We start from the raw sequence: 126,422 nt of genomic DNA on the forward strand, positions 1-126,422 counted from the left end.
CATGTCCTGCCACCTGGCTGTGTGTTACACCTCTGGGCTTCCCGCAGCCTGCGGTCAATGATGGCTGACTCACACTCCAGGACTACCACGTCCTTACAGATCAAGAATGAGCCTTGATCTGCTGCTCTCTGGTGGCAGCTCTGGTTGCCTCTGCACCTGTGCCAGGCAGGGGTCCTTCTGTCTCATTTCCCATGTAAGATATTTCAAGACCAGGCTCTTTTTTGAACATATTTTCTCCTTATATTCATTTGATTCTCCACTGGGACAGTCATAAGAAATTAAGAAATCTTGATGAAATATTCCTGAGTGTGTTCTTCAGGGCTGCTCATTCCCAGGACCAGCCTCCCCCTTGCCCACAGCTCCATGATATATCTTCTTGGGACTGAGTCTCACAGGCTCCCCATGAGGAGATATTTCTTGACAATGCTGCACCTTCTGTGTGCAAAACATCAAATGCTTTCCCACCAGTAATAAGTATCACTAGTTCCTGTTCTTTTCCATTACTTTATACCTGTTCATAGACTTTTCTCTGATGCAGAGCTGGCTGAACTACCAACATCCTTCTTCTATTTCCTCCTTGCTTTGCACAAGCGCAGATATGAAAGCTGCAGACTGGAGACCATCTGTGTAGGGAGTGATAGTCTCATGGCAGGGTTGGCTTTGCTTCTTGTCTAGACGGCTTATGTAGGAAAGAATTAAACAGTCGTATGGTCAGGAGTCTTCCCTGTCCAGCTGTGACTCTGCCGAATGTCATACTGGATTTCTAATCCTTGCTGCTATGCCTAGTATATGGCAGGTAGCCTGAGCTGTTGCATTAAAATGCCCTGTCCACACACAATGAGATTGCTAGCACTCCATTTAGCATTTCACACACGGTCTCCAATTCACTTTGAAGATTAATTTATCCACTGCAAAGCCAGTAAGAACAGGTCCTTATCCTGCAGCAAATGCTCCCACAAGCATCTTGTGTTTCTCTTCTGGCTCTGTGATGTACTTTCCTACTTTTCCCATTTCTGGAGGTCATTCTCGTTAAGGCTCGACTTCAATAATTGAACTGTGGTCACCTGCAGCTCCAGCATGTGTGGATGTCACAAACCAGCACTTTGTTCCTTGTGACTCAGTTACAGCTGACAGCTGCACTCTGATCCAGCTACTGCCTTCCATGATATTCCTTCTCCTTCCTCAGTGGTATGATGCCATACACAGAAATCTTACAATAACTTTCACAAATGCTCTGACATTTCTCAAAAGTCATGCCCACATTTGGAGGCCCCTCATGCTGTGTATGGTCTTTCAAGAAGCCACTCTGTCTGCTACCCAAACCGTGCCCCATTCCTGTCCCCACTCCAGCAGCTGTGATGCAAGACACAACAAACTGCTGTCACAAACTAAAACCTCCTGATCCCCCAGCAGCGTTTATATTTTGTTCTTATACACTTACACTTTGTCAGCCTGGAAATCAGCAGGTTGTTGTTGCAACACTCCTTCTCCGCTCCCAGTACCTGCTGTTTCCTGGTCCCACATACACACGGTAAAGGGAATCAGCAGAATGATGAGGGATATCAGCAATATCCACCAAGACCACAAAATGGATCAATGTCTCCAGCTGATGTTACAAAAACTCCTTAAAATTCTTAAGATGTTCCTGCTGAGGACTTCCCAACCCATCTCATGGAAACAGCAGGTACTGCCAGACTGGTCACTGTGGAAACACCACAGAACACACACTTCTATAACTGCCAAACCATAGTTTGGGTCCCAGTGGAAGCAAAGAAAATCAGGCTGCAACTAATGTGTGCAATGGGCACCACTGCTCCAGGTTCCTGTAATAACCACATCCTATGGCTAGCCTGGTGGCTCAGAGAAGGACATGACCTCTCAGAGGCAGCAGGGAGCTCCAGCTGGTCCAAAATTCATCAGCTACAGCTCAACACCAGACTGGGGTGGCTCACAGCTGAGCCCTGTGTTGGGCAGAGCTTGCACCAACATGCTACATGCTGTTGCTCCTACTCCTGAATCCTATGGCCTCCAGTTCCTGCATTTTTCTCATTGTTTCAGGGAAGTACTTGCTCAAGAGACATCCACCTCCTATCAGCTATGAGCACCCAAAAAGCAAGTTGTGCTTCACCTGTCTGCATACCTGGGAGCTGCCTGTTTGCTCCAATAGTCAAAGCCCAGCAGCTTGATCCCAGCTTTGCCACAAACTTGGGAGAGTGAGGAGAGGAGGGCCAGCCCCTTGTGTGCTATGATGGCAGTCCTGTAAAGATGCAGCCCTTAGTCAAGGGGCTCACACTCCTCTCTGCCTGGTGGATCTCTGGACTGTCAACCCAGCAGACCTCTGTGAATACTGCTGAGTTCTGGGTGCAGGGCAGGACATTGCTCCACAGCAGGGACTACGTGATGGGCCTGAAACCCTTTCAGCACTATGAAACTGGCAACACCTTTGGTATCCAGAGAAAAGGCAAGCTGCTCCACAGGCAAAGGCTTCGAGAGCCTCAGGGAGGAGCTGGCACGGATGAGCCCCAGATGTGGCACACAGCCCACACTGCCTGCTCCCTACCACACCGGGTACTCCGGGGATCCCACGAGCTCTGATATTGCAAGGCCTCTGTTGAAAGGGCTCGCCCTTCCTGGCACGTGCCCCCTTCCCTGCACAGTTGACACCTGGGGGCAGGGAGGCTTGGCTTCTGCCACCAAACTGTCCCATTCTCTTCCCATGTATGTTCTTCCATATTCCTCATTCTCAGTGGATAAGTTTGTCATATGAAAAGCTTTTTCCAGGACTAACCAAGGGTAGATTTCCTTTTCTCCCCATTTCTACATCAGTAGTTGGATTAAAGTCTTAGCTACATATAAACAGAGGGCAGAGTGAAGGCAAGCCCTTGTCATGGCCAGAGCCTGAACCACATATTCAGCAAAGAATTAGATCTCTGTGAGGTGGGGGAAGTATGTACCGTCTTAAAACAAAATATTTAGATTCTCTGCAATACCGGCCAATTACAATGTTTTTCTTCAAATAAAACACTTATAAGAACACTGAAAAAAATACTTGAGAACACTATATACCAAAGCCCTGAGTCATCCCTGATGAAAAAGTGTTCTCTCATTTTTCAGGCAGCTACCCCATGTAGAGTTTGGAGCTGGAATGACTTCTGGTGGCACTGAGGTGCACTGACAGGTCTGGTGGCTTGCGTCCCTGCTGCCTGGAAATACGGCAGGGTCACCTCCTGATCCTGGCAAGAGTCACCTCCCAGTTTGAACAAAATGCTTGGGGTATGTTGAAATGTGAGATGTGCTGCCTTGACTTCAAAGACCTTGGCAGCAGGCAGCTTGGGGAAGGGCCTGTGGGCAGCTCTTCCGAGGAGGAGGGAGAAGGCACTTTGTGACATTTCTCTTTCTTTCAGTCCTTCTGTGTGGAGGACTGCAGAGGGATGTGGATACAAATGAGACTCCTTAGAAGGCCTTTTCTGAGATTTTGATGAACTGAGATGCTAATTTAAGCCACACTCATGGCTATCACATCAGGGGACTTATTCAGGGGCTAAATCCCACTGCCCTGGGTGCAGAAGCAAGTCAAACCCATTCATATGGCCACAACAGATTTGGTGTCCTGCTCCTGCCTGCACCTGAGCTGATGCCCACCCTGGCTCGCAGCCTGAACCACATGCTTTGCTCTCTATTTTGGCCCCATTTCCCTGTGCCGTATAAACAACCCACCCAGTTCTTTCCCTCTTACGCTCAAGTTTTGCTGATTTTGCATCCTTGTTCAGTAATCACAGCCTTGGTGAGTGATTCCAGCTAGGCAACAGTGCCAACACAACCTCTCACACTTTTGTCTGGCTATTGCTTGCTGTTTGGTCAGTCCCAGGTCAGGGCTAGCCCCTCTTTCGTCTGGCAGTCACTCCTCCGTTTAACATCATCCCTGGGCCAGACACCTGTCTGCAATTTTGCACTACTGTCAATATTGTTAATGCTAGTATTTTTCTACATTTCAGCCACTGCTACAGCTGCTGCAACATCAAAACTGACTTTCTGTACAGGGTGGAGTTTCTGTTCCCTGGCTTTCACATACCCACTATCCCGCATGCCTGTAGGAAACATGCCATCATCACACTAACTATGAGCCTATGGATACTTTGCTCTTCCTTAAGTCAGGTTAGGTGGTGAGGGAGTAGAGAAACAGTTTAGGAGAAGCACACAGGTAAAGCCACTTTGACAGAACAAAGCTCTTTGTGTTTTTAAAATATTTAGGCTCATGTGAGAAAAGAACATGTATTCTGCAGATCGTCAGTGCAGGACAAAAAAAGGGAGCTCAAGATGTATTGAACAAGCATGGCGACATCTCCACACATTCTCCAAACTGGAGACTGATGGGATTACAGGATTGATGGGGACTGGTCAAACAAGATGATCCAACTGTGCTGATAAACTTTTCCTGAGTTTGTTTCTCTTAATGAAAATAGCAATGTTTTGATGAAACATCTGAGTGATGAAAAGAAATAACTTGAGGGTAAAGTTGCCGAAAAAAATGCCACTGCCCCACATATTCATTTTCTTTGGCTTTCCAAGAACATCCAGGCTTCTTGACAGCCTCAGCTCAGGCGAGGGACAGTCTCTGGAGCTGCATACTGACAGAGTGCTGACAGCTTTTTGCTATAGTACTTTTGCTCCTCACACCACCTCTTGACTGCCAGACTGATCAGCTTCCTGCAAACCACCACATGCCAGGGAAGATTTTATGCATGTGTGAAGTTCCCCTCATTCTCTCCCACCAAGCCATTCAAGTCTTCGCATTGTCAGCATCCTGTAAGGCCTTGCACCTGTCTAGAGCTAAAGCTAGAGGAGATTAATGCCTTCGGAGATGACAAAAGACATTTGACACAAGATGGCATTTCAGCACGATGGAGGAGCAGTTATCTATTGTGTGTCAACACTGTTGATATTTTGATGGGAAGGACCTGCAGAGACTTGCTTCCAACCCACCATCCCAAGCATGCTCTGTGCCAGACATGGTGGAACAGCTGTTCGCCTCTTCATTCGTATCACAGATCAATCTACTTGGATCCTGCTTCCATGTGGCACCCAAGAGGTTTCCATAACCTTTTCACTACAAGATCACGTTTTCGGTTGCTTGCAAGTTGCCAAACTGAAATTACCTGAACTGCCCATGTCAGGCACATCCATTAGGCTGGGTTAAACAGACAGTCTGAACTGGACCGAACTTGGAGATAACATAGTCCACACAATTCAAATAATGAGACACGGAAAACTATTTATTCATGAAAAGAATTAATTGTACCAGTTAGTCACCTTGTTAAGAAGCCTGCACACCTTCTCATGTTGGTCGAAGCCACTAAAAATATCATGTAGTCACAGTTCAGGTCAGGAAGCCTCCGGGCTTGTGTCCTTTTCAGCATCGCCACGGAACAACATTCAACCCAGGCCAAATGTTCAATCTCTGACAAAATAATGAGTTCATGGCATCCATATCTTGATCAGCTAAATTCTTTTAAGATGCCACCACCTCTCCTATTTTAGCATCTTCGCACGGGTTCTTCTGCCTGTCATTCTTGCAAAGGCACAGAGTGTTTTCTGCGGTAGGCCTGAGGCGGTGACAATGTTATAACGTCCGTGACATTTTTTTCACATTGTTAATTCATTAATCAAACCTGGACTCAGGACAGCAGGAGCCCAACTGGCAGTAGGGGATTCTCCCATTTTCACCATCCACTAACAATTTCCTGGTTCTCACTGACTCCCTGCTCTCACCTACTCTTACCCTTTCAATTCTTCTGCAAACTCATTTACAAAGTAATTTCTGACATCCAGTGTCTAACTAAGAATTGTATCTATACTGAAACAGTGGATTTAAATCAATGGTATGACTTTCCCTGAAGACAAAGCAGCAAGAGGCCAAGAGAAAAGGTACTAACTGAAAGGCACTACAGAAAAAGCCTCTGAACTGTTATGCCAGTATCTCCCACACATCTCTTGACTTTGAACATTGAGGTCTGCATATCTTCCAAGGACTGACACATCAACTGCTCATTAAATTACTATTCCAGAGAAGAATGGCAGGACTTAGATCTCCCAACACAGGAGAAAAAGACACTTCCATAAAGAGAGGTCTCACTTCATGATTCCATAACACTTAAGTCAGCAAACTGCTCTGCTACTTGATGTGAATGATGGAGAGGCTTGGGCAGATGTGGCTACAAACACAAGAAACAGGGCTGCCCCCAGGTCACACAGGGAATAACTCCTTACTAGGAGGAGCCAAGAGAAAAACACTTCCTTCTAAATTCTTGATTTCGGGGTTTGTGTTCCTGCATTGTATTGAGTTGACAGAGATGCAAGTCATGCCCAAGAAATGTTTTGATGATTAATGCAGGCTCTTCTCTGTGAGTGAGACTGGCATGCTCTGTTTAAAGAAGAACACTCATGCTGTTTGGAGGCAGAACCATTTCCTGGCAGAAGTTCCCATTTCTGCACAGGTAGATAATTAGGACTCATCAGATGGCAGAGCCAGTGTGTGGCATAACATGAAGGAACAAACAAAAAAGCTGCAAAGCAACATGATGACTTTACAGCCCCTTAAAGGAAGGTGCTTTGAAATCCCTTCCATAAACTCAGGGCAATGGAAAAGAGATCCACGTCACTTTGGTTATTGAGGCCTGTAACTGCACCCAAACTTCTTAAGAGAAGTACCAAGGTGAACGCTCAGTAAAACAGCATCGACCTAGAACTTCGGCAGTTTCTGTCATGACATATACCAGGGACCTTGCACTCGAAGGCAATGCCATTTTTAAATTCAGAAAAATATAGGATAAAAGAAGGACCAGTAAACCCCTGAGGATTACTAGTGATCTCTCAGATTTATTTTTTGCTGCCTGCAGATGATTTCACTCTGACAGTGAAAACTTCATTTCTACAATGCAAAGATTTACCTTCCTTCATGTGCATAAACATTGAATAAAGCCACAAATAGTTAACTCAGAAGACCTTATGTGGGAGTGTGGAAAAGATACTTTGCTGCACTCATGGCACTTGTCTGGTGCAGAATCTAGTAGTTGCCACTATGGTGACTCACACATTAAGTACTGGCTTGGAAATCTAGTTTCTTAAAAAACAGGGGAGACAAAGAATAGTTGTCGACTCTAGGCCCACACAGGTGTACAAGTAGTTACCTTCAACTTGCAGAACAATGGCCACATAAATAAACTATTCAACGACCTCAGGCTGTGGACTTGACTTAGCAGAAAGAGGCTTAGCAAAACATGCCAGGGTAAGGACCCAGCAAACACCACATGGGACTGCATAGGAACTCTCACACCACAGCCTAGAAACACGGACTTTGACCAGTGTGGAATCAAGACTAATTTTACAAGGGGATTTTGGGATTATTTCAGAGTAAGAATCTCAGCCTTAGGGTTAAAGAAGCGCAGTAGAGTTTGCCTTAAGCTCCACACGTACAGGCTGGACAAACCAACCCACAGGTCATTTATCAGGAAAGTTACGTGCACCAGAGCAAACTGCTGCTTTCTACTGCACTGAGAGCCTTCAAGGGTGAGGGGGTACTGCCCATGACACCTGAGCAGCCAGGTGTTTTGAGCAGCCAGACTTGTTTTGCCTATTATTGTAAGAGATTTTGCAGGGATATTGCTAATATTGTAAGTGTGTATAGAATACACATAAGAGATATTGCAGAGAGCCTGGTGCTGAACAGAGGGAAATGGTGCCAGTAGCAGAAAGGCAAAAAAAGGGAAGTTGCCTGTCATAACCAGTAAAACTGAAAGATTTACAACTATTTAAACAAAGTTTGGGGAGAGAGTTTCCAAGATAAAACCACTGCCCCCAAACAGGATAAATGTGAATTTGCAGTGGGAAGACTTCCATCTCCAGAGTACTGAGGAATTCAGCAGTTTGCAGCAGTGGTATGTAGGCCAAACGAGACTATTATCTCTACATTCCTGGACAGAGAAGTTTCTGCTTTCAAAGCATAGCTCTGCCATGGCCAAGGCAGAGCTTTGGTGTGATCCAAATGCTGCTTTGCAAAATGTAAATGCATTTAATTACATCTTGGGATAAAGTCTGGCAGTTCAGAGAGCCAGCAAACCAAGGTATAATCCTTTCTAGACTTGGGCAAAAGAGACCAAAGACTAGAAGTCAGTAGCATGTCTGAAATCTAATGCAGAACTGCTATGGAAATAATTAAATTTTCATTTCACTTCTGTCACAGAAAATGAAAAAGACACAGAATTCACCACCACCAAATGGCAGGATGGAAATGAGCAATTTCCTGCCTGGGACTGGCCAAATGAAATGGAACTGCCAAGTACTGGTCTTCTCCCAAGGGACACATGAAAAGGACTGGCATCCAGCCAGCTGGCTATTGGAACAAGTCAGATCCCAAGGAGCAACAAGGTGTCCAACTGCTCTGTTCCACAGTGCTGCAGTACTAGGATGATGTTGTCATCCTCTCCAAAGTCAGGAAAAGAACATTAGTTCCTCTCTGAAGGAAAGATGATGAGACAAAGTTCCTGCTAAGAACAGATACCTAGAGTACCTACGAGGACAAGGCTGATGAGATGTTTAAGTTCAGTTTCATGTTCCTTGGGAACATGGGTAGCTACTTTGCCCTTACACTGATGAGATTTATATTGCTTTTGGCCATCTGCTGCTTATACTGACTGCACTGAGATAAAATAAAAGCTGAGCACAACAGATGATGCTACAATCTTTAAAAGACTCATCTTGATTATTGTCATAAACCTAATGACACCTAAGTAATTTCCCTAATTCTTTCATGCAGCTTTAATGCCACTCTGTGCACAGCTTGACAGAGATAAGACCTAGAAGAGTCACTGCATGCATGTAACACAGTGATTTTTCTGATGCTTACACAAGGACACACAGAGAAATTCCCATCAGCAGGAAGGACAAGACTTGCTGGCCTGAAGGAATCTTTAAAAATGAACAGGCTGAACTGAGGATGAACAGAACTAAATGCTGCACTAGGAAGTGAAGTTCTCAGGCCAAAGCTGCAGATTTGTCAGCTCAGGCTCTCACTCTGCTGCGGATGAGGGACAAAAGAGTCAAATATGAATCTCAGGTTTTAGCCATTCACCAATCAGTTAACAGATTTAACTTTTCGCCACCTAACTCAGACACTGCAGAATCATGAAATGGTTTTGATTGCAAAGGACCTTAAGGCTCATCTTGTTCTATCCCCTCCCATGGAAAGGGACACGTTCCACTAGACCAGGTTGCTCCAAGTCCCATCCAACCTGGCTTTGGACACTTTCAGGGATGGGGCAGACACAGCTTTTCTGGGCAATCTGTGCCACTGCCTGACCACTCTCATAGGGGAGAATGTCTTCCTAATATTTTATCTACTCTACCCTCCTTTAGTTCAAAGCCATTCCCCCTTGTCCAAAGTCCCTCTCCATCTCCCTTGGAGTCCCTGCAGGTAGTGAAAGGCTGCACTAATGTCACCTTGGATCCTTCTCTTCCCCAGGCTGAATAATCCCAACTCCTATAGTCCCGTAGCCTTATTTTTCCCCTGATGGGTTAGATTTTATTCTTGGAAAATCTCCAGAAAAAATTAAAGTGCTTCTTTCTGTCATGAAACCTTTATCTGTCCCCTGTGATGCCCCATAAATAATCAATCAAATAATATTTATTGTTTTTAAATTTGCAATCTTGTATGTTTCATTCTTGGACATTCTTCAAGAAAGAATATACCACATCAATTTCTGCAAACACTGAATTCCTTCAAATTTTGGATCTTTAGTTCAGATTCCTATTATCCAAGACACAGCCATGCTGTTTCAGTGTCCATTTCAGAAGGAGAATTGGGTGTGGTTTTCCACTGGGCAACTCAGGTGTTCAGCAAAGTATTCCTGGCCTTCAGGGCTCCTGGGTTTGTGGGGGCAAGGTGTGTCCAGGACACAGGGAGCTCCTGAGCTCAATCCCTTCGCATTTCAAAATGAAAGAAAAGCATAGGATTGAAGCAAGAATGACTTTCTATACAATCTATACTAATGTTTTTAATAAGTACGGGCACGTTCTGGAACATCTTCTGTGACTCTCAGAGCTTTCAGCAGCACCTCAGGACCGGCAGCCCCCGAGCTCCGCGCGGAGCCTCCGGAGAGGTTCAGAGGCGGGATCCTTCCATCCAGCTGCATCCCGGAGCCGCTCCCACCGTCCGGGCCGCGGTGCCGCTCCCGCTCCGCTCCGGTACGCTGCAGTCACCGTCAGCCAGCGCACCCACTCCCCGCGGGCCCCGCGGCGGTCGGGCCGTCCCGCTCCGGCAGGTTCACCCAGGACTGAGCTGATTCCCGCTGCTGGGTGGCCTCACCACGCCGCCCGGCTCGGCAACCCTGGGGAGGCCGCAGCGGCCGCTCCCGAGACGCTGAGGCACTTGGGCTGCCGCCAGGGCGGAACCTGGGGACGGAGTCCCGTGAGGGTGTTCCCAGGTTGGGTGGAGGAGGGCTCGGGAGGGGTGAGGGGGTCCCAGGGCGGCCGCGCGCGCCGAGCACTCACCATCGTTACCGTTACCGTTACCGTCACCGTCATCGTCATCGTCATCGTCATCGTCATCGTCATCGTCATCGTCACCGCCACCGCCACCGCCACCGCCACCGCCACCGCCACTCCCTCCCGGCCGCGCGCGCCCGTCACGCGGCAGCGCAGAGCCTGCATTGGCCGCCCCGGGACCCCCCCGTCACGTGCCGCGGACTGGCCAATGAGCGACGGTCGCGTGATCCCGCCCCTGCGGGCCCGTTGCGGCGGCGCCGCGCGCGATCGCAGCGCGGCCGAGACAAAGCGGGGCTGGGCTGGGCCCGGGGCGTGCGGCAGCCGAGGGAGGGGCAGCGCGGCGCGGCGGGGCGGGTCACGGCACGGCACGGCACGGCACGGCACGGCGCGGCACGGCACGGGCGCCCTGCGGGGGCTGTGACCGGCAGGGGGCGGAGAGGTCTCGAGGCGCGCGCGGCCGCCGGCGCACGCGGCGCGGGCCCGAACCCGGCCCCGGTGGCGGCCGCCGCCTCCGCGATGTCCCTGGGCAATTACAGCAGCCTAAACAGAGCCCAGCTCACCTTCGAGTACCTGCACACCAACTCGTGAGTACCGGCTGCGGCGGGGCGGGCCCGCAACACCTGACCCACCAGGGGCGACGGGTCAGCGTGGTGCGCCCGGCGTGCGCCCCTTGCCTCTGTCCCGGGCGCCTCTTGGCCCCTCCAGGCCCGGCTGCCGCTCCGCGGTCGGGTCCGCTACTCACGGAAAGCCGGTGTGTGGGGGTGGTAGGCCCAGGGGGAACGAAGGGGCCCCTCGGGCAGCCAGACCCCTATGGCCGTGCTTCTGCGGAGCGGCCTGAGCGCTGCCGTGCCCGCCACTATCTAACTGGGGCATCTGGTTGCGTGTATGGCCAGATGTGTTGTGCAGATTTATTTTCAACAGGAATATGACAATCTTCTTCCAATCAGATTTTTTTGCATGTCACTATTTAATCCTCCTAAATAACACAGTCTACGAAGAGATAAAATGGTCGTTTGAAATGAGTTTTTTCTGAGTACACGTCTACAAAATGGGAAGCACCACCATCAAGCAGGGCTTAGCAGGATCAGGCACCTCTTGAAACCTGCCTGCTGTTCCTAATGTAGTTGCCACATACAGAGAAGATGAAAAAAGCAGTTGTTCTGCCTGAACTGCTCTGGAAGAACAAAGTGGAACCACGCTTGGCATTGCTTCATTTTGATCAGTTGGTGACTGGCCTAAGATTTTCTGCTGTTCTGCGAGAGAGTTGACTCTTAGTGTTATCCATCAATAGAAGAAGTGAAGTGCAAATTTATCTTTTTGTTTCTGTTTTCAATGTGTGAAGGACCACAGTGATTTGCAGCAGTCTAAAGATGGCACAGAAACATGGGCAACTCAATTTCAAAATAGATCTATCAGTGACAAGACACATCTGCAAGAGCAGTTAAAACTAATCTCACTTAGGTATGCCAGGAGCATTACAATCTATTTCTTTTCTGGATCAGAAAAATAATGGGCTTTTGCTCAGAAGAATAAACCTAGTAACAGCTCCGTGTCACCTTTGGGTCTGTGTCCTGTGGCTTTGCTCTCTGGCCCAGCTGGTAGCAGTTGGATTTTGAGTGAACATCTGGTACCTGAAGATGAACAATACTGAGTCATGTTCTAGTGCCACTGTTAATTTGTGAATTTCCGATGTCCAGTTGCAGAAGACAATCTTTTCTGTGGATTAGAAGATTGTATAGCAGAGTTCAGTCAGCAGTTTCCCTTCAGAACTCCGGAACTCTGTCTTTCTAAGAAGATAACATCGGTGCTGCAGAAAAAGACTGAGGTGTTGCTCAAGTGTATTAAAGCTACTTCCTCTTGCCATCGTGCTTATGCTGCTGGTTTGCTTACAGTGTGCTGCATGTCTACAGTGATACCTGCATAACTGAATTGTCATGCTGGAAGTTCTTGGATAAGCCAAAGCCAGGGCTTCTTGTCCATCATTAGCAAAGAGCCTTCTGAGGTTATGGGAATCAGTGCTTCCCTAAGAATGGGAATGGAAACAATGGAAGTCACTTTAAAAACAACCCCAACCAACCCATGATAAACAACCTTCTTGCTCCTCCAATTGAAAAATTGACAAACCCCCCCACAATTCTCAAAGCAGCCCAGAACCAGTCTAGGAGTTTTCATAGAAGAAGCTGGTCTTCTGTGCTCTCTTGCCAAGGAAGACCATCCTATCTCAGATAAATTCTAGTTCAGTGCTACAAGTGTTCTAATAATCAAGGAGGTAGAAGTTCTTTAAATTGCAGTTAAAGACCAGCTGCCTAGCTGTTAGGGTGCAGAAGGAAACCATGCCTTTTTTTTTCTTCTTTTTTAAGACCTTCTTTAGGAAAAGTTTTGGTATGTCTAACCCAGAACACTCAGTCTGAAGTGCTTTACAGGAGACAGTTGATCGGGCCCCTGAATTTAAGGACTTGTGACATACCTTTCCAATAGCTGTTTAATGGTTCTATGTCTGATGGCAAGTTTCACAGCATGTATGTGACATGCTTCAGTTGCCATTAAAAAAAAAACAAACCACCACTGGTTTTGATGAATAGTTGAGTGGGGACAGACTCTTTTGTAGGTCCTATTCCAATAGGAGAGTGGATAATAGTTTTAAACTGGAAAAACATAGATTTAGACTAGATATAAGGAAGAAATTCTTCCCTGTGAGTGTGGGCAGGCCCTGGCACAGGTTGGGCAGAGAAGCTGTGGCTACCCCAAGCCTGGAAGTGTCCAAGGCCAGGTTGGATGGCGCTTGGAGCAAGCTAGGATAGTGGAAGGTATCTCTGCCTGTGGCAGGGATGTTGACTAGATGACCTTTTAAGGGTCTTTTCCAACCCTTATAATTCTATGAGAAAGTTCTTTTGGATCGTATAATGAAAAACACTGTACATAAGTCCATGAAAATTACAGGTACATTGTTTTTATGACTTTCCGGAGCTGCCTGCTTGCCTTCATATTGTTTTTCCTTAAGAATTAAGTGCCTCCTACTTAAAGACATTTGCAAAATCATTCATTGAGTAGATCCCAAAAACACACCTGAGCCCAAACAACTCGTGTCTGTATATTTTGAATATTTGCAATAAAAATTTGAAAGACTTTGTTAAAAGTTGGACACCTGAAATTGTCTTCTAGCAGTAGGTAGCCTTCAGCTTGTGATAGACCTTGAGTAGTTTTCTGTAACTAGACTTGTCCCATTGAATACAGCTGGAAGGGAAGAAGGTCACTCAGACTTCAAGATGACTGAGTGGTGAACTTGATCAAAACTAGTAATATTAGACCACAAACATCTCCCCACCTTTCAAATTCTACTTCTTGTGCTTGTTTTCTGTTCTAGCCTGAAATGGAGTTCCTAACACATGCCCAAAAAACATATTTTCCCAGATGTGATGTCCTTTAGAACAAAAATTATCTCATTAGTAATTAGGTACTTGTCTGATTATATGGGGTTCAGAGTCAAACTGGGTTCAGTCAGGGGTAATCTTGTAGGAACCCCTCACAAAAAACCTTTTCTTTCCTCAGGACGTTATTCCAAATGATTGTTGGTAGATATGTCCGGTCATTTTCTAGAGCAGTCTGACTTGACATTTTGTAACCTATGTTTCAATAAATTGGCAGCGTTGGACTCTTCTATTTATTTCCTGTCAAGCCTGTACGCCTGCATGGAGCTGGCTTGGATAGAAATTACAAGTTGTGGAAAGGTCTGAGCCAGTCTGTGTCTGCCAAGATGAGCTGTTCCTGAGACTATGGATATTGATAACACTTCCCTCTCTCCCATGTGCTTCATCTGTTGTATGACCAGTAATAGTTTTATGTCAAATGCTCTGATGCCCGTTGCTGTTGCCTCTGATGATGCCCAGCCTAACTTACTTCAGGGTTTTCCAGGTTACTTGCAAGCTCTGATAGACTTCACTTAGCCAACAGCTTGCCTCATGTTTTTTAAACTTGTGTTTCAAGTAAAGTAATCCCAAACTTTTTTGGGAGGTGGGAGGAATTATCATTATTTAGTCATGCTGGGTGTGAACTATTTCAGGCACTCTTGACTGTAAGACAAGACCATGGGATTTGTTAAAGATTAGTTGATTGAGTCAGGCCAAAGCACTTCATGTGACTTTAGTTAGATACTGAAAAGTGTGTTGAGATTTTTTTATAAGTGTGTATTCATTTTTGTTAATGATAAATAGCTGGAGTGAATTTCACTTGGTTGTGACATGGTTTCCCTTTGCATTTGTCAGCATGAGAGGTTGCGGTTTTGGGAGATGTTCAAGTTCAGTGTGGTGTCAGACTATGGAGGTGTTTTCTCTTGCCTCTCGTACCATCTACTGCTGTCTTACCAGCTCTTTTGTTCCAGTATCTTTCTTTGGAAATCCCTATTTGTGTCTTATTGGTATCTTTCCTTACTTTGAAAAATTCTTTCAATTGTTGAGTAAAAGCTGCTAATGAAATGTAATTACTACTGCTAAAGCATCCATTTACTTATGGGTTACTTCCTAAATAAACTGGGATATTGATTTGTAGAGCTGAATAGCTCATAAGCTCAAGAGTGCGTGAAATATGTGATCATCCCACACAATTGCTCTCTCACCACGGAGCGGAATGGGGAAGCAAATTAGAGAACAGTTCAAAAATTGAAGTAAAGTAAGATATGGTAATAATAGGAAAAAGAGAGGAATAAACCCCAAGAAAGACAAGTGATGCCCAATACAATTTTTCAGCCTCCGCTGACCTGTGCCCAGCCCATCCCCCAGCAGTGATGGGCCCCTCCTGGCCAGCTCCCCGCAGTTTATACACTAAGCAGGACATTCTGTGGTATGGAATATCCCTCTGGTTTGGGTCAGCTGTCCTCTCCATGCTCCCTCCCAGCTTCTTGTACAGCTGACTAGCACAGCCTGAGGCACTGAAGAGTCCTTGACTTCCCATATGCATGGCTTGGCACCAGCGAAAACTTTAGTTCATTGTCGACATTATTCTCACGCTAAATCCAAAATACATCACTGTATCAGCTACTGAGAAGTAAATTAACTCTATCCCTGCTGAAACCGGAACAGCAGGAAGTCTTGCTCAAAGGAAAGAGCACATGGATTGCGTTTCTGTTGAAGCTTTCTGTTTGGGTAGATAGTCTTCCAAACACTATTCCCATCTGTCTTGTCTCTGCATGGGCAAGTGAGAGCTTGCAAAAATCTCAATTTCCACAGTTCTGGTGTTAACGTTGAAGGCTGTTGTGTTTTACATCTGACTGTAGCTGCTTTGCTGGGTTCAGTGTCATGACACTGAAGATGGATACAAAAGCTCATTTTGTGGTTATTAGCAGTGTAGACTGCTAGATATTTTATGCATGGGAAGTACATATGTGTTTCTTCTTGGAAAGCTGAAAATAGGAATAAGTGTCTTCTGTTCGGTCACCTGTTTGCCTTTTTGTGTAGTGGTGAGAACAGGTTGGTTGTGAGGGTTTTGTGCAAACTGAAACATTGATAAAACCAGTTTCTGAGGCCTTGATCTCTTCATCGAACATCCTAGATGGGAAGCAAATCCCAGCAACTGTTTCTTCAGGTCTTGTAGCTGCTGTTAATATTGTGCTCAATATGCCTCATCTAAGTTTGAAATAATTGTTAGATTTTGAAGCCAGGTTGCCAGTGTGGGCACTAAGTGGAGATACGGCATTTATGTTGGCAGACATAAGTGTAATTCTTTTTATTAGCTCCTTAAGGTTTTCTCACCATGTATCTTTTTTCAATGTTGAGGCACAGAACTAATGGCTTCCAAATGGGTGCTGCTTCTAAGAGCTGTCGGTTAAGAGGCTGGAAGCTAAACATGGCTCTTGAGATTGTGCTGAAGTGGCAGCTGAGTTCATGATTTTAGCATTGATTTGAGAAGGTGGTGTGTTACAGTGATGTCAGAAGACTCTTGCTCTGGATTAGCAGCAGTTGCAGCTATTGGAAGTCTCCCAGGATCCTGAAGCTTTTTCCGGTTAGAAGTAACTGCTACAATGAGACTGTGTATGTGGGGAAGACTGACCTTGTGCACAGTGTTGTTCATGTCTTTTTGCCCAGAGCAGCAGTGGCTACCGGTTACTTGGAAGTGTTGGAGACCAGCTTGAGTGGGGCTTGGAGCAAGCTGGTCTCTTGGAAGGTGTCCATGCCCATGCCAGGGGCATTGGAACAAGATGAGCTTTTTAAGGTTCCTTCCTATCCAAACCATTATGTGATTCTATGATAACCCTCACCTGTCTGTGTTTACATACAGGCAGTGTTTAGTTGCTCTAAGAAGACTTGTCAGTGTGGGGAATTAGGATTTCCATAAATTATTGACTGTGTCATGGGCTGGTTCATTGGGCCCGTTGTGTTCTCAAGTTGTGTCTGTACCCGCTATATGTTTTCAACCATACTGAGCTGTGGTTTGGGGCAGCCTGGCTGCTGCCTAGCTGCCTCTGGCAGACAGTAAATCACTAATTCCTAGTTTATTGTCAGCCAGACCATAGTGTTGTAGACATTTGACGGGATTTGTTTAAAATGTGGTTGAAATTCTTGTTTATTTAAAGGTCTCTCTTTTTAAGTGTTGCTGTAACCCTGCTGATTTTTGTGTTTCATTGCAGAACTACTCATGAGTTCTTGTTTGGTGCCCTTGCTGAACTTGTAGATAATGCCAGGTATGTACCTGAGACTATGTAATTCCCAAGGTAACTATGGTTAAGATTTAATTCACCTGACTGTTAGCTGATCTTGAGCAATTTTTGCTTCTAGTAGACTTTACAGAAAATACAAAATAGAAGATGTTGCTGAAATTTAGTACGACTATTTCACTTGCTCCTCCCTCATAAAATATTCCTGCAAAAATACATTTGATTGAGTCTTAGAATGACTCAGATTGGTAAGAAAATTGATAGAAGATGCAAGATAGATTTAAGGAAAAAATCAGTTTGCCTTTTTGTGTAAAGAAATTGGAAAAATAAAAGATTACTGGAGCTGTGACACTTGTGATACTTGAATAATCTTTGATTCATAGTATCAAACATGGCAATAGGATGAAAATGACATCAGAAGTGAGATGCTGAAAAACAGAGCAAGAACAGTTAAAGGAGTTTTGATGCTTGAGGAGACTTGGTCTTTGGAATTTGCAGTTATTGGGCCACTGTTCTCACATTTGCATGGGGAATCCATGCTACAGCTGTGTCCCAAGCCTTGTGTGCTTTTGGCATGAGCTGGATGAATACCCTCAAGAGGCATTACGGAAATATTTTGGGATTGTTTTCTCTCAAAAATGACTTGTCACACTGTAGTCCATGATGTAAGGAGTTGAAACTGGGGGATTTCCGTGAAGGAAAACCTCTGTGTACGGAATCAGTTCTGTGTGGGCTGCTGTTGTGTTCACTGTTGCTACAAGGTAGTGAAAAGTATGGTCATTGGGGTGGTTTCCCCTTGACCCCTTCAGCTACAGAGAGGTTATCCTCTGGGAAGGAGGTAGTTGGGCTGGAGGAACAAAAATGAGGCAGTGGCTTTGGCATTTATCGAGTGGGGTTTTGTCACATTATGGATGCACTCCTCTGGTCAGCAAACCAAGGCTGGTTTGAGAAGAGGGCAGTAGTGCTATACATTCTGTGCTTTCAAATACAGAGGAGGGTGTAGTGTGTGAAGGGCTTCACTTCTATGGTCTCATAATGACACAGTTTCCTGTAACAACCTTGAATGTGTTGGGATGGAGCATTTTGTGGAGCTACTAAACCTTTGGTGGACAGCTTGACAGAAAAACTATAGGTGTTGTTTGTTCATACAGGAGGGAGTTCAGAAGTGTGTGCTTGTTTGATCCCCTGCCCCCCGTATGGCTTCGGTTAAAAAGCCAGTGATACTCCCTGTCACGAGATCTGGTTGTGTGCCAGCAATGTCTTGTGCTGGTGTTCAGGTTGTCTTGGTTTGAGATAAGCAACTGCCAACCCCCCCAAGCACAGAGAGAAAAACCTCCCTCCTAACACCAGGGAAAGGGAGGAAAAGAGAGGGGAAAGAAAAAAAACACTTCAAACCACATTTATACTAAATCTACACATATTTTTCACAGAAAGAAAGAGACAATTAGAAGAGAGTACAAATATACACTCACACAAGTCTGCAACAACAAGTTCCCCACCTCAACTTCTTAATGAACACACAAATTCTACTGTCCTAACTACACATTACTTAAGAAGAAGCTTATTCTCCAGGAAGACAAACCCAAGCAGAAAGGAGAGACCCAGAACAACACATTTTACTTTCCTGAGGTACCCTGTGAGCCAGTGGTGGGCCTGGTCCTCTCCATCCCCCCTGGGGTAGCATCGTGCGTCCTCCCAAGAGGAGGCTGAGAAGCCACTGCCTTAACCACTCCCACACTGGTTCCTACTTCCCTGGAGATGATGTCATAATGTGGTATGGAATACAAAGTTACTGGCTAGAAGAGGTCAGCTGTTAGCTCAGCCCAGCTCAAGTCAGCTGACAGCTTCGGCCTAGTCCAAACTCCAGAGCCCAAATCTAGGCCCACCTAGGTGAACCCATAACATTCTCCACCCCTTATTCCATACCATATTATGTCACTCATATCTTAGGTTCTCATGCTTAAACACTCTTTATTGTTCCAGGGCTGTTTTCCACCCCTCCATAATGTGGCTAAGAGTCCATTTGGATGGGGTAGATATTTCAGACAGGAACAAAGCAGTTCAACTCAGGTCATCTTATCTGATGATTCATGTCTTTCAGTAGGGTTACCATCCTCTCCTCAGGAGTCTTTAGTTTCCCACTGGGGTTAGAATAGTGTTCACAGTCAGATCCACCCCTTGGCCTCATCCACCTACAGGTGGTCTGAGGCATCATAGGCCCATTGAGCCAGGAACAACCCTCCCCCGGCCAGTCCAGGGTGTGATGTTCTTCATTGGCTCGGCCCTTGGGCACATCAGCACTCACACGACGGGTTTTCAAAGATTCAACTCAAACGGCAGTGTCCCACCACACATCAACAGCTTACCCAGGCTTCTCTTCATGTCTTTCTCCTGGGTCACACAGAAGTACTACAGTTCACCATGTGACCCATCCCCCTTAGCAGCAGTCCTAACAGCTTTGGCAGCCTCGACAGCAGCACAAGCAAGCAGCAGAGGCAGAAGCAGCCGCGGCGGCTCGCCAGCCCTGGCTCGCTCGCAGCCTGGCTCTGCTCGCGGCCTCCCCCGGCTCGCGGCCTCCCCCGGCTCGCGGCCTCCCCCGGCTCGCGGCCTCTCACGACTCACGGCCTCTCACGGCTCACAGCCTCTCACGGCTCGCAGCCTCCCCCGGCTCGCTCGCAGCCCTGGCGCCAGCCCCGCCAGTGACAGCTCTGGCTCCTACGGGTCGCTCAGCACTGCGGGCGTTGGTTCCGGGCACCGCATCTGTGGGGTTCTCTGCAGGGGGTTCCACAGCTCCTCTTTTCCCATTCACTGGGGTCTCACAATGGCAAACACGCTTCACAACTGTGGATAACCTTAAGAATAGTGTTCACGGTTAAATCCACCCCTCGACTTTATCCACCTACAGGTGGCCTGAGGCACCATGGGCCCATTGAGCCAGGAACAACTCCTCCCCATGCCAGTCCAGGTGAGATGCTCCTCATCAGCTCGGCTCCTGGGCACATCAGCATTCACATGATGAGTCCTCAGGGATTCAAATCAAACAGCCATGTCTTGCCACACACGAACAGCTTACATGGGCCTCTCTTCTCTGCAGTGGCTACAGTCACAGCAGGCACCAGTTGAGCTGTTTGAACTCACAAAGACAGTGAAACAGTGAAAACGAGCTTTCAACAGTAAGGGAGAGTTGTTTACATTTTCTGTTCTGGATGTACCTAAACAAGGCAGTTATCACTCTATGTTTCTACAACAATCCTCCCGGGAAGCCTGCCAAGATCCTGGGACACCTGCCAAGGTCCTCCGTCGCTCCTGGGTTTCGGCACCAGTAACTGTCTTGGTTTGAGATAAGCAACTGCCAACTCCCCCAAGCACAGAGAGAAAAACCTCCCTCCTAACACCAGGGAAAGGGAGGAAAAGAGAGGGGAAAGAAAAAAACCACTTCAAACCGCATTTATACTAAATCTACATCTATTTTTCACAGAAAGAAAGAGACAATTAGAAGAGAGTACAAATATTCACTCACACAAGTCTGCAGCAACAAGTTCCCCACCTCAACTTCTTAATGAACACACAAATTCTACTGTCCTAACTACACATTACTTAAGAAGAAGCTTATTCTCCAGGGAGACAAACCCAAGCAGAAAGGAGAGACCCAGAACAGCACATTTTACTTTCCTGAGATACCCAGTGAGCCAGTGGTGGGCCTGGTCCTCTCCATCCCCCCTGGGGTAGCATCGTGAGTCCTCCCAAGAAGAGGGCTGAGAAGCCACTGCCTTAACCACTCCCACACTGGTTCCTACTTCCCTGGAGATGATGTCATAATGTGGTATGGAATACAAAGTTACTGGCTAGAAGAGGTCAGCTGTTAGCCCAGCCCAGCTCAAGTCAGCTGACAGCTTCGGCCTAGTCCAAACTCCAGAGCCCAAATCTAGGCCCACCTAGGTGAACCCATAACACAGGTTCAAGTAGGCAAAAAGTAGGACAATGTGTCTTTTAATTTTCTGTCAGTGCTGCCTGTGGGGCTCCTGTGGGCTTTGATCTGTGCAGCCAGTTACTTTGGAAATGATTGCATGTACCTGGATTTTAGTTTCATTTCTCTTTGACATTTGAATAACAATTGTGTTTTTATTGCTTTGTAGAGATGCAGATGCCACAAGAATAGACATTTATACTGGTAAGTCATTCCTGCTGCCTCCTTGCATGTGAGCAATTAAGTCAGTAGTTAACTTGGATTTAGGCTGCAAATGTGTGTTGTACCTGATAGAATAAGAGTTTTAGGCCCCTTGTGACAAGAAAGACATTGAGGGTCTGGAGCATGTCCAGGGAAGGTCAGGGGACCTGGGGGAAGGTCTGGAACAGAAGTCTGGTGAGGAGGAGCTGAGAGAGTTGGAGGGGCTCAGCCTGGAGAAGAAGAGGTTCAGAGGGGACCTTCTTGCTCTCCACAGCTCCCTGACAGGAGAGTGGAGCCACGTGGGGGTTGGGCTTTTCTTCCAGGTAACAAGCAAATAGGAAATTTATTATTATTATTGAAGAAATAGCCTTAAGTTGTGCGAGGGGATGTTTAGGTTGGGTACTAGGGAAAATTTCTTCACTGAAAGGATTGTCAGACACTTGAACAGGCTTCCCAGTGCAGTGGTGGAGTCACCATCTGCTCATATTTAAAAGATGTTTAGATGTGTTGCTTAGGGACATGGTTTCATGAACTCAGTTTTGTTAGGCTTTTGGTTGGGCTTGATGATCTCCAGGGTCTTTTCCAACATAAGTAATTCTTATCTTTCTACCATTTTCCCTGTGTCCTAGTGCCTGTTGTCTTGCAAAAAGGAGTACTGGTACAAATACCTCAGGGAAGCACTTAGGTTGGCCTTCCCCTGAGGTCAGGTGAAGTGAGTTACTGTTTTTAGTGGATGCTTAAGAAATTGGCTGCCACAGTATGCTCTTGTAGTACATAGTTATATGCAGTATGAAGTGCAGGAGAAGTTCTTAGTCATTCTGTAACAAAAATCTGGTGCTCTTTCTTAACAGCTTAGCCATGTTGGTGGTGTAGAAGTCCGGTTTGTTCTGTTACTTTTGTTGTTAACGCTGATCCCATTTTATGAAACTTTTAACTTTCTTGTGGGAGCAGTGAATAACCCTTCTCTTGCAGAGCAACGGGAGGACCTGCGAGGTGGATTCATGCTGTGTTTTTTGGATGATGGAACAGGAATGGATTCAAGTAAGTGACAGGAAGTTCCGCTTCCATTTGCAAGCTGAGGTTTCATGTTACAAGCCTAAGCTGAATTTACATCTTAGTTCTGTTGACAAGGGCGTGTTCTATGCCTCTATATGCATTCTGGCAGCTGCACTGGCTCTTTCACACCATATTGTATATCAAACAATTCACCTCTTCAGTTGCAGGAAACTAATCTGGTCAAAAGTTGAGTTCTTGAAAACTACGTGTTTGTCTCTGAAGGTAGCAGATGTCTGTTGTAATGCTGCCAAGTTTCATGACAGTTTTTACGCTGTTGTTGGTTCTACATTACTGGTTTTGTGGCAGAGTGGGATTTAAGTATTGGCTGTGTACTAAGCTGCTTCTTTTGACTAATCTTTTAGCCAAATACTGAGGGATTTTGTCCTGTTTGTCTGAGATACTCAGTAAAGGAGATTGGCAACAAATACCGTGTAATTCGTATTCTTTGACTGTGTAAATGCTTGCATCAAATTTTGATTCATTCTGTGTCTGAAAAAAAGAAGTTGATTTTTAGATACTATTTTTTTTAAAAGTTGCCCTTGCCCCTTTCCAGCACATCACTTTTCAGAATTCAAAATCAGTATGCAATGTTGTTTAGCACTTTCAAGAAAGCCCTTCTTAATTTTCTGTAATCTCAGATGCAGAGACTAACTCTGATCATCCTATTTTCATGGCTTGAGCACTAGGTATTCACAGTAAGGCTTGATGAGCATTTGAAAGTCACTGGTAGCAAGGGCAGCTGGGTAGAAGCTCTCTGTGCTGCACAGATGGCATGTACAGCCTGTCAGCATGAACGGAACCTGCTGGGGAGACTCTTTTATCTAAGCTCCCCGCATGGGGCTCTCTTTGGTTCCATTCCTGGCTGTAGAGATCTCAGCTTTAGTTTCTCATAAGGCAGGTTTACCAGTTTTAAGGCTAAAGGCATCCTGAAGGTCTCCTATCTGACATTAGGAGATGTCAGTAGAAAACTGTTTACTGGACTTTTCTGCCTTCACACAGACCTTCTTCAATAGAAATCATAGAGCTGGGAAGTGTTTTGGTTTTGTGCATGATAGTTAAGAATTATTTTTATCGCAGATAAAGCTGGCATGGTAAAAATAGTAACTCTGTGACTTGCCATAGTGTGTTGGAGCTCATAGGATCTTCCCAAATACACCAAAAGGACAGCTTGGAAGGCTTGGATGAGGCACTGTCTGGGGTGATGTCTGAGGTGCCTCTGGACACTTCTACATGGAAGGAAGAGCTGAAGGCTTAAGTGAACCATTCTGTTAACATGTTCTTTGTGTTACTCTGTCCTGTTGCTGTTCTCATTGATCGTGTTCTGTGTTGGACATTTCTAGATTTTTCTGGTGTCTTGGTTTCAGCTGGCAAAATACAAACTGCCCAATACAGAGTGTCAGAGCCTTTCTCCCCTCACTGAGAAAAAGGACAAAGGAAAAAAACCAGGGCAGGACCAGCTTGGTTGACAGAGCCCCTAGTGTTGACTAACTATGTAGCCGTTGCTGGGTGCTGATCCCAATTCTTAAAAGTTCCCCCACCCAATGCTTTTAGAATGGTTTTCAATAGTCTATTACACTGCTCAACCTTCCCAGCAGCTGCTGCATAGTATGGGATATGATACACCCATTCAATGCCATGTTCCTTTGCCCAGGTGGTAACCAGACTATTCTTAAAATGAGTTGCATTGTCTGACCCAAATAGCTCTGGAGTGCTGTGCCGCCATAGAACCTGCTTTTCAAGACCCAGGATGGTGTTTTGGGCAGTGGCGTAAGGCACCGGGTATGTCTCCAGCCATCCTGTGGTTGCTTCCACCATAGTAAGCACATAGTGCTTACCTTGGCGAGTCTGGCAGTGTGATATAATCAACTTGCCAAGCCTCCCCATGTCTGTATTTGTCCCATCGCCCACCATACCACGTGGGCTTCACTCTCTTGGCTTGTTTGATGGCGGTACATGTCTCACAGTCATGGATAACCTGGGAAATAGGATCCATGGTTAAATCCACCCGTCGGTCTTGTGCCCACCTATAGGTGGCATCTCTACCTTGATGGCCTGAGGTGTCATGGGCCCATCGAGGCAGGAACAACTCTCCCTTATGTTCCCAGTCCAGATCTAGCTGGGAGACCTTAACTCGGGCAGCTCGGTCTGCCTGTTTGTTGTTGTGATGTTCCTCATTAGCTCGATTTTTGGGTAGGTGGGCATCCACATGGCGAGTCACTTTCTCTATCCAGGTGGCAATGTCTTGCTATATCTCAGAAGTCCAGATGGGTTTCCCTCTATGTCTTTAATTGGTCTTTTTCCATCAGTTTAGCCATCCCCAGAGGGCCTTGGCTACCATCCATGAGTCAGTGTAGAGGTAAAGCCTTGGCCACATCTCTTGTTCAGCAATGTCCAGTGCCAATTGAACAGCATTGAGCTCTGCGAATTGACTCCATTTGCCTTCTCCTTCAATAGCCTCTGGTACTTACTGAGTGGTATTCCAAACAGCTGCTTTCCACCTTTGGGTTTTCCCTACAATGCATCCAGGAACCACTAGTGAAAAGGGCGTAATGTGTTTCTTCTTCAGGCAACTGATTGTATGGTGGAGCTTCCTCGGCTTGATTCACCTGTTCTTTTTCTTCCTCATCTGCCAAACTGAAGTTCTCACTTTTAGCCCAATTTGTTAGGATCTCAAGGATCCCATGGCGACTTGGTTTTCCATTTAGGGCATGATGTGTAATCAGAGCAATCCACTTACTCCATATAGTATCAGTGGCATCATGTGTTGAGGGCACCTTCCCTTTAAACCTCCAGTTCAACACTGGTAGTCGAGGTGCCAGGAGAAGCTGTGCTTCTGTGCCAGTTACCTCTGAGGCTTCTTGTATGGCCTCGTAAGCTGCAAGGATCTCTTTTTCTGTTGGAGTGTAGTTGGCTTCAGATCCTCTGTAGCTGCGACTGCAGAATCCAAGTGGTCTGTCCCAGGCTTCACCAGGCATCTTTTGCCAGAGGCACCAGGAAGGACCATTGTTTCCAGCAGCAGAATAAAGTACATTTTCCACATCTGCTCCTGTCCTGACTGGTCCAAGGGCCACAGCATGTGCAATCTCTTACTTAATCTTTTTGAAAGCTTGTTGCTGTTCAGGGCCCCATTGGAACTTGTTCTTCTTATGAGTCACTAGGTAAAGAGGCCTCACAATTTGGCTGTTCTCTGGAATATGCATCCTCCAGAAACCTATGGCCCCCAGGAAAGCTTGCGTTTCCTTCTTGTCAGTCAGTGGAGCCATCACTACTATCTTGTTGATGACTTCTGTTGGGATCTGTTGTCGTCCATCTTGCCACTTCACTCCCGGGAACTGGATCTCTCAGGCTGGTCCCTTGCTCTTTTTGATGGCAAAACTGGCTCTAAGGAGAATTCGAATGATTTTCTCTCCGTTTTCAAAACCTTTCTCTGCTGTGTCCCCCCATACAATAATGTCATCAACGTATTGGAAGTGTTTTGGGACCTCACCCTTCTCTAGTGTAGCCTGAATCAGTCTATGGAAAAGGGTAAGACTATGCTTCCAGCCCAGGGCAGTTGGCTCCAGGTGTACTGCACGCCTCTCCATGTAAAAACGAACTGCGGCCTGTACTCTGTGGCCTGCAGTCTGTAGCTGGGGGGATGGAAAAGAATGCATTTCCAATGTCAGTGGTGACAGACCATTTTGCTGCCTTGGACTCCAGCTCATACTGCAGCTCCAGCATGTCTGGCACAGCGGCACTCAGTGGCGGGGTAACTTCCTTCAAACCCCGATGCTCTACAGTCAATCTCCATTCTCCATCAGACTTATGTAGAGCCCAGATGGGGCTGTTGAAGGGTGAGTGGGTCTTGCTGACCACCCCTTGACTCTAGCTATCGGGTCATCTTAAGGATGGGAATCACAGACTCTCTGTTTGGTATTGCCATCAATGCACAGTTATGGTGGCAGTTGGCATTTATTGGTCCTTAACTTGTAACAAACCCACAACAGAGGGATCTTCTGAAAGGCCAGGCAGGGCAGATAATTGTTTAAGTCTCTGCAGCCACTGTGGCCACACCAAAACTCCATTGATAGCTGTTTGGATCTTTGAAGTGTCCTGTTTTGAAATAGTCCATGCCAAGAATACAAGTGGCCTCTGGGCCAGTCACGATGGGAAGCCTTTCCCATTTGTCTCCTGTTAAACTTACTTTGGCCTCTACCACCGATAATTCTTGGCTTCCCCCTGTCACTCCAGAGATCCAGACAGGCTCTGTGCTTCTATGCCTTGATGGCACTAATGTGCATTGTGCACCTGTATCTACTAAAGCTCAGTATTTCTGTGGGTCAGATGCGCCAGGCCACCGAATCCACACAGTCTAATAGACTTATTTGTCCCTCTCCTCCTCCTGACCAGAGGCAGGGCCCCTCTATTGCTGCTCCTGGTCAGAGTATTCACCACCCTGACGTCAGCGATGTTCTGTCAGAGGCTTCTCCATCAGAATTGAGGGAGTTGCTCCTTTTTTGTCTCAGTGGTCGATGTCTCTCTTCTGGGTTCTTTGCCTCAGCTATGTGGACAGCTTTTATACCAGGTGTCTTCTGCCTTAATTCTTGTAATTGGACTTCAAGTTTAGAGGTGGGTTCACCCTCCCACTTCTTCATGTCTTCCCCCAGTTCACGTGGAACAGACCACAACCTACTACGCTCACTTACTCTTGGGGCTTTCCTTTTTTCCATATGCAGCATGAGGTGACCGAGAACAGGACTGAGACCGAGACTGAGACTGAGGCCGTTCTTCTGTTCTGTCTCTGTCAGAGTTCTCATAGGACATCTCTTTCTCAGGGACTCGCTGGTAGTGAAAATCATACCTATCCCTAGAATGTGAGTTGTTGGCCCATGACATTGAGCCAGCTTTCAGTCTTTCTCCTATTGTCTGTAATCGAGGGCACATTTCGCCCACATTTCAGTCTCCGTCATTACTATTTGAAAGGACAACTGTTATCAAGCAGCTGAAAAATGATGCAGGGGCAGCTTGGATTACTTTTTCCCACATGGACACCGTGCAAGAGACACACTCTGGATTGGTAGTAGTGGGATCAATATCACCGAATGATTCACCATAAAGAAGTTCTAACAGTGCCAATTCTCACAGGTATTGGATGGCTTCATCTGCAGTTGTCCAATTTCTTGGGGAGCTGTGTAGATTTTCTTTGTATGGGTACTCTTCAGCCACACTTGCAAGAAGTCGTGTCAAAAGATTGCACTTGCCTCGTTCCTTTACAATCTCCTTTTTGATTTTATCATCTCTGGCAATAGTGCCCAGGTGTTGTGCTTCTTAACTGTCCAACACGTAACTTGCAGCTCCTCTATCTCAGCATCGGACTAGCCAGGTAAGAATTCATTCACCAGGCAGGCAACCATGTTCTTTCCATATGTCCCGCATTTCTGTTGGGGTCAATGATCTGGATTCATGGCTCTCTTGTCTAATTTCCTCTGGGTATCCCCGTCTTTCCAGTGATTGTCTGGCTTCCCCTGCTGACGTGCCTGCATGTGCGTCGTCTGTCGAAGGACTTAGTCTTAGCCCTTCACCATCTCCTGCTGTTGTTCCTTCTGTGTCTAGTCAGCCAACTCCTGTAGACCTCCTTGTCAATGACTTCTTTTTCACTATGGGAGCAATAACAACTTCAGGTTGCATGATCTGGGTACCCATCTCAACGAGAGCATCTTTAATGTCCTTCATCTCAGTTTGGCTCAACAGTGTCTTCAACAGTTTGGGTCCCTACTTCCTCCATAACCTGAGTCTCTATCCCCTCCTCTTTTTGGGTTCCCGCCTCTCCTGAAGTTTGGCTAGTTCTACAATGAGGCAACAGAAACAATATCACAGTCTCCATAGGTTTACCACAGCATTAGTTGTCAACATCATCGTTAATAAATAGTTTGCATCTGGTTTAGGATGAAACACTGGTAGATCTGGTAATTGTGCTATGAGGTCATTTATATCAAAATCAAAACCAAAATTAAACTCAGGTGAGAAGTAGCTGTACTCATGTTCCTTAGGTATTGGCACAGGAAAGCTGTCTGAAAAGACACTCAATAGAAGGGTTAATACATGCATCCAGTGGGGAGGCATATTATTTATGTTTCAGAATTGTCTCAGTTTGAGGGAAACCAAAATGTTTACCAAAACCAGAGGAGAGGACTCCTTCTCAATAACCACATCACCTCTTACTAATCTTTTTAAGAAAAAAAAGGAAACTTTAATTAGAAAATGGATATAAAAAGGATAACTGTTCTTAACTACTGTATTTATATATCTCTATATATGTAGATATAGATATAACTATAAACAGACCAGAGCAAACTACTCCCCCAGCACCAAAAAAGAACAACCCCCAAAACTGTAGGTTTCTCCTGGTGCAGTTATATTTATGGACAGTGTCAGTGTCACACCTTGCCTGACTGCGAGGTGAATTCTCAGTCTTTTCCCACCAAGGCAGAGACAAGGGAGTGTGTAACTCATGTGGTGCAGGATGGAGCCTTTTCAGTGAGGGGGGAGAGCAGACTCTCTCTCTCCTTGTCTTCAGTTGGTGCAGATGATGGTCACAGTCTGGTGAAGAGTGGTTGTCACGGTCCTGTTGAGGTTCTGCTCCTCCTCTGGATCCGACAAGTGGTCCCCCAAGTCCCACAACCCCCAAGATTATATCCCCTCAGATCCAGGTGGGACCATCCAGTACCTCCCCCAGGGTGGGGAATTACATAATGAGTAATCTCACTCTGTGAGTCATAGGGTGTATAGAATCATTGATGGCCCATTAGCAGACATGACACCTCAGACTGGGTGTGAAAGGTGCTAAGGACTTCCTGGAGGGGAGTTATCGCAGCTCTTACCTCACAGGTGTCTTTCACACCTAACTCACCTCTTGAGGGGTCCGGTGTGCCCTGGGCAGCTGCTGCAAAGGGTGCACTATTAACAGTTCATGGGAAATGAATAGAAGGTGTAGAATACCCAGCTTTGGTCACACGCACACAATGATAAACTGGTCCCACCTGCTGAACTAGGACAAGAATGTACTCAAAAGAAGCAGATAAACCAGTGCTGTTTACATAAACAGTGTCTGGGAGTACAGCCAAGTTCCTGGGAAGCCAGGCAAGGTCCTTGGTCTATGCCTGGTTGGGCCAGCACTATCTATGTGTTACGTTGAGCTGAAAACAGAAGCTCTGAAAACAGAAGGGTATAATGAAGCAGCAGGATTTGAGTGCTCTGTCTGATGGCTCCTGGTTAGCAAGGCAAATGACAACTCATTTCTGAAAATGAGGGACATTTGTCAAGTGGCTCAGTTGCATTGAGTACTCGCTGCATTGGCTCTCTTAGTGATCGCTCTGGTTTGTGTGGTCTGAAGTTGAAAATACGTTTGTACTCAAGCCGGAAACATCTCTTACTGTAGAGTCATGAGTTATCAAAAGGTCTGAAGATTCAGTGATGCCACAGGACAGCTCTTTTCTAAAGAACTATCACAGCCCACCAGGAGACATCAGAATTCTAGAATATCCCAAGTTGTAAGCGACCCACAAGGATCATTTAGTCCAGCTCCTGGCCCTGCACAGAACAACCCCAAAATTCCACCATGTGTCTGAGGGTGTTGTCCAAATGCTTCTTGAGTTCTCTCGGCCTTGATGCTGTGACTACTGCCCTGAGGAGTCTGTTCAGTGCCCAACAACCCTCTGGGGAAAGAACTTTTTCCTGATATCCAATGTAAATGCCCCCTTCCCCCAACACAGGATAATAACACTGGCCCAAAAGTTTGGCTTTTTCATAAGGGTACAAACAGTAGTTCTCATGCAGCACATCTGAAGTCAGCATTTCCCACATTGTTGCTGGAATCACTACTGAGGGTACTTGGGCTTGAGAATTTTACCTACCTCCTGGCTCTGAAGGTTCTGCATGAATTTAATGAGTCAAAATGCAGGTTGAATGATTCAGAGAATCAACTTGTAGGTTGAAAAAGTATAACAACTAATTTAGGAAGTCATCTGTAACGTTGCTCTTAAGCAGTTGAAGATAAATCTTTAACTTGCATTTTATAATAATAGAACAGCTCAGGTTGGAAAGGACCTCAAAGGTCATTGCTCCCTTTCATGGGAAAGGAAGAAGATGATTTACCACCTTGTCCATCCAGTGATGGGGACTCCACCATATCACAGGGGACGTTGTTCCAGGGCTTGGTTGATCTCTAAGAAAATCTCTTACTTATATTAAGAAAAAACCTCTTCCAGTGCAACTTGTACCTGTTGCCCTTTGTTTTTTCCATGTAGCTCCTAGGTAAGAGAGAGCATCCATCCTCTTTGTAGCTATCCTTCAAGTAACTGGAATACTATGATGAGATTCCCACTGGGCCCTCTCTTCTCCAGGAAGGAGCTAGCTTTCCTCATAAGGCAGGTTCTCCATCCTTTTCATCATCTCCTTTGCACCTTGTCCAGTTTGTCTGCATCTTTCCTGAACTGAGGAGCCAGAATTGGACACAGTACTGCAGGAAGGGCCCAACAAGCACAGAGTTTAGTGAGTTGATCTCCATCTTTGTGGCCATGTGCCGATGGATACAGTCCAGGATCCCATTTGCCTGTATTGCTGCTATGGGACACTGCTGGATCATGCTCAGCTTGTTGTCCATGAGGACCCCTGCATCCCTTCCAGTAAGGCAGCTCCCCACACCCTGCAGATCTCAGTCTGTGGCCAGGCTCTTGGGTTATTTCAGCCCAGGTGCAGGACCTTGTGCTTTCTTTGAAGTTCAGACAAGTCTTGCTTGCCTGGTTTTCCAGCCTGTCCAGGTCTCTCTCTATGTGCCCAGTTTACCCCAATCAACAAAGCTGGTGAGGGTGCCTTTGATTCCATCATCTGTATCCCATATGGAGATGTTGAGCAGCATGGGGCACTGCACCAGTTTCCGGGGGCCTCCACTTGGGGCAGGCTGCCAGGCAGAGTGAAAATCATTGATGATCACCTCTGAGCATGATCTGGGAGCCAGTTGCCTTCTTTTCTTGCATACCACCTGTCTCATCTATGTCTCCCCAATTTGTCCAGGAGCAGGCTGTGGGAATTTATGTCCAACACTCGACTGAAGTCCAGCCAGACAGCACACACTGGTCTTTCCACATAGATGGAAAATGCTGCCTTGTAGAAGGTGACCAGAGCAGTCATAACCTGTGACTTGCATTGGTAAATCACTGCTGACTTACCCCAGTCACATGTTTCACCTGGCTTGTAATACTTAAAAGAGGACTGATTCCATTGCTTTTTGAGAGATTGAAGTTGCTGTGTCAGTTCTTGCTCTTTTAAACTGTATTTTTGAAGTTTGGAAGCTCAAAACAGCTTTTATTCTACTGGAAGCAGTTAATTAAGTACTAGTGTCTCAGTTACTTTATTAGATCTAGTGTTTTAAAAATACTGTTTATCGAAGGCTCACAACAGTGAGGAATGCTGTTTCAATGTAATTGGGATTTCAGCACTTATTTTAGAGTGTGCACATACTTGTGTGTGGGGGTAGTGACTCTTGGGGACTGTTTCAGGGGAGTGGTCTACACATTTCTCAGGGGCAATATCTATTTAACCTTGTTGAAAGTTAAACCTTAATCTTGAACACTGACATTTCCTCTCCAGTTAACAGATTTTTGAAATAAATTGCAGGACTGTATATCAAAGTGATTTGTAATTCCCTGGCTGTTTTCAGCCATTGCCCCATGGGGCTGGTGTCTGTGTCTTGTGTTTCTTATGGTGACAAAAAAACTTTAGAGCTTCTCCTCTTTTTTTCTCCTGTCCCAATCAAAGCTTAACTTTGCTTTAGGCTGATTTCCCCCAGATGGTGAATTAGATTCTTTGGCTCTGGGATATCTTTTGAGGATGCTGTTGAGTCCATTGCAAGTACCCTACGTAATATGAATATAGCAGATGAATTTGTGGAGAAGGTAGGAAGGATAATATTCTCTGCTTAGATTGGGACCTTCTTTAGTGTATTGTCAGTTGGAAAACTTTGAGATATGAGAGGACTTCCCTCAAAGGGTGAAGCCAGGTCTTACTTCAGAAACACTCAGGAACGAGACAATTCCATCCACCAGTTCCTTCATCCCTGGTGTCTGATGTTCCTTATGAAAAATTGTTTTATATGTGCCCTTGATTTCTTGGGCTCTGAAGGTCAAATCTGCCATCTTGAGTGAATTTCTTCAACTTGTTTTGTCCCTTTGATATAGATCCCCCTCCTCCTCCTTTTTTTTTGCCAGGGCGTTTGGCTTTTTTTAATCTGGTAATTCTGAGACATGACAAAACAAAAATAGTGTGACTAAAATAGCCTTAAGTGAAACCCCCCCCCCCACACTGAGCCTTAACTCAAAAGAGCTGGAAACAAATTAATTTGTACCTTGATTCTTGGGAGGATGTAAAGATTAAATCTCTCCCAAAGACTGTCAGTCTGGAGCAGAGAGATACTCCCTCACAGTCTCCTCTGCTCAGCATTACCTTCATCTTTCTGCCCTGAAAGAAGAGTCTCTAGAGGGTGGTTTCAGACATCCAGCATTGAGTGATAAAACATCTGGTCACCCTCTCTGAAAGAGGAAATGCTTTGGATAATTACTCTTTACCCCTTTTAGCTTCCTGAAGGTTTCTTAAAAATAGTTATTGAAAAACATTTGTACAGCAAAAAAGTTCCAATAGTCCTTCTATTTTTAGGATATTCCCTATCTCTTTTCCTCACCAGGCTTTAAAATAATGGAGTAATAGTAGTTATAATAATAATAATAATAAAATCATCATCGTTGACATCTTTACCCAGATCTCATGTACAAGATATTCCAATGTTTTCCTTGACTAGAAAATACTACAGTAGGCTGAAAGGAAGGCAGGGATAGCCTCATTCAGTCCAAAGTTTGGGTTTAGAAGAGCTCTGTTATGAACACCCACAGTTTCGGCAGTGAGGGGTTTGCACAGTTGTTCTGTATTTGTGGCTTTAAATCTTAATATCATTTTAACTGAAAATGGCATTCTGACACCAGTTCAGTGATGTCATGTCAGACCAATGGTGTTAGTACTGAATGTCTTGCTGTAAAACTGGCTGTCCTTGCTGGTGAGCCGGAGTGAGTCTCCTGTGTGCCGAAATCTAGCCTGTCCATGGGCTCTGCCTCCCTGTAGCTGCCTGGTGCAGTGAGTGATGTCCTGTGCTCCCTCACAGCTTGTGTATGCATTTGAGAGCTGTAATTGTTGTTAGTCTTCCTTTTAAGGCACTTCATGTTCCTTGTCTCTGGAACTGCACTTTATTTCTCCCAGTAAACTCTCTGGTGGAATGATTGCTGTCTCTTGGGGAAGGTAAAGGAAGCATTCTGTCTTAGGGATGATGTTAAAAGGCTTTATCCCTTGAGCAATAGAAAGGCTGGAACTAAAAATGACAGACTCTCTCAGCTATAAAGCCATCATGTCCTTTCGTTTTGTCCTGTGCTAATGAAATCCTTCGCTAATTGCTGTGGGACCTGCTGGTGCTGCCTTTCCCCCCAGCTGTCCTGCTGCCAGGGCTCCAGCAATCTTCTGCCAAAGTTAGCTTGTGTGTTTTAATTAACTTGAGTGTTGAATTCAGCACTGTGAAGAAATGGGAGTGTTTATTGTGGGTTCCTGACCCTTTTTATAGTACTGACTTCTGCTCTAATGGCAGTGTTCTTAAGTGTGTGGTGTCAGTGGGACATGGGGTGCAGCAGAGCTGCTGCATCCCAAGGTTTTCAATTAGGAGCTTTGATAACTGTTGTAAACACAACAGACCATTTTTATGGATTTTTTTTGCAATAAGAAACATCTTCATGCAGTTCAGATGGGACACTGGACTTAGGCTGAAACTTTAAACTCTTTTTGTCAGCATCATGGCACCTGTACAAAGCTTCTGATAATGTCAGTGCCCTCGAGCAGCATGTACCTCCCAAGGGCCCTATGGTACAGCTTCAGGATGGAACTTCAGCTTGGGCTTTTGGCCTCTTTCATGCTATAGTTTTTCTGTGCTATTTCCATTTGGTGAAGGAGTTATCTACCTTCTTTATCTGAAAGATGTGTATGTGTCTGTACATTAAAATAAGCTCTTTTTATTCTCTTATCTCTTTTTGCAGATGAAGCTGCCAGTGTTATCCAGTTTGGTAAATCAGCCAAGCGATCACCTGAGTCCACTCAAATCGGGCAGTATGGGAATGGCTTGAAATCGTAGGTATAACAAAAGCCTCCCGAGATTGGGAAGGTCAGAAACCAGGTTTTTGATTAATGTACTTTTTGTTTGAAGGTGTGTGTCTTTTTTCCCCAGAAGAAAAAAGCTTCTCTATTAAATAAAGATCCCCTGGTTTGGTAGACAGAAGCTCTAACAATATCAGCTGGGTTTCTCCAGAGGCCAAGAAGGCTGTCGATGGCTGATGATAGTGTTTTGGCATTATGTTTGCCTGAGACAGAGGGTACAGGTCAGAGCTGGGGAAAAGTAATGAAAGAGCTGGAAACAAAACTGTAATCTGCCTGTGACAGCCAGGGAGTAAAATTAGAACAAAATAGTGTTGCACCTTCTCAGGAGGAAGATTGTCAGGTGCACGGCAGATGGACTTTAAACCATTTCTTTTTGTTCTTAAACCAAACAAAAGTAGCGAGAAGGGGAAATGATGGGAGGAATGAGAGAGGGAGTGGGATTAAGTGCAGAGGAACAGATGTGGGAAAGAAATCTTACTGGCTGGAGGGGATTTGCTAGGGAAGATGAAGATGTTTACAGTGTCTTTGGAAAGGTTTAGAGGGGTTTATGGCTTACTCTGACACTTCTACTTTGTGCTGGCATGTGTGGCTTGATTGTATGCATCCTACTGGGAACTTGATGGAACTCTGTAATCTGGAGGGAAACCCCTCAGGTTTTAGGGGATCTTCAGACACTATTGATTCAACTGCAGTCCAGGACAGATCCCGGATCCTGACTGCACTTCTACAACAGATCTCTGTCCTTTCTTAACCTTGAACAGGAGGTGTACTGTATTACAGCTTAGGAATGCTGCCTGAAGTGCCAGGATGTGGAGGGTGAGCTGTGTTATAGTTGTGGTGTGGCCTTGAGCCAGTCTGAAAAGGTGTGCTAACATAAGACTGATACTTCTTTCAATGCAACATTACTTGTTATCTGTTAAGATTTTTTGGATGATTATGATAACAGGGTAACAGAGAAGACACAAAGACACTAGTTGGGACAGGAGAGTAAGGAGGAGGATGGGACTGTCCCTTTTTGTGACAACAAACTGCTAAGCTACCTTAGCTGAAGTGTCAGTGAGCTTTGGTTAGATATTAGGAAATTAATTTTCTGTCTCCAGACTGCCACTATTCATTCCAGATACAGTGAAATGAGGGACGTGCTTGCTTTCTCACTGACATTGCTGCTCCGAGTTTTGAAGATTATTGTCACATCTCACCTTAGTTGTCTTTTTAATTTTTTTTCTTTTTATTTAAACTTTCTACATAGTAGGAGTCTAGAATACCATGCTGTACTTCTGCACCTTTTAATTATGACTGGTGTTAAATGTTTTGAAACATTGCAAAAATGTCCAGATTGAGATGCCTTCTGAAAGGAACGAGATGTTTAGAGAGAAATGGTAGTTACTGTTTCCGCCCTTCTGCCTAACCTGATTTTGGCATCTTGTAATTGAACATAATGGGAAGAAAGCTCAGTAGAATGGCCTGTGTTCTGAACAGTGTGGTACATCAGGTGTAACACACAGCCTGACTTCTGTCTACAGGGGTTCCATGCGGATTGGGAAGGATTTTATCCTGTTCACGAAGAAAGATAACACCATGACTTGTCTCCTCTTGTCACGGACATTCCATGAGGAAGAAGGCATTGATGAGGTTTGCATGAGCTTGTTGTGATGTACTAGTATAGTGACTACTGCCTTGTCTGAACTTGCCCAGCTCTCACAGAATGGTCTGTGTCAGGACTGGTTGCCGCTCTGATAGGATCAGTGTATGGTTTTCTTTTGGTGATAAGCTTGCAGGGCTTCTGCAGAGTGAGCAAAGATTTCTTGTTTTTGGTTTTAATTCTGTTTGAGAAGTCTCTCTAAAGCAGGTTTCAGTCACTTAAAGGTGCTTATGCTGAGTTCAGAACATGCTCAGACTTTCTTGCATTTTCCTATTCCCACGAAACTGGAGTTAGAGATGAATTTAAATTTATTTTTCTGACTTGATTTTCTGTAGAGAATAAAAGGCGTCATTGAAGTTGCTACCCACAGGGTGTAAACACCAGGCATGTCTCTTCTTTCAGATAGTCTTTTTAATGAAAAGTTAGTGGTTTTACCTGTGAAAAACTTGTATATCTTAATAGGTGACTGAGGCAATGTTGCTCCGTGTTGCTGAAAATGAAAAGTTTTAAATTCACACGGGGATGGTTTCTTAGGAAGCATCTTCTGTTGTGAGGGAGGGAGGGAGTGAAGGAACTGTACAGAGAAGCTGGGAAGAGGCCATGCATGCTGGCAGCCAGCCCATGACTGAAGCAGGCTGGGAACAGTGAGGTTGTTCCTCCAGTGGCTCTGGTCACTTTTCTAGCTTGCTCTCAATTTTGATATGGGATTTATGTCCTTGATATGCAGCTGCAGTTTATAATTCTACCTGTGTTTTTGCTTTAAATGACAGAAACCATCAATAACCTTTCTAGAATCCTATAAAAATAATGAAGAGTGAGATCAGGATTAATATGAGTGAAGGATATCTGAGTTCAAGAGAGAAATTAAGCCAGAGATATACAATTTAAAAAAAGGAAGTTTGAGTGGTGTTTTTAGTGTTATGAAAATTGATACAAGGGAAGGGGGGAAAAAAGCCATTGAGTGTGTGAGTAGCTTGTACCATATGGATGACTCAACAGTGGTTCAATCTGATGATGGTATTATAGGAAACCAGCTCAGAGACTGGCAAAGAGGGTCTTTGAGCATTCGACAGACATGCAAATCACTGAGAAGCTGGAAAGGACTCTCTTGGTGACTTAGGGGGCTGTCAGGAGGGGTTAGTTCCTGGACCATGACCCACAGGAGAGTCTGACTGGAGTGGGAGGCCGGAGTCACTATCAGTACAATGGGATTTGCAGGTCATTGTTCCCCTGCCCACCTGGAACGCACGGAGCTGTGAACCTTTGACAGACAACATGGAGAAGTTTGCTATTGAGACAGAGCTCATTTACAAGTATTCACCTTTCAAATCAGAACGGGAAGTGATGGAGCAGTTCAGTAAAATACGTGGTGAGAAAGGTACGTGTGGAGGGTGCAGGCCACAGGTGGGGCATTTGAGGTTTGGCTGGGATTTGCCTGATGGTCTTGTTACTTCCACAGGCACCCTGGTGATCATCTTTAACCTCAAACTAATGGATAATGGAGAGCCAGAGCTGGATGTGACTTCTGACCCACAAGACATTCAAATGGCAGAAACACCTTCAGAGGGAACGTAAGTGTGACTGGTGTTACAGGCCCTGATCAGACCTGGTGTGGTGTTTGGCTCTATACTGTGTGCATGGGGTTTTCTAAAGCTTCTCTTTCTGTAGTGAACTGGAGAATTTAGAAGATTTGTAGTTTGTTCTTTAGTAGTTTGGGATTCATGTGTATGTCAGCCCAAAGGCATTGTGGCTGTGTTCTGGGTGAATGTCTCCGCTAGCTGGTCTCAGCTTAGCCGAAGTAGCAGACTCAGTGCCCTTTAGGTACCTTAAAACAATGAGCCCTAAGATGTAGGTTTAATTTTCTACATTCATCAAAGATGTTTTGACTGTGAGTCTGTGCTGCTCCGAAACTACTGTTCCGTTTTGTGAATAAGTGGCAAAATGTGAGGCACTGTGTAGTTTAACCTTCATGGGTGGATGGTACAGGAGGGCAGGTGGGGTGTGTCACCACATCTGTCTGGGAGCAGGAGTCACTCCTGGACTTCCCCACGGAGGAAGAACAAGGATGTGCTCTGAGGACAGCTGGAGGAGCAGAGGACTATCTTCAGAGACAGCTGAGAAGGCAGAACTGAGCTGAAATGAGCCGAATGCTTGATCCCAGAGCAACATGGGCACACTTAGCAAGCTTTACCTTTTTTGGTGAGCTTACATACTTCTTCCCTGAAATGTCTGGGCTTTCCATAGGAAGTTTCAGACCCTGTAAAGCAGCTCTGTCTCTATGTGTTAGAGTGACATTATTGAGCACACAGTGCAACAAGTTCTTTGCGTCCCTCCAAGGATCTCATGTGCTTCTCAGCCTCTTTAATGCCTGCTCACAAGGCATCACTGCTTCTTTCTCCTGATGTGGTATGTCTGTGTGTGAGCAGTGCAGATTATGTGGCAGCAGCCTGCTGACTCACTGAAGGGTAAGTAAGCTCTGACAGGTGGACACAGACTTAGTGTTAAATGGTGCAGTTTATAGCTTTGACGTTTGTTATCCAGATGTATTCAAACACCCTCTTCAAGCTGCAGTAACGTATCAGTGTTTTGTAGCAGTAGTTACAATGTACAGCTCAACAGAGAGTGTCTGGAGAAGACACAGGTAGAAAAAACTTTAAAGAAAAGCCTCACTTGATGTAGCTGCGTGGTAATTAAAATAGAAAGGCCTTTTCTTTCACTTGGCTGTCTTGCTGAGAGTGTGTCTCTTGGGCATGTTCTGAAGTAGATGTCTCTCCTGCAGCAAGCCAGAACGCCGCTCCTTCCGTGCCTATGCTGCTGTGCTTTATATTGATCCCAGGATGAGGATCTTCATCAATGGACACAAAGTACAAACCAAACGACTCTCGTGCTGCCTCTACAAGCCAAGGTAAGTGTTGGACCCGAAATCTGCCGGTGTGTGGGACCTTTTGGAGTTAGAGAAAAGGTTCAGCGTTTTGCTCTCCTGGTGTGTCCTGCATAATTCAATGTTAAAGCCACAGAAAGAGACATGTGGTGCAGACATCATGGAAAAAGAGGCACATAGTGGAAAATGTAGTGCCTTTGAAAATGGCATGAGTCATTGGTGCAATTTGGCTCCCTTTCAGAGCAAGCAAAGAAATTAAGATCCTTGTTCAAAATGCCATATCCACACAAAACTGTTGGGTAACTGTGTTATTTTTTTGAGCAGGACAAAGAAATACATATGGTTGGTGTTGCATTATTACTGAAAAGAAATTAGACTGGGCACTTTGAAACAGTTGCTTTTATATGTAGCTAATCTAGGTTTGAATAGAGATTGAGAAGCAGCTTTTCCCATATTCCTTTTAAATTCCCTTAAACAAAAAAATGTGACTGTGAGCTGAGGTGTGCTGCCAGTTGGCTGAACAGACTGGAAAACGTTACCAGGATGGGAGGGGAAAGGGAAACATGTTGTGTTTAAGTCTTCTTGAGGCAGTAGCGTTCTTCTGTCCCTGCAAGCACACAGTCTGCATTCTAGATACCTTGGACATGATTTGGTTTAATAAAATAGTAATTTTGTAGAATATTAGCAGATTGTTTTAGTATAGCATTTTGGCTTGCAGTGGTATTTCAGTAGTATGGGCCCACTCTCAGCCCACCAGGTGCTGTTACCAACGGCAGGCCAGCGTCACATGCCCAATGACACCTGAAGAGCCTGGCTGGTTTCTAACTCTGAGCATGGTCTGTTTGTCAAGCTTGTACTTCCTCAGCTTCTTAAGTGAGAATGTGTGAGATGGTATTAGGAACCTGACCAAAGTCAAGGAACATTACACCCACTGCTCCCTGTGCTGGCCAGGCCAGTCATTTCCCTGTGGATGACAGGGAACTCGCTACTATAAATCCTGATGTACTGGGTAGAGAATATCTGGATTTCTGACTGTTTTGCCTACATATGAGAGCCTTCTGCAGCTTCCCCTTTTGCTGCAGTCCAGCAAAAGTACTAAGGAGAGAAAGCAGAGGAGAGCTTAGGTTTTTATCTCCTCAGAGTCCAGCATCATCTTGCAAGATGCACAGACAGGATGCCATTGTGTAATGCTACCATCATCATGACAGTATTGTGTGTCCCAGGTCACCCCAGATGTTCATCTGCTTCAGTATTTTCCAGGTGGTCAGTAGTCTATGCTAAGGTCAGAGGATTAGTGTCAGTGGCAGGTGTATCTCACAAATCTGCTTAGGCCACATCCTATAGATATGTTTATGGTGGTAGGCCAGTACAAATTCCTCAGCACTGTAAAGACATTTACATTTAAAATCCCCACTCGTGCAACTTGTGCAGAGCAGTAAAAACTGTGTCAGGCCTTCCTGTAGAGCACAGTGTAGATCTTCTCAGACTTGGGGCAAATATTGTGGCCTTAACTGGGTCTTTCTGGGGAATGTCTGTAGGGATGACAGTGGGTCTGTGGATCCTCTAATGTCTGAGGTAATTGATGAGGAAATTACTCTTGAATAGTTCAAGGTGTATCCTTGAAAGAATAGCAGTTTGGAGTGCACTCTTAAGGAGGAGGGAGTCACCTGAAGAATGTAGGAGACCTTGCAGCCAATAAAATGTTTCCATCTATGCTTAGCATAACTGAATAGCCTATTGTGTGATGACACGGTGTAGACAAAGAGTAGATAAAACTGAAGCTGTAACGAAAAATAAGGTTCTTAGTTCTTTGTTCTGCCGCTGCTGCTTGAACCTGTCTCGACCTCTTCTGTCCGCCATAACTCTTCCCTACAAATGTTCAGACTGCTCCCTTCTGGTCTGTCATCCTCATGCCAGGTTAAGACTCCAGAAGCTGTGTGGCCATTGAGACAAGCCATCAAAGCCTTCACTGTGGGTTCTGAGAGCCAAGCACAGCTCTTGGGGTAGGTGCCCACACTGTGCCCTGGACAAGTTCTGGAAACTCAGTCTTTTTTCTGAGCAGAGCTCAGTCTCCCTTGGGTGACTCTTTCCCAAGGGAAAACCAGTAAATCAGTCCATTTGGAGAGTGGAGTTACTCTGCTTTTACAGCCATAGGTATAGGGCTTTTAAAAATTTTTCTCCCTGAACCTACTGAAAAGAATTGCTTATGCCCTGGCTTTCCCTTTAGAGCTGGAGCCAAAGCTTGCCATCCCCATTTAGCTACTGGGCTTTGAGTGCTCTGCAGGTTAATATTGGGTGAATCTCTTGCATTCACACAGGGATTGCTTTTGTAGGGGTGCAAAGGGGAAGGATCCTCCATTAGGGTACTGCTTTGTGGTCAGCTGATGTGGCAGCTATGCTCAGCTCTTTAGCATGTGTGTTTCTGGCCCAGTAGTCTCGGCTAGATAAGTGTTGAACCCTCCTGGTCCAGCAAAAGGATGGAACAGGCAGCAGAAGTGCTGCTGCATTACAGCCTGAGTAGCTGGTGTGCTCATGTGGGACATCCTGAAGGGCTCTTTGCCTTGAGGGTGGGCTCCCTCCTGCAATAGGGCTGTCAACCAGGTTGCCTTCATCCTTGAAGGAAAAGCTTGTGCAGTGGTTTGTCTGCAGGTTCCAGTGTTGGTGTTAGTGAACAAAGAAAGGAAATCCACCATGGATTTACAGTATGTAAGTGCCTTTACTGAAAATTATGGTTTTGCATCCCCAGTGGTGTTTGTTAGGAATAACAATATGTCTCCTAAGCAAAGCATTTGTTTTCTGTTTGTCGTTTGCCCCTTTTGGAAGCCATCTTTCTGTGGAAGAGGCTTCTCCTCACCTTTCTGGAGCTGGTAACGTTCTGGTGGCAGGGGCAGGCTAGTTTTGTGCAGATCCTTCACCAGCATTTACAGGTGTGTTGCCACAGTCCCAGCTTCCTCAGGAATGGCCTGTGTCTCCTGAAGGATTACTTCCATCCCTTTCCCAGTACCTGTTGGAGCTTGTTTAGCTGTATGTGCAGGTAGAAATAGCCAGGCCATGTGCAAGTGTGTCCCTTTACAAGCACGCTCCAAGGCAGTTGGAATGAGCTAATGGTGCCATCATCTGGGACACGCTACAGATGCTCAAGGTCCTCCCTGCAGCTAAGGAGTGCTGTCTTTACTGTGCTCTCAGATACTGCCCTACCCCCTGAGCTGAGGATAATTCAGCCTCACCTTGCTTCCTTTTTTTTTTTTAGCTTCAGAAAATGCAGGCAGATGTGGATGAGGTAATGTGGTTATGCCAACATGTGGAAAGGAGCCTGGCTTTCAGTGTACTCTCTCTCCCCCAGGTAGCTTTCATCAACCTTACACAGGTTAGGGATGGCACTGACTCTGCAGCTTCTAACACGGTGACTTCACCCAGTTGGGTGATTTCTGAAAGCATTAACACCTGCCTGTTTTTTTGCTAGTGAAGAAATCCTTATCAATAGCAGAAAATGAGTTTAGCAAAATGTATTTCAGGGAATTGTGCTTGTGTGAATTTTCTAGATTTGGGAGGAAGAAATTCATGTTGGAGAGACTATTTCTGACCTTGGTACCAACATTCATGTGTGCTTACCCACAGAAACAAACCTGAACAAAATTTTCGTCTGTACAATGGGGTTTCTCATGAATCCTGACAGTTTATCTGCCATTTGGAGGGAATCCTGTCTCTCACTGGGATCTAAATATGATTCCAATAATTGGATTAGTCAAGCCTTACATCCTTATGTGTTTCCACCTCTCTATGAAAACACTACTTATATTGGCTTTTGCTTTGGCTAGATGCTGGAAAGGTTTATTTTTCATAAAGATTTATTTGGAGTAGGATTTTCCTCTTGATACATCTAAAACCTTGTGTCTTAAGATGATCTGAGTTACTGCAGGCTCTGCTTGTCCTTGGTCTTGTCTTCCCTCATTACATGCCCCTGCTCGGAGGTGACGCACACTTGGAAGCTTCTGCCTTTCATACACGTCCCTATCTCTCCACTCTGCAGCGGTCAGTGGAATGGGATCTGCATTTGACATGTTATGATATAGGGAAGGTGAAACAAGCCACTGCAGCTCTAACACAGTTTACACAATTGTAAGTCAGATATGGAGCACACAGAAATGTCCTAAAACTTAACGCTCTGATCGGATTGTTGTTCTGCTTTGAGCTAGCTGTGCATGAGGTGGACTCGTCAGACTCGTCAGCATCTATGGACAGCTGTTTGCAGGAAAAAGGAAATGTTATTTAGCTCCAGTGGGAGGATTTTGAGAAACTTTCCATAGATATTCACTCCTCCTTTGCACTTCTGAAGAAGAAATTATTTCTCAAATCTTGAGATTGCCTCAAAGAATATGGATTTATTTCACTCCCACTGATTAATACAGAAAAAGACAGGGTGTTGTGGTTGCAGCTACTACTAAAATATCTCTGACTTGAAGAGATTTTGCCTAGGGTCATCCAAAAATGTCCAATTCCTGATACATAAACCTCCTTCATTTATTGAGTCTCTCGGGAGGGTATACAGTAACTACTTGTAGGGACCTTGTTCTCTCATGCAGTGATGAAATCTTGGTTTGACCTTACCTGCTGAGTTTGCTGATTAATAAATTTTGTTCATCACAGGATGTACAAATATACTTCAAACCGTTTCAAGACGCGTGCAGAGCAAGAGGTGAAGAAAGCAGAGCACATGGCAAGGATAGGTGAGTCCTCAGGGTATGCACAGGCCCTCATTCAGCTGTTGCAAAGGGAAGGATGGAACCCTTGCTGGGTTTGACTTGGATTGCTTGCCTCTGGGATCACTGGAATTGCTCAGGAACTGAGTTATTACAGTGACTACAGATGACCTGATGGAGGGAATGTACATTGTTCCCTGAGAACGTTTCTTATGGGTGGCAGATGTACAGGATACCCCTGTCACCCCACAGTTCTGCTCTCACCTTTAGCATATCATGAGCTTATGTTGTATTCTCCTTTTGCCTTTTCCTTTTGAGATGGCTCAAAAAGTAGATTTTTGTTCCGTCACTTGATGCAAAGGAATTGGTTTGCATGTACAAGGGAGCCCTGGTTTGTTTGTTTTTAACCCTTCCAGGCATACATTTTGTCTTACAGTCTTCAGGGATAACACATTTTGCCATTATTGGATATTCAGCTTATAGAAATCACATAAGCATATAAGTACAGCATTGAATTTGCAGAAATTTAACACACTAAATAGTGTCCCTCCCTAACCCCCTAATGGGGAAATGCTGTAGTGAAGAAGGAATCTTGGAAGTTATAAGTGACCGGTACATGACCTGTATCTTCCAGTAGGTTTCATTAGTCAACTCCATAAATCAACTGGAGGCATGTGTCCTCTGCTGCTGTATCAGAGCTGCTTTAGGCACGTCTCCTTGTGGTTGCAGGTCAGATATGCAAGAGATAGTGCCACGTTCAGTTTGTGCAGTGTTGCAGACCACTCTCTAGTGAGATCGCACACACCAATATGATGTTCAAGCAAATCCAAAGTTTATTCAAAAACACAGGTACGTATCACCTCAAGTGACCCCGCCCCAGGTAGAATGGTCTGACTCCAATTGGTTGAGTCTGGGAACATGTCCTTTTAAGGTGAAAACGAAACTTGTGGGGGTTGTCCTTCAGACCACCAGAATTAGCAGCGGCAACATCTCCCCCTCTTGTTTCAAAGAACAAAGTGAAAATACAAACAATGTAATACAGAACTAACACAGTAATTTGTCATAAATTACAATCAGTGCAAAACAAGAAAACTTTTCTCACGTGAGACTTTATGGTCCTTCTGTGTGGTCGTCACCACACAGACCATGGTAAACAGAACAACAATTTTAATAAATAGTGTCTGAGTGCAGTGACTTCAAGGGTTAGCTTCAGTCCAGCTGAGCTAATTCCCTATGCCACTTCACAAGAGCAATTCTCAGTTCTACGTGGCCATCGTAGATTGAGAAAAGCCTTGAGATTCAGTCACTTCAGGCACTTTGTAAACTTATTTGAACATTGAAATTAAACTTTTGGTCAGAAGTTAGACTTTTTAACCAGTCACAGATTCATGTGTCAGCATTACTTGTTAAGTGAGCTGTGGATCCTGTGCCATCTGAAGGGTTAACAGGCATGTTGTTCCCTGCAGATTTGGCTGGGTCTTTTCGGATCCAGGGCTTTACCCATTTTGCTGGTATCCACTCACTGCCTTGATCCGAAGATACACAAGCGTATCCACGGCCCCACGTTATCAGCTGAAAGGGACCTTTCCATATGTTCAAGGCAGGTTGATAGACTGCAACTTGAACATCTGAGGCTGAGAAATTGCACAAATTTTCTGAGAAATGTGAAAAAATTGGGGTATCATTAGTCTCCCTTGGATTTAACCAATTTAGAACATAACAAGCTTTCATCAGTACATTTTGTGGGCTACGCATCTCCATTTCCCCCTCTCTTTTTAAAACTGACACCATGCGTTTTAAATCTTGGTGGTGGCGTTCAATGATTGCTTGTCCGCCAGAGTTATGGGGGATGCCAGTGACATGATTAATCTGCCATTGATTAAAAAAGGTGACACATATTTTGCCTTTATATGCTGGAGCATTATCTGTTTTGATAGTGTCAGGCTTACCCAATGCAGCAAAAGCACTGAGCCAATGTTTGATGCATGCTTTGGCAGCAGTGGAGACGTCTGCTGTGGCCCACATGGCCTTAGAGCAAGTGTCAACTGATACATGAACGTACCTTAAATGTCCAAAAGATGCAATTTCAGTGACATCAGTTTGCCAAATTTTCCGGGCTTCTAACCCTCGTGGGTTAACTCCTCCAGACTGAATGGGTGCTATTTTGGCACAGTCAGGGCCGGAAGCAATAATAGCCCTGGCTTGTGATCGTGACAAAGAAAATTCATTTTGTATGGCTTTAGCTGATTGGTGGAAGAATGAATGTGACAGGGTAGCTTGTTCAAAAGGAGTTGGTGTTGTGACTGCAGCAGCAGAAACAGCTTGATCAATAAATGCATTACCTTGAACAAGTATGCCTTCCCCATCCAAGTGACTGCGTATGTGAGTACACCAGAAGGGGTGCTGACGATGTTCAACTAAATGTGATGAACAAGGATTGCAGTTTTGAATTTGAAACATACCCAAATAAGGAACAGGAAATTCTAGTAACAATTCCTACTACATACAGAGAATCGATAACAAGGTTAACAGGCTGATGAGAGAAATGCTGAAATACCAAGATTACAGCTTTTAGCTCTAAATGTTGCACAGATTCGTGTGCTTGCTCAATCACTAAGTCCCACTGACCATTTTTCTGTGTGGCATAGCCATATTTACCTGTTTTACTGCTGGCATCTGTAAACAATGTAATAGCTCCAGGAATGGGGTCCCACACTCGCAGAAGTTGCTCCTCAATTATTAGGGAGGTGTCAAAAAGAGGACACTTTGGATAATGGTTATCTATGGGGACACCATTCACTGCAAGTGCAAAAGTTACAGATTGCAGTGACCATTCTGCGACCAGATCAAGAGATTTTAATGGTAACACAATTTTGTCTGGTTCCCATCCCGAGATGGTCCTCAGCTTTTTGCAAGCTTTTATTAGCATAGAGCCAATAACTTCAAATCTAGGGTTAATGGTATTTCTTAACCGGGCAGAGCAAAAAACCCATTCCAGAACTTGTAGGTTTTTTGATGTTTGAGCTATTAGTACAGCCACTTCTATTTGTTTGTTGTAAACAAATAGACAAATAGGCAACAGTGGGTCATAGCGATATGCCATGGTAGAACTAATTTTGTGCTCAATTTTAGCAATGGTTTGTTTTACCTCTGGAGTTTCTGTTCTCGGTTCAGTGTGGTCCGTTGTATTCTGTAGCAAGGAGAATAATGGTGCCAAGTCCTCATTTGTGATGCCGCAATAGGTACGGAGCCACTGAAGGTCTCCAACCAGCTTTTGCACAGATTGGACATTAGTGATTTTGGAGTTTAGCTGCAATTTTTGCGGCCAAACTCAAGTGTCTGTAATCACCATACCCAAATAGTTCCAAGGAGCACATCTTTGAATTTTTTCAGGTGCTATAATGAGGCCTTATTCTTTTAGATCATTAACCAAAGTTTGCTCCTTTTCCTCAGATAATGGCTGAGGACTTGCGATCATTATATCATCCATGAAATGGTACACAATACAATCCAGATTATTTTGTCTCCAAGATTTCAGTGCAATATCAACAAACCATTGGCAAATTGTAGGGGAATTTTTCATGCCCTGAGGTAATACTACCCAATGATAACGTTTTGCTGGTACCTCTCTGTTAATTGTTGGCACTGAGAAGGCAAATTTTTCATAATCATCTGGATGTAAAGGAATTGTGAAGAAACAATCCCTTAGATCCAAAACCAGCAAATACCATTCCTTGGGCAGCATAACAGGGGATGGCATTCCACGTTGAAGTGCTCCCATGGACTCCATGCTGTCATTGACGGCCCTCAGATCTTGGAGCAGCCGCCATTTACCTGATTTCTTTTGAATAGTGAAGATAGGGGTGTTCCAGGGAGTGGTGGAGGGCTGAATATGCCCAGCATCTAATTGTTCTTGGACCAGTACCTTTAATTGATGCAGCTTCTCTTCAGGGAGCGGTCACTGGGGGACCCAGGTAGGGCTTTCATCTTTCCATTTTAATTTTAATAAAGGGCAAGAGCTGCTTTCAGTGGCTGCTACCCAAAATTTGTAGTCAGCTGCATTCCCCATTGTGAAAGTGCATCCCTTCCCAAAAGACATAGGGAGGTTTGCAGTACATATGGATGTACCACAGCCCTATTTCCTTCACCATCAACTATTGTAGCAAATGCAGAACTGCTTTTGGCAACGGACTGACCATCAATTCCTGCTATAGTTGAGTCAGTTAACTCTAATGGCCAGTGTATAGGTATATAGGTAAAGGTAAGATAGTAACATCAGAACCTGTGTCAATCACCATATTAACATTAGATAACATGATACCTCTTCGGCCGGTTATTGTAACAACTCTACACGGCCTTTCTGCTGACACCTGCTGTACAAACATAACATTAGGAACATCTGTAGAATCCACATTTCCCATCCTGTTCCCAAACTGTTCTACCCCTGCAGTGCAGAGAATGAAAGGAATCAACTGAGCGATCTTGCTCCCTTTGGGAATAGTAACAGGAGGGGCAAAAACCTTTATCAGGATGTCAATCACTCCATTATAGTCAACATCTATACACTTAGGCAACACAAATATGCCCATACGAGAAGCTGAGCATTGTCCTATTAATAATGCAGCTAGACCATCACCTAAGGGACCCTTGTGGTCACTGGGAATGGCATGAACCACGTCATCAGTTATTGTGATTGCACTGGTGGTTGCCAAGTCGAGGCTGGCATGGCTTGTGGTTGTGGTTGCCATATGGGGGAGGCAGCCTGGCTCAGGTTTCCATGAGGTATTTGAGTGGCCACGCCCCATGGCCCACGGCCCTTCTGGTTTCCCGAAGGCTCAGGCCCACTCTCTGTATTTTCCAGAGGAGTGCCATCCTTTCTAAATTTAGAATAACAATCCTGTGCCCTGTGGCCAAGTCTATCACAACGAATACATTTTCCAGTAAAGCTTTGAGTTCTGCTATATTTTGATTGTGCTGGACAACATTTTGTTGTATGTCCCTTTTTTCCACAATTAAAGCAAACTCCAGGGTCTTTTCCCCCTTTCTTTCGGGTGGATTGTTTGCTAAGAGCTGTGGCTAGGGCAGAGGCATGTAGCTTTGCTTTTTCCTCCTCTTCTACCCAGGGCAATCTGGCACAGGCTTCAATTAACTGTACCAAAGTAGCTGTGACTGGTAGAGAGGCTATGAGCTGTTTGCATTGAGGATTGGCATTATTAATTACCAGATCTTTTAATAATACTGGTTTCATTTCAGAGGTGAGATTTGGAGCCGTGTCCAGGGCTTCTTTTACTTTGTCTACAAATTCCATGAATGTCTGTCCAGGTTTCTGCATTATTTGCATATAAGGTAGAGAAGGTTTTCCCTTCTTAGGCAGATTAGAGAATGCGGTCAAAGCAGCATTCTTTGTTGCAAAATATGAAAATGTAATGCAGCTTGTGTTTGTGGGTCTTCATAAGCTCCTGATCCCATTAGCTGGTCTAAAGATGCTAATTTTAAGGGATGTCCAGTTTCTAATTGTATATTTTTTGCCTGTTCCTCCATTAGCTGCTCTTTCCATTTCTGTAGAAATATTGCATAAGCAGTAGAAGGTAGAATAAACTCCATTAAAGCCTTAGTGTCTGCTGGGATTAGGTTATTGTATTTTATGAAGGCTGTGATTTGGTTTTTTACCAAGGCATTGTCATAGCCGTATTGAAAGACTACACTGTGTATTTTTTGTGCAATTTTCCAATCAAGTGGCTCCCATTTTGAGCCTTGTGTAGTGTTAATCACAGGCACAGAAACCAGGGGTTGCAGGGAAGGTGAGGGTGTACCTACATCAGCAGCTATGAATACTGACTCTTTGTACCTTTGCTGGGTATTAAATGTGAGGTCGCGAGGTGGCGCTGTTGCATCGCGATTCCCGGCTTCCCCTACCCTGTTCCAAACAGAGGCTTTTTCCTGCACTGTTGTTGAAGAATGCAGGTACCAGTTTTCTGGCGCGGGGAAGGTCCCTGCCAGCGCTGGAGGTTCTGGTGCCGGTGTTGGCAGTTGCGGGCAGCGCGCGGCTATCGAGGAGGGGGTCTCCGCCAGTGCTGTAGAGCTTGGGTCTTGCGCGCCCAGCGCCGTGGGCGCTGTGGATGGCGCACAGTGGATGGGACACGCTTCGCTGGCTCCGCTCCACTGGGGTGGGGCCCCTCCCCTCTCCATGACGTAGTGTATCCACGCTGGAGGTGGTGGGGGTGGCAGGGGAACTGATCCACCCCAGGGGCGGGCGAATTTGGAGCCGACCCCGGCCCCTGCGGCCTGCGGGGGACCTGCTCCTGGCGCATGCGCCGTGATTGGCAGGCAGTGGGGAGGGGGGTTGGGCGGTCCTTGCGCCTCGTTGCTGAATGCGCGCGCAGCCTCTTTGTTTGGCTCAGCCGCGTGGTGACTTTTCGCGGGCTTTGCGATCACGTGGTCTCTCTGTTTTCCTGGCCGCACGGTTTCCAGCCCTGCTGAAATGTCTCCTGCAGCAGTTTCCTGCCACAATGGAGCGACTCCGGCGTACCCACGGGGCGGCGGGGAGCGCGGCGGAGGCACAACTCCAGCCCCGAGGTACCCGCAGGGCATTGGCGGCAGCGGCGAAGCCGAAGGTGGACGGACAGGGGGAAAGCTGCCTTCCCTCATCTCTCTCTCGGCTGAGGGCACCCCCCATCGCGCCTTCTTGGATTCAGGACATAAATGAAAGTCGCTCATGGTTTGGCATGGCTGGATGTTTTCTGCGGCGTGTCCCGTGGGGTTCCAAGGTTGCTGTTGAGGTCCGGCTGCTTCTACAGCGGCAGCCGGTGGTCTCATTTGCTGTGCATAGGCTGTTTCTTGGTAGTTGTAAGGCGGTGCAAAGACGACTTCTTGGCTTTTTGCGGCGACGGACGGCGTGGAAAACTTTGATTCCATGGTTGCTGTGATTCCGTCGGGTTTTCCGGAGCGGGAGCGGACGGTGCCGTGTGTGGGTACGGGAACGGCACAGCGCTGGCTCTGCGGCTCAACTCCGGGCTCCGCTCTTGTGGATAGGGCGGTGGCGATGCCGAAGGGAATGGCAGTGGGGGTCCGACGGGCAGCACGGGCAGCGCCGAAAGGTACCGCGGTGGCATTTCCGTGAGCGGCGGTGCCCATGGCGGTGCAGAAGGGTGCTCAGGGGAAAAACTGCCCTGCAGAAGAGGCTTTTTTCCCTTCTCTCCGGTAGCTCGAGGTTTTTACGGGCTTGTTCTACCTCTAACAGCATTTTCCTTACAGCTGCATATGACGGAATAACCTGCAAAAATTCTTCGGGTACAGTTTGCGCTAAATTCCACAAATCTGCCCCAATATTTTCCCGTAATTCTATGGAAAGCGTGGAATTTGCATCTGTTAAGTGCCCCCGACTAAAGCATCAGTCCAAAATTTTTTGTATGCATGTCTTTCAATATTTGTTTTAGTAACTTGGGCTAATTTTTCAAATTTATCAAGCAATAAGTTCCTTTTAGTCGAGTTGGAATTTCCCATGTTTCTTTAACTCACCTGTTCAAAGGTCGTGGTTCCTTCAGTCCACGTTCTTCCAGCAGCTCTGTAGGCCAGTACAAAAAACTCCCAAGTTTACTGGAGACAGAAGCTCTCGGAGGCTTCTCCACAAAGCACCCAAAAAAAATTGGGGCATAGCAGTTCTCTGGGCCACTTCTTAAGGTTCTAGGCAGGTCTGCAGGTGGCTTCCATGTTCTGAGACACGTCGGGGTCCACCAATTGTTGCAGACCAGGGCCTAGGGAGACTGCACACACCAATGTGATGTTCAAGCAAATCCAAAGTTTATTCAAAAACACAGGTACATATCACCTCCAGTGACCCTGCTCCAGGTAGAATGGTCTGACTCCAATTGGTTGAGGCTGGGAACATGTCCTTTTAAGTTGAAAATGAAAGTTGTGGGGGTTGTCCTTCAGACCACCAGAATTTGCAGCAGCAACAGTGCAGCATCACAGACGACAGCATGACTTGTGATGCTGCCTAAAGCAAAGCAGCAGAGCGAAATGATGTGAAATTGCTGTGTTCCATGTTCCTGTTTTAGAAGTACAGCCTGGCAAGATAGACTTCAAAAGATGAAGTTTAGGGAGATTTTATATTGTGCCTCAATCCTCATAGATAAATTAATTTTTACATTGAGTCCTAGCGCCAAGACAAGTCTTCAGCACACACTTCCATTGCCTCTCAGGAAGGTGCAAAGAGCAGGATTTAGAGATGCTTCTTCCCTGTAGCAGCCATGAGGCTTTCATGATACTTAGAAGTGGAGCTTTAGTGTCTGACACTGAAAAATGCTGCCTTTGGTGTCCCAGTGCTGAGCACAGATCTCTTTGGCATGGAAATGTTACTCATGTCCATCACCAAACCAGCCCAATGACTCTGGGTGTGCAGGGATCATTGAACCAGCAGTGTGCCCAGGTGGCCAAGAATGCCAATGACATCCTGGCCTCTTTTAGAAATAGTGTGGCCATCAGGTCTGGGGAGATGATCTTCCCCACCTGTACTTGCCACTGTGAGGCCACACCTTGAGTACTGTGTCCAGTTCTGGGTCCCTCACTTCTAGAAGGACATTGAGGTGATGGAGCAAGTCCAGAGAAGGGCAGCAAAGCTGGTGAAGGGTCTGGAGCGCATGACCTGTGAAGAGCAGCTGAGGAAACTGGAATTGTTCAGCCTGGAGAAGAGGAGACTCAGGGAAGACCTAGTTACTTTACAACTCCTTGAAAGGAGGTTGTAGCCAGGTGGGGGTCAGTGTCTGCTCCCAGGCAACTAGTGACAGGACGAGAGGACATAGTCTCAAGCTGTGCCAGGGAAGGTTTAGGTTGGACATTAGGAAGAATATCTTCACAGAAAGGGACATTGGAATGGACTGCCCAGGGAGCTAGTGAAGTCACCATCCTTGGAGATGTTTAAGGGAGGACTGGATGTGGCACTTATTGCCATGATCTATTTGATGTTGTGGTGTTAGGTCATAGGTTGGAGGTCTTTTCCATCCTAGATGATTCTATAATTCTGGGAACTGGCCCAGTGCATCCAGGGGTACAGGGTTCACTGAGTTGGTCTAGTGCCTCTGGGGGGGATCAGGTTACAAAGTCTATAGGTGGTGAAAACTCCCAGCTGACCTTGGACTGTTACTGCAAGATTGGGTCATGTGAAGTCTCCAGGATTAAAACATGCTTGTAGCATTATCCTCAGCCTCAGAAGCACACATCTCATCACTTTGCTTGCAGGAAAATGGGTTTAATCTTGGTAACAACCAAGCTCTCTTGTTCTGTTGGAAGAAAAGATTAATTTCTTGTGGTCTCCAGCTCTCCAGAGTACTTGTCAAGATTCTCCAGAGGGAATGATTTGCAGTTTGCTCTTTCAAACCCCAGGAGTGCATTGTGAGAAATGGTGGGTCTCAGCTGAGCAAACAGAATGCCAGAGCTGCCTGCCAGGCTTGTGTAGTAATTGGTCAGACTGAGAGATTGTTGAGTCTCTGTGACTATTGGTAACATGGCTTTGGCATGTCTAGGAAGAGCCATGTCTCAGAAGTAAAGACGTACAAATGTTAAAGATGAGGAAAACGCATCTTTTCATTCCATGAGAGCTGACTTTCTGCATCATGTGATAGGCTATAGTATCCAAATCCCTAAATGAGTGGGTAGACTTAGGAAAAAAGTACCATTCCTGAGGAGGGTGGCTGTGAAGGACCATCAGCCGCTCTCTGTGTCCTTCAGAACCGAGACTGAGTACTGCACTGAGGCACCTTGGTGTTGCCATTGCCTGGCTTCTGTAAAGCCCCTTCCAAAGTCTGGAAGGCAAGCACACAGAAGAGGTGAGGAGTCATGTACACAGGTAGTGCAGCAAAGGCTCTCTGGAATTGCTATCCTTGGGTGAATGCCTGATGATCTCTCTCTGTACTGATTGACTGACATCATCCTTGTCCCTGTGTGTTTCAGCAGAGGAGAAGGCTCGTGAGGCAGAGAGCAAAGCACGTGCCTTCGAGCAGCGCCTTGGAGGGGATCTCACACGGGAGTCCAGGGTGAGCCTTGCACTTTAGCAGCACATCGTGTTTTGGGCACTGAGGGGCAGTTCAGAGCACTGGCGGTGAGTGGTGCTGGCCGGGCAGCACCTGTGGCACCACCCTGTGGCAGCCACCCCATGCCAGCACTCCATGTGCTGGTTAAGCAGGTGGTGGTTCCAGTCAATGGTGAGGTGCCAACAGTGTTCAGGCAGCTCCATCATCTCATCACCACTGTATATGCTTCACCATCTACACTTGATGTCCAGCCCAAGTGAGACTCATGCTGGCAATTCCCCTGCCCGTGTCCTCATATATCCTGGATGGTAAGGCAATCTCCAGGCCCCAGATGCTGTTTGCTGTCAGCCTCTGCAGAAGAGACCGGGGGAGGTGTTGAGAACAAGAGTAGAACTGGGAGCTTTTTCGCTGTTCCCCCGTGCCTGCACAGCTGACTCTCAGGCATTTGGGCAGGGGCTTTTAGAGAGGGGCTCTTTGCTTCCTCCTAGCAGGACTGTGGCTTTGAGAGGGGACAGACTTGAGCCCCAGTGCCACAGGGTAGGCGTAGGGCTGGCAAGGACACCAGGAGGGTCAGCAAGTGACCAGCTTGAGATCATTGGGTGTCCTATTGGCATCTGATGCAAACAACAGTTTCTGAGTGCCCTGTCTTGTTTCCCCTGTGTTCTATTGCCTCTGGCTTCAGTTTCCTTGGTCCTTTAGTTACATTTAGACATTTTCTTTCAAGCAACTGCATAGCTGCTTAAACAACCCAGCAGAAGTGCTGCCCTGCATGTGGAGTCATGCTAGTTTGTCACCTGGCACTGGTCCTGACTTCTTTACATTTAGAACAATTTCTCAGATTTTATTGAAAGGGGAAAAAAATCATAAATTGAGTGAATGTTATGAATTTCCCCGCAGCAGCTTTGCTATGCTATGTTGTCTTGCAGGTTATGCTGCGTCAGGTCCAGAACTCAGCCATCACCATGCGTCGGGAGGCTGACGTCAAGAAAAGGATTAAGGATGCAAAGCAGCGGTGAGTGCATAGGCTTGCAAACTGCAGAGTTCCTAGGTTGTTTGCTCCCGGGTGCTCAGATATTTCTTCTGCTTTGCATGTGTAGTGGAGGAGGAGGGGTACAGCTCAAAACTTAAATGCCCATGGGCATCCTGAATGCCCAGGCTATTAAATGAAGCATCTAGGTCACTATTCCGGTTGCATCTGCTGCTCCTCTCATACCTGCTGAATGACATATGGGTCTTTGGGCTGAGTTGTTTGCTGTCAGTGTTTACCTAGTTTTCACATAATCTTTTTTCACTCTTTCACTTTTTCACCTGCAGGTGAGGTTTAGGCTGGTGAACAAATGTTGGCAAGTTACGGTAAAACAGCTGTAGGAGTTGTAGGGATGTTTTCTGAAAATGTGCTGAGTTTTGTTGCAATTAGTGCTGTGAAATTCAAAGACATTCTTCTACCTTAGCTCCTGTGGCTTTTGATGTGCTCATGGGAATATTTCACTTTTTATATACATTTTTTTTGCGTTTCTCAAGTGAAGTGGTAACCAGAAACAAATGCTCTTAAAACAAATGCTGAGTCTGAGGAAGTTGGGGATTTGCATACAGAACGTCTCTGTTCCCACCTGGCTGTTTGTGTGCTGGTTTACAAGGCTGCCTAGGTCAGAACTATCCCAGGTGACTTGTCAGAGATAGATCTAATGCCTCTTAAAATGCTAAAAAGAAAGAAGTAAATACAGCTTTAATTTAAAAGTGCTAGATAGAGCTGGGATCTGAAGAATGCAGAAACTCGTGGGCGAAGCTGTTTTATTCAGCTTCCATGTACTTTTCCATGTACAACTTGTCCTTCAATTCTTGTGTTTGATGAAAGGAAAATTTTGTGAGTGCTCTTCTGCTCTTCCTGCCTATGGGCAAAATACTTTTTCTGTTAATAAGCTTGATCAGCAAAAAATGCTCGGGGCAGGCACATGGTTTTCCCTGCATTCATCACTGGTGACCGGAGAACAGTTCAGAGGGTCAGCCATTTCCACAACCTTGTACTTCATTGTAGTGGTTTACCTTAGCAAAATGCCAAGTACTCACCACAGCATGCAATCCCCTCCCCCTGCCAAGGGAAAAGGAAAAAAACCCTGAAACTGAACTGTAAAATGGAAAGGCTGATGTATTTTCACAGAAAAGGGAAAATTAAAAGCAAAATGTAACATAACACACACACACATGAGTAAAAACGAGAACTCTCCATTCCCCACCGAGCTGGCCATCCACTAAGGCAGATTCCGCCACTCCTGGGCCCACAAAACACCCCAAGAGATACCTTCCTAGAGACACCCGGCAAGGAAAAGGGAGAAGCTAACAATAAAATATTTACTTCCTGAGATAACGCAGTGCTGGGGCCTAGTCCTCCCGGAACAACACAGCAGGTCCACCCTGCACCATGGCCATGAGGAGAAGAAGAAAGCACCTCCTCCTCCACTGTTTTTATACTCCAATTTGTGTTATTTGGTATGAAATATTTCTTTTGTTGCTTAAGTCAGGTGACACCTATCCCTTCTAATCTACGTAGCAGTTACCAAGGCCTACTGAACTGAGGCCTAATCTAGGGCTAACTAAAATGAAGGCCTAACTAGGCCAAACTACTACAATCTCCACACCTTGCTTCATACCACGTGATGTCAAACCCGTATCCCATATCCATTAATTTCCTGCTCTTGAACAGTTCTTGATCTTTTCAGGGCCGTCTCCCACCCTTCCAGATGGTAGGCTTTAGTCCATGAGGGTGGATACTTCGGGCTGGAAAAGCAGTTCACCACTGGACACCAACACTGGTTCAGCTCAGGTCTTCCTCACCCATGGTTCATTTCCTGCAACACACAACTCAGAAAGCAAGTTATTTTTTCCGCAAGGTTAAATCTCCTTGAGGCACACACGGGGTCTCCCTGTCTTCTCTCATTACTCACCACGTACAGCCTGGTCCTTGAGCAAAAACAATCCCACAGACGGATTTGCCTTTGGTTGAGGTAGGATTAACCCAGACTGCTTTACCCAGCATACCTCTCAAGTGAATTATGGGAACTTTGTCTCCATCCACAATGTGAGGGGACTGTGACTGGGCAGGACCAGCGTGGTTGACAGAGCCCCTAGTGTTGACTAACCATGTAGCCGTTGCTGGGTGCTGATCCCAATTCTTAAAAGTTCCCCCACCCAATGCCTTCAGAGTGGTTTTAAGTAGTCCGTTGCATCGTTCAATCTCCCAAGCAGCTGCTACGTAGTATGGGATATGATACACCCATTCAATGCCATGTTCCTTTGCCCAGGTGGTAACCAGACTATTCTTAAAATGAGTTGCATTGTCTGACCCAAATAGCTCTGGAGTGCTGTGCCGCCATAGAACCTGCTTTTCAAGACCCAGGATGGTGTTTTGGGCAGTGGCGTAAGGCACCGGGTATGTCTCCAGCCATCCTGTGGTTGCTTCCACCATAGTAAGCACATAGTGCTTACCTTGGCAAGTCTGGCAGTGTGATATAATCAACTTGCCAAGCCTCCCCATGTCTGTATTTGTCCCATCGCCCACCATACCACGTGGGCTTCACTCTCTTGGCTTGTTTGATGGCGGTACATGTCTCACAGTCATGGATAACCTGGGAAATAGGATCCATGGTTAAATCCACCCGTCGGTCTTGTGCCCACCTATAGGTGACATCTCTACCTTGATGGCCTGAGGTGTCATGGGCCCATCGAGGCAGGAACAACTCTCCCTTATGTTCCCAGTCCAGATCTAGCTGGGAGACCTTAACTCGGGCAGCTCGATCTGCCTGTTTGTTGTTGTGATGTTCCTCATTAGCTCGATTTTTGGGTAGGTGGGCATCCACATGGCGAGTCACTTTCTCTATCCAGGTGGCAATGTCTTGCTATATCTCAGAAGTCCAGATGGGTTTCCCTCTATGTCTTTAATTGGTCTTTTTCCATCAGTTTAGCCATCCCCAGAGGGCCTTGGCTACCATCCATGAGTCAGTGTAGAGGTAAAGCCTTGGCCACATCTCTCGTTCAGCAATGTCCAGTGCCAATTGAACAGCATTGAGCTCTGCGAATTGACTCCATTTGCCTTCTCCTTCAATAGCCTCTGGTACTTACTGAGTGGTATTCCAAACAGCTGCTTTCCACCTTTGGGTTTTCCCTACAATGCATCCAGGAACCACTAGTGAAAAGGGCATAATTTTCTGTGTTTTGGATGATTATTTGACTTCCTCTGTCCTCTCTGATAAAAATGAGGAGATGCTCGTCCTATTTTTTAGGTGAGTGCATACTATTACTTGAAATGCAAGGCTGTACATCCTTTTCCAGAAGTTAGAAAAAGAAAATGAATCCCTTAAATGGGTGTTTTGTCACACCTGCTCATGCTTTTGAATCACAGTTGTCCCCTGGGATGACCTGGGACCAAAAGGTTACATTCCAGCCCAGTAGTTGGCAGTGTTCAAAACCTCTCTTGGCAAAGGCTTAGATTTAAAAGTATTAAAAGCTGTTATTGCAGATGTTTTCCTGGAAACGTATTATATTCACCTGTGTTAAGTCAAGGTATGACACGGTGTACCGTTACATCTGTATGGAAGAGCAAAAAATGAATGTAAATTTAGTCCTTTTGGGGGATTTATTTTGAGATGTTTCACCATTAAGACAGACTTAGGTCTCATATTTGCAGGTGGTCACTGTGCAGGGCTCATGCACGCACAGCTTGGGTCCTGCTAATATCTGATACTGGTAGACAGTCAACAGACCATTTTAAAGAATTCCACTATCTTCAGCTAACTACCAAAGCCGACATCAAACTCCTAAGTGGCATAAAGCACATAGGTGCTGAGAACTTGGTGGGGGCAGAAGGAATATAAGGGAGGTCAAAACTGAGAGAGGTGGGCAGGACTGTGGTATAGGCTCTGCCTTGTAGTAGTTACAGGTTTGGACCTTGCTTTTCAACCTGAAAGTGAGGATCCTCCCTATGAAAAATCTTCAGCATGGATTTCAGGGACGGTGTGAAACCTGGTCAGTTTAGTCTGTTAAAGAGCAGTGTGAGACATGGGGGTTTGTTTTATTTATAGCACAAAGAGATCGGTCTCAAGGCTTTCTGCCTCACTGGAGATAGATTTCCTGGTAACTAAAGGTTCAGATTTGGAAATCTCTATATGCTCACAAACATACTTGAGGCCAACTTTTGTTGGAGTCATCTGCTGCATAGATAAAGGAGAAATCATGCAAATTGATATCCCAGCATTAAAAAAAAGAAGCTTTGTTTGGGCTATTTGTTGTATAAGCTTGCCAGCTTAAGGAACAACCTTACAAAACTTGGAATTAGCAGAAATTTTCAGAATCTGAATATCAAGACTGTAATTTTGTATCAAAATCTGATTTTCCATATGTTGTCTAGATAGGGATCTGCATCTGGAAAATACAAACCAAAACAGCTTTGGAAAGGACCAATCTCTACCCAACAACACTCTCATAAAACTAGTTCACTGTCATTTCTGAACAAACACATCTGAAGTAAAAACCAGAATCCATTCTGAAGGAGGAAATACATCTGAATGAATAATTACATTATCTGTCCAGCTTAAATTGGTAACTGTATTGCAAAGTTTTTTGTATTTTGTTCATGTTCAGTTGTAATGCCCATTCGACAAATGGTCTGTATTTTTCAGAAATAGCAGATCACAAGCTTAATTTAATGCTCAAGGATGCCAGATTTCCATACCCTCTCCCATCATATAATGTGCTTTATTTTCAGCATCTCTGAGGTTTATTTCATTCCCTTACAGGGCACTGAAGGAACCCAAAGAACTGAATTTTATCTTTGGGGTGAACATTGAGCAGCGTGAGTTGGATGGCATGTTCATTTATAACTGCAGTCGACTGATCAAGATGTATGAGAAGGTGGGCCCACAGCTGGAGGGCGGCATGTGAGTCCTGCAGATTTGTCTGCAATCTTTTTGCTTAAGCCTGGCACTTTTCTGCATCTGACTTAGGCTGTGCAATAACCTTGTTCTGCGTTAATCGTTCTTCATGAGCATGAGGCTTTCTCATTTTGTCAGCCTTTGGTTTGCATTCTGACAAATAAATGATGTTTAATACTGCCTAGTGTTTCCCTGGTTTCTCACTATCAGGTTCTCTACATGGATTTTGGTATGAGATGCTTGGGCTCAGTGCTGGCATTTGCTGCTGCTGAATGCTGATAGCAATAGTGCCTCATTCGAGTGACAGGGAAAATAGGTCTTCACAGGAAATACAAATATTTGAGCCCACCTTACTTTTTGCATGATGGCTCAGGTTGCAAACCTGGCAGTTTAATGTTTGTGACTGTTCCTCTTCCAGGGCATGTGGTGGCGTGGTAGGTGTGGTGGATGTGCCCTATTTGGTTCTGGAGCCAACCCATAATAAACAAGATTTTGCTGATGCCAAGGAGTATCGACACTTGCTGAAGGCCATGGGAGAGCATTTGGCTCAATATTGGAAAGATGTTGCTATAGGTAATGAAGTTTCACAGGAGGTGAAAAGAGAAACTTGGGTGGCTGGAAGGCAGCCCTGAAGAGTGCAGGTGGTGATTTTTTGATAATGGCTCCATACTAACCAGGATGTGGTTTGCTTTCCAGCCCAAAGAGGTATCATCAAGTTCTGGGATGAATTTGGCTATTTATCAGCAAACTGGAACCAGCCTCCATCTGGTGAACTGCGCTACAAGCGCCGGAGAGCCATGGAGATCCCCACCACGATTCAATGCGGTGCGTCCTGTCTGGCTGCTTCTCCCTGGGGACAGGAGGGCACTCCTGGCTGCAGCTGGGGAGCAGCTAAATGCATTGGACATTTGGGATATGCTTCACTATTAATATCCCCTCTTAGGGCTTCTCTATGAATTGCCTCTCGGCATTTGGTGCTACGCTGTGACATCCTGGCATAAGGCTCCTTTCCTGCACAGTTCACTAACTGTGATGTTCTTCAGGTGCCTGACAGAGCAGGGCATGTGTGGCCAGTAGCAGTGTTGTGAGTGGGCTCAGAAATGTCATATGAACTGAAACTTGCCAAAGCCACCCATCCCAGCATCAGATTAAAATCTGAAACTTCCCTGTAGGCAATGGGAAGTGGCCAAGTAACTTGTACCCTTATGCACTGGCCTGCTGATCAGTACTGGGTGAGAGCACAGAGGGAACATTTTACAGTTTCCTTGGAATCTAATGCAAGTTCTCTTCTTTGCACCTCTAAGCAGCTCTGGCTAAGCCCTTGCTAGGGTTACAGGGAGTTCGACTCAATCACTTTGTTTCATGGTAGAGGGGCACCAAATTCCTTTATTTTTTCCCCAGGACTTGGGGGTGAGGATATAGAAAGGAATGTGAGGCCATTCTTGTGAAGTTATTCTGTTACGCTCTTCTTCTTTGATGGTTTTCTCAGGCCTTTCAAAGTTCCTCCCGAAGAGGAGGGACTTTACTCTCATTCTTGTCCTCCCTTGTTGACATTCTTGCAGAGCCTGATTTAAGCACATTTGGATTTTCCTGGCAAAACTTGGTTTTGTGAATTTGTTGGTTTCCTGGTAGATCAGCAATACTGTCAAAGCCAGATCTGAGTTCCTGGTTCATCAAAAATGTAATAATTTCTATAATTTTTTTTAGTGCATAAGTCTCTGACTTCTGTTGTTGTGTTGGTAAACAGTAAGAGACAGCTTGATCGCTGGGCTGAGCCATGATGTCAGGACTGGCTGTGCAGTTTGATTTGTACGTGCCATTGTTGCAGGAGAAGCATAAGGTCCTCTGGTATTGGTTGATGCCAGGCTTCATTGCATTCTTATTAGGGATGTCTGAGTGTTTCATTCAAGCGTTTTGTGAGCATGAAGCAAGAGTTGACTCAGTATATCTTGTGACTGTCTCGTTTTGGTTTTTTGGCCACTAATCTTAAATTTTAATACACTTTGGTGTGGTCCTTGGGCTTTAGATAGGCTATGGGAAAAATTATGTTTGTCAGGCTGTGTATTCCTAATTTGCAAAGTGTCTGTCTGACAGATGTATGTCTGAAGTGGCGGACTCTCCCGTTCCAGCTGAGCTCCGTGGAGAAGAACTATCCTGATAGCTGGGTGTGCTCCATGAACCCTGATCCTGAACAAGACAGGTAAGAATCAGTTAATGCTAAGACTTTTCTGCAGTGTGACTTGTCTGTACATTTGGATTTTTTTTCAGGTCGTCTGTTCTTTTAGAATAGTAGGAGGGATGGGCAGTAATTCTGTACCTTTAAGCTGTGCTCACAATCTGTGAAAAGGCAGCAATGACATTTGTACAGCTGAATGTTGGTGGGCATTTGTGTGATGTGCAAATTGCAGAGTGCACCCTTGGCAAGTGACTGGTGACACCAGAGTGGGAGGAGCAGCTCACAAAACAGGGTGTCACAGATCCATCCAGAGGGACCTGCACAGGGTGGAGAAATGGGCCGACAGGAACCTCCTGAGGTTCAGCCAGGAGAATGCGAAGTCCTGTCCCTGAGGTGGAGCAGCCTCAGCACCAGTGTGTGCTGTCCATCCTGGAGCTGAGCAGGCTTAGGGAGCTGGTTAGGATGAAGTAGCAATGCTCGTGTTCATATCTGGCCCTGGATCCTGTTCCTCTGGTTGCTTGCACTGGGATAGATGGGCCCTGAGGCCTGCAGTCCCAGGGTATGAGGGGTACAGATCTCCTGTGGTTACACATAACATACATGCTACAGAGCTCCCAGTATCTCTCTTTGAGCATCTCTCCATCCTGATCAGATGGAGATCTTTACTTCTCTCAGATGCTTCCTGCCTAGAGATACCCACAGCTCTGCCTATACCCCATACCCATCTCTATCAGTCAGGCAGGACTCCCCCGTCTCTCCAGTAGTCAGCTCCTACAGGACACCCTTAGACACCCCCTCCCCCTGCTCCCAGGTCACCTCCTGGCCGGCTCCTCTGGCCCAGCATTTGCTGTGACTCATGGTCATGCACATGCCTGTAGTCACTGCAGCTGGTGGCACTCAGGTACATGGGCCCCTGTGACCAGTGGTCCCACTCCAGATGCTCGCACTTGCTCCTGTGTACACAGGTGCACACGCAGAATGGTGGAGCCCCTTGCCCAAGGAGAGAGGAGACATGGAGGTTGGAGAGGTGTGCTAACCATCCAACAGTTTATGTACAACTGGTCCTTTTGAGCCTATTATTTCTTTGTTTTCCCATATTTGTTCTTCCCCAAATCACCTCAGTCCCTTCCTTTGCCTGCTTTCACATGAGATGGGTATTCGGATATTTTTTGGAGCGAGTCCAAGTGCCCCCACAGTGCATGTTGTGCCATCCCATATCCCCCCCTGCAGGAAGGTGGGAAAGGGCAAGCGAGGCACTTGGCGCAGGTGATCCAAATTTCTGGTCATTTCAACTTCAAAAGGGATCTTGGGAGTCTTACTCTGGGAGAATAAACAACTCCAGAACATTTTTGGATTGAGTAGGCTCTTGTGTGCTTTCCATCAGCAAGTGCAGTTGTGTCCGTTACAAGAGGCCGATTTTCAGCAGAAGATGCTCCAGCACTCACCTGGCTTTTGGTTGGGGCCAGTTCCAAGTGCTGCACTGCCTGATTTTTCCTGCCATGTCCTTGTGCAAAGAGTTTGAACACCTTCACCTCTGTGTCCTGACCATTTCTGATATTTGTAATATCTGAAGGATAACAGAATTTGAGAAGCACAGCTCTTGCCACCATGGGTGGCTTCCTCAAGCTTGTGTGCCAGAGTCTCATCCAGCCAAATTGAAAATGAAGCAGTGGCAGAGCTGATGTTGACACTCTCCTGGCATCAGAGACCACATGGTAGTTTTGGCTGCCTCAGCACAGTGTCCACTGCTGGCACTGAGCTGTTCCACACCCTTCTGGTTTGTTCACCTACACCTCAGTGGCTGCTGGTGGCATGTTGTCCCGGATCATGGGAGCTGAATGCCCTTCTCTGTCTCTGTCATGTGAAGCAATCATCCCTGCCAGTGCCACGGTCAGTGTTGGGGTCAGCATGAGATGCCACCATTGCTCACTTTTCACAGGGAAGACAGGATGTCTGTGTTGCGCTGCAATGTCAGGCTTGCTTGACTTACCTGACAACCAGTTGGGTCCTAAATGGTATTTGAACTGGTGGCTCCTTGAGCAGCACCAGAGTCTTGGTCCTGAGTTCCAGGCCATTCTGACTAGCAAGATAATTCCTTTGTTTTTACTTGCTGCCTTCAGTGACGCCATATGTGGGTTCGAATGCTGAGTTGTCTGAAGTTGTTCATCTCAACGAGCTAATGGTGCTTCCGTTCTTTTGTGTGCTGTAAGACACAGCTTGGCAACGCTTCCTGCCTCAGGCCTTGCCATGGGCTGGGGGACGAATTTCTCTGCTGGGAAATCTGTGTATGGTGCCCCTTGTTCAGCTTTATCTTTGGAAACTCAGCTGTGGTGTCAGTCAGTCAGTGATGACAAGTGGAACCACTCCCTGGAAAATGTCCCAGTAGTGCTCCAGCTGGGAAAAGGCTGATGGGGAAACTGCTCCTTGTGTTCTTTCCTACTGACAAAGCTGGTCACAGTGTGCATCTGGCAGACTAAGTGATCTGGCATCAGTTGGCAGATTCAGGATCAAAGATCTTGATGAAATCATCTCTTCTCACCTTCTTGGAGCTCTCTAAGTGATCTACAGCAAGAGCAGAGTCCTCCCTTTAAGATTCACACTTGCAGGTTGATGGCTTAGCTCAGACACAGCGCAGGATCTACTGGAATTCTTGTGTTGTTGAAGGACCACCTCAGTGCTGCTGCTTTCCTGTCTCACAGCATCCATGCATGACCTTGCCCCAGCAGGGCTGATCCTGGTGTGTCCATCTATTACTCCATTTGATGACAGGAGATGAGCCTGGGCACCCTTCAGTCCCCTCCTGCTCCTCCTGTGGCAGTACTCCTGAGGGACAGTTGCTCAGCCAGCGCTTTGAAGGTGATGCCAGTCCACTTGAGGGAGTACTTCCTACCTGTATTTTCCTCCTCTCTCAAGGACTATTCCAGGATTCTGCACCTGGGAGAACCTGGGTGAGTAGGATACTCACCAATGTTTTGTAGGCCATAGGCTGCACAGAATAGAAAAAGCAAATAGCTACAGGATATTGCAGGGGAAACTGAGTGGCCTATGGTGGCAGTCTGGAGGACATCTGCTGCTGAAAGGCTCGTTAGAATGATGTCTTAGTCATCGGTTACTCGAACTGTGCTTTCCTTTCTGAAGGGAAAGGAAGTCTGTAAAAAGAGGAACTGATACGAAGACATAAGCTGACAGGAAGGAAAATTACTGAAAAAGTCTGGAGTACAGATGCAGTACAGAAACCAGTCACTGTTGTTCCTGGGCTCTGAATTGGTGATTCCCAGCATAAATGCCTTTTTATCAACAGCTATGCTTTTGATCCTTATATCTGTTTCCCAGGAAGAAAACCACTGCTTTTGAGATTGTGGCCACTGGAAGTGGTTTTCCTGCTGCATTTGAGATGGGATGTTGGGGTAATCCTGTGTGAGAATGGCACAGGTTCTGCTGTCCTTGCTGAGTTTGTCTTGCCTTCCCTACATGCTAGATGTGAGGCTGCAGAGCAGAAGCAGAAGGTACCACTGGGAACTCTGAAAAAAGACTCAAAATCACATGAGGAAAAGCAGAAACAACTGACAGAGAAAATCCGCCAACAGCAGGAAAAGCTGGAAGCTCTGCAGGTGAGTCTGGAGGTCTCCAGCTAAGCAGAGCAGGTTTGAGGGACTTCTTAGTGCAAAGGGGTGCTGCTAAGTCTGATGCCATCTGTGCTCCTTCATGGGGCAGGGTTTGTTTTAATAACAGAAAACAAACATCTAAACTTGCATTTCATTTTCTGTTGGGAAAATGGAAGTGATGTCTGAAGGGATGTCTCTTGAAGGACACAGAACACACTTTCTTATAATTGTTTTTAACCTGGAAAAATGTTGGTCTGGGTTCAGGCATCCCCTGACAGCTTGTAAAGATGACCTTTCTTATTTTTTTTTTAATAGAAAACCACTCCAATTCGATCTCAAGCTGACTTAAAGAAACTGCCTTTGGAAGTGACCACACAACCTTCAGGAGAGGTAAATGGCATACTGCTGTAGGCTTTTACTCTCTTGAGCTTCCTTAACTTCTCTGAGCAGCAGTTCCTCACTCTGCCGTCTTTCCTCTCTCTCTACCCACATTTATTTCAGCACACCCGACCTCAGCGCCCGAGATCTCCTCCTTTGCCTGATGTAATCAAGAATGCTCCTAGCAGACCGCCAGGATCTTCACCTCCTCCCAAGTCTGGCAATCTTTTGAAAAAGAGCTCTTCAGATCGCCCAAATACCAGCTCTTCAGATCGCCCAAATACCAGCTCTTCCAAGCTGGCCAGCATGCTCTTCACAGAGGAGGCCAGCACTTCCAGACACCACAACACTCTGACAGCTGGGAAGTCTAACAGCACTTTAAAAACTCTGGCCAAACCAGGTGCAGCCACGAAGTCCCTCTCTACTGGCTTGCAGAGCCCTAAAAGCCCATGTGAAACACCCAGTCCAAAAGCTGCCAAGGTACCAGCAGTAAAGAAATCTGCCTCTGGCAAAAGCTCACAGGTGAGACTCAACAGGATGAAACCCCTCAGCTCGTCACCCACCATCTGCTCAGCCTGTCTGTTCTGTCCTGTGGAATATGCACTGTGGGCCCTGTGCAAGATTGTACTTCTGGGTTAGGGTGCCATTTACACTCCTCAAGAAGGCTTGTTTCATCTCTTTCCTGTTAGACTGGATTGTTTCTCCAGAAAAAAAAAGAATATGAAGTGGTGGGATGAGCGTTCCTATGATCACATAGCACCTCTGAAACCTTCCAGAAGAGCTAATTAACTTAAAATTAAATACGGGATGTTGGGCTCTTTTTTTTTTTAAACCTTGGATGAAAGGAGGTTTTTGGTTAGTAGCAGGCTGGAATTAACAGCTTGAGCTTGTTTACTTCCTACAGGCCTCCAGCATTCGAAAGAGGACCTTGAACATCCCAGAGGATGGGTCTGAGGAGGAGGGGGAGAACAAAAAGGAGAGGACAAAACGAGGAAAATTTGTGGCACTGAAAGAAGAGAGGGATTCCAGTGAGGTGGTGGTGGAGGTGAGAGTATGCTGGTTTCCCCAGCAGAAGGTATTTGTCAGGTGTTTAACGGAAACCGACCATGGATGAACGCTGCTCAGAGACTACACCACACGTAATGTGGGAGTGAAACCAAAAAGCGTTCATTAATGGAGGAACTGACTTTTAAGGAGTTGGTTCAGGGAGGGGTTTGGAACAGGGTGGCAACACAGGACGGATTGGGTAAAATGTGTGTCAGTTACCGTTAAACATCCAATGAGAGGAGATCTGAGGGGAGAGTTCTGTATCCTGGACCTGATAGGGTGGGAGGAAAGGCAGAAAACTAACTGACAACTTGAATAACCAATGGGGAAACACCTGTCAAGTGGCAGGAGAACAGACCAATAGGAGCTCGGGGATCGGGGCAGGATGGGCGGAAGAGATGGGTGCACTTCTAGGGGACTGCCAGTCATGCGGGGCAAGGGAGGCGTCCCCGAGAGGGGCTGCCCCTGCCCAGACCCACCAGTCGGTCCCAGACTCTGGGGTGGTGGTGTGCCGCTCACAGCTGCCCCCTGCTGGCTGCCCGTGCTACCCACCCTGCACAGCGCAGGCACTGTGGTGCTGCCCGGCAGCAGCAGGGGGGCCGTGGCGCTGTCACTGGGTGATGGCGGGGGCAGCAGCCAGAGCTGGGCGGCTCCGCGGCAGGGAACCGCACTGGGCAGGACCGATGCATCCTAAGAGACCCGCCTCGGGACCCCCATGGCGCTGCAGGCCACCAGGAGAAGCCATGAAGGGGACACACCATGGCTTGAGTGTGGGGGGTGCAGGAACTGCGTGGGGTGGCAGGAGATACAAAACTTCTCTGAACTCAAACCCGTACAGAGAAAAACGCATTAATCTTAAACTCCAGCAGAAAGTCCTGCATGTGCAACTGGTCAGGTCCTCCGGGGTGCATTTCACCGTTTTCCCACAGGTGTTTATAACCTTGGTGGGAGACAGCTAATGTGAGCTCTCTTTGCTCCCAGCTCACAGACAGTGCGGGAGAGGAAGAGTTGGTGGAACTGAAGAAAGCTCAGAAAGGTGAGAAATGAGCCATTGAGCTGCTGCCAGTACCTGACATAGAAAAGAACTTGCAGAACTGGGCTCATCAGTTAAACATGTGATTTCATTAATGAGCTTTTAAAGTAAGAAATAGTGTAAATTTGAGTCCCAAGCCCCAAAATGACTCTTAACTTGCATGAAACATTTTGGCCAGGAACCCTTTGACTAGACCAGAGGCAGTTGTGGTGTGCAAGGGTCTGTGACTGTGGGCTGCGTTGCATTAACAGGTGTGGGACTGGGCTGTGGGGTGTAACTGATGACATGCTCAGCCTGCCTGGGGGGATCATGAAACCATGTCAGCTGGGAAATGCTCAGGACTGTATCCATACCTGCTACACTGCCATGAGAGAAGCACGGCTGGGACACCCCAAGGAAGGTGATAGCCAGTGTGGTTAGCGCACCTTCTGCTGGAGAAAGTCATCTCTTCAGCATACTTCTGAGGAGCTGCCCAGAAACTAGGGACATCTGGCAAATTGTCCTAGAGGCCTTCATGAGCCTGTAAAGCCCATGTCAGACAGCCTGGAGTACAGGAGCAACCTTCTGTCTGGAAATGCCAGCTCATTTTCATGCATCTTAATGTTTCTCAGCAAGATCTGAGCTGTGTGCCTGCTGCATTTTGATGGTGCCTATACTGTTTGAGGGCATAGTCATAGGTTCAGGTGTGCTCCCTGCTGAGGTGCCTGAGTCTCAAGAGCTCCTGCAGAATGTGCTTTCCAGCAGCCAAATGTTTGCAAATACCTTTGCTTCCTCCTTGCAGATAAAGGGCTGCATGTGGAGGTGCGTGTGAACAAGGAGTGGTTCACAGGCCGTGTCACAGCTGTGGAAAGGGGCAGACAGGCAATCAGGTGGAAGGTGAAGTTTGATTATGTCCCTACAGACACCACGCCACGGGACCGCTGGTAACTATCTCAGGCTACTGGATCTTGGAGGCTTGTTCTGCTTTTGGGAAGAAGGGCTGGTTTTACTGCCATAGATGCTGAAGATAAATGTGTTGCTGTCATGTCAGGGACTGTGTGAGTGCAGGACTCTCCAGTGGCTTCGTAACAAATGGGCATGACAGACTCCATCAGTCTATCATTCATTTGGGTGTGTAGAAGTCTGAGTGACACTCGGGTACAGGTTCTGATGAAGCAGTTAACAGTGTTTCAGGTATGTCCAGTATAGAAAAAGATTCCTGACATTGGCTTAATACTTTTTCTCAGGGTAGAGAAGGGCAGTGAGGATGTGAGACTGATGAAGCCTCCCTCTCCTGAGTACCAGACTCCAGACACTCAGCAGGACGAGGAGGTGGTTGTGGCTGAACCTTCTACATCAGACTGCGTCAGAATTGAGCCAGACACCACTGGTCCCAGCAGCAGCCAAGAAACAATTGATGTTCTAGTCCAGATCCTTCGGTGGGTTCACTGCAGGCCCTTGGGAGCTCTGCAGTCTGATTGTTTCACCCTGTTAAACTTCCAGTTCTGGCTTTATGTTTTTCTTTCCTGCACAGGAATTGTTTGAGGTACTTCTTGCCTCCAAATTTTCCAATTTCCAAGAGCGAGCTGAGTTCCATGAGTTCAGAAGGGTTGTTGGCATTTCCCTTGGTAAGTTCAGAGTACTTTTAGAAAAGTAAGTTTGGGGGTTGTCCCACACATACTCCATTCTTATGGCAAATATGCATCCTGTTGATGGTAGAGAACACTCTTGAAAAGATGATTTGGATCCTCAGACTAACAGCTAAGGAAAAGAATGAGAGCTCTGAGAGATGCCCTGAGTCCTATGACAGTTGTCTGAGGATTTTTCTAATTACTGTACATCTATGTGGGAATGCTGTTGCCTGCTGCTATCCCAGATTCTTACCCATCACTGTTAAACTTTTAAAAAAAGAGGCCAGGTTAAAGGTTTGTAGAAGCAGGATGTTGCCATCTCTGTTGTTTTTGCTCCTAGCCTCATAGTTTACGTGGAGGTGATCTAAAAAATGGCAGAGAACATGGAAACCAACCCTCTTCCCATTTCCCCACATGAGCAGGCTGACTGCTTGCAAGTCAGCCCTCATACCTTAAGGCTTTTGTGGACGGAACATGTGGGGCTGACCTTCCACTAGTGTCTGTGAGATGATACTGGGAGGTCCAGGGCTGGCTGGAGTGCAGAGCAAGGGAGCTGGCCTGTCTGACTTCACCCTGACATACCACCAAGGGAGACCTTTCCAGGAGGCACCTGTACATGACAAAAGCCACCTGCAGATGAACAGATGACCAAAGTCAGTGCTGTTTGGCACTTCTGTGCTTGCAGTGTGTGTGTTGGCAGTATCTTGTCTCCTCCTCTTTGTTAACTCAGGCCATCTGCTGGAGTTACCACTCTCACTACTTCCACAGGACATCTTGGTCATGTCTGGGGTGTTTGGTGAGTGCAGCTGTTCCTACATCACAGTGAAAGGCTGTGTTATCTGGCTGATCTGTACCATGGGCACTCCCAGTGTACAGGGGCTATGAGGTCTTGCTGCAGCATACCTGTGAGTTCTGCACCCTTAATTTAAATTCAGGTAGCTTTGAGGACAGTCCTGGTATTGGAAGAATGTGAAAATCTGTATGAGTATTGTGCTGGCTGCAGTAGGCAAATCAGATGTAAATGTGAGCATGGGCAGAGTGTGCCAGAGGTGTGCTGTGGGTTCTTCTAAAAGCCTGTGAGTGCTGCTGTTCTTGTGATGCTCAGTGCTTTGTCTTAACGTGTCATCTGTTGTGTTTTGTCTGCTACAGAAAGAATATTTTAAGCAGTATGAGGTGGGCCTGCAGAACCTGTGTAATTCATATCAGACACGCGCTGATGCCCGGGCCAAAGCCTGTGAGGAAAACCTCCGGAATTCAGAAAGGAAGCTGAGGGAAACAGAGGAGAAATTGCAGAAGCTGAGGACTAACATCATGGCCCTTCTGCAGAAAGTGCAAGAGGTGGGTAAGGAAGAGAGGCAAACCCATGGCTGTCTCAGAGTAGCCACCTGGCCCAACCCCTTTGGGCATTTCAGGTTTTTCAGTGCAGCGTTTTACTGGGCTCCAGCTCTTCTTCAGTTCAGAGCAACTTGGACTCAGCCCATCAGAAGCAGACTAGTGCACAACTGTCCCTGCCCACCCTTGGGATCCAAGCCCTGGGGGGCCCTTTGAGTGTTAATTCTCACAGGATGATTTCTCATGGCATGTACATACTGCACAAGTTCTGTTTGTTGTCTGCTTTCTGCTGCAGGAGAATTTCCCCAGGCATGGGCAGTGCTCTGCAGTGAATTTTGCCTCATGCTTGGGCAGATTTTGAACCTCTTACAGAAATGTAAACCTTTAAATAAATAATATTTAAAAAAATTGGTGATACTGATCTATTAATTACGCTATTAAATAATAAATTCAAATAGGAAATATATATATTTAAATAAAACCTTTAAATAAATAAACTTTAAATTTAAAAATTACTTAAATAAAATTAGTATCAACCAATGGAGAAGCTATTGAAAGCAGCTGGAAGCAGTTCCCTGTTAGGAAAATCTGTTAAAGCTAAAAAATTCCAACCAAACCTAACCTGACCCAGATCATCACAGTAAATCCATCACATGAGTGCATTGTTTGAGCATCAGGTGCTGATGGGTTTCCAGATGTTGTCTGTCAGGCACTGATGGGGATGTTGGGGATGCTTTCACCACAGCTGTCAGCAGCTGGAGGGTGCTAGAGGTTGGGACATAAAGGCTGAGCAGACCACATGTTGAAGAGGATGCTGAGCTGCTCTGGCTCCTTTATTCTTGTTCTTCAAGATTCACTTTTCACTGGTATTTCTTGTTTCAGGACATTGATATAAATACAGATGATGAACTGGATGCATATATCGAGGACTTGATCATGAAAGGAGACTGAGCAGCCCCAGTACGAGTCCTGGAGAAGTGCGGAGATGGTGGCTGCTGCAGTGGGAGATTCCTGCAGAGGTGGCCTGGGGCAGCTGATGAGGAGAGAGGGGTTTTAAACAGTGCTCATGTTGGTGTACAACTTGTTCTTGTGGCTGTACATGAAAAACATTTGTGCTGTTGGCAGGAAAATTTTTAGCATTGTAGGTCTCTGAATCTCTTTGTTTTGTTTATAAATATTTATTTTTAAAAGAAATGGTAACTGCCTGATGCAATGGGTGGATTGCTGCGTGGTTTTAGTGATGTAAAAGTGTGAGTACCCTTCTTGCATCTGGGGTATATTCATATGCTAAACCTGGGAGCCCAGAGCATCCTGCCTAGTAGGTTATGTCCAGTAAGAACCTGGCAGCAACTAAAGAATAAACCTTGAGTTCTGGCAGAGAAGGTCAGGACTTAGACATGGAAGATACTCAACTTGGGCTAGAGCTGTAGGAAGAAGATATCCCTGTATGAGCATGAGTGGAGGGGATGGAACCTCACTGGACCGGGGAGGATTGGTGCAGTACGAACCTCAGGTGCAGTGAAGTTCCAGAACAGAAGGTAACCGTAAGCAGGTGGAACTGTCACCATGCTAACAGCCAAGAGACTGAGGATCCTTTCTAGGAGAGGATGGCCTCCAGTGGACTGTGAGCATCAAAGAGAGGACCCTGGAGTTTGGATTCTCTGCCTGTAGACATCTTATCAGACACTTGTGCTGCTGTTTCCAGGAGGCATAGTTGCAATATCAGAAGAATTCAACCACCTGACAATAAAGTGACTCCTGTGTTCTGTTGTCACCCCCTCAGGTTTGTATTGCCTTGATCAACTTGCATTTTCAAGGTAATTTAATTATTAAAGTGCTGGAATTTGGAGCTTTCAGAGCCCTACACCACTGAGTGGCATCTGGCCTGGTGCCAGCAGCAAGGGAAACACTTCTCCTTAACCCTCTGGCTGCAGTCAGCTTCTGGCAGGCCTCTTGTGGCCAAGGGGCCTCGATCTGAGTTTTCCAGCTGGTCAGCAGCTTGTCAGGCCTGCTAGAACAAGGTGCCTTTGGACTCATGCTTGGAAATGAGTCCCTTGCCAGCCAGTCAGTTGGAGGAACATGACATGAGCAAGAGTTTCCCACCATCAGGGAGGTCAGGTGGAATGGACCTTTGGGGTTCCGGATGTGTAAGAGATGTTTTTTAAAAACCCTTTCAATTTAAACATCTGTTGCATAGAAAATCTTTAGCACTAATTGTTTATAGTCCTGAAGAACTCCCAAGTTCTACAGACTGCAGGACGGAGGGAAGGCTTTTGCTCATTACCTGAATTCCAGGTGCTTGTCACAGCACAGTGAGACTGACTGCTTCCATCCAGAATCTGGCCCAACATCCCACAGTATATGAAGGTAAGGAGCATCCCCTTGTTCCTGGACACCTTCCTACACAAAGGGGCAGCATTCCTTAGTCAGAGGAGTAGGCTCCATTGGTCATTTCCTTACACATACTAGAGGTTTGTTAGTTGTGACACAGTGGTGCTCCAGATAAAAGTTATCTCCTTGAAGAAGCTGCGGTTTTTATTAAGGTGAAAGAAGAAATCTTTGTCCTTCCCAGGAGCCAGCAGACATTCTAGAGAAGTAGGTTTCATTAAATTGCATTTCAGAGCTGCTGCTATATGCAGGCTTTTAATCCCTGACGGCCAGGGGGCACGAGTGCAACTAACAGCTCGTACACAGTTCTTGGGCTTCTTGGCACAGTTTGATTTCCTACTTCTACTCTTCTGTTAGAAAAATGCTACTCTAGGCTTTTTCCTCTGTTCTATGCAACTCCCTCATTTCCAGTTTTAACTCTTGCTTTTTATTGCATTTTTTTTATCTTGTTCCAAAGCTTTTTGCTAGGAAAACCAAGCCAAGAACTTTTAAGTGCTAATAAAGTAAGTTTTTTATTCTCAGATTCCTCCTGGCAATCCTTCTCTGCAGTCCTTTTCTTTTTCATGTTTTTTTTTTTTGTAACCTTGTTAAGTAGAATCTATGTGTAACATCAGATTTTAGGAACACCTTTAAAACCCGTAGAATCAGAATGCCTCCAAGAAGGGATCCAAACTGCTGTCTCCAGGCCAGGTGCACTCGAAAGGTATTATCAGGTTGTTCAGGGCCTTCCCCTGTTGAGCTCTTAGAATCAGGAGTGCAGGCTGTCGCACATCTCTGCACCACACACCTCTCCTGTGGGTTTTCTTCCATGGCATTACACAGGGTTGTCCCTGTCACATTTCAGAGACTGTTCCACCCTGCCACCAAGAACTTGTCCCCTGCCTGCAGCCCTGCTGTGACACCTCTGTGCTGCCGTTAAGCCCTTCAATACCTCAGCTGTTCACTCAGTCTTCCTGTCCACTTCCAGCTGTTACTTACAGCAGAAATACTAAAGAGAATACGAGTTATATTTTGCACAACAGCCACCCTCGTTCTCTAAGACCAGCTTAATCCCTTCTTTACACTGTCTGTTTTGGAAATTCCTCCCACAGCTGTCAGCTGGATACTTCAAGCAAACTGACTTCTGCTGGTAAGTCTGCTCACTGATGTAGGTAATAAAGAGGCAGGAAGTGCCTTTTTTTTTCACATGAACTTGGGGAACTTGTGATTGTTTTTTCAAGTGAACTTTGCCTCAGTGCCTTGCCCGCTGTAGTGTACAGCCCTGTGGGGCTCTTGGCAGCAGGACCAGACTTGTCTTTGATGCTTCCCTTGCTGAAGTGCCACCATGGAATTCAAGGGCTCTCTCAGTGATCCCCTGCCTCACCCAGTTTCACCCAGTTTCTCTTGCAGAGTGAGACAAGGGCCCCGAGCTCATGGCAGTTGATTCCTCTCCCAGTGTGCAGGATGTAGTCCTGCCTGCACATCATGGGGTTGTGTACTGCTCCTGTTCCTTGAGTGGAGACTTGAAATTCCATATCACCAGTATCAGATCTAGAGTTTGATTTCGTGGCAATAGGATCAACATTTTTTTTTTCACAAGTAGTTCCTGCAGCCCATAGCAGAAACCAACTGGGCTTTGGGTGCTGCTGCCTTTCAGCCACCTAAGAGGATTGTGGGGAACACTCAGCTTCCTCTCCTGCCACTGCTTCATCCAAAATGCATGGCAAGCTTTCCTACCCAGAAAGTCTTTCTAGTCTTCAGGCCCCAGGGAGTCTTGATCTACTTGGACAAGTACCTTGAAATCCTGAAATCCCTCTTAGCAGCATCTGCATATGTTTGTGGTCTCAGAGTTCTGGTCATGCACAACCTAAAATGGCTGTGCCTGCTGTATGAGGTGAGACCAGATGAGCAGCTCCTGAATTATCCTGGTGTTCCCTTTCCTATCAGCAAAGCTGCGGAGAACTGCCTCCAAGCATACTGTCCTTGTTCCAGCCAGGACAGGGTAATTTTTTCAGTAGCCAGGAGATGCATGGCCAGGACCCTGAGGTTATTCTGTACACCTCACATCATGTGCAGGGTGGGGGTGGCATGTCCCTTCTGGTCAGGCAGTAATGAAGTGAGTGGTTGGGGTAACACTGGGCTTTGCATCGCTCGCCTCTTTTTACACTCTTATTAATATTGCTGCCATTACTGTTTGTCTCTTATTTTATTGCTATTTCCAGTAAATTGTTTTTATCTCAGCCCATGATCTTTACCTTTTGTGCCTGTCTTGGTTTAATGACAATATCTTCAGGAGGTGAGACCTCTAATGAGATAAACCCTCCTTTTCTTTCTTTCATTTCCCTACCCTCAAATATTGACAAATTAGAAATTACAAGGAGTCTGAATGAAGAAGAAAAAATAGCAATTTTACTGAAAAAACAGACTCCCTCCCCCAAAAAAACCAACAAAAGAAAAACCCACCCAACCACCAATAGCAGTCACCCGCTTTGCCTAGATTAGAACTAAAAACCTGGAAAGTTACTTCATTTAAAGAGAAGTCTTGTGCCACTGAGACAGTAGCAGGAGTTCTGATAAAGCAAACCATGTGAAGTGAAAGTGGTGGAGCCAGAATTACCTGGCATGGTGCTGGGACCAGGCTGTTGCAAGCCATGTGACAGCACTGTCCTGTACAGCTCCCAAAGGAAAAATCCCAATATTCTTTTTTTCTTTTTGGCAGACTGAATTTACAGCATTTTGCAGCCAGCCCATGCTCCATTCCCTGCACAGCTGCCAGTCCCTGATGCCTCCCTGGTACTCCCCAACCCCTCTGCTTCTACCACCCTGTCTTGGTTTGAGATAAGCAACTGCCAACCCCCCCCCAAGCACAGAGAGAAAAACCTCCCTCCTAACACCAGGGAAAGGGAGGAAAAGAGAGGAGAAAGAAAAAAACACTTCAAACCGCATTTATACTAAATCTACATCTATTTTTCGCAGAAAGAAAGAGACGATTAGAAGAGAGTACAAATATACACTCACACAAGTCTGCAACAACAAGTTCCCCACCTCAACTTCTTAACGAACACACAAATTCTACTGTCCTAACTACACATTACTTAAGAAGCAGCTTATTTCCCAGGGAGACAAACCCAAGCAGAAAGGAGAGACCCAGAACAACACATTTTACTTTCCTGAGGTACCCTGTGAGCCAGTGGTGGGCCTGGTCCTCTCCATCCCCCCTGGGGCAGCATCGTGAGTCCTCCCAAGAGGAGGGCTGAGAAGCGACTGCCTTAACCACTCCCACACTGGTTCCTACTTCCCTGGAGATGATGTCATAATGTGGTATGGAATACAAAGTTACTGGCTATGAGAGGTCAGCTGTTAGCTCAGCCCAGCTCAAGTCAGCTGACAGCTTCGGCCTAGTCCAAACTCCAGAGCCCAAATTTAGGCCCACCTAGGTGAGCCCATAACACACCCTCTACCCATGTGATGTGGCAGGAAGGTGGTGGTGCCCTTACTCTGTGGCATGTAGTTCTTATCGCAGCCATGTCACAGTTTATCATGACAAGGCTCACTAGTGGGGCGGGGTGGGGGGCACCATCAAGTGTAGCATGGTGGGGGCCTGGGGCAGTGTCCTAGTCCAGGAGTGGGGACCAGTTTATCACTGTGTGGGTGTAACCAAAATTGTGTATTCTACACCCTGTGTAATTTCTCATGAACTGTTAATAATTGATCATTTGCAGCAGTTGCCCAGGGCACACCTGACCCCTCAGGCTATAAGCTGGGTGTTAGGGAACTCTGGGAAACAGGGGAGTGTTTCCTTGTTGTCATAGCAATGTGTTGATAACTCCCCTCCAGGGAGTCATTAGCACTTTCATACCCAGCCTGACAGGTCATGTTTGCTAATGGGTCATCAAAGATTTCAAAAATATCCCATGACTCACAGAGTAAATCACCCATAGTGGAACTCCTCAGCCTGGGCAAGGTACTGGGCATTCCCACCTGAACCTGAGCATATATAATCTTGGGGTTTGGAGCCTTCTGGCACCACTTGTTGGAGGACCAGAACCTCAACAGGACTGTAACTGCCACTCTCAACAGGACTGTGACCATCATCCTCACCAACATGTTTTCCTTTCCTTTTATTCTGTACTCAGGGGGCCCACACTGGGCTCAGCACAGGGCCCAACGAACACCATTCTGTTCCCCAGGTTGCTGGGTTATACCTCTGGGTTTTGTGGATTAAAACCAATTTTTTCTCTGTATAATTGCATTTATTGTAATATTTTTATTAAATTGTAACTCTGACTTGTAATCTCACTTGAATTGGGTTCATTCCTCCTGCTGGTTTACCTTTAAACAAGCATGCAGAGAATCAAGGTCAGAACAAGTTAATAAAAAATCACTGAGCTTAAGGACCACATCAGAAACAAGTGAAAAGGTTACAATAACTTACTGCCATGTCTGCAGTAGCAGGGGGGAGGTGGCTGGTGCTAGAAGCTGTGCCATGAAGCTGAAAAAGTCTCAAAATAAATAACTGCTAAGAGACTTTTTTATTCTTTTTTATCCTTTTTTATTCTTTTAGCAGCAAAGGTATCTATTTCTGCACAGGGAAGTGAGGCAGTTCACACTGCAAAAAACTCACTTCCAAGCACTCATGCTTAAACAGGTATATTCATATAGATACAAGACATGGTTAAAATGCATCTTAACTTATTACAGTATGTGATTAAAATATTCATGCTTGGTCGGTACATAGGCATGGTTAGAGGTGGAGCTTTCTAGATTCTTCTCTTGGCATTGATTCTTGGGGTGTGTCAGGGTGCTCTCCCTTGTTTTCAGCCTCGGTCCATACTTCCTCAGTTTGACCTTCTCAATTTTCTTTCATAAGTGTCCTTGCCTAAATCTTGTAAAAAAGTCTTGGCTTCCTACCTTTTCATCCTATTGATGTGTCTAGCTTACCTTCATTTATGACTTCTAATACATGATACATTGGTCTCTAATAGTTGCTTAGGCCTAGATACAGCTTCAGCACTTCATGCTGTTTCTTTAGTAAAATGTGTTAAGCAATTTTGCCATCCAGGCAGCCCTTTGCAAGGCAGAATTAGGTATTTTACAAAACTGGGGGGTTTCAGGCCTTTTTCAGCCAAGCACATGATCACCATGTGAGCAAGGAGCTAAAACTGATTGGTAGAAAAGGACTCGTATTAGATGTTGATAGGTGCAAAGACAAATGCTAGATTCTGATAGGGCCAAGTAATGCATAGTTCAAAATGAAAACAAAACTGAGTTCTGTATAGATAGAGGTTTGTGATAAGTAATATGTGACAGTCAAATAACGGACTTCATTCAGAGGGAAGAATAAAGACAATTTATTGTAAAAACTTCCAGTGTAATATAGGATTAGTGTAATTAAGGGGCTGGCTTTATGTGAAACAGGGGAGGATCCGGGCCAACTAAGGGATTACTGTTTATTTATCTGGAGGAGAGCAGATATCTAAAGCTAATCCATTATTCATGAACACAAGGGTGAGGAGAACAAAGAATATTGCAAAACAGGTATAATGGTTTTGATCCATGGCTTCCTCAGTAACTAGGTGTAACTAAGGAAGCAGACATCACAAGTATTCCACACGTGTTTTCCACGTAACAGAGGAGGAGTTTAGTTTTCCTTCTTCCGGGGAGCTGGGTGTGGGAGAAGCCTGGATGGTCTGTTCTGTTCTTGTGGTGTTCCTGGCCTGGGACGTGAGTGAGATCATTTCATGCTTGTTCTCCTTTAATTGCATTTGTCTGTTTCATTTATTTCGGTTTGGTTTTGTTTCTTCCTCTTTTCTGGTTAACAAGTTGTTTAGTTTGTTTTTCCCTTTTCCCTTTTCCCTGGGGGTGGGGTCCTACGTGGTGTGTACACATTGTATATATGTGTTTGCAAATGTCAGGAAAATATAATTTCTTTTCAATTCAGTTCAGTTTCTTTTGAGTTCTTCTCTTTTCAGTTTTTTTTTCAGTTTTTTTCCTTTGCTACAGGGACTCAGGGGGGAGGGAGAGGGCAGTCCAGGTTTGGTAAGAAGCTAGGCCAAACCTGCAACATTAATTGGAGGCACCGCTGGGATATACGACCTTGGTTTGTTGTGTAAATAATCTATTGTTTATAGAACAGTGTCCAGGAGAACTCCCAACTGAAGTCGTGTTTACAAAACAAACACCGGGAAGGCAGCCAAGAGTACCTTGTTGATATAAACAAGGTCTCTGTTTGGGAACAGAGTAGTCAGGACAAAGTAAATAATGAATAGAGTGGTGTCCACGTATTTGAGCAATTACCTGAGAGGTACCAGAAGAGGTCACTCTAACCATGACCTCGAAGGTGGCATAGCACCATGGCCCCTTACGGTGAAAGGCCTCTTAAGAGTCATTCTGCCCTTTGACATACTAATGCTGGCAATACTGGTTCCTGTTTTGGGAATGCCAATAAGGACGCGTCCAGGTCCAGATGTTGAATGTCACGCATGTGAATCTCTACTAAATGGTGACATTAAAGGCCTGTTACAATGTGACCTTAAAGGCCTGTTAAAATGTGACATTAACAGCCTGTTAAAGGGGATTCCTATTGTGACAATCAGTTCCAGTTATTATTTTAATTGTGTTGTGACAGCATTAGTATTTATGGAAATAATGAAACTATTGTTTAGAACCGGAGGAATAGTGGTGTCTTGTTGCTTTTCCTAAGAAAGGCCATGCCTTGAGGGGACTTGCTGGAACTTTGGAAGGGGCTTCAGACAGGCCAGTCCCTGGGTGGGATGGGGCCTGGCTGGATTTCGGTATAGCGCTAAGGCGTTTGGCACTTCCCATTAATTGGAAGCTCACGCCAGAACAAGTGTGTGAGCCTGGTGAGCTGGCCCGCCATTTATTAGAAGGGTGTTTTGCCTATGAGGACCCGTATACGCGAGTCACCGTTTTGTGTTGGGGCCTGGCTAGTGCTTATCGATTGGCCATGGGCCACTCCCAAAGGGTTGAGGCCAAAACTGGAAGTGAAAATATACCGTCCAGGACCCATGATGCCCCTGTCCCATCCACTGGAGACGAAGCCCAAATACAGCAGGAAGATAATGCTGCCTCTGAAACTGGGACTCAAACTACAAACCAGGAAGACAATGCTGTCCTTACTACAACTAGTAATGTTCCCGTCCTATCCACTGGAGACGGAGTCCAAACGCAGCATGAGACCACTGTTGTTACTGAGACTCAGACACAACCTGAAACCGACACAGCTCTTGTTTGCTCTGTGGAAACTCAAACTCAAGCCACAACACCAAGGATCACTGGTGCCCCAGTAAAGAAGAAAAAGGCGTGGACGAAGGAGACCATTAAACTTACAGAGCCACCCCCGCAAGTGGAATGTGAAGAAGAGGAAGAAGAAGAAGAAGAAGCAGATGAAGGAGCAACTGCTAGAGAGGAAGGAGTGGTCACAGGAGATGGGGCACACCCAACAGGACTGGCGGAGCACCTAAAAGAGAGCAGAGGTCAACACGTATCCATCAGCCTGAGGAAGAACCATCTCCACCTCTCCAGACGCAACCCTCCCTTGGAGGTGTGAGTCCATCTCTCCACACCAGACCCACATTTGTGGGAATAGATGATTGGGGAAGGCCCTTGTCTCAGCATCTTAAAGATTATACACTCCCTCCACGGCGTGAACGAGCTAGGAGTCTCTCCCCACGGCTTGAACGAGGTAGAAGTCCCTCTCCGTGGCATGGACAACTTAGAAGCCCACTCCCCTGGAGTGAACAGCATCGAAATTCGTCCTCAGGGCATGAACAGTTCCCACCGTCACGTGAGAGGGCCAGAAAGGAGGTGAGAGATGTTCCACGGAAGAGCGGAAGAGTGAAAACACAGGTGGAGAGAATTATACGTTGGAGAGATGGACAGGAAATAATGAGGGAAAGTGAAATTACACGATCACTGACCCCAAAGGAGATTCGGGATATACGAAGGGATTACAGTCGGATGCCGGATGAACGAATCCTCACCTGGCTGGTGCGATGTTGGGACAGTGGGGCTAGAAGTCATATCCTGGAGGGACACGAAGCACAACAGTTGGGATCTCTGGCCCGAGATCGTGAAATAGAACAGGAAATGGGAAAGGAGGAGACGGCATGCAGTCTCTGGATCCGAATCCTCCATGCTGTGAGAGAAAGATACCCACTGAAGGAGCATCTGATGAGTGCTCCAAGAAAGTGGAACGCCCCAGAAGAAGGCATCCAGTATCTGCGGGAATTGGCCATGCTGGAGATCATATATTCTGATCCAGATTATTATGACATCTTCGTCCCAGAGCAGGTTATATGCACATGGTCAATGTGGGATAAGGTGATGAAAGGCGCCCCTACACCCTACATGTTTGGTATGATATCTGGATATACTCCGAGCGCAAACGAGGTAGAAGTGGATAAAATGTGTCAATGGATACGGAGAATATCGGAAACCATGGGAGACCTCTCCAAACTCTGGCGTTGTCCCATCTACAGTGAGGAAGGGGTAGAGAGAAGTACTGAACGCTCTGAGTACGAAGAAGACCCTAAAAGCAATGATAATAAGGGTCGCAAAGAAGGGTCTCGTTCTAGTTCTTGTTCTCGTTCCCGTTCTCGTTCTCGGTCACCTCATGTGGCACGAGGGAAAACTGGAAGCCCCAGGAGTAAGACACAGAGTGAGCGTAGTGTCTTGTGGACTGTTCTACGTAAACTAGGGGAAAACATGAAGAAATGGCAAGGTGAACCCACCTCTAAACTTGTGCCCAATGTACATTAATGCCATCGGAACATGAGAGTACAGAGACTGTTTCTATTTCTGGAGTAACCAGAGGGTCTCAAGACTTATCAGTGGTAGAGGCCGACATGAGTTTGACAGGAGACCAATGGGAAAAGCATTCCATTGTGACAGGACCAGAAGCCCCTTGCATTCTTGGCATGGACTATTTAAAAAGGGGATACTTCAAGGACCCAAAGGGGTATTGATGGGCTTTTGGTGTAGCCACAGTGATTGGAGAGAAGTCCAAACAGTTGTCTGCTCTTCCTGGCCTCTCAGAAGACCCTTCTGCTGTGGGATTACTCCAAGTCAAAGATCAAGAAGTACTGATGGCCACTACAACTGTACATAGGCAACAGTATCGTATGAACCGAGATGCTGTGATCCCCATCCACAAGATGATCAGGAAGCTGGAAAGTCAAGGGGTGGTCAGCAGAACACACTCACCCTTCAATAGCTCCATCTGGCCTGTACGTAAATCAGATGGAGAATGGAGATTGACTGTGGACTATCGTGGCTTGAATGAAGTTACGCCACCGTTGAGTGCTGCTGTGCCAGATATGTTGGAGCTCCAGTATGAGCTGGAGTCCAAAGCAGCAAAGTGGTACGCCACTATTGACATTGCTAATGCATTCTTCTCCATTCCTCTGGCACCAGAGTGCAGGCCGCAGTTTGCTTTCACCTGGAGGGACGTGCAGTACACCTGGAACCGACTGCCCCAGGGGTGGAAACACAGTCCTACCATATGTCATGGGCTGATCCAGGCCACATTGGAGAAGGGTGAGGCCCCAGAACACATCCAGTATATCGATGATGTCATTGTATGGGGAAATACAGCAGAAGAAGTCTTTGAAAAAGGACAAAAGAATATTCAGATTCTCCTCAAAGCTGGTTTTGCCATCAAAAAGAGCAAGGTCAAGGGACCTGCCAGAGAGATTCAGTTCCTAGGGGTAAAATGGCAAGATGGACGTCACCAGATTCCAACTGACGTCATCAATAAGATTGTAGCAATGGCTCCACCGGCTAACAAGAAAGAGACTCAAGCTTTTCTGGAGCCATAGGCTTCTGGCGAATGCACATTCCCGAGTACAGCCAGATCGTGAGCCCTCTCTATTTTGTGACCCGTAAAAAGAACAGTTTTCAGTGGGGTCCTGAACAACAACAGGCTTTCAAGCAGATCAAGCAGGAAATTGCACATGCCGTGGCTCTTGGACCTGTCAGAACAGGACCAGACGTAAAGAATGTACTTTACTCTACAGCTAAAGGTCCCTCCTGGAGCCTCTGGCAAAAAGTGCCTGGTGAAACACGAGGGCGACCACTTGGTTTCTGGAGCTGAAGCTACAAAGGCTCTGAGGCCAATTACACCCCTATGGAGAAGGAAATCCTAGCGGCATATGAAGGCATACGAGCAGCCTCAGAGGTAATTGGTACTGAAGCCCAGCTTTTCCTGGCACCTCGACTACCAGTGTTAAGCTGGATGCTTAAAGGGAAAGTGCCCCCTACACACCATGCCACCGATGCCACATGGAGCAAATGGATTGCTTTGATTACACAATGTGTTCAACTTGGAAGCTCGAATCGCCCTGGGATATTAGAAATCATAACCAATTGGCCTGAAGGTGGGAACTTCAGCCTGGCAGATGAAGAGGAGAAAGAGTCAGTGAATCGAGCTGAAGAAGCTCCACCATATAATCAGTTGCCAGATGAAGAGACGCACTACGCCCTTTTCACTGATGGTTCTTGCCGTATCGTAGGGAGGAGCCGTAAGTGGAAAGCAGCTGTGTGGAATCCCACCCGACGGGTGGCAGAAGCCACTGAGGGGAAAGGTGAATCGAGCCAATTTGCAGAACTCAAAGCCGTCCAATTGGCCCTAGACATTGCAGAAAGAGAAGGATGGCCAAGGCTCTACTTGTACACCGACTCATGGATGATAGCAAATGCTCTCTGGGGGTGGCTAGACCGGTGGAAGAAAATGAATTGGAGGCGTAGAGGGAAACCCATCTGGGCTGCAGATCTGTGGCAAGACATTGCTGCCAGAGTAAAGAAATTGAATGTGAGAGTCTGCCATGCAGATGCCCATGTGCCCAAAGGTCGAGCTAATGAGGAACATGATAATAACAGACAGGCAGACCGAGCTGCACAGATTGAGGTGTCACAAGTAGACCTTGATTGGCAGCAAAAGGGAGAATTGTTCCTGGCTCGATGGGCCCATGATGCTTCAGGCCATCAAGGCCAAGATGCAACCTATAAATGGGAATGGGACCGAGGGGTGGATGTAACCATGGACATTATTTCCCAGGTTATCCGCGGTTGTGAAACCTGTGCTGCCATTAAGCAGGCAAAAAGGTTGAAGCCCCTCTGATATGGTGGACGTTGGGACAAGTATAAATACGGAGAGGCCTGGCAGGTTGACTACATCACACTGCCACAGACTAGCCAAGGTAAGCGCTATGTGCTTACCATGGTTGAAGCGACCACTGGATGGTTAGAGACATATTCAGTACCACATGCAACAGCCCGGAATACTATCTTGGGCCTTGAGAAGCAGGTCCTGTGGAGGCACGGCACTCCAGATCGCATTGAGTCAGACAATGGGACTCATTTCAAGAACAATCTAGTGGCCACCTTGGCACGGGAGCATGGTATCGAATGGGTATATCACATTCCATATCATGCACCTGCTGCTGGAAAAGTTGAAAGGTGCAATGGACTATTAAAAACAACCCTAAAGGCACTAGGTGGAGGAACTTTCAAAACCTGGGATAAGCATTTAGCCAAGTCCACCTGGTTGGTTAATACTAGAGGCTCTATCAATCGAGCTGGTCCTGCCCAAGCAGAATCCCTCCACACGGTAGATGGAGACAAAGTTCCAGCAGTTCACCTAAGTGTCATGCTAGGGAAATCTGTTTGGATTACTCCTCCCTCGGGCCAAGACAAACCCATTCGTGGGATTGTTTTTGCCCAAGGGTTCGGAAACACCTGGTGTGTAATGAGAAAGGATGGCGAAATCCAGTGTGTGCCCCAAGGCAATTTAGCCTTGGGGAAAAACTAATTATGTGCTTTGAGTTGTGCCTTGCAGGAAACCAGACACCGGATGAGAGAGACTCGGACAAAGCTGATGCCGGTATCCCATGATGTCCAATGATAAGGCAGCCCTATCTGTGAACCAGTCCTGAACTTGGAACTGTGACTTTAACCTACAGTCGGAGGACCCAAGCTGAATTGATGCTGGTGTTGATCCTTGATGACAAGACATCTGCCTCAGAGGACCGCATATGGACTATATATATATGTATATATGCGCGGGATATAAGCGAATGCAAGACTACAAGGATTGCGTGGAAAGACCAGTGTGGAATAAGGGGTGGAGAATGTTGAAGCAGAGTAAATCTGGGAACTAAAGGGTTTGTAGAAAATACCTAACATTCAAGGGAATATCCAAGGAGATAAGGCTCAAGGCCCATCCAAAATAGGGCAAAATATGCATACCTAAAGAAAACAGAGAACAAGCTAATCCGGAGAAAGAAGATAAGAAACTCAAAGTACCATGTTTGGCAAGACTCATCCCCAGAATCAGCAAAAACCAAGCCAAGTTGAAAAGTTCACTGAGGAAGAAGAGCATAAAACGACCCCTGCCAGATGAAGTAACAGGATCTCCCACCATAATATTCCTCAAAAAGAGCAACTCCACCTACTCTCCACCTACTATGAATATTATAATCAAGTGTTGCAATATTATAATTTAGTGTTGCAATGTAATGAATATTTATGTTAGAATGTTGTAATCTCTCACAGAAACTGTATAAATACTGTAGCCCTGCACGACTGACTTTGGAGCTCTTTGTCCGATGCTAATTGGAGGGTTTCCCCAACATTGTATCAATAAATACCTTGCTGTTTATGGACTAAAATTCTGTCTCTAAACAGTTTATTCAGCCTTTTGGCATCATAATTTGGCGAGCCAGCCAGGAGAAGGCTTCTCCACTCGTGCTGAAATCTGGGGGGCCCGGGACACTGAGGGGCCCCACGACCGAGATTTCAGTCGGCAGTCTCCCCGACCCCTTGGCTTCATACACTGGTGGACAAGGACCTCCCGAAGGATTACAAGGTATTTATCAATTGCATATACATTGTCTAAAAATAAAACAGGACGCGGAGGACGCTCCCAGACCTGGAGGTTAGAGTCCTCAGGATCTGAGTCCTGAAGGGGGTTGGAGTCCCCCATAGGGGTTAGAGTCCCCTCATGAATGTGGGTTCGAGTCCCACTAAAGCAGGGTAGTGGCCACAGAGTGTAAAGTTTTGTCATTGTATGTCATTGTATGACTATTAACTGTGTCATTTCAAACTACCTCCAATTGTCTGCTAATTTCTGATCAGAAACACATTTACGAAACTGTGAACTGTCTATATATGGGAAAAGGTGCTGAAAAGCTGACTGTGGAAGGAGTTTACTCCTCTGAACCTTTGATAAAGATTTGCCCAATTTGTGACTGTTCCCTTTTTATAGTTGCTAGATGTAATTTCTGCAGTAGTGTGATCTTGGACAAAAATTGTTTACCAGGACTATCATATATACGGTGTGAGCATTGCTTCTCAGAGCAAGCTCTGCCGACAGTTAAGTGGGTAGAATTTTTCTGTGAACAAACCCGACATTTAGGTTTTTTGCAAATACTTCCAGATTTGTTGTAATTTAGGAACAAACCTTCGAGAAGCCACCTGGAAGTCCGGCGGTCAACAGCGGCACCTTGTGACCTCTCCTGGTAACACTCCTGTTCCAACAACCTTTAAGTTTTGTTTTTATATTAAGTGAGTAAGAAGTGTGAAAGTGTGTGAATGAGACGCAGTCTGACTGCGAAGCGAGTGTGGAGTTCCGATCTGCGGTTCCGTGTCCCTCACGAGAGGTCCGGCCAGAGACGAACGAAGCGATTGATCTGGTGAAAGTGGAGTTGTATAAGCAGTAATAATGGGCAGCCAACCAAGTAAGGAAGGCAAAGAAATAAACTTAACCCCCCCCTAGGGTGCATTTTAAAACACTGGAAAGAACTGGGGGGGGGTCCCAGGCGGGAACTTGAGTAAAAAGTAACTGTTAAAATATTGTCAAGACTAGTGGCCATTGTATACCTTAGATGAAGGGGAAAAGTGGCCCCCCGAAGGTACCCTGAACTATAATACAATGCTGCAGCTCCTTTTGTTTCTCCGCAGACTAGGAAAGTGGGATGAGGTTACATACTGTGATATGTTTTTCACATTGAGAGACAAACCAGAGTGGCAGAGAGATTGTGGAATAAATATCCCACTTCAAGACCCTTTCGTGTTAGCACTAGAAAAGGACCAGAAAAAGTCTAGGGTCAAAGAACGCTGTTGCGATGCTTGCAGTATCGGAAAACAATGTCTTAAGTATAGGAAAAGACAAGATAGCGATAGTGAAAAAGAAAGCCTTATGGACATAACAGACCTGATACAAAGGTTTCAAATATTTGAGGCTGCCACAAAAACAAGGACAACAAAGAGTGCTCCCGCAACGCCAGGGATGGTGAGAAAACAAGAAAGCAGGGAGGATGACACAGTGAGTGATATGGCACGGGCAAAGGATAGAAAAGAAACTGCTAAAGCTGTAGAAACCAGGGCAATACCAAAAACTCCAGAAATGAAAAGACCACAAGACAAAACAGACACCGAAAGCTTAATGGAAAGCCCCGTAGCCCCGAGAGAACCGAAGAAACACAATAAAGATGAAGGCAAAACTCAAAGGAAAACAAGAAAGAAGGAAACCGAGAATCCGGAAGAGGGCACAGCAGCACTACTAAGGCAGGATAGTATAGAGTATAGAACTCCAAAAAGAGTAATGATGTCTAGTTCATCTGAAAGCAGTACTGACAGTGAGGAATCAGAAGAAGGTACCAGCCACTCATACCAAACTAGGTCAACAAAACAAAAAGGTAAAGGAAAATCAAGAAAGAAGACAGACACTCAGTCCCGAGTGGTAGCTGTAGCACCCCTCAGACAAGTAATAAACCTTAAAGGAGAACAAGGAAGGATAAAGGTACCCTTCTCATCAGGAGATTTAGATAGATGGAAAGAGGCTGTAAAAAGTTTCAGAGAAGAGCCAGAAAGTATAGCACAGAGATTTGAACTAATAGCTAGGAACCAGGACAATGATTGGGAAGATATAGACCTTCTATTGAATGTGTTTACTCCCACTGAAAAGGACTTAGTGTTAAATGCGGCCAGGACACATGTGAGGTCTTTAAGAGGACATCTGCAGGACATCTTTCCCAGAGAAAACCCAAGATGGGACGTGAATGACCCAGGAGACTATGCAATGTTAAAACAATACCGGGAAATAATCGCAGAGGGTTTAAGGAATGCAATACCTAAGGCAATAAATTGGGCTGCTCTGTATCAAATTAGACAAGAAATAGGGGAATCACCTACAGATTATTTAGACAGGCTTAGACTGGCAATGAGGCGATACACTCCCTTAGATCCCGCCTCAGAAATAGGTACAGCCCAACTGGTTGGACTATTTATAGGACAGAGCAACCCAGACATTAGAAGAAAGTTGCAGAAAATAGGACACCCAGACGATAAAAATCTGGAAAAGCTGATGACAGAAGCCTGGAAAGTGTATAACAACAGAGAAAAGGAAGAAAAAAGACCAGCGAAGAAGCAGCATTTAGTAGCTGTGGCCCAAGAACTTCCTGAAGCATACGGCCAATACCCCGTAGGGCCTAATAGCAGGTTTACTGGATCTAATATAAGGGGAAGAGGTCGTGGCAGTCCTATGCGGGGAAGAGGAGGTGCCCATATGCCGCGGACCGTGGGGCCAAACCAGTGTTCCCCCTGTCTGCAAATGGGTCATTGGAAGCGGGATTGCCCCCTTCTGACAGCAAACACTGGAAATGCTCCCACTATTATAGCACACCAGAACCAATGAAGGGGACCGGTGGGTCATACCCTAGCAGGCCCACTGGTTAAAGTGATGCTAGGGGAAGGTAACCAAGAACTAGATTTTCTAATCGACACTGGGGCAACATTTTCGGTCTTGAATCAAAAATTAGTACCAAAAAGCGACGAATCTGTACAGGTCATGGGTGCAACAGGCCAATCAGAAAAGGCATTCTTTCTGAGACCTCTAAAATATAAGATTGGAAAACAAATGGGAATACATTAATTCCTATACCTGCCTAACTCTCCTAAATCTTTACTGGGGAGAGACTTGTTGGAGAACTTAGGAGCAGTTATCAAATTTAATAAAGGAGAATTTGAACTTTTGGTCAACGAAGATAGGTGGGTGGCGGCTCTAAGTTTAGCCGTGAGTTATATTGAACCTGAATAAAACAATGAAAATAATAAACAACTCATGGATAAAGTATACCCCTTAGTATGGGCAACCGATACACCTGGGAGGTCAAAGCAAGCAATACCCATAAAAATTGAGCTAATACCAGGAGCAAAACCAGTAAACAGAAGACAGTATCCACTAAGATTAGAAGATAGGAAAGGAGCAGCACCTATAATAAAGAAATTCTTAGAGCTAGGATTATTGATAGAATGCGAGTCAGAATTTAATACACCTATCTTGCTAGTTAAGAAACCAAATGGAACATACAGATTAGTACAGGACCTGAGAGCCGTAAATGAAATTACAGAAACTATACATCCAGTAGTGGCTAATCCATATACCCTCCTAACCAAATTGAAAGATAATTTGATCTGGTTCACAGTGTTAGATTTGAAAGATGCATTCTTTTGCCTTCACTTAGCCTCGGAAAGTCAGAAAGTTTTTGCCTTTGAATGGGAATCTATTGAAGGAAGAAAGACTCAATTAACCTGGACGGTGTTACCACAGGGTTACAAAAATAGTCCAACAATTTTTGGAAACCAATTGGCTAAAGAATTAGAACAATGGGAGCGGCCACCGGGAGATGGCGTTCTTCTACAATACGTAGATGATCTGCTTGTGGCGACTAAAACTGAAAAGGAGTGTGAAGAATGGACGATTTCGCTTTTAAATTTTCTGGGCTTAAACAGATACCGAGTCTCCCAACAAAAGGCCCAATTAATACAGAAACAAGTAGTGTACTTGGGATATGAAATCTCAAAGGGACAAAGATCTCCAGGAACAGCAAGGAAAGAAGCTATATGTCAGATGCCTAAGCCAGAAACACCTAGAGACTTACGAGCCGTTTTAGGAATGACAGGATGGTGCCGGCTGTGGATATACCAGTATGGGATATTAGCAAAGCCACTATATGACCTACTCAAGGACACCAAAAAACTGTTGAGTGGACCCCTGAAGCCGAGGCAGCATTCAAAAGACTGAAACTAGAACTCATGAGAGCCCCAGCCCTGGGTTTGCCGGATGTGACAAAGCCTTTTTGGTTGTATTCTCATGAACGCCAGGGAATAGCCCTGGGGGTGTTGGCTCAACAGCTGGGACCATATAAAAGAGCTGTGGCTTATTTCTCAAAGCAACTGGATGAGGTGAGCAAAGGATGGCCCACGTGTCTAAAGGCAGTGGCTGTTGTAATTCTAAACATTGAAGAAGCCAGAAAACTCACCTTGGGACAGAAGATGACAGTGTTACAGACAGTGACAGTGACAGAGATACTATATCTCATACTGTGTCGGCAGTATTGGAACAGAAGGGTGGTCATTGGCTGACACCCTCGAGGTTCCTGAAATACCAGGCAATACTGGTCGAATCTGATGACATAGTAATTCAGGTAACTAACATTGTCAATCCAGCTTCATTTTTAGAAGGAAGGACACCAGAAGAACCACTTGAGCATAACTGCATGGAAACTATTGAAGCGGTATACTCCAGCTGTCCGGACCTCAAAGAGATACCAATCCCAGAAGTGGAAAACTGGTTCTCAGATGGCAGCAGCTTTGTGAAGCAAGGTGTAAGGATGGCCGGGTATGCAATAACCATCACGGAACAGGTAATCGAATCAAATCCCTTACCTGTGGGGACCTCTGCACAGAAGGCAGAATTGATAGCCCTTACCCGAGCTCTTGAATTGGCAGAAGGACAATGTATAAATGTATGGACAGACTCTAAGTATGCCTTCTCTGTAGTGCATGCTCACGGAGCGATTTGGAAAGAACGGGGACTATTAACTACCCAGGGGAAAGTTGTAAAACATGCAGAGGAAATCCTACGACTGCTGGAAGCCGTCCAGCTCCCAGAGCAAGTGGCCGTCATGCATTGTAAGGGACACCTGAAAGGTAACACCGTCCCAGAAATAGGTAATAGGAAAGCTGACATGGAAGCCAAGTTATCTGCTATGAAGGGTCAAGAATTACTGGTAACTGCATTAGTACCTGGGAAGTTAGATACTGACTTCCAACCGCAATACCAGGAGGCAGATCATAAATGGATACAGAGAAATAAGGGTAAATTACTAGATAGTGGATGGGGTCAGTTGGAAACAGGACAGTTAGTACTACCAGGAAAAATAATGTGCCAATTTGTAAAGACGGAGCATGAGAAAACTCATTGGGGTTTAGAATCCCTCTACCAGTATCTTAAAACTCGAATAGCAGGACCAAAATTATATACTACCGTAAAACAAGTGACCTCCCGGTGTGAGCGCTGCCTGAAAAACAATCCAAATACTGGAACAAAAGTACACTTAGAAGCAATTAATAAAGGGAAATTCCCAGGGGAAATGTGGCAAATCGATTTCTCTGAACTCCCGAGAAAAGGGGGGTATCGGTACATGTTAGTTTTAACTGATACATTTTCTGGATGGCCTGAAGCCTTTCCATGTAGAACATGCAAAGAAAAAGAGGTGATTAAGGTACTATTGAACGAAATAATACCAAGATTTGGGGTCCCTAGGAACATTTCATCAGACCGGGGTACACACTTCTGTGCAAAAGTTGTCAGAGCAATAAGCAAGGCATTGCAAATCAAGTGGCAATTACATACACCCTACAGGCCACAAGCCAGTGGGCAAGTAGAAAAGATGAACCATCTCCTTAAACAACAGATTGCTAAAATATGTCAAGAAACTAACCTACAGTGGTACCAGGCCTTGCCTATTGTCCTGATCAGGTTGAGAGTCAAGCCCAGGTCCAAAGAAAAGTTAAGCCCATTTGAAATTCTGTATGGATGACCTTATGCAATGCAAATTGTAAACAGTGAAAGCCTAGATCAAATAGGCAATCAATATGTGTATGATTATGTAACAACAATAGGAAAACACTTTGACAAAAATGCCACTATAATAATAGAACAACAGCCTAAACAACCTGACAGCAAATTGCATTCGTTTAACCCTGGTGACTGGGTGTATGTTCAGAATTTTCCAGGAAAACCTTTGCAAGAAAAGTGGGAGGGACCGTTCCAAGTGCTACTGACTACCTTTACTGCAATCCAGATCAAAGAGCGGCCCACCTGGATCCATTACTCACGGGTTAAGAAAGCCCCAGAACCAAAGCAAGAAGATTCCTCTTCAGAAAATGGATCGGAGTTGGACTAAAGCTAAGAGGAATCACTGGATAAAAACTTTATTACCACTAGTTGTGCAATTTAAACCGGAAATAATATGCCACCCCTCCTCTGTTATACCATTAGCAGAAGAATTAATATACACGAGAGGAAGAAGGTGGTCAAAGTCATCACGAATGAGAGAGAGTTGGCCAAGAGAACCAGATCACCAATGCACATGTGGATGGCATGAGCCCCATTACGTATGGTACAAAATACTTTGTGATGGATGCCAGCAAATTTGGTGGGTACACCAAAATTTTTACAGAGATTTTGGTATCTGTGGAAATTGGGATCGTAAGTTTAATCAATTTATTTTAGAACATTATGAAGATTTAATAGAACAGCATTGGTCACCACAAGAATCAGTGACAGATCGGTGGGCAGCAGCAGCATTTATAGTTGAAAATATGGAACGCTGGGGTCTGATCGATTTTGAATATCAAACTAGAAATGTAGTACAGAGAATCATTAGTGAAGACTCAACTAGAGTGTTAGCTCAATGTTGTGGGGCACGAATCAGAGCTGACCGTTGGCAGAATTACAGTGAAACACTCTGGGAAAGGATGACTGGAATATCTGCCCCAAAAAATGAAAGCTTTTGCTCCTGTTACCAGTAGAGGGGTGTCAATACAGACAGAACCCTCTAAAAAGGATGCAGCCACTCAGGCCTCTGGCTGCATAGACTGTCTGAGCCTGGAACTGCTGCCAGAGGACAGTGTGAGAAGCGCCTGCATACGATGTGAGCAGGTGAACGATTTGCTGTGTCAGGTGGCAGAGCTAAAGGAAGAGGTGGAAAGGCTCAGAAGCATAAGGGAGAGTGAAAGGGAAATTGATTGGTGGAGTCACACCCTTTCAACTCCTAAGGAAGCCCAGCAGGATGTGGTGAAGCCCAGCCCCTCCTGCCATCAGGCAGACAGAACAGACCATAGGGATGGGGACGAATGGAAACAGGTGCCTGGTCGTAAAGACAAAAACACCCCCTCTTGACCCCTTTCACCTGCCAGGGTGCCCTTAAAAAACAGGTATATGGCCCTGGACTCAGAAAGTCTGATGGAGGACAGTCAGGAGGAAGATCTGTCTACAAGGTCTTCTGGTTACCCCCAGTCTACCAGACAGATTACAACTACAGATGCAAGGAAAAAGAGAAGGGTTTTTGTAATCGGTGACTCCCTTTTGAGGGGAACTGAGGGTCCTCTGTGTTGGCCAGACCCTTCCCACAGGGAAGTTTGCTGCCTTCCTGGGGCCAGGGTGAGGGATATTACTAAGAGACTTCCTAAGCTTGTTCAACCCTCAGACTATTACCCGCTGTTGGTTGTCCAGGTTGGAAGTGATGACAACAATAAAAGAAGTACCAGAGTAATTAAAAAAGATTTTAAGGCACTGGCCCGATCACTCCATGGGACAGGAGCACAGGTAGTAATTGCCTCAGTTCCTGTGCTAGCTGGGATGAATGAGGAGATAAATGAGGAGAGGTTTAGGAAAGCCCAGCTTACCAATAGGTGGCTTAGGGGATGGTGCTATCGTCAAAATTTTGGGGTTTTTGATCATGGGGCAAACTCCGTGTTGCCCAGTCTCCTCAAACCAGATGGGCTTCATCTATCTAGGAAGGACAAAAGAGCTGTAGCCCATAAGTTGGCAGGGTTGGTTAGGAGGGCTTTAAACTAGGTTTGAAGTCGGAAGGGACTGAAACTGGTCTCTCCAGAAAGCCTAAGGGTGTAGAGCCCGAGTTGAGAATAAAATCAATGGCCCAGCTGAAGTGCATGTACACCAATGCACGCAGAATGGGAAACAAGAGGAGCTGGAAGCCATAGTGCAGCAGGAAAACTATGACATAGTTGCTGTCACAGAAACGTGGTGGGATGACTCACACGACTGGAGTGCTCCTATGGGGGGCTACAAGCTCTTCAGAAAGGACAGGCAGGGAAGGAGAGGTGGAGGGGTGGCTTTATATGTTAGAGAGTCTCTTGACTCTGTTGAAGTTGAGGTCAGCGGTGACAAGGTTGAGTGCCTGTGGGCCAGAATCGGGGGCAAGGCCAACAAGGCTGACACCCTTGTGGGTGTCTGTTACAGACCGCCCAATCAGGAGGATGAAGGGGATGAATTATTCTACAAGCAGCTGGCAGATGTCTCAAAATCTCCAGCCCTTGTTCTTGTGGGTGACTTTAACCTGCCAGATATCTGCTGGGAGCTTCATACTGCAGAGAAGAGGCAGTCAAGGAGGTTCCTGGAGTGTATAGAGGATGATTTCCTGCTTCAGCTGGTAAATGAGCCTACCAGGGGTAAGGCCCCGCTAGACCTACTGTTTACAAACAGAGAGGGGTTGGTGGATGATGTAGTGGTTGGAGGCTGCCTGGGGCACAGCGACCATGAAATAATAGAATTTTCAATACTCAGGGACGTAAGGAGAGCCACCATTAAAACCTCTACAGAGTATACCCTGGGAAACAACCATTAAAAACAAGGGGGTCCAGGAGGGATGGACATGTTTCAAGCAGGAAATTTTGAGTGCACAGCAACAGGCTGTCCCAGTGTGCCCAAAGGCCAGCCGGAGGGGAAGACGGCCAGCTTGGTTAAATAGGGAGATTCTGAAGGAAATCAGGGATAAAAAGAAAGTTTACAAACTGTGGAAAAAAGGGCTGGCTACTTATTAAGAATTTACAAAGATAGCTAGGTCATGCAGAAAAAATCAGGGAAAGAAAAGTGCAATTTGAAGTTAATTTGGCTAATTCTGTTAGGGATAACAAAAAATCCTTCTATAAATACATTAATAACAAAGGAGGGGCAAGGAAAACTTCCATTCTCTGTTGGACTTGGAGGGAAATACAGTTAAGAAAGATGAGGAGAAGGTTGATGTACTTAACACCTACTTTGCCTCAGTTTTTACCAGTAAGACAGGTGGCCCTCAAGACAACTGGGCTCTGGAGCTGGTAGGCAGGGAGAGGGAGCTGAATAGCCCTCCTGTATTCCAGGAGGAAATAGTGACTGACTTACTGAGCCAGCTGGATCCTCACAAGTCTCTGGGACTAGATGGGATCCATCCCAGGGTGATGAGGGAGCTGCAGAAGAGCTTGCCAAACCGCTCTCCATCATCTTCCAACAGTCCTGTCTCTGTAGGAAGGTCCCAGATGACTGGAAGCTGGCCAATGTCACCCCAATCCACAAAAAGGGCTGCAAGCAGGACCCTGGCAACTCCAGGCCTGTCAGCCTGACCTCGGTACCTGGCAGGGTTATGGAGCAGATCATCCTGAGTGCAATCACACAGCACCTTCAGGATGGACAAGGGGTTAGACCCAGCCAGCCCGCAGGGGTTTAGGAGGGGCAGGTCCTGTCTGACCAACCTGATCTCTTTTTATGATCAGGTGACCCACCTGGTGGATGAGGGAAAGGCTGTGGATGTGTCTATCCAGACTTCAGCAAGGCCTTTGGCACTGTCTCCCATACATGCTCCTGGAAAAGCTGGTAGCCCATGGCTTGGACAGGTGTACCCTCTGCTGGGTCAGGAGCTGGCTGGAGGGCCAGGCCCAGAGAGTGCTGGTGAACGGGGCTGTGTCCAGCTGGTGGTCGGTCACCAGTGGTGTTCCCCAGGGGTCTGTGTTGGGTCCAGTCCTGTTTAACATCTTTATTGATGATTTAGATGAGGGGATTGAGTCCATCATCAGCAAATTTGCTGATGACACCAAGCTGGGAGGGAGTGTCGAGCTGCTGGAAGGCAGGAGGGCTCTGCAGAGGGATCTGGATGGACTTGAGAGATGGGCTGATTCCAATGGGATGAAGTTCAACAAGGCCAAGTGCAGGTCCTGCCCTTTGGCCACACCAACCCCCTGCAGCGCTCCAGGCTGGGCACAGAGTGGCTGGAGAGCAGCCAGGCAGAGGGACCTGGGGGGACTGAGGGACAGGAAGCTCAACATGAGCCAACAGTGTGCCCAGGTGGCCAAGAAGGCCAATGGGATCCTGGCCTGGATCAAAAATAGCATGGCCAGCAGGCCCAGGGCAGTGACCCTTCCCCTCTACTCTGCATTGGTGAGGCCACACCTTGAGTGTTGTGTTCAGTTCTGGGCCCCTCAGTTCAGGAAAGAGATTGAGGGGCTGGAGCAAGTCCAGAGAAGAGCAACGAGGCTGGAGAAGGGACTGGAACACAAGTGCTGTGGGGAGAGGCTGAGGGAGCTGGGGGTGTTTAGCCTGGAGAAGAGGAGGCTCAGAGGTGACCTCAGCACTGTCTGGAACTCCCTGAAGGGAAGTTTTGGCCAGGTGGGGGTTGGTCTCTTCTCCCAGGCACTCAGCAATAGGACAAGGGGGCACGATGGGCTCAAGCTCTGCCAGGGGAAATTTAAGTTGGATATCAGAAAAAAATTCTTTCGAGAGAGAGTGCTCAGGCATTGGAATGGGCTGCTCAGAGAGGTGATGGATTCACCATCCCTGGAGGTTTTTAAACTGAGATTGGACGTGGCACTGAGTGCCATGATCTGGTAAAGGGACTGGAGTTGGACCAAGGGTTGGACTTGATGATCTCGAAGGTCTTTTCCAACCCAATTGATTCTATGATTCTATAAGGTAGGCAGCACCCCAGCAGCAGTGCAGCCTCTGGGGTGGGGGCAGAGCTGACTGTGGCCCCTGTCCTCCCCTTGCTCTCTGGGAGCTGGGCATGCTCTGAGCATGCTCTTCTGCTCTGCCACTGTCTGGGCCTGGTGGAGTCACAGAGTCAACTATATTGGAAAATGAGGCGTTCTGTAGTAAGAGACTTAATCCAACTGCCAGCAAATACTACTTTATTAACAACTAAATAAACTACAAACAAATTCAGAGGGTTAAAGTTTCCAGAAACCTCAGGGGCTCAGGCAGGCCAAGCACCCAAGCCACCAGCAACAAGCAGCAAGTGACCTGCAACAGGCAGCAGCAGCAACAGCAGCAACAGCAAACCCCCTTAACAAGGTTTAACTCTTTATAGTCTTTTTCTCTGTCCACATGCACATGTATCTCTTTTAATTGGCTAAAAGTCTTTGTTCATGTGACTTGACTCTAGTACTGATAGGTGTCTGCTATCTCTGTCTGTGCTGGCAGTTCTCAAGCTTTTGCTGGCAATTCTCAAAACACATCTTGTTATTTTCTGCAGGTGTTCTTCCTCCTCTCTGGTTTCTCATGCCATAATTAAACCCACACAAGGCCAGGGCTGCCTGAAGCCCAGGCTTCATCCTCAGGAAAAGACCTCTGAGATCACTGAGTCCAACCTTTGACCTAACAGCACCTTGTCAACTAGACCGTGGCACTGTGTGCCACACAAGACTCTCCTAAATACCTCCAGGGACAGTGACTCCACCACCTCCCTGGGCAGCCCATTCCGATGCCCAATCACTCTCTCTGTAAAGAACTTCTTCCTAATGTCTAAACTAAATCTCCCCTGGTTCAGCACAAGACTGTGCCCTCTTGTCCTATTGCTGGTTTCCTGGGAGAAGAGACCAATTCCCACCTGGCTACAACCTGCTCTCAGGGAGTTGTAGAGTGTGAGAAGGTCTCCCCTTAGCTTCCTCCTCTTCACTCTAAACAACCCCAGCTCCCTCAGCTGCTCCTCACAGGACTTGTGCTCTAGACCTTTCACCAGCCTCATTGCCCTTCCCTGGACACACTACAGCACCTCAACATCCTTCCTAAACTCTTGGGCACAGCACTTGAGGTGTGGCCTCACCAGTGTGGAGTACGAGGGCAGAAATCACTTCCCTGCTCCTGCTGGCCACGCTATTCCTGATCCAGACCAGGATGCCATTTGCCTTCTTGGCCACCTTGGCACATGCTGCTCATGTTCAGCTGCTCTCAAGTGGTACCCCCAGGTCCCCCTCTGCCTGGCCACTCTCCAGCCACTCTATGCCCAGCCTGTGCTGCTGCAGGGGGTTGTTGTGGCCAAAATACAAAATCTGGCACGTCATGCCGTTGGATTCAGCCCTTTTATCCAACTTGTCCAGGTTCCTCTGCAGAGCTTTCCCACCCTCCAGCAGATCAACAGTCCCCACCAACTTGGTGTCATGTGAAATTTGCTAATGGTTGACTTGATCCCTTCATGCAGATCATCAATAAAGATGTTAAACAGGACTGGGCCCAGCACTGGTCCCTGGGGACACCATTAGTGACCAGATGCCAACTGAGTGCAGCACCATTACCCAGCACTCTCTGGACCTGGCCGTCAGCCAGCTCTTAACCCAGCAGAGAGTGCCCCTGTCCAAGCCGTGAGCTGCAGCTTTTCCAGGAACATGCCATGGGAGATGGTGTCAAAGGCTTGGCTGAATTCTGGGCTCTACTGAATTCCATCCATAGCATTTCCCTCATCCACCAGGTGGATCACCTGGTCATAAAAAACGATGAAGTTGGTCAGGCAGGACCTGCCTCTCCTAAACTTGTACTGGCTGAGTCTGACCCCCTGTCCATCCTGTGTGTGCCGTGTGATCACACTCCAGATGATCTACTCCATAACTCTGATGGACACTGAGATCAGGGTGACAGGCCTGGAGTTTCCCAGATCCTCCTTTGAGCCCTTCTTTTATGGATGGACCTCTCACTGACCAACTTCCAGCCATCTGGGACCTCCCTGTGAACCAAGATTGAGGATAAATGATGGAGAGCAGCGTGATGAGCTCTTTCTCCAGCTCCCTCATCACCCCAGGAAGGATCCCCTATGGTCCCATAGACTTGTCAGGATCTACGTGGATCAGCAGATCACTAACTCCTTCCCCCTGGATTACAGGGGGCCTATTTGGTTTCCCATCCCTCTCTACCAGCTCAGGAGTCTCCTGAGGATGATCTGCCTTATTGTTGAAAACTGAGGCATAGTACCTCAGCCTTTTCCTGATCTTTGGTAAGTGTATTCCTCCTCACATCCAATAAACAATGGAAGTTTTCCTTGCCCCTCCTTTTACTCTTAATGTATTAATAAAAACAAGTTTTATTGTCCTTTACAGAAGCAGCCAGATTAAGTCCAAATTGTGTTTTTGCCTTTGTAATTTTCTTTCTACACGACCTAACTTATGACCTAACTACATCACCTAACTACATGACATCCTTAAATACTTCCCGAGTTGCCTGCCCTTTCTTCCAAAATTGAAAAACCCTCTTTTTCCCTCATATGCCAGGTGTTGACCGAGACTCTTGGCTATGCCAGGTTAATACCGTGGGACCCTGGGCTGGGGTGGTGGGTGTCCCGGCCTCTGCTCCAGTCTCACCACTGCTTGCAGCATCATGGCCTGCCCTCCCCGGCTGGAGCAGCAACCTGGGAGAGAGAAGTTTGCAGCTGCTTTCCAGGACATGTGGCGTTTCCCCACTTCCAGTTTTCCTTCTTCTTTTGGGACAAGAGACACAGAGAGAGAGACAGAATTCAACTGGGAACTCACCCTGCAGCCAGCCAGGCTGTAACACTGATACTGCCTCGTAAGTATAACTCTTCTCCCAGAGGAAACTTGCCATTGTGGGGGTTGTTGTTGTGGAGGTTGTTGGTTTTATTCTGTGGCGTTGGGGAAGCAGTTTTGCTCTGGTCTGTTTATAGTTATATCTATACCTACATATATATATATCTATAAATCTATTTATATATCTCTATATATCTGGTAAGAACAGTTATCCTTCTTGTATCCATTGTCTGATTAAAGTTTCTTTTGTTAAATTTGATAAAGAGTGGCGTGATTATTGTGGAGGAAACCCCCTCCTCCGCTTGTGGGTAAACATTTTGTTTTTTGCCCCTCAAACCAAGACAAGCACGCTGCTTTTAATTTACAATTTGGGAAATAAGCTTCTTTTAAGGAACAATTGTGCTTTTCACCAAGAAAGAAAGCTCCAGGCCTGGATCTCAGATGCATATGATTCACTTTCCAAAGCCATAAAAAATCTGCTTCCTGGTACCTTACATCTGGCAGGAATCAACTGTTTCTCTTCTTGGAAGAGCACGCTGCTTTTAATTTACCATTTGGGAAATTAACTTCTTCTAAAGAATAACTGTGCTTTTCAGCAGGTAAGCTCCAGGCCTGGATCTCAGATGCATACGATTCACTTTCCAAAGCCATAAGAAATTTGTGTCCTGAAAACTTTTGTCTGGCAGGAATCAACTGTTTCACTGGTTAGCAGAGCATTGTACTCTTAAACTACAGTCTGCGACGTTACTTCTCCTAAGTAACAATTGCGCTTTTCACCAAGAAAGAAGCTCTAGGCCTGGATCTGAGATGCATATGATTCACTTTCCAAAGCCATAAGAAATTTGTGTCCTGATACCCTCTGTCTGGCAGGAATCAACTCTTTCACTTGTTAGCAGAGCACGATGGCACGTGTGGGTCTGGGAAACTGCCATTTTTCAGCCAAAAATTGAAGATGGACCAAGAATCCTCATACCGAAAAGGTGCCAGGACAGAAAGGGATTGCTGCTTTTATAGTGTTAATGGAGGTGCATCATTGGCACCTGAGAGCCCAAGGCTGCCACCTTTTATTTTGGCACAAAGCTCAATCGGTCCTTGGCATGCGTGAGTCTGGGTAATTGCCATTTTTCAGCCAAGAATTGAAGACGGACGAAGATTCCTCCCAGGGAAAAGGTGCCAGGACACAAAAGGGATTGCTGCTTTTATAATATTAATGAAAGTGCAACACTGACACCTGAGAGCCCAAGGCTGCCACCTTTAATCTTGGAGCAAAGCTCAAGTGTTCCTTGGCACATCTGAGTTGTGGTAATAGCCATTTTTGAGCCAAGAATTGAAGACAGACCAAGATTCCTCTCAGGAAAAAGGTACCAGGACAGAGATTCCTGCTTTTATAGTGTTAATGGAGATGCATCATTGGCACTTGAGAGCCCAAGGCTGCCACCTTTTATCTTGGCACAAAGGTCAATTGTTCCTTGGCATGTGTAGGTATGGGAAATTGCTATTTTTTAGCCACGAATTGAAGATGGATGAAAATTTCTCCCAGGGAAAAGGTGCCAGGACAGAAAGAGATTGCTGCTTTTATCGTGTTAATGGAGGCGCGTCATTGGCACCTGAGAGCCCAAGGCTGCCACCTTTTATTTTGGCACAAAGCTCAAAATATTTTTTAGGCGAGAACCCTTTTCTCATAAACTGTTATGCTTTTCACCCAGAGAGAAAGGTGCAGGGCGGTCAACTCAGATGCATGTTCTTTGTCTTCACTCTCTCTCAAGATCAAGAAGCTTTTTGTTTCCTATACCTTTTGTTTCACTTGTCTGCAGAGAACGCAGCTCTAAACTACAATTTGGGAGACAAGTGTATTCTCCAGAATGATTCCTCTTCTTAACCAGAGAGAAAGGAGCAGCCCCATAATCTCAGATGCATATTCTCTGCCTTCACTCCCTCTCAAATAAGAAGGTTTTGAGCCCTGATACATTTTCTCTGCAGGAATTTTCGTCTTTTCACTTTTCAGCAGCAAATGCAGCCTCTAACTACATTTTAGGCCCTCAGGGCTTTATTAAGCCAGCACCCTCAGCCCGCAGCTGCAGGAACACAGTGACGGGGACAGGGGTAGAGAGGAGAGAGCAGTATAGGGAAGAGAAGCATGTAGAGAACAGAGAATAAGAAAGAGAAAAGTGTATGGGGGAGACAGAAGGGTATGGGAGGCAGGTAGAGGGATGCAGAGGAAGCAGGCAGGGAGGTGAAAGGATGCCAGGTGAGGAGGGGCAGGTAGGGCAGAGGAAGGCAGGTGAGGGGCCGGGGTGTGCAGGCGGACAGGAGGCAGAGGGAGGCCGGGCTGGGGGGGCAGGAGGGGCAGGCTGGGCACAAAGGTGCCAGGGTGAGAGGCTGGGCAGGGGCACAGGCAGGTGCAGGGCCAAAGGGGACAGGGTTGGGCAGGGACAGGGGTGAGGGGTGTGAGAGCGAGTTTGGGGGGGAGGGAGGGGAGGGGTAGGAGGGAGAGGGAGTGTAACCGTGGGAGACGGGTTTGTGACCTGCTGAGACGACTTCACAGAAGTTACTGCAACAGGCCCCTTTATTCATACACACACACACTAATATACATCTTTAAGACTGTAACCTTCCGCAGGTGATGACACTTTGGCACTGATTATTGGCTAACAATGTTGTTTATATTACAAAGCTTCTCATAATTGGCTGACCATGCACATCTGCTGAGAAAGTCGGCAGCAGCCATTTCTGATTTCATTAATTAGTTCTTAAGGCTACAGCACTAATTTACATAGGCAGTTCAGCATATGGCTTGCTTTTTAGGTGAAATACCATATAAAATTCCAACATATGCCCTCCTTTTTTTTTGAACTGCCTATGTCTGGTTACTGCTTACAGAATGGCTTGTCTAATACACTTAAACATCCTAATAGCATAATATTAACACACACAGCTATAATACTAATAAGACTTGCTTAATTAAATTACGAAGCTACTTATTAATTTTAAGGAATTGAACTGAGAATTTGAAAGAGAAACATTATCCACAGAAGTTGCTAAAACAGATAAAATACTGGCATTATTAATGCTATAAGGCACTGATTAGCTATTGAACTTAAAATGCTACTTAAACATGTTTTAAAAGGGTTTCTTACTTGAGATCAGCTAACACAAAGCTCTTGCTATCTGGTTACATTGACAAAGGTAAACTAAATGTCTTGAATTGGCAGTAGATTAAAGCTAACTTCATTCATAACAGCAGAACCACAAACAGCATTTACAGTTCCATTGCTTTTGCAGATGACAACTTATGTGACTTAAATTTTTTTCATTAAGATTTATTTAATCATTTACTTAGTTTTCCTCCTTTTTTTTTAATTTTAAGAACTAGTAACTTAAATGCTGCTGTTATGTAATGTAGCAAGCTTAATATAGGAAGGGTACTAGTTAACACTGAGCTATAAATGTAACTTAATTCTAATGACTTAAACTTGGACTAAATGAACATTACTTAGATAACTTAATTAATACTTTAATTTAACGTAATTTGCTTAATAATTTAACCTTTTAACAAATTAAAAACACTATTTAACTTTACTTAAAATCCTTATTCACTTAACAAATTAAAAATGTTATTTTGTTAGTGTGCTGGTTTGAAGGTGAACCAGCAGGGGAAATGAACTCACCACGAGAGAGATTATAAGTCAGAGCTAAAATTTAATAATAATATTACAATAACAACACTGACACACAAGGGAAATTGCTTTCAACTCACAATACCCCAGCAGTATAACCCAGTGTCCTGGGGCACAAACCCAAGGGGGTTTGTTTGCCCTTGTGCTGAGACCCCTGTGACTCCCCCAAGTCCAGAGCAAAAGGAAAAGAAAAACCTGTTGGTGCAGGCGAGGGCTGTGGTCTGGGCGAGAGCGGTGATCTCCTGCTGTCGAGGTCCTGCTGCTGCTCTGGATCCGACGAGAAGGTCCTGAGGTCTTCTTACCCACCACTTATGTACCCTCAGGGAGCACTCAGTCCCTCCCCCTGGGCGGGGACTCACACAATGGGTGATTAACTCTGGGAGCCAGGGGTTGTTGAGCTGTTGATGGCCCATTAGCAGCTCCGCCCCCCTCAGGCTGGGTGTGAAGTGATAATGGCTCCCTGGGCAGCTGCTGCTAATGGCCCATTGTCCTTGGGGAATGAATAGAGGGGGTGGAATACACAGGTTTGATCACCACCACACAGGGTTAGCTGGTCCCTCCAGCTGAACTAGGACATTATCCACCCCTTATTCCACTCCATCTAGTCATTCCCAAATTAACCCCCTTTTTACCTATACATATATATACACATGTATACAATGAAACATTACAAACTCTTCTCGCTCAAAATTAGGTCCCCTTGTGGTACACAACGTGTTTCTCCATCTTTTTGCATTACCCACCAAGTGCAACCAGGTCCTTGAGCAAAGACAATCCCTCGGGTGGGTTTGCCTTTGTTTGAGGTGGGACTAACCCAAACAGTCTTTCCTAACATACCTCTCATATGGACCACAGGGACTTTATCTCCATCTACAGTATTCAAGAGTTCTGATTGGGCAGGGCCAGCTCGATTGATGGAGCCCCGGGTGTTGACCAACCAGGTGGCCTTTGCCAAATGCAGCTCCCAGTGTTTGAAAGTTCCCCCACCCAACGCCTTCAAGGTTGTTTTCAGCAGTCCATTACATCGCTCAACTTTCCCGGCAGCTGGAGCATGGTAGGGGATATGATACACCCACTCAATGCCGTGCTCTCTGGCCCAGGTGTCTATGAGGCTGTTCTTGAAGTGGGTGCCATTGTCAGACTCTATTCTTTCTGGTGTGCCGTGTCTCCACAGGACTTGTTTCTCAAAGCCCAGGATGGTATTCCGGGCAGTGGCGTGAGATACGGGGTATGTCTCCAGCCATCCAGTGGTTGCCTCTACCATGGTCAGCACGTAGCGCTTGCCTTGGCGTGTTTGGGGAAGTGTGATGTAGTCAACTTGCCAGGCTTCCCCATACCTGTATTTCGACCACCGTCCACCATACCATAGAGGCTTCACCCGCTTGGCCTGCTTGATGGCAGCACATGTGTCACAGTCATGGATAACCTGTGAGACACTGTCCATAGTTAGATCCACCCCTCGGTCACGAGCCCATCTGTATGTTGCATCTCTGCCTTGATGACCAGAAGCATCATGGGCCCATCGGGCTAGAAACAATTCACCTTTATGCTGCCAATCCAGATCCACCTGAGAGACTTCAATCCTGGCAGCTCGATCCACCTGCTTGTTGTTACGATGCTCCTCATTAGCCCGGCTCTTGGGTACATGAGCATCTACGTGACGGACCTTCACACTCAGCTTCTCTACCCGGGCAGCGATGTCCTGCCACATCTCAGCCGCCCAGATGGGTTTCCCTTTGCGCTGCCAGCCGGCCTTTCTCCAGCGCTCCAGCCATCCCCACAGAGCATTGGCCACCATCCACGAGTCAGTGTAAAGGTAGAGTCTTGGCCACTTCTCTCGTTCGGCGATATCCAAAGCCAGCTGAACAGCTTTCAGCTCTGCGACCTGACTTGATCCACCTTGTCCTTCAGTCGCTTCTGCAACTCGACGTGTAGGACTCCATACAGCTGCTTTCCATTTCCGGCTTGTCCCTACAATGCGGCAGGAGCCATCTGTGAAGAAAGCATATCGCTTCTCCTCTTCTGGTAGCTGGTTATATGGTGGGGCCTCCTCAGCTCGTGTCACCTGCTCCTCTTCTTCTTCAGAGGACAATCCGAAACTCTCACCTTCCGGCCAGTTGGTGATGATTTCCAAAATCCCAGGGCGATTAGGATTCCCTATCCGGGTTCGCTGCGTGATCAGAGCGATCCACTTACTCCATGTGGCATCAGTGGCGTGATGGGTAGAAGGAGCTTTTCCTTTGAACATCCAGCCCAACACTGGTAGTCGGGGTGCCAGGATGAGCTGTGCCTCAGTGCCAATCACTTCTGAGGCAGCTCGAACTCCTTCATACGCTGCCAGGATCTCTTTCTCAGTTGGGGTGTAGCTGGCCTCAGATCCTTTGTATCCCCGGCTCCAGAATCCCAGCGGTCGTCCTCGAGTCTCCCCAGGTACTTTCTGCCAGAGGCTCCAGGATGGGCCATTCTCCCCGGCTGCAGTGTAGAGCACATTCTTCACATCCTGTCCTGTCCTGACTGGCCCAAGGGCTACTGCATGGGTAATCTCCTGTTTAATCTGCTCAAAGGCTTGTTGTTGTTCAGGGCCCCACTGGAAATCATTTTTCTTCCGTGTCACAAGGTAGAGAGGGCTTACAATCTGACTGTACTCAGGGATATGCATCCTCCAAAAGCCCACGGCGCCTAGGAAAGCCTGAGTTTCCTTCTTGCTGGTCGGTGGGGACATAGCTGCTATTTTGTTGATCACCTCTGTTGGAATCTGACGACGCCCGTCTTGCCACTTCACTCCTAGGAACTGAATTTCCTGAGCAGGTCCCTTGACCTTACTTCGTTTAATGGCAAAACCAGCTCTTAGGAGAATCTGGATTATCTTCTTTCCTTTCTCATAAACCTCCCCTGCTGTGTTCCCCCATACAATGATGTCATCGATGTACTGTAGATGTTCTGGAGCCTCACCCTTTTCCAATGCAGTCTGGATCAGTCCATGGCAAATGGTGGGACTGTGTTTCCACCCCTGGGGCAGTCGATTCCAGGTGTACTGCACCCCCTTCCAGGTGAAAGCAAACTGCGGCCTGCACTCTGCTGCCAACGGAATGGAGAAAAAGGCATTGGCAATGTCGATGGTGGCATACCACTTGGCTGCCTTGGACTCCAGCTCATACTGAAGCTCCAGCATGTCCGGCACAGCGGCACTCAGGGGGGGTGTGACCTCATTGAGACCACGGTAATCCACCGTCAGCCTCCACTCTCCACTGGACTTTCGTACTGGCCATATGGGGCTATTAAAGGGTGAGTGAGTCTTGCTGACCACCCCTTGGCTCTCCAGCTCACGAATCATCTTGTGTATGGGGGTCACAGAGTCTCGGTCAGTGCGGTATTGCCGACGGTGCACTGTGGCTGTGGCCAGCGGTACCAATTGTTCTTCAACTTTCAGCAGTCCTACAGCAGAAGGGTCCTCTGAGAGGCCAGGCAAGGTGCTCAGCTGTCTGATTTCCTCTGTCTCCACAGCAGCTATGCCAAAGGCCCAACGCAGCCCCTTTGGGTCTTTGAAATATCCATTCCTCAGGTAGTCTATGCCAAGGATATACGGGGCTTCTGGACCAGTCACAATGGGGTGTCTATGCCATTCCTTGCCAGTCAAGCTGACTTCAGCTTCCAGTACAGTCAGCTGTTGGGATCCCCCTGTTACCCCAGAAATAGAGATGGATTCTGCCCCGACGTATCCTGATGGCATCAACGTGCATTGTGCGCCAGTGTATTTCTGTGGGTCTGATGAGGCAGGCCACCGAATCCACACAGTCCAATAAAGCCGATTGTCCCTCTCCTCTACCTGGCTAGAGGCAGGGCCCCCCTAGTTCTGGTCATGGTATTCACTGCGCTCTCCCTGTGAATATGACCGGGAGGTTCCTTCAAGAGGATCGGGCATAACATCATCATTCCTATACTGTCTGGAGCCTTGCCCACGAGAGACCGGAGCAGCCTTCAACCTTGAAGAATTCCCTGTGTTAGTTGTGCCTCTTTGCAATTCACGTACCCGAGCTGCTAAGGAAGAGGTGGGTTTCCCATCCCACTTCCTCATATCTTCTCCATGCTCATGGAGGTAAAACCACAGATTGCCGCGTGGAGTGTACCCTTTCTCCTTAGCTGGGAGACGCCTGCTTCTGATGGCGGAGACTCTTGTTTGTTCTGGGGAGATATGGAAGAGTCCTTCCTTAATCTTCTCTTCCAGTTCAGCCAGTTTTGTTTCCACAGCTGAGACGTGGGCTCGTAATGGAGCAGTGACAGTGTCTTCATAAATCCTGAGTTTGCTGACCAGTGCACCCACCTTGTCTTCTCCCTCTCTCCACTGCAATGTTGCAAGGTAGCGAGAATACATTTCTGGCCCAAGTCGTGCAAATTTTAACCACATCTGGGATGTGCACTGGACACCATCTGGACTTTTAGGGAATCTCTCATCCTCTGAAAAGATTATCTCCAGTACGGCTAATTCCCTTAAGCACCGGATACCTTGTTCCATCGTGTTCCACTGTCCTTGCTGTACGTGGAGGTCCTCCTTACAAAGATATCTCTCCCTCACGCTTGACAACAGTCGCCGCCAGAGGCTGAGAGTTTCCTGTCTCTTTCCAATGCCCTGATCAATGACAACATCTCGAGACAGGGATCCCAGCTGCCTTGCCTCACTCCCATCTAGAATTGTATCATTGGCTGCAGCATCCCAGATTCGAAGTAGCCAGGTCAAGATGGACTCATTTGCCTGTCGTGTGAACTCTCTCCGGAGCTCACGCAGCTCTCCCAGGGATAGGGACCGGGTGATTATTTCTGGCTCCATTTCTTCTGCTTGAGATGAAGGTCCTGACTCTTCCTCGTCATGCACTATACGAACTGATTTGGTCTTTGATTTTCTTTTCTGGACAGGGGCAACTGCTATCGGTTTCTGTTGTCCTTCTGGCTCCTCCATGGTTTGCGTGGACATGGTGCTGGTTGATGTATCTCTCTTCCTCTCTGGCTCAGTCATGGTCTGGGTGGACATGGCGCTGGTTGATGTATCTCTCTTCCTCTCTGGCTCAGTCATGGTCTGGGTGGACATGGCGCTGGTTGATGTATCTCTCTTCCTCTCTGGCTCAGTCATGGTCTGGGTGGACATGGCGCTGGTTGATGTATCTCTCTTCCTCTCTGGCTCAGTCATGGTCTGGGTGGACATGGCGCTGGTTGATGTATCTCTCTTCCTCTCTGGCTCAGTCATGGTCTGGGTGGACATGGCGCTGGTTGATGTATCTCTCTTCCTCTCTGGCTCAGTCATGGTCTGGGTGGACATGGCGCTGGTTGATGTATCTCTCTTCCTCTCTGGCTCAGTCATGGTCTGGGTGGACATGGCGCTAGTTGATGTATCTCTCTTCCTCTCTGGCTCAGTCATGGTCTGGGTGGACATGGCGCTAGTTGATGTATCTCTCTTCCTCTCTGGCTCAGTCATGGTCTGGGTGGACATGGCGCTAGTTGATGTATCTCTCTTCCTCTCTGGCTCAGTCATGGTCTGGGTGGACATGGTGCTTGTTGATGTATCTCTCTTCCTCTCTGGCTCAGTCATGGTCTGGGTGGACATGGCGCTAGTTGATGTATCTCTCTTCCTCTCTGGCTCAGTCATGGTCTGGGTGGACATGGTGCTGGTGGGTTTGCTCCTTTTCTCCTCCTCCTGATGATGCTGTACCACACCAAGCAGTGTGCGGTAGGCAGTGGCCAGGGCCCAGCAGGTTGCTGTGAGCTGCACATCTCTGGGACTACCAGAGCATCTTCCTTTCACATAGCTTAGCATTTTGGCAGGGTCCTGCAGTTGTTCCGGGGTGAATTTCCAGATCATTTGAGGAGAGAAGGTCTCCAAATACTGGCCCATATCTTCCCACTTCCCGTGCCACTCAACATCATCCGCTCCCAGGGCAGGCCTCCAGCAAGTCTCCTTAGAGAGCCCAGTTCTGACCCTAAACATGGTGTATACAGTACAGAGGAGACAAAGCAACACTAACAGCAGGATTATGCTGTCCCTAACATCAAAAGGAAGCTCAATATTTTCAATGATTGTTGTAGCAGAGGTGAAAAGGTGGAAGTGACCATCTCCGCCTGTTTTCCCCACAGTCTGGGTGCTATTTTTAATGAGACCCCAGAGGTAACAACCCAAACCAGGACAGGCAGACCAGACTGAATATACATTCACAATGAAATTCATTGCTTCTGATGTTATGACAACATAAACATAGTATATTAATAAAGCAATTTTGATCCTTCTCCCTGGTATTAAAGAGAGCATCAAAACAGGCACATGGTTCCCCATGTGTCGAAACATGAACAGGCCCAGATACACCATCCACATGAATACATCAAGCAACATGGTAGTCAGGGAGTTTCTGTACCCAAATACACAAAATGAAATTGTAGTTCTGACTTCTCTCTCGTGCCCCACGTTGGGCGCCAAAAGATGTGCTGGTTTGAAGGTGAACCAGCAGGGGAAATGAACTCACCACGAGAGAGATTATAAGTCAGAGCTAAAATTTAATAATAATATTACAATAACAACACTGACACACAAGGGAAATTGCTTTCAACTCACAATACCCCAGCAGTATAACCCAGCGTCCTGGGGCACAAACCCAAGGGGGTTTGTTTGCCCTTCTGCTGAGACCCCTGTGGCTCCCCCAAGTCCAGAGCAAAAGGAAAAGAAAAACCTGTTGGTGCAGGCGAGGGCTGTGGTCTGGGCGAGAGCAGTGATCTCCTGCTGTCGAGGTCCTGCTGCTGCTCTGGATCCGACGAGAAGGTCCTGAGGTCTTCTTACCCACCACTTATGTACCCTCAGGGAGCACTCAGTCCCTCCCCCTGGGCGGGGACTCACACAATGGGTGATTAACTCTGGGAGCCAGGGGTTGTTGAGCTGTTGATGGCCCATTAGCAGCTCCGCCCCCCTCAGGCTGGGTGTGAAGTGATAATGGCTCCCTGGGCAGCTGCTGCTAATGGCCTATTGTCCTTGGGGAATGAATAGAGGGGGTGGAATACACAGGTTTGATCACCACCACACAGGGTTAGCTGGTCCCTCCAGCTGAACTAGGACAGTTAGCTTAACAACTTAATTTTCTTAACAAATGAAAAAACATTCCTGCAGGCATTGTCATTGGTGCACCAAAAGAAACATAAAACCTTAACAGAAATATAACAATACTACACAACATTATTTCTATAAACTGTATTTTTACATCAAAAGGAACATAACTAATCTAATGCTATATAACTAAAATCATTATGTGTTTTAATTTACTTTGGTAGTTTTAAAAGAGCTTTTGGGAAATGCTTAACACTAACAAATGGAAACACCTCAATTACTATCAGGTGTTCTGAATTTTGAATTTGAGGGATCAAATTAAAAGCTTCAACTAGTTGCTCAGATGTTCTGGTAACTGATCTTGATTCAGTCAGAGGAAATTGGTTGTTCTTATCCATTGCTGACTTCAACTTGTGGAGAGAGAAATAGAAACTTTTCCCTAGATTATTAAATGCTTACAACACTCTATAACCATTTAACAAAAGCTAAATTAACAGAGAAACAGTTCAACAAATTTTTTCTAGACTTCTTTGCTGCTCTCTGAATTGCTGGAGAAAGATACTGCATTCTGTCCTTGCATGATGTATTATAAAGCTGTGACTGGAAGGCATCAGGTGCTTGAGGCTCGTTGTCTCAAGAGGAAGGTTCGTTGAGGCTACTTGCTGTTTGCAACACTGACAGGCTTGCAGTTCGTCGGGGGGTATGCTAGAACTACAATTCCCAGGGCTCTTTGCGAGATCACTACATTTCCCATACGGCCTTCCAAGGAGCCGATGACGTAATGCAAAGCTTTGCCTGTCCAAACTACAACTCCCAGAATGCCTTGCGAGACTTGCGCAAGACAGAGCGAGCCGATGATCCAATGCGAGAAGCTCTCCCCCCTTTCTTTAGAGCCGGGGGGGGGGACTTTTCCTCCCCATTGGAGAAGAAGCGCCAAGTTCGAATTGCGTAGCACAAAATTCTTTCATAACGCAAGCTGGAGTGCGGCTGGAAAAAACACTTTTGCAGCGTTAGAGATGGAAACGAAGCAAAACAGAGTGAAGACAACAGTTTCCGGCAACTTTACAGCACTTTGCAGGCTGAAAAGGAACACGCAGAGCTCAGAGATGGTACAAAGCTCACGTGGTGCGATGGGGCTATATTATTTTACTAATACAGAGCTTTTCTTTTTACTTCTCGTTTTGTGCTGTTTTTCTTTGTTGCGCCGATGCTGGGACCCTTGGCAGGGCAGCAGGGGCGAGCGGGAGCGGTGGGGGGTGCAGCGATCCTTTAAAGCGGCGGGATTTGGACTCGCGCGGCGGGGGCCAGGGCTGGGGGCTGGGAACAGGGTCGCTGTCAGAGTTTTCAGATGACTGCCAAGTTTCTTTCCTCCCCTGAGCCAGAGGCGATGGCTGAAAAGCTGTTGCGGCTTTTTGCATCTATGTAACAGCTGCCAAGCCGTGACTGTTCCCATCTTCGCCACTTTATACTGCTTAAGGCAGTTTATGACTTTTTTGCTAGATTGGCTTTAATTCCTTTGCCTCTTGGCTTTCATTAACAGTTTGTTTTTCTGTTCTTTTTTCAAGTTTATTGCTTACTTTTCGCCTTTTTGGCCACTTCTAAGAGCAATGAGGCAATTGTGCTTTTTTAGCCCACTTAAGCAATACACCAGCTTTTCGGTGGACTCGGCCGCTCTTGCGTAGTGAGGAATTCTAAAACTTACTTTCGAGCTGCTTTGTTCTCCATTATGCGAGTTTACAGCTTACCGCACGTCCGGGGTGCCGGCCAGCCCTTTGACGGCGACAACCTTTTCTCCCAAACTCCTTCCTCTTCCAAGGGCACTCACATGTCCAGTCGGGGCTGGATTCTGTGGGTCAGCGTCCTGCACGTCCAGTTAACCGGATTCTGCGGGACAGAGTCCACATGTCTGGATTCTTCAGATTTTGCGGACTGGAATCGCACGTCTGGTCCTGCCAGATTTTGCGAACGGCTTTCAGCCTGTTCGGGCGCCAGTTGTAACCGTGGGAGACGGGTTTGTGACCTGCTGAGACGACTTCACAGAAGTTACTGCAACAGGCCCCTTTATTCATACACACACACACTAATATACATCTTTAAGACTGTAACCTTCCGCAGGTGATGACACTTTGGCATTGATTATTGGCTAACAATGTTGTTTATATTACAAAGCTTCTCATAATTGGCTGACCATGCACATCTGCTGAGAAAGTCGGCAGCAGCCATTTCTGATTTCATTAATTAGTTCTTAAGGCTACAGCACTAATTTACATAGGCAGTTCAGCATATGGCTTGCTTTTTAGGTGAAATACCATATAAAATTCCAACAAGGGAGGGGGAGGGTTGTGGGAGGGGTGGGTGTGAGGGATAGGGGACGGGAGGAAGGGAGGAGAAAAATGAGAGGTATAAAGAAATAAAAACGCAGAAGAGATACAGAGAAATAGAAAGGAATAGGGGCGAGAAGCGAGTATCCCGCGCCTTACCTGCAGCCACAGAGACCGTGGCCCGAGCGAGCGGTCCCAAGCGCGGACTGACCGAGTGAATGGCATGGGGCGTTCCCCAGGGGTTCAAATACTTTCCACCCCGCCCCGTGTAGGCGCTCCCTGAGCGCACACACCTGTGCGACCCTGCCTCGTGCATGTGTTCTCTGGCCCTGCACACCTGTGCTGGCCCCGCCCCCCTCACCTGTGCCGGCCCTGCCTTGGCCTTGGACCCCTTTTCCCCGCAGCGCCGTGTCTGGGGCATTTCTCACAGGTGCTCGGAGATGGAAGGAACGGCTGGCTGGTCCTGCTCCCCCTGCGGGTCCCGTCCCAGGATTCAGCCGCACTTGTGGAGCCATAGCCTGGATCCATCGCTTCCCAAGCCCGCAGAGCCCCATTCCGGTTCCACCGCCGCGGGCAGGAAGAGCCGCACTCTGGGTCTGGAGGTACCGGAGCCCCACAGTCCATCACAGCTCCAGTCCGCACTCCCGGCATGGCCCCGCCGGAACTTTGTTGGTCCCGGGTGTGGTCGCAGCTCTCTGTGCGGTTCTGGGGGTGGTCGCGGTTCTCCGTCTGATCCGGGGGGGTGAGATGTCGGGGCTCTCTGTATGGTCCCGGGGTGGAGGGGGGGTGTCGCAGCTCTCCGTCCGGTCCCAGGCGGAGGGTGTCGTGGCTCTCCGTCTGGTCCCATGAGGGAGGGTGTCGCGGCTCTCTGTATAGTCCCGGGGTGGGGTAGGGGGATGTGGTGGCTCTCTTTCCCGTCTGGGGGGGGTGTCGCGGGTCTCCATTCGGTCCCATGAGGGAGGGGTGTCGCAGCTCTCCGTAAGGTCCCGGGGTATGGGGGTTGTCACGGCTCTCTGTACGGTCCTGGGATGGGGGGGGGTGTGTCGCGGCTCTCTGTCCACTCCCGGGGGGGGGTGTCATGGCTCTCTTTCTGGTCCCGGGGGGGGGTGTCGCAGTTCTCTGGCAAGTCCCGGGGTGGAGGGTGTCGTGGCTCTCCATATGGTCCTGGGGTGGGGGTGGGCAGTGTCGCGGATCTTTGTCCCATCCCAGGGAGGGCTGTCCCAGCTCTATGTCCTGTCCCGGGCAGAGGGTGTCACGGCAATCCGTCCCGTCCCGGGCAGGAGGTGTCGTGGCTCTCCGTTCAGTCTTGGGCAGGGGATGTCCCTGCTCTCCGTACGGTCCTAGGAAGGAGGGTGTGTCATGAATCTCCATACGGTCCCGGAGTGGGGGTGGGGGTGTCGAGACTCTCCGTCCAGTCCCAGACAGGGGGTGTCTCTCCTCTCCATCTGGTCCTGGGCGGGGGGTGACGCGGCTATCCGTCCGGTCCCTGGGAGGTGTCGGGACTCTGTACAGTCCCAGCATGGCTGTAGGGGTGTCGCGCCTCTCTGTCCGGTCCCAGGGGGAATGTTGCAGCTCTCCGTCTGGTTCCGGGGTGGGGGTGTGGCGGCTCTCCATCCAGTTCCAGGCAGGGGCTGTTGCGGGTCTCCCTACAGTTTCGGGGTCAGGGTTGGGGTGTCATGCCTCTCTGTCCAGTCCCGGGGGCAGTGTCGCGGCTCTCTTTCCAGTCCCGGGCAGAGGGTATTGCAGTTCTCCATACAGTCCCCGTGGGAGGATGCTGCGGCTCTCCGTCATGTCCCGGGGGGGGCTGTCACAGCTCTCCGTACGGTCCAGGGATGGGGGGGGGGGGGGTATGTGTCGGGGCTCTCTGCCTGGTCTCGGGGGGCATGTCGTGGCTCTCTTTCTGGTCCCAGGCGGGGGGTCACGGTTCTCTGGCCTATCCCGGGGTCGAGGGTGTCGTGGCTTTCCGTATGGTCCTGCGGTGAGGGTGGGCGGTGTCGCGAATCTTTGTCCCGTCCCAGGGAGAGCTGTCCCAGCTCTCCGTCCAGTCCTGGGGGGGTTGTCATGGCTCTCTTTCTGGTCCCAGGGTGTGGGGTGTTGCAGTACGCAGTACGGTCCGGGGGGGGGGTGTTGTCGTGGCTCTCCGAATGGCTTTGTGGGGAGTGTCGCGGCTCTCTGTACAGTCCCGAGGTGGGGGGGGGATCTCACGGCTCTCTGTCTGGTGGGGGGGGGGGGTGTCGCGGCTTTCCATCCTGTCCTGGGGGGAAACTCGCGGCTCTCTGGGCAAGGGGTGTCGCGGCTCTCCATCCGGTCCCATGAGGGAGGGGTGTCGCAGCTGGGGGGGAGTGTCGCGGCTCTCTTTCCTGTCCCGGGCAAGAGGTGTCGCAGCTCTACGTACGGTCCCGGGGCAGGGGCTGTCACAGCTCTCCCTACAGTCCCGGGATAAGGGGGGGGTATGTGTCGCAGCCCTCCGCCTGGTCCCGGGGGGCGTGTTGCAGATCTCCATCCGGTCCCAGGTGGGGTGTGTCGCGGCTCCCCATCCGGTCCCAAGGGTGGGGTGTCGCGGCTCTCCGTACGTTGCCAAGGTGGGGGGGTGTTGCGACTCTCCGTGCAGTCCTGTCGTGAAGGGGGAGGTGTCGTGGTTCTCCATCCTGTCCCTGCTTGGGTATCGCGGCTCTCAGTCTGGTCCCAGGGGAAGGTGTCGCGACTCTCCGTCTGGTCCGGGGCGGAGGATGTTGCGGCTCTTTTTCTGGTTCTGGGCAGGGGGTGTCGTGGGTCTCCGTCCGGTCCTGGGACGAGGGGGTGCCGCAGCATTCCGTACATCCTGGGGTAGAGGGGGGCGTGTCATGGCTCTCCGTCCGGTCCCTGGTTGGGTGTCGCGGCTCTCCATCCGGTCCCGGGGAGGGAAGGCGTGTCACGGCTCTCCGTACGGTCCTGGGGTGGGGGTGGGGTATTGCAGTTCTCCGTCCAGTCCTGGAGGAAATGTCGCTGGTCTCCGTCGGTCCCAGGCGGGCCGTGTTGCAGCTGACCATCCGGTCCTGGGCGGGGGTGTCACAGATGTCCGTCCCGTCCTGTGCGGTGGGTGTCGTGGCTCTCTGTCCAGTCCCGGGATTGGGTTGTGTCGCGGCTCTCCGTACAGTCCCAGGGCAGGGAGTGGGTTGTCACGGTTCTCCGTACAGCATTGGGCAGGGGGTGTTGCGGCTTTCCATACGGCCCCACAGGGTGGTGTCGCGGATGTCCATCTGGTCCTGGGATGAGGGGTTATTGGGGCTCTCCATACGGTCCTGCGGTGGAAGGGGGGGGGGGGTCGCAGCTCTCCGTACAGTCTTGGGTAGGGCGTGTTGTTGCTCTCTGTCCAGTCCCAAGGGGAGGGTGTTGCGGCTCTCCGTCTGGTCCGTCTGCGCGTGTCGCGGCTCTCTGTCCGGTTCCGGGGGGGTGTTGTGGCTCTGCGTATGGTCCCAGGGGTGTGTGCGTCATGGCTCTGTGTCCGGTCCCGGGAAGGGGGCGTGTCGCAGCTCTCCATACAGTCCTGGGTCAGGGGGTGGTGCATCGCGGCTCGCCGTACGGCAGCGGGCTGGCGGTGTCATGGCTCTTCGTACGGTCCCAGGGGGAGCTGTCGCAAATCTCTGTCCAGTCCCAGGTGGTGGAGTTCACGACTCTCTGTCCGGTGCTGGGGGGGTTTGTCATGGCTCTCTGTCCAGTCCTGGGGCAGGGGAGGGGGGAGCGGCTCTTCATATGGTCCCGGCATTGGGGGGGGGGGGAATGTCACAGCTTTCTGTCTGATCCCAGGGGTGCGGTGTCGCGGCTCTCCGTACGGTCTCAGGGGTGGGGTGTCGCGCCTCTCTGTCTGGTCCCGGGAGAGCTGTCTCAACTCTCTGTCCAGTCCGGGGCAAAGGGTGTCGCGGCTCTTTCTCCGTTTCCGGGTGGGGGGTGTCATGGCTCTCCATCCGGTCCTGGAACGAGGGGGTGTCGTAGCTCTCCGTACAGTCCTGGGGTAGAAGGGGGGGGTGTCGTGGCTCTCCGTCCGGTCCCTGGTTGGGTGTCGTGGCTCTCCGTCCGGTCCCGGGAGGCCGGGGTAGGGGAGCATGTCGTGGCTCTCTGTACAGTCCTGGAGTGGGGGTGGGGTGTCACGGTTCTCCATCCAGTCCCGGAGAGAATGTTGCTGGTCTCCGTCCAGTCCTGGGCGGGGCGTGTCGCGGCTGTCCGTCCGGTCCCGGGGGGGGGGGGGGGGTCGCGGATATCCCTCAGGTCCCAGGTGGGGGAGTGTCGCCGATCTCCATCCGGTCCTGGTGTGAAGGGGGTGGTGTCTCAGCTTTCCATCTGGTCCCGGGCCGGGGTGTCACGGCTGTCTGTATGCTCCCTGGAAGGAGGTGGTGTCACAGCTCTGCGTACAGTCCTGGGGTGGGGAAGGTGGTGTCATGGCTCTCCGTCCGTTCCCGGCAGGGGGTGCCGCAGCTCTCCATCCAGTCCGGGGCAGGGGGTGTCGTGGCTCTCCATCCGCTGCCAGGGTGGGGGCTCTCCATACGGTCCCGTGGTAAAGTGGGGGGGTGTTGCGGCTCTCCATCCGTTCCCTGGTTGGGTGTCGCAGCTCTCTGTCCGGTCCCGGGGGAGGGTCTCGTTGCGGCTCTCTGTACGGTCCCGGGGTGGGGGTGTGTGTGTTGAGGTTCTCCATCCAGTCCCGGGGGGAATGTCGCGGCTCTCCAACTGGTTCCGGGGGGGGGTTTCGCGGCTGTCCATCCAGTCCAGGAATGCGTGTCGCGGCTTTCCGACTGGTCCGGGGAGGGTGTCGCGGCTCTCCATCCGGTCCCGGGCGGGGGTGTCATGGCTCTCAATATGGGCCCGGGTTGGGGTGTGTGTGTGTTGTGGCTCTCTGTGTGGTCTGGAGGGGGTGGCACGGTTCTCTGTCCTGTTCCAAGGGGGGTGTCGCAGCTCTCCATCCGGTCCCAGGGGAGGTGTCACGGCTCTCCGTATGATTCCGTGTGGGGGATGTCGCGGCCCTCCGTACGGTCCCGGCGGGGGGGTTGTCGCAACTTTCCGTACGGTCCCGGGGGAGGCTGTCGTGCCTCTCCAACCGGTCCTGGGGGGGGGTGTTGCGGCTCTCCATCCAATTCCAGGCGGGAGGTGTCGTGGTCCTCCGTCCGGTCCCATGCCGGGTGTCACGGCTCTCCATCCGGTTCCGGGTGGGGGTGTCGCGGCTCTACATCAGGTGCTGGGGGGGGGTCGTGGCTCTCCGTCCGGTCCCAGGGTGGTGGGGGGGGGTGTCGCGGTGCTTCGTCCAGTCCCGGGGGTTTTATCGCGGCTCTCCATCTGGTCCCAGGGGGAGTGTCGCGGCTCCCCGTCCTGTCCCGATGGGGGTGTCGCAGCTCTCCGTACGGTCCCGGGGGAAGCTGTGGCGGATCTCCGTCCTGTCCCGGGAGGGATGTCGTGGATTTACATCCGGTTCTGGGTGGGGCGTGTCGCGGCTCTCCGTCTGGTCCCGGCGCAGGTGTCGCGGCTCTCCTTATTGTCTTGTGGGGAGATGTCATGGCTGTTCATCGGGTCCCAGGTGGGGGGTGTCGCAACTCTCCCTCTGGTCCCGGGGAGGGAGGGGAGTCGCAGCACTCCGTACGGGCCAGGGGTGTGTGGGAAGTGTGACGCAGCTCTCTGTCCGGTCCCAGCTGGGGTGTCGCGGTTCTCCGCATGGTCCCGGTGATGCCCAGAAAGGCAGAACAAACTGTTTAGAGACAAAGTTTTAGTCAATAAACAGCAAGGTATTTATTAAGACAATGTTGGGGTAACTCTCCAATTAGTATCGGACAAAAGAGGTCCAAAATCTACAGTGAGAAGCTACAGTATTTATACATTTCTAGTGAGGGGTTACAATATTTTTACCTACATATTCATGCACGATTATAATATTGCGATATCTAGTTATAATATTCATAGCAGGCCGAGTTGGGACAGAGCTGTCCATTTTGAGGAATATTATGAGGGGAGATCCTGTTACTTCATCTGGTGGTGGTCGTATTTTTCTCTTCATCCTCATGAACTTTTCAACTCGGTCTAATTTTGCTGATTCTTGCAGATTCTTGCAGTGGGTCTTGCCAAACATGGTGCTCTGGCTTTTTTCTTGGGATTAACCTGTTCGCTACATGGACCTTTAATTATGACTTCATTGAGAGTTAGATGTCTTCCATAAATTAGACCTTATCTATTGGAGACTCCCTGGAAAGTTGGGTGCTTTTAGTAAAATCCCCTGGGTTCTGGCTTTTCTCTACTTCATTCCCTCCCTTTTCTTACGGCCTGTGGATTCTTCCGCCAAGCCCAAAAGAATTCTGCGCTGTTCGCATCATAATCCACAAAGTTTGGGTTCTTTTAATGGCGGTGCTTATCTTGTACCACAAGTACACATTCAGTAGCGTTAGCAGGACGGTACTTATGGCTATAGCTATCATTGAATGCACCAAAGAATTGAATACCTGAGTTGCAGTAGGGGAACATCCTGTTAGAATATCCCACCAATGCTGTTCTCCCTCTCGCTCTACCTTTGTCAGGATGGTCTTTATCTTTGCCGTATCATGTTCCACTTGCCATAAGGTGCGTTGTGTATTTCTGTTTACTTCTTGTACTAGCCTTTCTATGTCCAGGTGTCTAAGCATTTTCTTAAGAAGCTCAGTATCCATACCTATTTGCAGGTGTGGTATATTATGATACAGACTATAGTCTGCTTCTATCAACTGTTTAGTAGTTACCGGAGCAGTGTAGTTAAAGTCACAGCCTAAAATGTGAGTAAAATTACATACAAAAAAGTTAGTACCATTAGTTGTTTCTCGGCAATGGTCAATTGTGAGTTCGGCACAGAGGGTCCTAAGGCATACACATCCATTGCCGATATAATATACCTGCGATTTTGTTTGATTATGGGGTACCATCTCGAAGGTACATACGCTATTTTCAGTGTCCAAGCACAGGTCTTCTCCCTCTACAATAATATTCTCACAGACATAACCTAAGTGTCCTTTAGCGATGCATGTTTCTAAGCTGACTGTTATCCATTTACCCTTAACATAATCAAAACTGGCCCAGACATTATGATTAATTGGTCGAACTAAAACATTTTGGTGCATTGTTCCTAGAGTCAGGACAGGAAAAATAGCCCGTTCCCTGGCAGCACTAATAGTGAGCACATATGCTTCAATTTGTTCATGCTGGGGATTGTAGGTAAAATTCACCAGGTGCCACCAGGCTTGATGATCTCTTTCGAATTGAGTAGTGGACTTGTTTTTAGCTATTAGTTCTTTTATTTCTTGAGGCAAAATTCCCAAGACTCCTTCCCTTATAATTCCAGCAGTTACGGACTGTACCCATTGTTGTGTTTGGATGCACTGGAGAGCGAGTGCGACTGTCCTACCAGTATCCCCAGCATAGTCTGCAATCCTAAGGAAATCCTCGGTTGTGTGGTTAGCTACTAGGGTTAACAGTTTGACTGCTACTGATTGTGTTTTGGCCAAGGCCAACATAGATGAGCTTATAGGAACTCTAAGTTCCCCCAGATTTGAAGTTACCAAGCTCAATTTATTTACTAATACCTGCTGGTCAATCGCGTTCAGTACTCCTAATCCTGTCCCTAAGCATCCAGTCACATCTCTACGGACTCGCTGGGGATAGGATCTAGCTGCCAGCCACGCATTCCAGCCTGTGAGGCTCTGCTGAATAAAGGGCTGGCATTCCCCTTGTAATTGTGAAACATTTACCTGGACATTAACTTGAATTCTTTTAAGTGAGTATGCGGGATCTAATAACAGTTTCTGCCCATTTGAATGCCTTATTACCTGTGGTCCAATAAAAGTCAGATTATGTATCCTCCTACATTTTGGACTAAGAAACACTGAGGTTGCAGGGGTCTTGGTAGTTTTTGTAGGAAAAGCAGTAGTGGTGTCCCCTGCAACCAGGATCATAAACTGATCTGATACTGCTCGATTTCTATTTAACCATATACAAGTTACTGTGACAAACTGAGTTAAGATCATTTTGAGTTCACATTTCTCCTCCCCACTGCTTTTTGTTGTTTCCCAAGAGCAAGTAACCGATCCTTCCCTTTTGACCCATACTGGATGTTGTATATTTTTACTAAATGTAAGGATTGATCCTTTCTTTGGGGTTATGGTTAGTCTAACTTGTCCCTTATCCTGATTTACCAAATTTGCAGGTTTGCATCCTATCTGTATCTCTTCTCCTCTTTTCCCAGTTACACTCGTTAGTTTTCCTTGACTGTCGGTGTATTGCCAATCATATGGCGTATATGATTGGTTGTTATGCAAGACATAAATAGCTAAAAACGAGTCGGATTCTGAGCTAGCCTGTGGATCATCCGCTTCAGACCACATGAGCGCCTTCCTCATTCGTGCATTAGACCAGGGCCATTCAAATGATAAAGTTATACTTATCCAGTGTCCCAAAAGTATTGCGAGGAGCATGGTTAAATCCATCTTTAAGGATCGTCGTTCTGGATTCTTCTTCCTTTAGTCGAGAGTCATTCCTTGAAAGTCCTGGTCCAGGCTGCAGGGAGTTGAGGGGGCAAAAACAGTTACTCCTGAAACAGGCATTCCTGTTATTCTTTCCCAGGTTTCTTCGTCATAATTTTGCCAATAGTAAGCCCTGACTCCTGCCCCACAATATTCAGCTATTGCCCAGGTTTTATCTTCACTAAGAATCCTTTGCACCACGTTCCTAGTCCAGTGTTCTAGATTCATTAAATACCAATGATCCATGTTTTCTACTACTAATGTTGACATTTTATCTAAATTCTCCACATCTAGCGGTGACCAATGTTGTTGTAACACATCTCTATAGCAGTCTATGAAAGCCCAGTTAAATTCATGGTCACAACTCACACATGTACCATAGTTTCTGTAATGATTTTGGTGTACCCACCCAATTTTCTGACACCCACCACAAAACACTTTGTACCAGAGGTAGTGGGAACCATCCTTCCCACATCCACAAAAATATTTTGGTCTTTCTGATATTCTTTTTCTGATCTGTGATGATTTCGACCAATTCCTTCCTCCCATGTGGGCTAATTTTTGAGCCAGGGATATAACTCCCCATGCTTTTACGTTTGGCTTAACTTCTTCAACTATTGGTAACAGGGCTCTTATCCAGTGTTGCCTCTGTACTTTAGTCAGATTCCGTTCCAGTTCCATTTTCAGAGAGAGAGTTTTCTTGTTTAGGTTCCGGGGCTTTCTTAACCCGTGTGTAATGGATCCAAGTAGGTTGTTCCTTTATTCAGACTGCCGTGAAGGTGGTCATCAATACCTGGAATGGTCCCTCCCACCTCTCTTGTAGGGGTTTTCCTAAAAGATTCTGAACAAACACCCAATCACCAGGGTTAAAGGGGTGCAACTTACTGTCAGGTTGTTTAGGCTGCTGTCCCATTACTATAGTGGCATTTTTGTCAAAATGTTTTCCTATCGCAGTGATGTAATCATATACATACTGGTTGCCTATCTGATCTATAGCTTCACTGTTTACAATTTGCATTGCGTAGGGTCGCCCATACAGGATTTCAAATGGGCTCAGCTTCTCTTTTGATCTCGGCTTTACCCTTAATCTGATCAAGGCAATAGGCAAGGCTTGGTACCATTGCAGGTTGGTCTCCTGACATATTTTAGCAATTTGTTGTTTAAGGAGATGATTCATTTTTTCTACTTGCCCACTGGCTTGTGGCCTATAGGGTGTATGTAATTGCCATTTGATTTGTAGTGCCTTGGTTATTGCCTTAACAATCTTTGCACAAAAATGTGTTCCCCGGTCCGATGAAATATTTTTAGGTACCCCAAACCTCGGTATAATTTCATTCAGTAACACTTTAATCACTTCTTTCTCTTTATATGTCTTACATGGAAAGGCTTCAGGCCATCCAGAAAATGTATCAGTTAAAACTAACATAAATCAATACCCCCCTTTTCTTGGGAGTTCAGAGAAATCAATTTGCCACATTTCCCCTGGGAACTTCCCTCTGTTAATTGCTCCTAAGTGTACTTTTGTTCTAGTGTTTGGATTGTTTTTCAGGCAGCGCTCACACCAGGAGGTCACTTGTTTTATGGTAGTATATAATTTTGGTCCTGCTATTCTTGCTTTAAAATACTGGTAGAGGGATTCTAAACCCCAGTGAGTTTTCTCATGCTCCGTCTTTACGAATTGCCACATTAATTTTCCTGGTAATATTAACTGCCCTGTTTCCAATTGACCCCATCCACTATCTAATAGCTTGCCCTTATTTCTCTGTATCCACTTATGATCTGTTTCTCGGTATTCCGGTTGGAAGTCAGTATCCAACTCTCCAGGTACTAATGCAGTTACCAGTATCTCTTGACCCTTTGCCGCAGCTAACTTGGCTTCCGCGTCAGCTTTCCCATTACCTATTTCTGGGACGGTGTTACCTTTCAGGTGTCCCTTACAATGCATTACGGCCACTTGCTCCGGGAGCTGGACAGCTTCCAGCAGTTGTAGGATTTCCTCTGCATGTTTTACAACTTTCCCCTGGGTAGTTAATAGTCCCCGTTCTTTCCAAATCGCTTTATGAGCATGCACTATAGAGAAGGCATATTTAGAGTCCGTCCACACATTTATACATTGTCCTTCTGCCAATTCAAGAGCTTGGGTGAGGGCTATCAGCTCTGCCTTCTGTGCAGAGGTCCCCACAGGTAAAGGATTTGATTCGATTACCTGTTCTGTAGTGGTTACTGCATATCCAGCCATCCTGACGCCTTGCTTCACAAAGCTGCTGCCATCTGAGAACCAGTTCTCTGCTTCTGGAATTGGTACCTCTTTGAGATCCGGATGGCTGGAATACACTGCTTCAATGGTTTCTATGCAGTCATGTTCAAGTGGTTCCTCTGGTGTCCTTCCTTCTAGAAATGAAGCTGGATTGACAATGTTAGTTACCTGAATTACTATGTCATCAGATTCGACCAGTATTGCCTGGTATTTCAGGAACCTCGAGGGTGTCAGCCAATGGCCACCCTTTTGTTCCAATACCGCCGATACAGTATGAGATATAGTATCTCTGTCACTGTCACTGTCTGTAACACTGTCATCTTCTGTCCCAAGGTGAGTTTTCTGGCTTCTTCAATGTTTAGAATTACAACAGCCACTGCCTTTAGACACGTGGGCCATCCTTTGCTCACCTCATCCAGTTGCTTTGAGAAGTATGCCACAGCTCTTTTATATGGTCCCAGCTGTTGGGCCAACACCCCCAGGGCTATTCCCTGGCGTTCATGAGAATACAGCCAAAAAGGCTTCGTCATATCTGGCAAACCCAGGGCTGGGGCTCTCATGAGTTCTTGTTTCAATCTTTTGAATGCTGCCTCGGCCTCAGGAGTCCACTCGACAGCCTTTTTGGTGTCTTTGAGTAAGTCATATAGTGGCTTTGCTAATATCCCATACTGGTATATCCACAGCCGGCACCATCCTGTCATTCCTAAAACGGCTCGTAAGTCTCTAGGTGTTTCTGGCTTAGGCATCTGACATATAGCTTCTTTCCTTGCTGTTCCTGGAGATCTTTGTCCCTTTGAGATTTCATATCCCAAGTACACAACTTGTTTCTGTACTAGCTATGCTTTTTGTTGGGAGACTCGGTATCCGTTTAAGCCCAAGAAATTTAAAAGTGAAATTGTCCATTGAATACAATCTTCTTCTTTCTCGTTTCCTAAGATCAGATCATCGACGTATTGTAGAAGAACGCCATCTCCTGGCGGCCGCTCCCATTGTTCTAGCTCATTAGCCAATTGGTTCCCAAAAATCGTGGGACTATTCTTGTAACCCTGGGGCAACACCGTCCAAGTTAATTGAGTTTTTCTTCCCTCAATAGATTCCCACTCAAAAGCAAAGATTTTCTGACTTTCTGATGCTAAGGGAAGGCAAAAGAATGCATCTTTTAAGTCCAACACTGTAAACCAGATTAAGTTATCTTTCAATTTGGTTAAAAGGGTATATGGATTGGCCACTACCGGATGTATAGTGCTTGTAATTTCATTTACGGCTCTCAGATCCTGTACCAATCTATATGTTCCATTTGGTTTCTTTACTGGCAGGATAGGTGTATTAAATTCGGATTCACATTCTATTAACAATCCTAATTCTAAAAATTTCTTTATTATGGGTGTTACTCCCTCTCTGTCTGCCAGCCTTAGTGGATATTGTTTTTTGTTTACTGGCTTTGCCCCTTGTATTAATTCGATCTTTATGGGTATTGCCTGTTTTGACCTCCCAGGTGTGTCCGTTGCCCAAGCTAAGGGATAGACTTCGTTCATGATTCGCTTGTTATTTTCATTGTTTCGCTCTGGCTCAACGCTGCTCATAGCTAAGCTAAGTGCAGCTATCCATCTATCCTCATCAACTAAAAATTCCAGTTCTCCTTTACTAAATTTAATAACTGCTCCCAAGTTCTTCAACAAATCTCTCCCTAATAAAGGCTTAGGGGAGTTAGGTAAATACAAGAATTGGTGTATTCCCATCTCTTTCCCAATTTTATACTTTAGAGGTTTTAGGAAGAATGCCTTTTCTGGTTGGCCTGTTGCACCTATGACCCTTACAGATTCGTCACTTTTTGGTACCAGTTTTTGATTTAAAACCGAAAACGTTGCTCCAGTGTCAATTAAAAAATCCAGTTCTTTGTTACCCTCCCCTAGCGTTATTTTAACCAGTGGGTCTGCCAGGGAACAACCCACCGGTCCTCCTCATTGGTTACTTTGATATGCCATGGTGGTGGCAGAATTCTCACTCTTTATTGCCAGAAGGGGACAGTCCCGCTTCCAGTGACCTATTTGCAGGCAGTGGGAACACTGATTTGGTCCTATTCTTTGCGATGCTTGTGTACCTCCCCTTCCTCGCATGAAGCTACCACGACCCCTTCCTCCTACATTAGGTCTGGGGACCCTGCCCCCGGGCCCTGCAGGGTATTGACCATATGTCTCAGGGAATCCCTGGGTCATAGCTACCAAATGCGGTGGTTTCCTTGCTGGTTTCTTTTCTTCTCTATTGTTATACACTTTCCAGGCTTCCGTCATCAATTTTTCCAGATTTTTATCGTCTGGGTGACCTAATTTTTGCAGTTTTCTTCTTATGTCTGGATTACTTTGTCCTATAAATAGCCCTACCAGTTGTACTATACCTATTTCCAAAGCAGGATCCAAGGGAGTATATTGTCTCATTGCTTTTCTAAGTCTATCTAGATAGTCTGTAGGTGATTCCCCTGTCTCCTGTCTGATTTGATACAGGGCTGCCCAATTTATTGCCTTAGGAATTGCATTCCTTAAACCCTCTGCAATGATTTCTCGATA

The 126,422-nt window shown here is 47.0% G+C and overlaps 1 protein-coding gene across 5 annotated transcripts; it reads left to right on the top strand.

Moving 5' to 3' along the window:
• Positions 1–10,796: 10,796 nt before the first annotated feature.
• On the top strand, positions 10,797–76,930 carry MORC2 (MORC family CW-type zinc finger 2). Of its 5 annotated transcripts, none has more exons than XR_011699245.1 (27): positions 10,974–11,123; positions 17,159–17,212; positions 21,322–21,356; positions 22,326–22,394; positions 34,514–34,604; positions 36,155–36,263; positions 37,492–37,651; positions 37,733–37,844; positions 39,053–39,178; positions 43,802–43,881; positions 53,803–53,885; positions 54,809–54,894; positions 59,672–59,812; positions 60,225–60,379; positions 60,503–60,631; positions 61,901–62,006; positions 65,461–65,593; positions 65,903–65,977; positions 66,089–66,487; positions 66,870–67,010; positions 67,994–68,048; positions 68,827–68,968; positions 69,272–69,463; positions 69,559–69,652; positions 70,805–70,993; positions 71,870–74,504; positions 76,331–76,927. XR_011699245.1 is itself a non-coding variant. In XM_071571833.1 (26 exons), exons 1-26 carry the CDS (start codon positions 11,056–11,058, stop codon positions 71,936–71,938), a joined length of 3,093 nt encoding a protein of 1,030 aa, XP_071427934.1. In that variant the 5' UTR covers positions 10,797–11,055; the 3' UTR covers positions 71,939–76,929. The 5 variants fall into 5 exon arrangements, 3 of the variants coding, with proteins under 3 accessions (XP_071427934.1, XP_071427932.1, XP_071427933.1); XR_011699246.1 differs by lacking the exon at positions 76,331–76,927 and having other exon boundaries at positions 71,870–72,770; positions 73,283–73,295; XM_071571833.1 differs by having other exon boundaries at positions 10,797–11,123; positions 71,870–76,929.
• Positions 76,931–126,422: the final 49,492 nt, after the last annotated feature.

This window comes from Pithys albifrons, chromosome 17 (genome assembly GCF_047495875.1).
Source record: "Pithys albifrons albifrons isolate INPA30051 chromosome 17, PitAlb_v1, whole genome shotgun sequence".
Lineage (NCBI taxonomy): Eukaryota > Metazoa > Chordata > Aves > Passeriformes > Thamnophilidae > Pithys > Pithys albifrons.

What these genes read in the sequence shown, in the direction of transcription:
- MORC2 (XM_071571833.1), top strand. Translation starts at nt 11,056, where the DNA reads ATGTCCCTGGGCAATTACAGCAGCCTAAACAGAGCCCAGCTCACCTTC. An exon ending in GAACTTGTAGATAATGCCAG is followed by an intron (nt 17,213 to 21,321) that starts GTATGTACCTGA and finishes ATTGCTTTGTAG; the next exon opens with AGATGCAGATGCCACAAGAA. An exon ending in GTTCTAGTCCAGATCCTTCG is followed by an intron (nt 69,464 to 69,558) that starts GTGGGTTCACTG and finishes TTTCCTGCACAG; the next exon opens with GAATTGTTTGAGGTACTTCT.